Genomic DNA, 109,827 nt, shown 5'->3' with positions numbered 1-109,827 from the left:
ACTGGATTAGGCCTCACTATTTGCAAGAATGTGAAAAAAAAAAAAAAAAAAAAACTTTGGACGAATGAGAAAGATTCCTGAAATATTGGAAAAGGGTATCTTGAATTCGCTCTCTAAAGGTCTATATGTCTCTATAAACAAGTATGTCTCTATTAACAAATGTGGATTCGTACAATAGTTATGCTGTGTCGAACAGATGCACTTAAAGAAACGCACAATTACAGGCCATTGTCGCAATAAACAGGTCTGATAATCGAACGCTCGTGCCCGACGGATTACTGTCGACGACGTAGGACAGAGGACGGCTTATTAACTCTGCCGCGCATGCATAGACGGATCCTCCACGGGTTACCAGCAGAGCGGGGTGACTTTGTCTCTCGAAGTGGATGGCAGGTACACCGTTCCCTCACGCGGCTGTAGAGAAATGCAATCGTCAACTCCATTTCGCTGCTCTCGACCATTGACTTCCCCGCATTGCTTGAACCCTCCCGGCTCTTCTCTCCCCCAGTTGCGCAGGTACGTGAATATGACAATGATTCACCTACTCGCTGACGATGCGCTCAACGCTTGCGCCCAGGTACATTTTCAGCTGGGACAAGGTGACCTTGTGCACCTTTGCTGGGACCTTTTCCGTTTCTGAGCGCGTATAAGCCGAGAGTCTGTGACAAGAACCCATGGCGAAGTTGAAAATGCGCTCCGGTCTGCCTTCGGCCTCGGGTCGACGATACTGCAACACATCGACAGCGGGCAAAGGCGTCTCGGACTCGTCGGCGTCAGGTCGGTAGGTGTACTTCTCCGCGGGGTTCGCAAGAGTGCAAACCATCGACTCGACTTTGGATTCGTCGAGGACAGGTTGGATCGGTCTCAAGATGTCCTTGAGAGGAATCCAAGTGATTCCCACATGGGCGGATTGAATAGACATGATGATGATGATTTATTAATAAAAACAAGAGGTTCTATAGGTTTCAGAGGATTGTTTTGTCTTGTCGGCGTTTATAATAGTCGATATTGCGGGGTTTCAAGCGCGCTAAGAAGTAGATTGGCTTATGCGACGCAGCGAGATGCGATATCTTGCAGATGAGGTACCGATATAATTGATAGTGGATGATTTATTTTTCCTGGAATCAATTTTGCAACATACGGAATGGCCGCCATTTATAAGTTCAATGTGGCCAAAGCCAAATTAATAATTTTACTATCATGATGATGAACCAACTGACATGGGCCAAGCAGAGTCTGAGCAATCTCGCCGTTCTAGAACTCTTGGGAGTCAGCGACTCGGACGATGACGTTTTGGCTCCATTAATCTTATCAATCTGATGATTCACTAGCTCCGGTATCGGAATGTTCGAAACTCCGGAACAATCTACTTCCTCTGTCCGACTCGCGCTATACCTTAGTCAGCTATTCAATTGGGGCATTCCACTTTCCCTACAACGCGTTGACCAGTGCAAAGGACGTGATTATTCGCGCCACACAAAAAGTTCCCGCAATTATTCATCCAAGACTCATATCGATCTCTGAACACACGTCACTTATCCGCATCTCAGCTTTCTACCAATAATTGCGTACAAGGGATTCAGAGACCAGTTAGTCTCTGACTTACCAGCTCCATCATGGCCGCGACCGAAGACGCAACAGCACGGACCGAGATCCCTGTCGGCAACGAAGAGGAATACATTTCTTCCGAAGATGAGGACTACAATCCCGAGGCCGTCAATGGCGAAGCAGACGGCGGCGAGGAGTCTGAAAGCTCCTCTGAAGACGAGCAAGCTCCTGGCGCCGGCAAGAAACCATCAAGACCAAAGAAACGCAAGTCCGGTCCGACCGAGAATGACGAGCAAGCAGAGGAGCTCGATTCGGGCGACGAAGCTACGATTCGAAAAGGCGCGAAGCGGAGAAAGCAAAGGAAGGCGGGCGGCAAAGATCAGGATGACGAGGAAGACGACGAAGGCGGAGAAGGAGGGTTAATCAAGACACGAGCGCAGCGAGCAGCAGAGTATGTCCGAATCCTCCTAACAACTTTCCATTCCCACTTGCATTATCCGTCATAAATCCCCTTGTTTTACTAGTCACCTATTTCATACAGAAGCATTTAATTGACCAAACGTAACCAAAACAGAAAACAAGAAAAGGGTCCACTCGCAAGCACCGACGGCGCAACAGTCGACGTCGACGCTCTCTGGAAAAGCATGATCTCCGGGCCTCCGACCAATAAACCCGACCCTGAAGCACAGTCTAAACCAGAACAAACCCCTGCGCAACAAGACCAAGCATCCTTCGCTGATACCACCAAATCATTAACAAACGGCCACTCCACCACAACCACACCAAGTACAAAAACAACAACAACAGCCACCACCACCACAAAAGCACCTGATGAAGAAACCATACTCATAAAACGCACCTACAAATTCGCCGGCGAAATCATCACCGAGGAAAAACGCGTGCCCAAATCCTCCGCCGAAGCCCGTCTCTATTTACAATCCCTCGAATCATCCTCCTCTTCTTCATCCCCGGCCACTTCACAACAACAACAGCAACAACAAAATCGTCCCCCGCCACTCCGTCGGCCCAAGAAACGTACTTCGTTGTTCGATCCCGGCACGACCGCACCGACTACTATAAATGGCGGAACCAATGCTGGTGTCGCACCGGGAGCGGGAGCGGGAGCAGGAGCAGGAGCTCGCGGAGTACCACACAAAACCGCCGCAGGACCAAAACTAAACACGGTCGAAAAATCTAAACTCGACTGGGCAGGATTCGTCGACAAGGAAGGCATCGCAGAGGAACTCGATGAACATTCTCGTGCCAAGGAGGGATATCTCGGCCGCATGGAATTTCTGGGACGCGTTGATGCGAAAAAGGAAGATGAATTGCGTGCTGCCCGGAGGAAGTAGCTTCTCTTTCTTGGTTGCATCATTCTGCATCTCACCTTCCTTTTCTGATCTTCTCTTCTTTTCTTTTTCTTTTTCATATTTCTGTTAATTTTTTTTTCTAAAGTTGCTGAACACCCGCTGATATACCCATCCTCCATTCCATGCCTTTTCTACCTTGCTTTACCATTTTTTCATTCGTTAATTTTTTTTATCTTCTCTTTCCTTTTTTTTTGGTGTCCATAAAAGCATGGCCTTGATATGCTTCAGACCAGCAAACTCACTTTTCCGCTTTACGGACATCATAAGGGCACATTAATTAAACGTGAGTCTTCGAATAAAACCGATGTAGCGCTGCAATTAGAGAGAAGAAGAAAATTGTGATAATATGATATCATATATACCTCCTATTCAGCTGGCTATGTTTGCCTGTCGCTCTACACTACTATGTATAAAGCATGAACAGATACGGCAGCACGTGTAACAAACATCGTGATATCCCAGATTTTCGATTTTCTAAACCGAAATCTTTTGATGCTAGAGGCGGGTTGGACCTATCCGCCGTGCCCACAAAGGAGCAGACAAAGGAAACCACAGGTCTCATGTAATTCCAAAACGGATTAATGTAACCCAAAGTCTAGCCCACAGTCAAAAATATTTGATTGATTCGACGTGGGCGAAAGTGTAAGCGCAAAGGTCGATATCAGCGTGTATTTAGACACTGATCTCGTTGCTTCGTGTCTTTCAGCATGAAGCTTGGGGGGTCGAGTAGCTGGTGAAGAGAGACTGGCTGTCTCAATTCGCAGACCGTCAGACCGGACTGTCAGATTGGTCAAATGAGATGAGAAATGCGGCCAGCGAGTCACTGCTGGAAGAGGTGACCGGTGCTTTTGGGCCAATTTCAAGTGCCGTAAAATAAGTGACCAGTGCGGAAAGGTACAATTGAAGAGAAGTGCTCCCTCGTATCTGTCGAAACAATAGACGTAGCATATGACTGCGACGAATATCATATACTGCGTTGCAGAATTATGCCTGCAGAGCGTCTTCGCTGTGGTGGCGACTCATCTCTGCATCCTTGGCAGCCTTCTTCTGCTTGCGAAAAGGATCGACGAACTTGGCCAGAGCCGCCAAGCTAGCCACCAGCATGGCGACTGCGGTGAAGATGATGAGGGGTCGCCACTTTCCTCCACTGCCATAAGTCTTGTTGACGCTCTTCTTGGGATCGATCAATGCGTCGGCAACGAAGCCAGAAACGAGGATAGCAATGCCGCGGAAACAAGTGAGGATCCCGAAAATGAGCAAAGCCTTTTCCTTACTCGAGCTTTCGTCAGGGCCCAGAATCGCCGCGGCAAATCGGGGCCGAAGAACCGAGAAGCCGCCTGCCGTAGCTCCGTAGAGGAGCGCGTAGACAATCAGCACGCCGTATACGTGGGCATTGGCAAATATCGCAAGTGTCTCGACACCCGAACCAACAGTCGAGATTAGCATGGGAACGTAGAATCCATTGTAGTCTGCAAGCATGCCCTGTAGCGGTTGTCCAATTGCAGTTGCTGCGTTGATGAGACTGGTCAGGGTGGCCGCTTTGGTCGGATGGATGCCGTAATCTGTTGCGATTTGCGGCAGATATGTAGATGGCAAATAGTGTGCAATCGCTTGCACCCACTGCGCCGTCACAAAAGCAAGAAGCATCCAGGGGTTCTTGGTGATGAAGTCGAAATCTGAAAGTGAAGGTTTGGACCTTGGCGGAGGAGGCGTGCGTCCTTTGATGCAGAACAAAGCGGAGGCAGTCAATATGAATGAGGCTATCCCCCAACCGATCAAAGTTGCCTTGGGTCCGTATCGTTCCAGAGAGATCGAGAAGATTGGCGGCAATACTGCACCTGAAAGCCCACCGGCACCGCAACTATTGAATTGAATTAGTTTGTGTGGATGCTGATGAACCAGATTTATGCATACATGACTCCGTAAGCCCCACTCTTCCTTTTAACAAACCAGTCTGCGACATAAGCAATAGAAGGAGCAAACAGCATTGAAGAGCCTAGGCCATTGAGAGGACCCAAACAAATCAGCAAGCCAGGTGCCTAAATTAGCGAAAAATAAGTTTCACATCCAAAGCGCGAAGCAGAAGGGAGTGCTGGTTTCTGCGTACAGTCTTGCAAAATGCAGCTCCAATGGGAGACGCGGTACAAATGAGACACCCTAGCCACATTGTGGCTATTCGGTGTGTTTGGAAGAAATTGAGATAGTAGATAATGAAGGGCAGAGCGATTTGAAGCACACCCTTGAAGTTTGCGAATTAGTCTCTTGACCTCATATCAAGCTCGGTATCTGCTTACATTCGAAACCATACCGGCCGCAGACACATAACCGACACCCTTGAAAGGAGGGTTATTGTAGAAATAGTCTGCCAGAGCACCATACGAGTAGCCAAGCCTGTTTAAGGCATGTTAGATACAGCTCCTTCTCTCGAAATAAAAAATATACTTACCCCCAGGCCGTGATCTCGACAACAGAGAGTCCAAATAGCTGTAGCATAGCCGGAACACCGACGTCAGGCGGAGGAAAGCCCTCGTCTGTCGATCCTGGCGTCGGAATTGCAGCATTGACATTTTCTCCTTTTTCTTCCATCTCCGTCTTTGGATGCTGAGCCGCCCGGGCGATGTCTCGTTCTTGGATGGCCATTCTCATTCGCTTCCTTCTTGACTTTGACCGAAAATTGGAACGCGGACAATGATGTGAAGAACTTGAAGATTTCAAGAAGAGGTTGACCCTGCCAAATATATAGGCACATCTGCTACCGCGAGTTCTTTGGCTGCTCGATTCTCCTCGAACATTGCAAGTCGGGTGACCCCAGTGATATTGATACAAGGAGTCACACTGTGCCTGGTATCCCGTAATCCACGTCTATCATCCCCAGCCCAATTTCCTTTACATTTTGTACAAGATTTGTCGATAACCATCATTGTACGCGGCACGGATTTCCTACTCCGAAGGGCCGCGCTGTAAACGGCTAATAACCACAGAGGAACTGCTCAATTGGGGTTGTTAAACAACAATGTCGGCGGCCAGTGGAGCCCTGTTGCTAGAATAAGCCGCCTTAGACCTGTGTACAGAGTAGTGCCCGGCTTCCAGAGAGTAGTTACCGCTTTAAAGCCGCCGTCTAGGCAGTCGCTATCAAGGGATTAGTCATACCTAGCCCCGGCCACGAGGTTTTGATTGGACAGTGTTTAGCCATGGGCGGCAGTTCAATATTGGTTCGCATCAAGAGAATGATTCATACAAATAAAACCGTCCCTAGAAAGGCGGGTCGTGATCCAATGCAGCAGAGTCGACCGCTGGTTTCTCTGCCGTGTGAACGAAAACTCGGCCCCTCTGCGAAGTCGCCGAAGAGCTAGTCAAGGGCCCCTGCCCAAAACCACTAAACCCGGCTTTTCTACCATAGTAATGTCGGTTAACGGTGCAGATTGTCGCGGAATGTCTCCATAAGCGCATCGGGAATATCACAGAAAGGAGATGGTCATTGCTTGGATGTAGTGTGCCCGGCTGTAGTGTCCAGCCCACAGAACGCTGAATCGGCTCAAGTCATCCAGCTGCTATACGGCGCCACCGCCATTTTTGAAATAGAAATAACGTCTCTCGAATGCCAACGTGCCTAACAATCCCAAGAGAATCTTTGGTTTCGCAAGCTTGAGATCCATGCTGCAAATTCGTTTTGTAAAGCCGAAGATATGTGAATTTGAAATCTATACAAAGAGTCCCTTGGGCTAATCCTTCTAACGAAGGTTTAGTGAGGTGCTGATCCGTCCTTAGCTTAAGCTCTCCCTCCACGCTATTTCTCCGCATTTTCAGCATACACCAGATAATCGCTGCCAAAAGTGCGATGCACGTACTTCTGCGAGCTTTTTCATTGTCTGTATAAAATGCATCACTGTGCTGTATGACTGAATCGCATAAATATTAGATTCTGAGATGACAGATGTTTCCTAGCAATTGATCAACGTCAGCAAAGTGAGAATTTGACGTCTACAAGGGCTCTGCAATAGGGAAAAGGTCCCCTGTCCATAAGCGAGAACATCACGGGACTGGCGAGGGGCAGTTGATTGTTGTCACCGCAAGCGAATGCTTCTTTTTCTCACACACATTCTGTTTTGTTGACAATCGTGGTTGTGTTTGGTGCAATTCATTTGAGCCTCTGAATATGGAAATGGTTATAAAATACCAGAAGTTTGTCGATTTTTGCTATCATCTTTTCAAACATGTATCCCCTCTTTGGCCCCTTCTCCACTGGAGGGGGGATCTTCTGCGCTTTGAGGTGCAATCTGATTGACTTTTGTGCTTTTGTCTGATCTGTTGCAATTTGGAAGGAGCGATATAAGCTCTTTCTATTTTCGGTTGTTATGAAGCATTTGCGAGCCCTTTTTGATTGCTTGATGTTTGCGAGTTCGTTTTCTTTCTGTTGCAAAATCAGTATGAGGACGCATATACTGGTTTTATCAAAGGGTCGACATCGGTGTTGTCTCCCAGGAAAAGCTCCTTTGGATTGGATGTCATTGGCGAAGTACTACCCTATATCATGCGGTCAGCTTTCTACGAGCATCTCGAAAACGATCCAAGGGGCTTCATGCCCGCTGCTGAGGATGCGTTTTTCGACCATGGGCCATCTTTTCCGCCATCGCCTCCCATTTCAGTCGTTGACCGGCTCCCCAGAAAGTTGAAAGACGTGGTTGATGAGCTGGAAACAACGGGTCGGGGTCTTGATGGCTCAAGCGAACTGTGGGAAATGGCTTCACCAGGCAACTGTAGAAGCGCGCCGGAGAATATGCAGTTCCTTCGGTTCCGAGCCTTATCCGTGCAGGCAAACGACCAAAAACTCTTGGAACCTTTCTTTGCAAAATCGTACCTGAGGCCTGCCACATTTCACGAGGAACTCTCCAAGGAGAATAGGCTCCACGTACCAGCCTCGCCCAAGCAATTTCTTGTACCCCTCAGCAGGAGTTTCTCAGTAGGCTCCCCGGGCTTACGACCAACAAGACTCTCTGTCCCTACTCCCCCAAAACGCTCTTCGTCTCTCACGTTTTCCAAGCTCGCTCGTCGTCCGTCTACGTCTCGATCGCTTTCAATTAGCAGCATCAAGGATCTGAAAGACATCTTGTCACAAAACGAGGAGCCCCTTTTTCTTGACATTCACAAGAGAAACGATATCCAGCTTATTTTCCCTCCCTCATTTTTGAGTCCCGGTGCATCTCCTCAGCGTAAGCCGAGCTCGAAATCATTCGACAGTCTCGTTCGCTCAAACTCGACCACACCAACTTCGAGAAAGTCCACACCCTTAATCTACAGATCTAAGTCTGCTGCGAGTCTTTACAGCAAGGGATACAAGCAAGCAGTTTTTGTTCCAAGATTTATTATCGATCATTCGTGAGTATTTTCGCCGCTACTTGACTGGAAGAACAACTAGGCTCACAACTACCCAGAAAAATGCCACAATCTCACCATCAGGAACGTTCGGGTGAATCCGTTGGGTCGACTCGGGCACAAGCTGGAGAGTCTCGGGATGATTTGCAGTCGCTCGGCTCCACCTTTCGCGATATGAATCAGACATGCATCCAGCGGAACCCCAGTCGTAGGGAGCGGCTTTCCGCGCTCTTGAGAAAAGTATCCACGCGTGTTCAGCTTCCCAGGCACTCTGCCGTCTTTCGCAAGGAGAGATCATCAAATATTTTTGCACTGGCCGAGGATCCCGAAGCTCTTGGGGCGTCCGTGGTTGCCATTGCCCCTATCTTTGGAACGGATGCACCGGATCTCTCTCTAGAATTCCCGTCGAGTGAAGCCAACGAGCAAGTTATGAGCCCTCACAATTCCCGTTTGGAGGAAGAATTCGAACCTCTTTCTCGCATGCATTCGATGGACAGCATGGCAGCAAAGATGGGGCACACGGTTTCGACAATCGCGAAACGGCTCAGCACTATCTTCCTCCGTGGGGTCAATAAAATCCTAAATTCTTCTGACGAGGAATTTCCGGAGGATCGGAGCGATGACCTTTCCTAGTGTTGGATGGAGAGAGCCATGGAGTTCGCCTCCGACTTCCTTAAAACATAGCCTCCGCTGAGTCTCGGCAGTCTATGCAATGAAGGCATCGAGCTTTTCATACCTCAGTCTTACTCAGCCCTAACCGTGCTCTCTGGAAGAGCAGGACATAGTGTGGTAATTATTGTGTGCAAAACAGTTGATGGGCAGGATAATCGAGTTTTGCTTTACTGTACTACTAGCAATTTACTGCCCCTTCTTTTCTCAATATCAATTGGCGAACGGTTGCTGTAATCTCCGGCTCAAACCTCAGAATATTTCCATTATCCTCAATTGTTTAACCTCTTTGTTTTCGACACGGTGGGTAAAGAAATGTGGATAACTTGCTGGCCAACATCTCCAAGTTGAGGCTCCAAAAGTTTTTCGAATCTGCCTGCAGCTAATGACACAAGCTGATACAAGATGCCTTTTCCTTGACGGGCTACATGAGTAACTAACATCAAATGAGCAAAAGTTTTGATGGTGGGACTTCTCAGCTTCCAACAAGGACGCACTGGACCAGACGAATCGTAGTTGCAAAACATTTTTGAGGGCGACAAAATTCAACGCCAAACACCGCACTCGTATAAACTTCATGCCGGCAATCTCCATCGCTTGAACGAAGAACCTCTTAACAACTCTAAAGACCTTGTTAGCACATCAGACCACCTAAGTTAATGTGTACACCTGGCTAAAGCTCTAAGGTGCCCGAGTCTTAGATTATCAGAGACAAAGAGGAAGAGGTAAGAATTGTTTAATCATCGCAGGATGACTTCTGGGCAATACTTCATGCTATTGCCGTCGAATCTTTTCAGGTTGACGCATTGTTTCTCTTGAAGCTGCACTCAATGATGAACATGTTTCCAGAGTTTCTTTTTTCTCCAATTTCCATGACGTCCGGGACGATTTAGCCGTCTCAAGGCTCTGGCCAACTGGAAAAGTTTTGAAACATAAACACATGAGATGAAGAATAGCTCCGACACGCTTCTCAAAGCGGACAATCGAGCACACGCTTACGCAGTCTAATCAAGCAGCAGACGTCTTCGATGTCAAGCATGCCTGCATGAATCACGGCACAAGGCAAGGATCGACATCTCGGTCATAAAGATAATCTCATTTAAGCGTGTCTATGATCAACGAGTACTGGTTTCTTTCGACCTATTTTTTATGCGACGAATGCAAAAAGCGGGCAGTCAGTATATACCACGAAGGGTGATATCGGCGTTGCCGGAATTCAGAAATGATTAACAGACAACAAACCACTGCTTCTTTGAGACGAGAGCAGTATCGCAGCAGAACAGCATGCATCTCGCCAAGATGGGTGCCTGAAGCTCTGCGGCAGCAAGCTCGAACTTGAAAAGCCGGCACGGATGTAACAACAGGCGCGACCGAAGATTGGCTAGATATGGATCCATGGATGTGGCATGAAATGAATCAAATCAAATTGAATAAACGCGTGGATGAAGTTTCCATACTGTTTGAGACAGGTATGCACTGCCTGTGGAAGATTTTAGCTAGTGCCTTGGGTGGTCTCGTACGGTCGCCTCCGAAGCCAAGCGCAGCACCGTCTCTCAGGATATCTGTGGGGGCCGCCAACTGGCTTTGCAAGGTAAACAGGCCACACCAAGCTGATGGATTTGAAGCATGAGATGGCTTTGAGATGAGTATCAAATACGAGCGAGGATTATTACAGCGGAGAAAGGAGGGCAGACTACAGCAAGTGACGAAAACGAAAACCTTATTGCGTAATGCCGACTCCTGATGAAAAGAGAGAATTCCAAATCTACATTAGAGGATGGTTTGGTGCCTGAAAAGTTAAAACGCACGATCGACAGATTGAGGGGTTGGAGCGATCGCAGATGATGACAGGACATTGTCAGTGCAACAGCAATGACAACTAAACCAACATTTTGACTTCACTGATCGTGGCTATCATTGGTCGGTTGGACTCGCTGTCTGGCGTTCCTTGAGAGATGCACCTAGGAACGGGCGAGGTGGCGTCTGGTTCGCATACGTAGTGCTATGAGCTGGGAGGGAGCTGTGGAGGCACATGGTGGCTGTCTCTGAGAAGGATGGCAAGCGACCAAGGTCGGCTTAGGAGCCAGCTACGGAGTAATAAGTCATAATTGTGACTACCAGCGTCAATGTCATCATCAACTGGGAAAAGTGCATAGGAGATCGCATTCGCATATGCCGACGCTCGTCCGCATTGACTCCATTGTTCAGCACTGACTGCCAAAATATCAGGAGACAGGTCGTATCTGGACCTGGGGATGAACGGACGCTATTTTCGGACACTACGGCAATGGAATGAAAGCTAATCGGAAGTAATATGATACCGTTTACGATGTGAATAAACTGCTCTATCCAGCGGGATAACGTGAAGGTTCGAAGCTTGTTAGAGAGTTCGTATTACGATTCGATATATCCTCTCTGAGAGTTTGACAAGATTCAATAGATTTTCACCCCGAGGATTCGCCAATGCCCTCGGGCGCGTCTGGATCAAGATCTCTAACGGCTTTCGCTTGCCGTTAGAAAAATCCTTTGGGTCTGGACTGGGGGACATAGCAGATTCGGACAATTCCAGCGACAGGGTCAATTACACTGAGAATCTGTCATTGTCCTTGCCAATGTCGCGTTGGTTTCGTTGCTCTTAGTAGGGAAGGTCTTCTGAGCTGCACCGATCGGTGCGACGTGAAAGAGGTTCTCTTCTCTCTTTTCGGACGAGGATCAGTTAAAAGTGACGGATCACACTCCTGGTGGCCGCGATGTTCTCGGCTCAACCCCCTGTTCTCCTGTGGATGCTGCAAGGCTGCCCTTTTTCCCTTGTTCAAACTAAGCCGAATTCTCTTACACACTTCAGTGTTGGCTCTCGTGTTAGCTCATTGATCTCTCTTACACTCCGGAGATATTGCCTGCCCCCTTGTCTGTTATTATGTTACCGTCCACAGCTGCAAAATCTGTCATCGTTCATGATAGCAACTTTAGACGGCATTGGAAATACAATACGCGATGATTTCCTCCCCATGGGGGGGGGGGCAGCATGAATCTCGCAAGTACCCGGCGCGTCAGCTCGACAAGCAACTAATCCCAGTTGGGTAGCACTGGAAGATCAAACAGCAAAATGAAAGCAGGCTAATTTTCTCAACATCATGCGATTTTCAATCTGATGATTTAACTTTTTCTTCAATACATGCGAAACATGGAATTGAGGTTTCAGGACCTATGTTGCTTGAATTCGTTTCTTTCAACCAAGGCTTGACGACGTCAATGAACGTCAAGTTCATGTCGCTGCCCGTCTGCGCAGTAGAAGACAGGCGCGTACCTGCTTCTGTCAACGTGGGATCTGCAGTTGTCCGCCTTGCTGTTGATATTATAAAGCTCCGGTCCAGGGAAAAGGGAGCATCAAGAGAGGAGGCGTCATTCTTAGTGGTGGTTAGGTGAGCATTGACAGCCACGATCAACCGAGCTTTTCGGCCTGTACATTACAGCATGAGGGCATCAGAGACATTCCTAAAGATGTCTGACGCGACGCGGCCGATACCTTTCCTGAAAGCACAGGCATCCCTCCTAGTCCAGTCCGGGCGCAGAAAGCCTGGTATAGCTACCGGCTTTTCATTCCGTGAAATGATGCCCCATGCAAATCAAGCTAATGCACAGCGTTATGATGCGCAGCCAGTGGCGCCCGCACAGATCATCCGTTGATCGCTCGACGGTGCGATCCGAGGCCAGAAGCGATGCCAGAGCGGCAGACAATCCCTCCAGGTCCCGGCAACCCCTTCTCCTTTCTTTGGACAAACGCAGCCGAATTGTGCATGATGCAGCTGCACACTGCAGGCCTCGATGCTGGTCAAACGGTCGAAGTAGAGCCACTGTAGTCAAAGGGCAGCCCTTGGCTATGTCGCAGATGTTTACTTTACCCGAGAACCAGGAGGCGGCCGCTGACTGCGGCAGTCCCAATTGCAATGGCTACGGTGGGGTCTGTGCGAACTCATTCCTGGCAGTTGCCCTCCCCCCAAATTGAGCAACAGACACATTCCCCAGCAGCCGGCACTGCCTGCCATTGTTGAGAAATAAGTTCAGCCAAGCTCGGTCGGCCGATCTATCGCGTTATTTGTCTGACGGAAACGCTGATCGCAAGTAATGTTGCACGTCGTCAGTGGACAGACCGAGCATCTGATGCTATTTCGCTGCAAGTGAACAAAGCTGACAACCGAGTAAGCCATACGATGGAAGAATAGATGGCTTAGAGGCGTATGTCAAAGCTTCTTCAGCCGACCCTTCCTGTTTTGCTTCGTATCTCGCAGGTTTCCCTGCGTTTTAGTGTGATGCAGGAGGACAAGCCCAACTAGTCGTCTCGTTTCCATCAATTTGACGCAAATCCAGAGTGAAAGGCCATGGATGAGGGAGCGCGTCTAGTGGCACCTGCGGGCGGGAATCTTATCGGACAAGCTGGACCTGGCTATTCTGGTGCTAACCAAGGTATGGGAGGGTATGGCGGGCAATAGGGTTCAGCCAAGGGTCCCGAGGACGAAACTTCATTGCTACGAACGGCTAGAATTGATCAACCTTGGATTAATGAAACGCCTCGCCCCCGCCTGGTCTGCTTACCAAAAATATGTCCCGTTGGAGATACTGCGCGCCCCGGCCAACTTACGATGCTTGGGGAATGCTGGTACGGTGCACTTGCGCAATTGGGTGCATCATCATTCATGCAGGTCCCGATCCTGAGTCGAGCAAGTAGCCTCTCTGCCTTCCCCAGGACCCTGAACTCAGCCGGTTCCATGTTTATCCTCTTCCTCTAGCCGTCTCGTCTAGTAAATATGCTCGGCGAGGAAAGTTCCAATACCCACTTGGACAACTCGTCAACTCAAATGCGAGCTATTCATACACAAAGTCCAAACCAGCCTCTCAGTACCGTTCATTTCTATTTTCTCCCATCACTGGTGTTTTTCATTCTCTCGACCGTCACGCGCAGCGCTCCCGGCCTCGCTCAACCTCCCTGCCAGGTGGGACTAGTCTGTGACGAAATTGTTTAGCCGTCCCTGCTCACAAAATAGTTTGGGCTTGCCTCTTGTTGACTACGCCATTGATTTGTGGATGAACGTTCCAACAAGGCGTCTGTTTCAATCGGTTGGGCCCGGGATTCTTTTCCTCCAGACAAAAAGTGACCAGCCCTACTCATATTTTACCAGCGGTTCATTGCTACAATACAGACCTCCCCCAAAAGAGCCAACCAAGTGAGGGATCCACTAAGTTTATTCCTTAAAAGAAGGTGTGCTGGCCCGTTTTGGATGATCTCTGAGACCACCATCTGCAAGGCCTTTTCTTTCGTCGTTGTGAAAGAAGAGCCCTTTACAACTCTTTTTCTTTCTGACGCTTTCAGAAGAGAGCAAAGCAGATACAGAAGCAACGCTCGAGCGGCTTCACGGTTCCTGGTGCCTCGTTCAGATAGGCTTACCCCGCCCTCGTCCCTTACAGTGGTCCGATTAGGCCGGCCATCTCGAGATTCAAACCGTCAAAAGGGACCAAAGGGAAACACGCCACTCTCTTCACTTATCTCTGTCTGCTTCTTTCGGACGCCAAGAAGGATTTGAGATTCTGTCCGTTCCGGAACGGCTAGTCGGTTAAAGTTGGTCAACCTACACGCTCTGACGGGCAAAGAGAGAGCTCTACAAAAGCTCGCCGTTGCCACACCCGCTGGGCACATTCCAAAACCTTGCCTTGCTTTGCTCGCGACCACCGACGCGTCGTGCCTGGGGCATTTTAGCACATAAAATGTTCCACAAGGGTAAGTCCAAGCTCTTCTGCCTCTAGTCTCTTTCCGTCCATCAATCATATGTGAATTTCTGTTGCGTAATCGGATGGATGTTCTTATTCAAAAGTCCAACTCTTCCATCTGGTTTGTCGTCTTGTTTTTGAAATACACATACCACCAAGTCCCCTCATCCCCACCACATCTCTTCCATTGTTTTGCTTGTCAATCACATTACCTGTCCACGCCTCTTTTCTAGTAAGTTTCAAGTCGATCATGTCTACGCATCATCTGACAATACACCTCTTTCGACTTGACTCTTCTGCACGTATGATATTTATCATAATCAGCCGGCTGACCCAGGTAAAAATTCAGATCAATCATCAGCTCAAGAACCTGTGGACGGTTTTCTTGTGGACGACGTCTCGGCCATGCCTAGAGTTATGAGGAATCCTCCTAGGATCGATACGCAAGGACACTGTCCATCTTCGAGTTCTAGCTTTTCTAGCATTCACCCATCCACCCCATCTCCGAATTTCTTCTATCGGCGTCATTCTGTTGCGTCGAGCGCATCCTGGGAGCCTGGTCTCTCAGGGCACTCTTCTGCCATTTCCCCTCATTCAGTAGGGCCTTCAACGCCCAAGCGAGAGGAAGAGCTATCGACCGTCGACCTTTTTGCTCCTGAAAATTTCAATTATAGCAACCCGACGGTCATTCACAACCACATGATGGAGCCGGATTTTACCGAAGTTATCGGCTCGCAGTCCGGTTTCCAGGACGTTGCGCCTGTCGTGGTTCCAAAGGGAATTCTCGACTTTGATTATGGCGACTATGAATTGCCTTCATTCGGGCACATGTCGAATCCGTATATGCCAGAGGTTCCACGATATGCTACTTCGGCTACCCCTTATGATCCTTCTCTTCTTCGTTTCGACCTTGCGCAACCGTCCCCGGAGTTTTCATCTCCGATCGGCAACTCCTACACGCCATCTACCAACGAGAGACATGCGAGAACGGTCATTCCGTCTCAGACATGCGCCGACTCTGCGATCCAGACTCCCCTACCTAACTCAGAGTACCAGCCATTTTACGACCGCGTCGTCATTTCCGAATCCCCAGACTCAATGACTGGATACAGCTTGGCCTCGTCTCCCTGTCATACCCCGAGTCGACAAAACAGCACCCGATCAATCCGCAATGGGCGCCCAACCGTCAGCCCCGCCACCGCTGGCGGTATCTATCACCTCGCTTCTCCGATGCGTGTAACAAAGTCAAGTAAAAAGAACAACAAGACACGTACCTGCAACATCCGTGGGATCGAAGCTACCGTCGTAGGCACCAACAAGATCCACAAGTGCCGTTGGGTAAAGCCCGATGGAGCCCTGTGCGATAAAGCCTTTCAGCGCCAGGAGCATCTCAAGCGACACGAGAAGACTCACGATGGCAAGAAGCCCTTCAAGTGCATGGTCCCCGGTTGCCCCAAAGACTTTTCACGGTCTGACAACCTCAAGTCGCACAACAAGACTCATGATCCTTCAAAGCCAGGTGGCAGAAACATCAAGGTTCCCAACTTTGAGTCTTACCTGCAGACATGAGCGGAATTTCTCCGTGTCTTCATGAAAATTCAATTGTTGGCAATATTCTTTTTATTCTTCCATCATAATAATCTCCTTGGTGTCTTTTTCTCTTTTCCTTTTTCTTTTCGGTCGGCTATTACCTCAACTAAATACCCCCAGTCAAGGCGTCCATGGGATCTAGATCTGGATCGGATCTTCATATACTATTGTACTATCATGGGCTCGGCACCATCTCGCACACACACACGGTTCGGCACGGTTTGGGCACGGCGGTGGCAACGGCGCAGCACGGCATTAAAAAAAAAATCTCAATAAACGGCAACAACATTATCTCCACCTACAGCCTTAGCGGATCACATTCATCTTTCATGGGCAAAGGGACAATATTCAGATACTGGAGACGATTTAAAACAAAAAAGGGGGAGACTCCCGACATGTCAACAAGAACTGTCGAGGGGCAGGCAAGAAATCTGCGGGATTGAATCTTCTTGTTCTCTTTTCTCTTTCTCTCACTGTCTTTCCTCATCCTAGAGGGCATAAAACCGGTTTTTTCTTTTCTTCTTCCTCTAGTATTGGGCGATTGTAATGTTTTGTTTTCTCAAAACCGCAGTCACTCGCTATACTATACACATTGTCTTTTTCATTTCAAGTGTTAAACATTCGTCCACTGTCCGGTTTCTTTTTTTTAGTGTGTTGGAACCCAAGCACTTATTATTCCCCCCTTTGTTGTTATAGTATTTTCCATTTACCTATTATAGCTTGGAATCTTTACAGTAGAAGTAGCTAGTACAGTTTTAATCAAGACTTTGCAACCTTATGTTGCGACCAATTGTCATTTTAATCATTCTCTGAGTATTTCTTTTGCCTTGCGAGGGTCAAATTTTTATTTATTTTCCTTTTTTACCATATTCATCCATATTCATCTGTCCGTCCCCCCCCTCCTTCTTCATCGATCTAAGCAAATGGGCCCTACGCTTCTAAGTTCTGCTCTTCTTACTTGCATGATTCATCTTACAACTCATTTTTGTACATCTTACGTACACGTACCCGTACCAACACAGTATAGTATTGTACATTGTAGAGTATAGTATAGTATAATATTAATATAGGATAGTATAGTATGGTATCATATCTTTCCAGCCTGCTTTCATCCCTTGCTTGCTCTCTTGCCTGCCTGATTGCTTTTCTTGCGTTTTTGGTATTTTCGTCAGTGCGTCTTTGCATTGACCCCTGCGAAACCCTGCTTTCCGCCTTCCCCATTTTTGCGTGCTCAGGCCCGTCTAGCGTCTAGCATTCTTCGCAGAAAATCTGGGCACAAAAACTCTAATTTTCCCACGATATATGTGACTGCTGAAATGGACTATATTACGTATTCCACAACTCTATAGATTGGCGTGGTTCCAGAAAGGTTCGGTAAGAGGCAGTACAGTGGCACTTTCTTGCTTAGAAACATTAGAGTATTAAATCGCCCGGGGGTAAGTCGGCCGCCATTGTTGGGGTCTTTCTCTTGAGTAAAGCGGTATAGGCTTATAGCGGTACAGCAATCCGTGGACCGCTTGGATAATGTCTTTGTCACTATTGTTCATATCTAGGGGAGCGGAGACTCGGAGAGTTTATTTTGCATTCCAGTCCAGATTCTCTCTTTCCGCCTTCTTAATTTTCTTACCTGGGTCCTGTTGGGTTTGATGCTCGTGTAAAGTTGCTTCAATTTATGAGATGTAGACGTTGAGGTCAGAGGATTGTACCAAAGTATATTGTAGAATAAGTCGTAACTGGTTGAAGCATGTGCTATTGTAGATCAGCGCGTTGAGTTTGTGTGACTCTCGAATTCAACGGTTCAACGTTACATTTCAACGTCTTGTACTACTGCCGGTTATCTACTCTAACTTTACGGCTTTGATATCTGTCACGTTTCTTCTTTGGAGTAGAAAATAAATAAGAAAATTGCGTACTCAAATTCGGGTGAGAAAAAAAGTTAGAATCAGGTGCTGGTTCGAGAGACAGACTTATGACGACGGTCATCTACCCTCCAGAACAGGTGACAGCGGTGAGACAGTGATGTGGCTCCAATGAATATGGTTTCTTCCATGTGATGATATCACGGATAATGCGGGATGTGAATTAGTATATATCAACTTTTCCTCGAATAGAGCGAAAATGAATTGAGTAAGTGATAGCAGGACTTCCGTGGGGAGGAATAGCCAAAAGGATTAACTTTGGCGAGAAGGAAAACTGTGAGAGCATTCCAATCATGTGTTGTTGTCTCAGGAGAAAGAGCCCAGATAGTTAGGGTTCTCTCAGTGTGGAAGTAATCGGGCTATGTTGCCCCGGTTTTCTGTGTTGTGTCAGATGTGTCTCAGCTTGGTCATATTTTTAGACGACTGATTGCTCGAGTTGTCAGAGGCTCGATCATAAGAAGGGAAATGCTCTGACTGGGAATTAATCGCCATGTGATTGGTAACAGTGGCTGATAACTCGAAACTATCATGAGGCGCTGTCATCTTTGTCTTTTGCGGTTTCTGAGATATGCTAAGCTCAACTACCAACTGGTGTCAGTAAGCATATGGACCGTGGTCAAGGTCTGTACACGAGTGATTGCTTCGTAATTGATATAGCATGTTCTGAGACAGTGAAGATAGCGTACAGTGAGAGGAAAGTCGATTCTTCAGCGCAATGGGACTCATCGTATGTGATATGACAGAGATGAATTCTGGAAGGTTGTTGTTTCGGCTGCTCGCATTTACAAATTGGGCCGTAAATACTGTTCGCTGCAAGGCTCGAGAGCCTTGGTTTAGGCGGAGAGATCTTTACGATAATAAAGAGGGTGGATGGCCCGAATTGGCAGCCGATCTTAATACTAAGAAAAGGGTACTGTTAACATAATTAGTGAACCAAAAAAATCTGTAGACGCCCAAAGGACGCATGTCGTCTATGCTGCGATGGGGCAGCGCAAGAAGCAAGATAGAGCAGAACAGATAGAAGCTTGGGGCTACGGCGCCTACAGCGCCAAGTAAAGAGTTGGGAGCTGCATTTCGCGTTTAATTCCTGTCAAACACTAACGTCCTTCGCAATACTCATGTAGTCATTCATTCTTATTCTATCCATGGAGTGAAGGGAAAAGTTTCACGGTCTTCACCATATTGTACATATCAGGATGAATGCATTTAGCCCGGCCCCTTTTCAAATGAAGGCTAATGAATTCGACGCGGATGAAATCTGTCCTTTTGTTAATCAACACATGTGAAGCTACACTCAGAGCATAAATACTCCGCTTGTCTCTTTTTGCTCCGTCATCTAGAACATCTCAATTTTTCATCTACCAATTTGTCTCCTTTCTAACAAAAAGACTAGAACTCATGCTTTTATACTCAAAACTTTGAATTGCCCCTGATATCAGTTGACTATTCGCCCAATTTCTTTTCCAAATTCCTAGAATGGACCTGCTTTCGGTTACACTAGAAACAATTCCAAACCAGCTGTCAGACCCTGGAGAATACCAAGCTAAATTATCAACCGGAGATGTCGTCCATTGGGAACCTTTGAGAGAGGGCGCACCCGGTCCACTTCCGTGGCTCCCGTTGATGGACTGTCCGCTGAAACCGGACGAGCCTCTAAGGGAGGTGTGGTCTACTATCCGGCCTAAGATAAACGACATACTATTGAGCCATCAACTGAACGTTCATCATTTTACTTCCCTGGACAGGCGTCCCTTTTATAACGCAAAATATGAAAAGATTCGCCAGAATCACGCGACAATCTGTGTGATTGCAGAAAGAGAACATAACAACAAGTGGTTTCATGCCATGGATGACATGCGCGTGCTCTTATGCAATATGAATCTGCCACACGTTACTGTGGAGATTATAGACCCTCGGGCACTTGAAGAAATTGACCTTGCTCCTGTCCCAGACACTGATGCAATTCATAGGATATGGCCCACCATCCGGCAAGATGTTCATGAAATCCTTCGGGGGTCGGGATGGACTTGCATAGATATAGTCAGAAAGGGACCTGCTTCTACTCCAGCATCTACTTACTCGACAACTATAGTTGTAACACTTCCACTGGATAATTACGTACCAACGACGTCGACGGAACGAACTCCCATACGTTGTGGTTGAATTTAGACGAGCGACACTGTGGCGGCTGGGAGATTGCTCTGGAAACAGTTCCGGCCGTTCTGAAGGGAATGCTTCCTCAATGTACGATAAAACGGTGAACTTAGGTCGAGGTATCAGTGTCAATATACCAGGGTCTCCTGGAAATGGGACAATGGGTGGTTATATTGAATTGTTCAAGGAAGACGATCAGAAGAAAAGGAAATCCTACGGAATTTACGGCCTCACATGCTGGCACGTCGTTGAAGATGTAATTCCAGACGGTGAAGTGAGAAAGCGTAAGTCATCCTGGGTGCTTTCTTCTCTTTAAGATATTACTTTATCACTCACATAATTTCCTGGTCGAAATATGTTAATGACGTCTGCATGACAGGTTATAACGACAACGGCATGAATCCTGGAGACGCAAATGGAAAGAAGGTGGGTCTATTGTGTCCGGGAAAAAACGAACATCTTTCCTATTTGAAACAAATTGATTACGCTATTGAGCGCAGGAGGAACACACCGAAGGCGTCGGAGACCGCCATTCGACTTACTCTTGAGAAAGATGCAAGCCTTCAAGCGTGGGACGAGCATGGGAAACTTGGACACCTGTTCTGTGGCTCTGGTCACAAAAGGAATGGTGAAAGCCATAGACTTGACTGGGCGTTGATCAAGGTGGATCAAGAACGAATTGGTACAAACAAGGTATAGACATAATAGACAAATTCTAAATTGCAAATCCGAAGATCATGCTAATTGAGAACAGCTACCATCCAGAGAGACATGGGACAATCTTCCGTGCAATTCTCGAATGATTGTGCCAATTCATCTAGACAAATTAACGAAGATTGGAAACCGCTCTCAGTCATCCGAATATGTGTTTCAAGTGGGCAACGTATCCAAAGCTAGCATTGGTGAATTTTCTGAGATGCGGTCAGACTGTTTACTCAAAGGCGAAACTGTTCATTCTATCGAATATTGTTTCACCGGACGCGGCGGCCTTTTTGCGCAAGAAGGGGACTCCGGTGCTCTTGTATATGACATGACTTGTAGTCTGGTTGGAATGGTCTTCCTTGGCAATAGCATGTTTTATAACCCAGGAGTCACATACGTTATGGACATAAAACATCTGGTCAAGGACATTGAGGAAAGGACTGGCTGCAAGGTCGGTTTGCCTCAATAGCTGAAGAGTGTATGTCCAGGGTGTATGATTGATATTGTCAGCTATAATAACTCGATCATATCTATTGATTGGTGGTTATACGGCCGCTGAAGCGAACCAGTTTCTTTTCAATCTGGCGTGGAAATGTCAGAGGTTCATCATCATCCATAAAGAAATTGTGTGCAGGAGATACGGCCCGGTTGAGTTGCAGTCCGCCATGGCAAGACCTAACACGCCGCAGCTTTTGGCATCGTTGCAAGAGCCATGAACAGAATTAGAGTCCGACCTACCAACTCAACATTCCTCTAGCAGAGGTACCTCTCCTTTCTTGGTACATTTGTTGTATCTCCGCAGTAAGACTGGGATGTTCAGCCCGTTCGAAACACTACTAACAGAATTCTCTCCGCTGGAAACGTGTTTACCAGAAAAGGGCCATTTCTATGCCAATATCATATCTGAGTTTCTCAAACGGAAGACCGTCAAATGTCACCAACGTGGGACCTTGGAAACCCGATTCGTTCCACCACAAAACACAGATAACGTGATCTTGTCCGTTCCACATCGCCTTTAAGTCATTCACCTCATGCACGACTTCATGTCAACAATAAAGTTTCTCGTAAGGTTCTGTCTCTTCTCTCAACCGTGGTAGAGATGTCTAACAGATTTGTAGGAAGCTTGGGGAAAGTTACTGGTGCCAGAAGGAGACACGTCTTTACGAGGAGCAATTCTTATATATGTTTTGGGAAGTTCCTGGAGAGTTAGTTCTGGGATTCTGCCCGCTTTCAAAGGTTAGAAATGCAACAGTTAAGACACCTAAAGGTTTTCTAAGCCAAAGGAGCAAGGTTTCTGGATAAAGGCTGGCTCTGACTTGTTACTGGACGCCAAAAGAGATCATTCACGCTCATTGGTAGCATGGCCACCAATGCTGTCTTTGAAAAACCATGGGAGATCCTCAACAACCGACCAATTGCATATTGCAAGGCAAACTTTTGATTGGAGAACATGTTTCATGGTTTGGGAATAACAGATCGACCCGCTTGTTCAAAAGCATTTCCTGCTTATTTCACCAGCTATGCCACAGTAGCAGGATATGGCCATGGATGCTCCATGTATGCTTGGCGTAGGAAGCAAGGGTCACTAATTGCAGATGATCTGGGCCTAATGTTGCCCGAGAAATCATGGATCATGCACCTCAATTACTTTTGAGAAGCACTACCGAGAAGGAGCATTTTGCAAACCAGTTACTACGATTGCTCTTGATGGAAGTTTCAAGAAAGAAGGACAAATGCAAGATACGGGTACAAATCCAACACTCCGTCAGGCTGATCTAGGAATAACAAAGAAAGAAATGAAATCATACCTCACAGCATTTGTTCAACAGAAACTGGAAGATCCCGCAACCAATCCAGCTGGATTTACTCATTTACAATGGAAAGAGTGGGTAAGACGTACAAGACGAGTAGCAACCAAAGTGTTGCAGATTGAACGGACAAAACAAAAGCAAATGTCCTGACTCTGTGCAGTTTGAAGAATCGGCAAAAGGCGATGAACAAGATATTAAAATGTGTTCTGAATGCAATACAATATGCGCAAGAAATGGTGAACGATTTGGCTACAAGCAAAGATAGGGCCAGGCTGGTGTGTAGGTATATTTTAGTGGATTTCAAGCGAACATTTCGTCGGTCTCGGCGGGTTTCCGATACTGAATAACCATGATGGGCCTGAGCTCGGTACTCTTCAGTTGAATCGGCAGCTATTTTCCGCCCAACTCGCAATTAACTATCCGGTAAACAATTGACCCATAATTTCAGACACGGGAGATTGATGCAGAATTTTAGATTCAATGTCACAAAATTGTATCTACAAGGTTCGAATAAACAATTTACCTAAAATAGCTTGAACCGTGCTATATCTTGTTGTTGTATAGCGTACCATACCTCAATGGATAAATTTTGGTAAGTCTGTATTGGTGTGTAGTTTTGGAGATATATTTGAGAACAGCCGGGAACCTGGCTTTCCAGTGAGAAATCATTGGAATGTTACTGGGCGGACTGCCGAGAGCTTAGCAATGCTTGGCTGATTCATCGCTGAACAGTACGTACGATCAGTGGGAACTATAACTGTCCCTCCCCGCTCGCTACAGTAAACCCCAAAGAACACGCCAGAGCAATTTATCATGTTGGTGTAAATGGAGTGTTGTAGCTCTTGCATGCTAACTTTACAAAGGAAAAAATAATTAGGAAAGAAAATTAAAAAATATATATCTATCTGGGAGGGTTCGCAAAGTGAAAAGGAGCAAAAAGATAATGCGTCGACCGGGAATCGAACCCGGGGCTCGTCGATGGCAACGACGAATTTTACCACTAAACCATCAACGCCTGGTATGACAATTGTCAGATTATTCCTATATATATTCCATTCTATTTTATTCTACCCCGTAGCCCAATGGAACTCATTGAACCACTTGGCTTCAGTAAAAACGGATGGGGTCGGACAATAAGAGACCGAAATGCAGGGACCCAAGGGAACCTGCTTCCATGGTGGCCTGCCTATACCAGAGCAATAAAACAGTGTTTGTCGATCGATGGTTTCGTATCCTGCCGCTCATTTAGCGACTTTCCCTCTATAAGATATCTAACCTATAACTGTCTACTTACCAACCTTGCAGATTAATTTACCTTTTGCTCGTCACCGGTCCTCTATGATTCCGTTTGGAGTATTTTTATGTGCAAGATACGACCCTCAATCTCTGATTTACGAAATATCCCCAACCAGTGAACAAGTCTGTATTGATCTCTCATAGTTGTCGATTTTGACTCTTTTCTGTTCCGACCAAGCCGTTCCTTTCGCCATGGCCAAGCCCATCAACCAATCCATTCAGAGCGTGAATGCTAATAGCTGGCTCATCGGTGGTTAACTGCTTTGCGAACGTCTTCCATACCCAACGGGCGGCTGTTGGGATGATGATCTTGAAGGCTCGTCCTACCGCTTTACACTAAATCCAGACCCTTCATTGACAACGAAAGTCACGGAGCTCGCTCCGGACGACCCTCACATTGTACTATGTCACGATGTCGCAAATGCTTCTGCAGTCTGGACCATTGGTAGTAACACGTTCTGCAAGGTAAAACGACTTGTTGAAGGCGTCACTTCTGAACGACAGACACTTGATTTCGTGGACAAGATTGTTGACAGGAAATTCACCGCCCCAAAAGTCATATATTCTGTACAAATTGAAGACCGGAGCATTTGCATTATTCGAAGACTTCCTGGGCGGACTCTGGCAGAAGCTTGGCCTACTCTTGATAGCTACTGGCGACAGAAATATGTTGATGCGATAGCAGGTATCTGCAATTACCTTGCTACTCTCAAACACGACAGACTAGTTGGTGTGGATGGCAAACGTCTTCCGGAATACTTTCTTGCCAATGGGGAGCAACCAGAGGATTTTGATCCCGAAAAGTTGTCAAAGACATGCCAAGGCATGGGCATGAACTGTTCTGAATTCGTGTTCTATCACGCCGACCTCGGTCCAACCAACATTATTGTGGAAACAAAACCACAGCATGGAACCATTGGTATCATTGACTGGGAGAACGCGGGTTTCTTTCCAAAGGGTTGGGTTAGGACTAAATTTCGGCTCTGCATGGGAATGGATCTATCCGGGGATGTGGAAGATCCATCGGAGTGGAGGAGCATGGTTCAGCAATCGCTGGGAAAGATCGGGTTTGAGGACTACGCAATTGCTTGGTTTGAGTGGCTGAAAATAAGGATGCAATCGACGTGCAGGTAGGGGAAATCGATGCAGGAGCCAGAATACTTTTTCTTTTTTCTTCCTTTTCTTTTTTATTTTCGCTCCCGAAAATGGAAAGGTTGTTTAGGGTTGGATACAAGCCAGCTTTTGTCTTACAGGTAAGCTGTCGTACTAACAAAGGTCTTCCCACGTTCCATCTGCTCTGGGCCTTGGCTGTCCAATATCTCTCTGGAACACATAATGATTACTAGTTACAAAAATTTCGACAAAGGCAGTGAAGTTTCCCAAAATACATTAAAAGGAACGTTCCTCCGTTGACATCTTGAATGTAAACCCAAAAATGTATTTTCCTAGTTGTACTCAAGTATAGATTTTTTTGGTCCCGTGCTGACATGACATGTAATTCTCGACTACCTTTACCTTGCAGTATAAATCAGACGAATGAGTTCTGGACCGGGCCAGCCCTGCTTCTGTCTTGAACCCATGCTGCATAATGCTGCCGTTCCAGCACCACGTGCCAAGATACTGCAGGGCCCAACGCTGACCGTGCCGCAAACTGAACCGACTGTATGGCGTAATGCTGCATCAACATGCTCCGAAAGAGCGGTTCTGCCGATGTGCCTTCGTATTGGATTTACTATATAATGCCTCAGCCGCTCGAGGCAAAAAAAAGGTTCTCATTTCCCATCAGGTTCTCACCAAGATCGCAGATTCGCTGAAGTAGCAGATCCGATTTTCCTAATATAATCATCACCTTCACACTTATTGTCTTGCTAATTGCCCTACCGCTCATATTCAATATGCAGTTCAGCCTCCGTCTTTTTCTTATATTTTCTGCCGCCGGACTCGCAGTGGCTAACCTGTGGACAAATGAATATGCATCTGATTCAAAGTGCATAGTGGATGGAGTAAAAGGTAAGAATCGTCACTCATACCAGTGCTGTGGTGTATCTCCATCATGGAGCATCTCTCCATCGGTGAAAGCATAGAGCACTGGTCCCGTTGACATGTTGGTCTGAACTGACCCCACAGCAGATGGAGAGTGTGGCCCAAGTTCCTCTACGACTGAACTTCAACCGGCAGTGTCAAGGGTTGCTGAGGTCGGTGGAAATGACTACGACATTATCGGGCCAGAGATGGAGGCGATAGTTGCCGACGTGCTGGGGTTGAATGATGAGGAGTTTGCCACCAAGTGGGCCCACCGGCGTCGTGGGCCCACCCCGCCTCAATTTCCCTAAAGCAACCTGGAGTCGTATAGTCAATGTAAGGCACCAGGGTATCACCCTTCAAATAAACACTATACGTTGATGGAATTCAGAGCAGCAAGTGCTGTTATCAACCTTATCACTGCGCCAAGGATATTGCAAGCTCCGTAAAGCAGAACGGAATTGGCTATCACTCTCATTTTGACTCAATGTGTGCGGTCTGCTAAATCATAGCTTCGTGATTGTCTTTCCACTGCATTTCTCCGCCTCCTCTTTTAGATAGCTGCCAGCTAATACATCCATCATCTTATTTTTTTTTTTTTTTGTCACAGTTTCGAAACCCGGCCTCGTATATATAACAAAAATCTCTTTAAAATATGTACTCTTCAAATATGACCAAATCTTTCAACGGTGGTTCCAAAAATCAATAGAAGCATTTAAAATGATGCCCCTGAGTTATCCGGTGAGCGGATGTCGTCTGGTTAAGCGCCCATTTAAGCCGTGCCCAAGCGTTTGTCGGATGCGGGACGATGGGGGGCGAATCTCCTGAGAAGCGCCCAGCTGACCTCGTATCTATCCTATTCTATATCAATATGTGGTATGTTTGCATTGTGGACTACTATACCTACCTAGCTAGGTCCAGCCTCCAGGGCATTCATTAATGACAGGGCCCGCGTAGGTGCCCAATTGCCCCCAGGGCACCCTTGCACCCAGAGCGATAATGTGACTAAGTTTAGATATAAATCAGAGGCGGCATGCGCCCCGCAGACTAGCTAACTTGCGGGTCGAGGTCACAAGCTTAACTATACAACAAGCCACTCTACTTCGCGAACAAAGCTGCTTTGTAAGAGCTTCAGCACCAACATTTTTACTTTCGAGTCCTTTCTGACAGTCAAAGCTCCGATATCAGCTCTCACCTGTGCGAACAAGATTTGGAGGCATCAAAGTATTGGGACCATGGACGACAAAAACAAACTTCAAAAATCACCTCTGGACATTCCCCTTCCCTTGTGGAGTAGACCGCCAAATTCTATGGAATTCACGGATGATAATGGCGTCTACCATGACATCTATCTCCCTGTAGGAACTGCGCATGCCGCTCTGGATCACCTTCAGAATAAACGATGGGATGAGTTGGCAAAGTTTGAGCCCTTTGGTGAGCTGATTCGCATTATCTAACCAGCATTACCTTGATACTTGCCTCCAGGGATCCCTTAGTCGTTCATAATGCTGACGTATGTTGTGGAAGATTCCGAAAAGTGGAACGCTTCGACACCAGAGCAACAAGGTTTCAAGCCAATCAATCGAGGTGGTTCTAAGGAGCAGGGCGCTGAACCTCACACGGTTCAGCAGCAGAACGCACAGGAAGAGAAGAAATAAATATGCGTTGGAGTAGAGTGCATAGCAGGCTGAGCAGCATAATTAAGTAATAGGAGTTTTATCCAATGCTTGCCTCTTACTGGAATAGTGTATCTTCTAGATCTAACAATATTGCATAAATGACAAAGTCATAACAGTGGTGCTTTTTGTTGCTGAGTAGGTTATACAAGTGAATTATCAAAAATGAATAGGATTCCAGGTTTCAACCTGCGGGCGTAAATGCAAAATAATGAAGAATAATGAAGAAAAATTGCTGCACTGGAATCGTTCCGATATCTTTGAAGTGCAATGCGGTCCACAGTTCAAGCTCTAAGAGGGGCTGTTCAAGAAATCCTGGCAAGCGGCTTTACGCTTGATGCCTCTTGGGGGCGTCTCAGTCATACGCTGTTGCCGAGGACGCCTCCAAGAGATAAATTGTTCCTTGGGCTCCAGTTCCTTGGTCATTTTCTTAAAAGGGTCTTCCCCACATACACAAGGCAGTTCGCGCGTATCAACAACGCTTGAAGCGCGTGACGACCGGCCTGGACCCCTAAATGTCTCTGGGAACCCCATGAGGGGTCTGGGCCATTTGTTTCTCTGAACATTCGCGGTCTTCCGCCGTTGAGCCCAATCAACCAAATGTTTCCGAAACAAGCCAACGTCGCTATCGAGTTCACATATCACCGGCCATTCTTCGAGGGACTGCACCGTCTCCGGGTCGCGGTTGTGGGTCTGGATATCACGGAAATGGTAATCTTCAGTGATGATGGCGTAAACAGTAAATATCAGGCAAGTGATATCGGTCTCGTCATGGCCGACGTTGTGCGCAAGCCAGCCTCCACGCTCAAAATCCAAGAGTTGGATCTTGCCGGTTTCCGGGTGGATGACAAGATTCCACGGAGCAATATCTCCATGGAAGATGCCCAGTTCCAGATTCAGGTAGTCCACCGTGTCCGTGAGTTGCTGCAGCCACTCTAGTCGGAAAACTCGACTTCTGTTATCGTCGAGAGTTCCTCCGGGCACGTAGATGGTGGCGAAGCCTAGGATCCGCGATTCAATATCATCGACAACGATACGATCGAAAGCGATGATGTTTGGGTGCGTTGGAAGGCTCTTGAACAGGTGCATTTCTCTCCAAATACGTGCCAAACCGTGCGGTGTCATGGCGTATTTGAATACTACCTTTTTTGTAACGCCCTTCTCGTCGAGGTAGCTCGTCAAGTCAACCGACGGCCCTATACGATCCAGTTCAGAGAGCTGTGATAATTTGACAGTAGAGTAATTCTGTAAGGATGCTGCTGTTAAGTAACGTGGGTATTCCGGCGTGAAAGTAGGATCATCTCTGGGGTCTGACGACACTGTGACTAGCAAGCCATTTTCGTCCACTCTAATTACACAAACGTTGGGGCTAAGTTGGTCAATATAACGTTTAAGTACTCCAATTTCCTTTTCTCCGTCCTCGCCGAAATAGCTGAGTGGGCCGGTGATGGTGTACCATCGGCGTTCGTCGTAGTCAATCGTGGTTGAGATTTTCGAGTCGCCAAAGAGACATTGAGACACAGGTGAGATTCTATATTCTGGAGGAATCATGACAAAATTTTAACTTTGGATACTGGGATTTTCCTGATGGAGATGATGCTTAGTCTTTGATAGGGAATCAAGTTGAAGCGGAAAAGAAAGACTCTCTCTAAAATTCATGTCATGAAAGAAGTGATGGTGATGGAACAGCTTCGAAGTGGCATAGAAAGTACATAAGAGCCACCAAAAACGGAGTAACAAAGAAAACAACAAATTAGTATGGGGTGGTTGTCTGACAGGAAGCAGACACAGACTCCGATTTCATAAAAAAGGACGTGAATCTTGGTTGCCCACTATGCCAGATTTCTGCTCGAAAGACATTGTGAAACTTTCCAGAATTCTATATAATTAGCGAGATATGGTAAGCATTTAGATGGTAAGATACTCATCCATACTAGCATTTTTAGTCCACTGCAAAATGGAATCCTCACCCCTTTCCCTCACAATTTTGAGTTCTGAATTCGTGTTTCTTTGTTGATATACGACCAAACAAAAAATAACGAAAGCGGCTAGTGAAAATCAATACTTACAAGCCCACTAATTAGCGTCAAAGTCACCCGCGCAGTGACGCCGCTTTCACCCGTTTCCTCGCTAAATGTATTGACGTTCAGCTATCCTCCAGCAGGCAAAACCGTCCTACAATGGAAATTAGCGCGAAGTATTCCAGCGCTTTACCTAAAGGGCCAAATACCCTACCATAAACTACCTCTCGGTTGTTCAAGCATAAAGGGTTCGAAAATAAAGAACTCGGCCTTACCGTGCCCGCCTAAATCCTCTAGAGCTCCACGTGAATTTCGAGGCAATGTAATTTCAAAAAAAAAGAATAAGAAAAAAGAAAAAAGAAGAGTACACATTGTACATCGCCTTGAAGGGCCTCTCATCTGGTCATCAAAATGAATGATATTACCAAGTGGGTACAGCCCCATTAGATCACCGACGACAAACTCGTCTAGACGTCTCTCATCTTCCAACAAAGGTCCATGCTTCACCCGACACATGACCAATGAGATCAGACCTGACTTACGGAGAAAAAACGAATGAGAGAAAATATCAAGAATAAAAAATCAAAGAACGCAAGGGGGGAAAAAAAAGTAAAGCAATTGATACGAAAAACAAAAAAGAAATGAATCAATGCGTCGACCGGGAATCGAACCCGGGGCTCGTCGATGGCAACGACGAATTTTACCACTAAACCACCAACGCTTGTTGAAGATTTGATGTCGTTACAACAGTACACGATTCGACGACTGTTTGGAATCCATATCTTTGGCTCAACTCACAAGAAACGATCCTATGAAGTGCATGCATGGGAAATAAGGCCGAGAGAGGGCTGCTACATGAAATATGTTCTATTTTAGTGCTTGAATCAAGAGCCAAAAAGCACTGAGGATGCGCACTAACTAGTGGATCGCTAAGGCTGATCCAGAATGATAGGTCAGGAACCTACAATAGGACGTGTTACAATACATGTTTCTTGCTTCAGGTAGAACGAGGCTCAAAGAAAATTGGAACGTGGCCGTATGTAGTCGACATAAGCATAATTGCGATTCGTTAGATACAAGACTAGAAGTAAAGAACAAGAGTGCCTCAGCATTCAACTGGCTGGCACCATGCATGCAAATGCCTGTTTGGATAATATGCAGCAATGCACTCTCTCCACTCCATGTCAGCAGCTGTGGTCCCGTCTAGAGCCATATCAAACCGGCGAATCAGTGTCGCAAAGGCAATGTATAATTCGCACCAGGCCAAGTTGACACCAAAGCACATTCTCGGTCCGCGACTAAAAGGCACCAGCCACTGTTCCAGCTGCTTCGCATCTTCTCCAAGCCAGCGTTCCGGTTTGAAACTAAGTGCGTCTTCGAAAATTTCCTCGGATTGATGAACGTGGAGTATTGCCATGCCGACCGTGGTACCTCCAGGAATGGTTTGTCCAGATATAACAGCCCCTGTCGGTGGGACCACACGTGTCAGGGACACTCCCGACGGGATGTGTCGCAGAGACTCTTTTATAGTTGCTGTCAAAAGCGGCAGTGCTTCAAGATCTTTAAGGTTGGGTTGAGCTTCGAGATCTGGCCACACAGAAAACACCTCGGCCTTTAGTCGAGCCACTAAGTCAGGTTGGTTGAGTAAATTCCAATGGCCCATTAATAATGTATCAGCGACTGTGTTGGCGCCGGCAAAAACCAGCGTTAAGCCTTCGTCATGGAGTTTTACAGAGTCAGGAACGACTTTGCTCCTGTGGGCGTTCGGGTCTAACATTCGGTGAAAGATTGTCTGGTGCAATGCTTCATCAAGCTTTTCAGGGTTATCCAGTACCTTTTGTAGCTGCTCTTCGATAATCGCCCGTACACGGTAAATTCTTGGAGCGAGTCTCTCTGCATCCGGCAACGTCTTCATGATTAATGACGGTGGCAGAGAATATGCGACCTTCCGTATAAGTGGGAAATTCTTCAGTATTGGGAGGGCTCGCAGACTTGCGTCCATTGCGACTATCAAGGGATCTGAAAATGCCTGCGCGTCTAAGGCGTCCACACAGTTTCCAAAAGTGAAATACATGATCGTGTCAAGTGTAAAGGAGCGGAACGCATATAGCAAGTCAATCGAGCAATTTTCCGCGTTGGCTTTGGTTACCGCTGTCGCCAGTCGATTTGCCTGATGTCTTTGTTTAGCGTCTGTATCATGTCTAGTTCACAAGTATATTTGCTTACATTCCGCCATACTAGCCCTTCAACGTTTTGAATGGATCTCTTAGAGAACATCGGTTGAAGTACTTCCCTTCGTTCCTTTGCGTCTTTATACTTGAGGAAGACAAACGAGCCTGAGCGTACCCCAGGGGTCCGGTACAGGCCTTCGTCCTTGTCCCATCTGTTCGTGCCATGGTAGATATCGTGGAATGCAGAAGGCTTGCCAAAATGGAGCTTTACCAATTAGATATCGAGGATACCAGATTAATATTCAAAACGCTCACCTCATTCGGACCTATTCGAACAATGTCGCCTGCATAATCAGTATAACGTCCCTTTGACATTATTTGTGGCAAATCTCACCATGTTTTCTATGAAGATCGAATAATAACTGAGCCAAAGTCTCTTGTTGAAATACTTCCTTGTATGCTTTCCACCAAGATGTGGCACCGGCCATACGTGGCCCCGGAAATCTTCGTAGTGGATGGAAGAAGACGTTGTATATGATAGGGCACAACGCTATCGAGAGGGCGACGAGAAGCCAAATCCAGATTTCCATCATGACCAACGTTGCAGCGCATTCGAATACTGTTCCCGGAAGATTTCTGAATATGCCAAATCAGGATGTAGGGAATTAGGCATGCACAAGCTGATGGTCACCATTCTGGTCGTCTCGAGCTACGCCAGCAGCTCGGTCTTTTATAGCGCTTCCTGTCTGTTCTGTAGAAGCTGAGAAGACCCGTCAGAGTCATCATCAAATGTTGGTGGTGTGTATCTGAAATTACATTTTTGGAAGTATAGAGTTGGATCGAATATGCCAACTGGGAGCTGTAAAGCTTAGACCTCATGGCCCTGGCCGGGTCTCGAACTGAGGCATTTCCTTGAAGGGCCTTGGAGGGCTGAGATGTTTTGCGAAACTTTTCTGAGTGACCCTTTTTTCATCGCTGGACCTGGGTAAACCAACAGCTTAATTGGTGCAAATTTTCAAGGTGGTCATCCGTTTCACGTGTCATGTTTCAAACATCAAAGCGTTGCAGCGAAAGAGAAGCTGCCGAGCAAGCCCTGAAGAATTCATGACGAATGACTGATGACTGCCAAGGCCAAGCCCGATATTTTTGTATTGAAGACAGCACCTTTTACAATCTATACGAAATGTTAGTCTCACAGCCAACACGCTGAAAGATGGTCCAGGCTTGCCAAATTATAGCGTATTACCGAGACAGCATCCGACCCACGCTCGAATTTCTAATTTGGAGCTTTTATGCTCGTGAGAGCTTAGATAAGCTTAACTCGTCTTTAATACTTGATCTGGGCTGAGTCTTTACTGAGTGACCAGACTGGTTGACGGAATATGGTTGTTTTATTAGCAAGGATGCGCATGACCATGACTGCAGGCATATAGTCCTGCACCGTCCCGTTCTCTGCCGGTAAAGGCAAACTATCCTTGGCCCAGAGTTCTCCGAATCCAGAAGTAACGCCCTGGTGCAGCATGGAGCTATCCGAATCGAGAAACGTGAGGTCGCTGTCAGGTGTCCCTTATCACGTCGACTACCTTATGGTACTCTATAGCCACGTGTAGGTGACAACGCGCTAAAGTCTACTTAAGTGGCGCGGGCCGTAGGGCGGAAGGGTTCGCCAGCCCCCCGTAGCGGACTTACCGAGCCAAGACCGGCCCCCAAACATAATCTTAATATAAAAGTCTCTGTCACTGTAAATTGGAGTGATTACGGTATAATTATTGTACCGAAAGTCCGTAACTGTATCTTTAGGCGAAATCGCACAAACTCAGGGGCTTGCTTACTTATTAAGGTATCTCACTTTCTGTCTACCTCCCGTAGGTAGGTATGCTGTACACCTCCCGTAAGTCAACTTGTAGCAGTTGGACGAAGAAACACAAACGATAACATGTAAGTCTGTTGCAGTATAACAGTACATCGCATTTTCCAGAAGCCGGAGCTGATGATTCTATTTTTTACAAAGAGAAGAGAGGAATTTTTGGACGGCCAATTCCGATGTCAGCCCACCGTTCATCGCGACGTCAGGTTCACTTTCCTGCTCTCAATGGCAGCGATGAGAACGACAAAACTGTGCCCGCCGATATCAAAGATGGATCAATTGATGATTTTGCAAAGGAACACATCAGTGGCGGCTGGCGTCCAGGAATGGACCCCAAAGTCGACTACTCTGGACACTTTGAGTTTGGCGGCTCACTTGGCAACTTGGCTCTCATGACCGGTTTCCCTTTGCTGATGTACTATATGTGGATTGGGGCCACTTATTACGACGGAAAGCTGCCTCTCCCACGACAAGACCAGTCATGGTCGGATTTTGGATCCCACATGCTGCACCTTGTGTACACGGGCGCCTTCCCCCACTTACGGGCGTGGCGCATCTATTGGATTTATTACATTTTTGAGGCTGCGTGTTATCTCTATATGCCTGGCTTTACTTGCTACGGCAAGCCGTTAGCTCACGAGGGCGGTAAACAGCTGAAATATTACTGCTCGGCTTTTTCCAGCTTCTACTTGACAATATTCGTTATGGCTGTTCTGCATGGTACTGGCTTGTTTCCCATCTACACTTTTCTGGACGAGTTCGGTCCCATTATGTCTGTCGCTATAATATCCGGATTCCTCGTGAGTTTCTACGCCTACTTCTCCGCTTTTGCCCGTGGAACTCAGCACCGCATAACTGGTTATCCGATCTATGATTTCTTCATGGGAGCTGAGCTGAATCCCCGTCTATTTGGCATTCTTGACTTCAAAATGTTCTACGAAGTCCGCATCCCGTGGTTCATCCTTTTTGGCTTGAGCTCCGCAGCCGCCGCACGTCAGTATGAACGGTACGGCTACATTTCTGGCGAAGTGCTTTTCCTTGTTATGGCCCATTATCTTTACGCCAATGCCTGCGCCAAGGGTGAGCATCTCATCACGACCACCTGGGATATGTACCAGGAAAAACTGGGTTTCCTGTTGATTTTCTGGAACATGGCTGGTGTGCCTATGTCGTACTGTCATTGCACACTCTATCTCGCCAATCGCGACCCATCTACATATGCATGGAATAAATATGCCCTTACCGCATTCTTTTTTGCCTATCTTTTTGTTTACTGGGTCTGGGACACTGCCAATGGGCAGAAGAACTCGTTCCGGATGATGGAGCGCGGAACTTTTGTCAAGCGCAAGACATTTCCACAACTCCCTTGGCAAGAGCTTTACAATCCCAAGGCTATCCAGACAGACACCGATGATCGGATCTTGGCAGACGGATGGTATGGTCTTGCGCGCAAAATCCACTACAGTTGTGACATGTTCTTTGCGCTCTCCTGGGCCTTGATAACTGGGTTCGACAGTCCATTTCCCTGGTTTTATCCTGTCTTCTTCTGCGTTATGATCGGTCATCGTGCGATGAGAGACATTACCAAATGCAGGAGAAAGTACGGCGATGCCTGGAAGGAGTATGAGAAGCAGGTTCCATACCTCTTTATACCGGTAAGTGCACAGATCTCTCTTACAAGTTGAAGAAGCCTGGCTAATTGTACTCTTGAAGTATGTGATATAAATATTCAGGTTGCATTGCGACGGATCTGAATAAGAAATTTTACATAGACAAAAAGGGCTAAGAATTAGCTTTTCAAGGTGAAATGTAGCAAAAGCATTATGCTAGGATAAGCATTATATAAACTTTTAAAATAATTAAACCAATCTATACAATAATAAAAACGTTACAATGGGACTGGCTTACCCGTGGTGACATTATCGCATGCAGCCCAAGACGATATCGTCCTTTCTCGTCCTTCTACGAAGAAAGAAATCTGACCAATTATGATTTAAACAAAAATTCAAGAGGGAAACAGACAGATCCAATCTTTAATATAACAAAGAAATGACACAAAGGCGCGGGAAACTAGGAAAAATTAGTAGAGAAAAAAAATAGTCCAAAAAGATGCGTCGACTGGGAATTAATCCTGAGGCTCATCGATCGCAACGATGAATTTTACTACTAGAACCATCAATGCTTCTATAGACTTGAATCCTTAATTGAATATACAAACTTTTAACTTTTATTTTTCTACAAAATACCCTATTTGTACCTAAAGGCAAAATGGAAAGTACCTCAAGTGTTCGGCCAAGTCACTAGTGGGGCGAATATCTGCATGTCACTTCTCGAGATTGTAGTGATCTATGTCAAGGCATCCTGACATGTAGATACATATAGAAAGATACATAGTATTGTTTTCAGGCATCATGGTTCTTAATCCAAGGTAACTACTAATTTCTCATTTTTCAAACTCATCCTCTGTTAGTAAGGCACTGTATAAAATTTTCCCTAGATGTGTGTTCTCAATCCCCTCAGTGTTGTGGCGAATCTTGATCAGAACTGCCTTCAAAAAAGGAATTGGACTCTCTTCAAAGCAAGCAGCATGTCCAGGAATACCGTAATGATTCTGCACAATGAAGCCGTCACTCTTTACAACCATCCCGTGTGTTGCTGGTTTCCAAGCCAGGCCAAGATATTCACACACTTCTGTGTATTCCTTGAACGAGTTGAAATACAATTGCCCAGCAAAAAGGTTGAGCTCGATCACAAGACGACGAGGAATGTCCTTTCTGGATGAAGACGGAATGGCATATAGATCCAAGTCGTCAATTGGAGGAAACCCTAAATTTTGCCTGGGAGCGTATATGTGAAGTACTGTACTTCTGGAGGAGGCAATCTCATCTCGTAAGGCATTAGCCTCGAAAGGACTCAACACAACCATGTGATTACTACCGTCGTCCGAAGTCGTGTTGGTAAGAACCCATTGAATATTTCGCTGGTAATCATCCATACAGCTCTTCTCAGATTTAGTTTTTTCGACCGTGCGAGCAAAGTCCCGCGTGATTAGAAGACCACGAGGCCATCGACGAACATCAAAATGGGCCGCCGCGGTAGTGTCAGCAAAAACCTCGAAAGCCCACATAAATGCGCTATTGCAATGGCCCATTTTCCCAGTCTTCGCAAAACGACGGACCGCCGGATGGACATAATGTTTTAACGGTTGAGCCGGGGGTGCGAGCTCCTTTTGCCGTTCGTGCTCAATCTCTGGGCTCAACTCCCGCTCTTGTTCTTCCTGCAGAGAACTCGCATTCACATCCAAGTTCTCAAAATCGCCACACCGCTGGATGATTCCACGTAGTGTGTCATCTTGGGAGGATATTATGCTTTTTATAAACGGGATTTGGTTGCAAGGGCGGTATCTTTTTTCCAGACTCTGTGCCTCATCAGCAAGAAACTCTTTCGCTAACCCATCGTTCAGAGCAACAAAAGGGTCTGACGCAAGTGCTTGCGCCCAGAGAGCCTGCTGTTTGATGAATGTACACCCTTGAGTTGCCCAGATAGGAATAGAGTGTAGGATATCCGCCCAGGTTTCGTGCATAGACCATACAAGGATATCGGCAACCATAATAGGTTCATCATTGGAAGCTTTGGATTTGCGAATTTTGGTCTCTATCTCGTTAGGGACGAAGAATACCACTGATTGGCCAAATCCAAGTTTTCTCATCCGCATGCATGCTGAATCTTGTCAACAAAAGAATATCTGTACACTAGACGAAGTGACTCACCCTGAACGAGTCTGTCCTTGACCACGTTTGTTCCAAGAGTTACCACTGCGCGGTATTCCTGCGGCAGCCGAAGGTCTATGCCCCGTGTGTGGGCTTCATCAAGGTAGACTAAGCATTCGCCAAGATGCTTTGCAAAAGGTGATGTTTGCAGACGCTCTACATGTCCATTCCGGTCTAATACGCAAAGATTATCTGAATCATCGCAGAAAATCACTGCCTGGGCCTTGCTGGGGTCATGTACCAAGCTGAGCCAGGCCCTTGCCACTTCTTCATTTGTCATCTCAACTATTTGAGCCCCCACATCGAGAATGACCCTTACTTCGTGTGGCATCTGAACTATCGATTCGAGCATCTTCTCGGCCCTACCGGTGCCATGATGTCCCGCCTTGCTCAGGAGCTCGACGGAGTTTTCGATGCACAAGAGATACTCGAGAACCAATGCATTGGTATGCTTTTGGCTATCAAGATCAAGTTGCTTGACATCCAGTGGCAGAACATTCCGCGAGTCATTCGTACCGCTGAAGCCTGTTGTAGGATGACACTTGACCCGCCCGATATCCCACCCGGAAGCGGATAGCTTCTCAGGGAACTCCTTCATTTCTTTGACGAACACAATTCGAGAAAGAAAGTAGTCGATGGCTCCTTTCGAAAATTTTAAACTGGGAAAAACCTCATTGCGGCACTGCTCTGTATCGCGAAGATTGATTCCTTGGAGGTGGCGAAATGAAGGGGGAAGGCCTGGTGCAGAAGCAACCCAAAGTTGGTATTCCATATCAGCCTGATCAGACCTGGACAGTTTGTCAAAGGCGATAAGCAGCTCCTCGTCGTCCAAACCCCTATAGTAATATGCGAGAGAGGTCAGGGAAATAACAACATCAGGATGACTGAACTCTGACCGCAGAGAAGGTTTATCTTTCGCTTGGTATGGGACTGCAAGCCTTGTTCTCGGCCGCCGCGTGGAGTCCAACCCATAATTCACTCGCCATCGTTTTTTGCCGAAAATAAAGGCGAGCAAACCGGAAGAAAATAGACCGCGGATGAGTAGCAGACTGTCTCTTGCCAATGCCCAGAATTCTCCTTCCTCCACCCTCGCGACTATCTCGGCGGCTGGAGACGGCTGGGAAATATAATCTTGCAGCGCGGTCCTTGACTCTTTCGATTGCTGAGCAATCGGAAATCCTGGCACAGGCCCGTCATCGCACAGATGAGTAACTGTCTGCCCTAGTACTATCGTTGCACCTTTCTCATCGAGAAAGCGTATCCGTGGGTAGCGCCCATCGACGGCATCTTCAATCTCTAGTGATTCGGGCAACTCTGTCTTGACCCGGAGTGCGGTTTTTGCAACCAGTCGAAGTATATGCTGGATAATTATCCATCGCTCTGGAGCAAAGTCTATTGGGCGTTGCTGACCCATAGTGTAGATAAGTTCAAATTTGGTAGAGAAGTTTTCATCACTCTCGTCGACGATGTCGCGAGAGAACTGGTCGAAGGCGAGCTGGGTCTTCAATAGGCTCTGTGCTAGAGTGCTCTCGCCCTTGATAGTAGTCTCAATAACCATCAGTTGGAAAGAAAGGATATTTTCTGGCTGCAAAAGCAAGACACCCCCATCACGTCTGCATTTCTCGTAATAGGTACCGAGGAAGTCTGCTTGAGTTACACCCAGTCTCAAAGATCTCGAGAAGGGCATGTGGTAAATGCGTCTCCCGATTAGTCCCCCAAGCTTAGCGACAAGCATTTCAAACATTTGTCGTGATTGTGGCCTGGCGACAATCACTCGAACAAGGCAGGAAGTATCCGCAAGTGAAGCTGCGACGACCGGTACAATGACTGAAGACTTTCCTTCGCCCATATTTAGCTGCATCACTGTGTTCTTGTTCCCAGGAGGATGTCCCATCATCGAAGCAATCTCCTCCTGGGCCTCCCTCATTCTGAGATTGCCTTCAATTTCTAGCAATAAAGTGTCTGGATATTTAAGAGGATTCCAGGTCCGAGGCTGGAGGCTGCAAATCTCCTTGTGAAGATCTGCTTCCTGATTTTGGAGTTGTACAAGTCGCTCAGATGCCTGAAGTTGTGTTAAGTGAGTGCCGAAAGCGACAACAGTCTCCTTCAATATGTCTGTAAGGTGCCTCCAGTTTTGTCGATTCAGCTGTGAGACGATTAATCTTGCAGAGACCCGTGGCCAGAGATATGTGTCTGCAATCATCGAAAAGGATGTTGAGAGGTTGGAGAACTCTGACGAACCCTGATACCCACCCAGTACTCCAGAAAGTAAGTTCAACGTACGGCTATAGTGCGCTTTTGCCGAATTGTAGTAGGCTTCCAGTTCCTTTTGTCGCTGTTCTGTAGCAGTGCTTGGGGTATACTGCTGGGAGTGTCCATGGAGGTGGTCCGCGCTTTCTTTAAGCTGTTTGACATAGTTTACCTCCTGCTGTGACTCAGCAGTTCTATCCAGCATCTTCAATAATTCTGATATGCGATTGCTTTCTGGCGCGGCTGTGGCTTTGAATAAGTCTGGTGGCGGGATAGGGTCGCTGGCATCTGATATACTTTGCAGTGGAGCTCTCATGAGCACATCGTTAAAAGTGATGTAGCGAGCTACCTTTCTCGTTTGGTATTGACTTCTGGCAAAATTAGGAGGTTCAAATGTGAAGCACTTGACACTGGCACCGGAAAGTGCACAGCATATCCGCTCGAGGTACTCGTGAAAAGCCTTGTTGCGGTTCCAAATCCGGAATTGATTTGCTACGCGCGCGATAGCCGCTGATTTCCGGAAGTAATCGTCGAAAGACTGATCAAGCTGCAAAGATGGCCATTGGGAGCAAATGAGATCAACCGCTTTCGAAAGCACACTTTGCTGGCTTGAAAGGAATTCTTTTCGCCGCCGGTAGTATGCTTGTCGGTTTGTTTCGCTGCGAAGGCGAGGTCCGTTGACCTGGCTCGTGTGATCAAAAGAAACTGCCTCAATGTTGACCAAAGAACGAATTTTATCCCTGCTAGGACTTAATCCTTCCGTGAGGTGCAATTGCTCTACTTTCGGGACCGTGATCCTTCGCGGAGCCTCGAGGCGGGTGAGTCCCACCAACACCGCTAGAACCGTCTCATCTGAATGTTTGGAAAAGGCCATAGTAGCCATCCATGTCATCAAACGATACGGGTTCGAAGATGCCAAGTGTTGACTGAGCGTTTGGTGGATACTAAGCCATAATTCTTGCAGCATTGGCTTCGGATCGTTAAGCCAATAGGAGTCGTATTGGAGTTTCGACATTTCTATGTTAGTCTCGCCGCCAAAAGACGAATTCTGTGTCGAAAGCACCGTGTAGAGGTAAGCAGCGCTATCCTTGGGCAGCGTGAAAGGGAGATCCATTTTAGAGCTGATGAAGCTCGCAGCAACCACTGATGCACGCATAGCGCGCAGAGAGTCTTGATTGCCATCTCTTGATCCTACATATTGCTTGTCAAATTCTGTCGTGAAAGATTCAGCGCCGAAGCCCGCAAGTCGAAAGGTCGACGACCTGATGTTGTCACGTCCCAGAAGATGACTATCGGCCTTATTCAAGTCCGGAGGTACAATGGAGTCCAAAAAGAGAAACGCAGTCTGTTTAGCTTGTCTAAAAAGTTTGCTTACTTCGTTGAAAAAGTAGCCATGCTGAGATAAATAGCTCAACTTCGGATCCCAGTCGACCACTTGCATAACTTTAAGATGTGGGGGATAGTAAGTTCGGCCGGGAGCGAGGTTTGCAAGTCGGCAAAGGAGATCAAGATTCTCCTCGGAAAAGCGATCGAATGACCACACACCAGCTGACTGGAGTATCGTTAATGCCTCTTCAGTACCAGTGTTACGTGTGAAGGGGTCAGGCAGGCAACTGGAAGTCAGAGCGTGCAGCTCTGCGAGGAAAAGCTTGCTTTGTAAACTCCCATTTCCCACCAAGCGGCCAAGATGGTTATCGAAATGGTATGGCTGAACCCGTTTGGCATCGCATCCTAGCGTCACAGCGACATGGTGAACAGAAGACGAGATTATCATTCGCTGCCAACGGGGTATACAATGAGGGATAAGAATCATCCGCGTGCAACGGTCACCAATTTTATGGAGGAACAACTTATTTTTCAATCCAATGAGTGTGTCACTACCTTGTCTGGTGTCCACACACATGTCTCTGTACTGGCGTGACTTGATGGAGTGGGAGCCCGGTGAGACATCGAATTGAAGCTGAAGGCGGGGAATATCAATCTCGAGGAAACGAGTCTGTTTATTGTAGCAAAAATGTAAGCCGGATATGTTTTCGAGGGGTTGAAAAACTCTCAACAACCAAACAGCAACAGACTTCGAGGGATTGAGTAAGTGAACATTGTCAAGTTGTAGGCGCCATTCAGATCCAATCCTTGATAGTCGCCAAGTGGATTGTGGTGATAACCAAGGGCTAGCCTTGGGCCGGAATTCGACGACATCATTCCTAACATCGTACCAGTGGACATAATCCTCGGTAAATTTCATCGGCAAGCTCGACCCGAAGACTCGTGGAGGAACGTAATCCCAAAAATGTCCATGCTTTGAGGCACGAACAAGAAGATCCTTTTTCAGAAAGAAATGGAGTTGGTGCTCATGCAGAATGTGGTTGGATGAAAATCTCATCCCTGGCTCCGCGCTGGGTACGACTTCAATTGGGCTTTGTCCAAGGAGTATACGGTAAGTTTCATGATTTTCGTATTCCAGAGGAAGTCGGGATAGAGGGAGACCGTTGACAAGCAGCTCAGCTGTGACAACGTTAAAGTGAACCATAAGAGCCGATTCGTTGTCTTGGCTATAGGAGCTGATGCTGAGCCAGCAGTCTCTTTCAACTGCCCATTGATCTCTTGGTCTGTATGATTGCCAGTGCTTTTGGATAGCGTCATTCAGACAAAGGCTTCCTCCTAATGTGATATTGTTGATCAAGTCTGTCCGTGCACGGAGAACGAGGCGCCGATGTCTCAGGAGTAAAGCGTCAAGAAATACAAGGTCAATGGCAGTTCTTTTTGCTCGTTCTGACCCTTCGACACAGCGTGCAGTGTCTCGGATAGCAATACTGAATTCAATAAAAACGGCAGCGTGACCAGGTTTTTGAAGTAGCTGCGAAAGGAAAATATCATCCACATCGAAAGTTTGAATACCTATTAAAGCGGTCTGAAGAGTTCTCTGACAGAACTCTGATCTCTCCTCATCGCTTCTAGTGGTCAGCATGCCATGACGCAGAGGTATTAACCATTTAGAACAAGCTTGGCGAAAGTCTCCGAGAAGGCTGAGGTATCGGTGCGAATTCTCGCGAGACCCAAGTGATAAAAGTCGGGTTGCCAAGATAACAAAAGCCCCGACCGCTCCTGAAGATTCCCAGTTCTCCTTGAGCCTAGTAAAGGACTGTGCTAGATATGTACAAAACTTGAATACAAACTTATCGTCCTCAAGAACCTTATGGGAAGCTCTGTGTACAGAGTTAGATGGAGGCCCGGTTTGATGAGAGATCTGCCAGGCAAAGATGACGGTTTCCAACTTTCGCCAGTCAACTGAAGGCATAGCTAATTGAATCAGAAGGTTCTCCCACTGGATCTTGTGGCCCAAAGGGAGTAAGCACAAGGCTTTGAATTCATCAACAGATAGATTATCAGGACAATCAGCCTGCTTGGCCACCACACAGTTTGGCTGTGGTCCGTCCGGCTTTCCCCAAGGTCGCCTCAGGAAGCTTCGAAGGATAGGCGTGATAGAGAAAGTGCAGTTTTCAGAGACTTGCTCACTTAACGTTGCTTCTGCAAGGAACCCATTCTTACATTTGTCAAAATAACTCCATTGTAATCCGTTTTGTAAAAAAACGTCAGCTTCTTCGGTGACAGCGATTGACTTTGAACATCGATGAGTGGCCGTATGCGGTTTAGTCTTGGACGCAAGGACAATTCGTTGCAAAGAGGTTCTAGAGGAAGAAAATAGTCCTCGGTAAGAATCCAAGTCACAATAAAAAAGGTTGTTATCTGTCATGTTCTGATAGGCCAAGACATTGTCTCTCAAAAAGATAGTTAAATCTCTCCAGGAACTAAAGGCAATAGGTACATCCATCTCGAACACTGTAGACTGCGCCTCCAAGTGGCACATCGGTAAGGGCCATTCGTGAACATCAATAGTCAGCCGATCTGCCTTTCTTATAAGAGAGCACTTGGAACAGAATGGACTATGCTCGGTTATATGATCCCCAAAATTGTCCACCTGGTCAATATAGTCATGTGGCTTGGAAACAGACTCCGCCATCAACTTTGTGTATCTCTCTTTAAGCCGCTCGAGTTCTTTGCACTTTCTTTGCCGATCTTCAAGTGCTTGCTTCTCAATAGCAGACATGCGTTCCTGATGTGCACGAGAAGAGCCAAAGTACCGGACAGAGAATGCTGATTGCGTGCCAAAACTGGTGAATATCTGCTTACGGAACGCGCTTCTGCCACGCAGCAGAATGTATTGCTCAACAGTTGAAAGTCTTTTCATATCCTTATGAAATCGAAGCAGTAAAGATCCACAAACTTCGCTAGATACTTCAGGATCGTACTCAGCCAACATAGGATAAGTTGCAACAGCCGACTTATCGCAGGCAACCCAAAGCTCAAGGATTGTGAGTATCATCACCGACAACCCTTCAGGCATATCTCCATACAACTGAATAGCCACCGCGTGGTATGCCTCCAAGGTACCCTTGATCAGGGAGCACGTGTCTGAGTCATTGAGATGAGTACTGATCCAAGTTTCGAGATTTTTAGCTACCCAGTGCTCAAATGCGGCAATATTGAGTAGTTGATAACAACCGGTAGTAGGAATTTGCCTGGGACACGGAAGATTATCAGGCGGGAATCGGAGGATCTGAGAGGTAGGGATAAAACATCTGCCAGATAAGAGAGGAGTCCGCGAAGAGACTTCGCCAATGAAAACATCGAGCTTCGGCAGGCTGATATCTAGATTCTTTTCTATATCTGGTGATACGATAACCGACATGTCCAATTTTTGCTCCTGGGACTCGATGACTGTCGTCCACCGTTCATTAAGACGCGAAGTAGCTTGCCGTATAGTTTCATGAACGACCACCATCCAAGGCTCGGTTTCTTCGATATCCAGCTTCCGGATACGGCGGGCCAGCTTAGCGTTCATGATGAAGATAGTTTCGGTATCAAGCTCACGAGATAAGGCATGCTTGATGATAATGGATATGAAGAAGACCATGAATCTCTTGTAGAGCCCATCGCCTATAGTGCCTTGGCATGCCCGAGCCAGTGTCAGCTGTAGAACGATTCGAAGAAGCAGCCAGGTCGGAGACCTCCGCCACGGTAGCCGATTTCCCGCACTATACACGACTTCGTCGCGAGTATTCTTCCAAAGCCCGGACACCTGCGCGAGGTCACCATGGGGTCGCAAAATAGCGCTAAGGAGTTGGGTCACAAGGCACGGATTGGTCGTGTCGCGGTCTTCTGCATGAGATTGTCTTGCCTTTCTAACTCTTGGCTTCGACTCCACCACAGCTTGGTGGCTCATTTTTGAGATCATTGCAGCGAGAGCTGTCTGAAAATCGTCTACAGCGAAAGTGTTTTGCGGAATAGACACAGCCGTCTCCGGAAAGTAGCGCCGGAGTCGACCTTTGGTCGTCATAACATCCACATTAAGAGCAGAAAGCTCAAAAGATTCAACGTAGATCGTTTTGGCTTCGCTCCGGATAATTATGCCTGCATTCTGCGCTCTAACATGCAGTGGGATCACCATCTCTAATAAATTATTAGCTGACTGTCTGACCAGGGAGACGGTGCTCGTGGTTGACCTTTCATTGTGGTTTGGCTGAAGTTGTCCTTGAGTACGTCTTCGCGTATGTGACCGCTTGGGTCTGTCAACATAATGAAGCGCTCGATAGCGTGGGTCGCCAAATTGAGGCATGTGCTGTCATCCCCTGAGACAAGATCTCGAAATTCCCCTAAGGATGCAGCCAGAAGCTCAGTCAACGTAGCCTCCCACCCAAGCTGATCTTCACCACCTGGGAGTTTTGGGGGAAGGAAAACATGATTGATGAGGCATTCAAGCGTCTCTCGGTTCCCTGCTCTAGCCATGACTTCAACGGACCACAAGTTCCCTCAACTTAAACAGGTTGCTCAATCATATATTGTGCCAAAAGATACAAAATAGCTGGACTAAACCAGCTATAGATTTTCAAAAGAAAAAAAAAACCAAGAAATTTGTGGTTAAAATTCGTAGGCAATGGGGGAGAGGAAGTTGGCAGGAGAAGGACGATAAGGCAGAGTCGAGGAAAGGGGCAAGGCACGCGTTGCCACAGAAGTAAGCATCATGAGCAGCTGAAATGTCACTGCTTTGTGTAACGTGCAAGTTAATCAGTAAGTCGCGCAACGACGAACGGCCAGTCAACAAGGTCGCAAACGGAAGTGTTTTGAATCTTGGGGATGCAACCAAAAATTATCAAATGCAATGGAATAATATGAGACTGTGGTTCACAAACTGAGATGTAATGGCTCAACAGAATACCAAAGGTTTACTTATCACATGCCTGCTCATTATTTGCCCTAGTCGAAAGTACTCATCGTGTCTCATTACTGAAAGAAACCTAGTAGATTTTTGTCCAGCATGTTGACCATTGATGATCCCACAAGCATTAAAGTTTGGAGCACTGCTGTCATGTACCAGCTCGCGATAGTTTTCTGACTTGGCTTTGCCACTCGGGGAAATATATTGTGGCCAATTGGGGATCTACATGTTCAAGCAACCATGCTGTCCACGCCCCACTGGCAGAGCTTATGCTGATCTGTCTTATATTGAGCTGGTTTGTCTCTTGGGGCATACTGTAAAAACGACTCAAACTGGATAGTAGAACAAGACTTATAAAATCTTTGATTCAGCTTGATGTTCATCATTGCTGCCATTCTGATGATGGTATCAAATGACACTCAATTAATTGTATATGATCTCATTTAATCCTTTAGCATAATTTGGGTTTTCATCACACATAGGTCTCCTTGTCTTACTTGCCAAGGAGACCAGAGCCTGAGAGGACAGTCTTTTAACCAGCTGATACTTCTTCTCATGTACAATCTATAGCTGAAAGTAAGGTACCTTCTGGACCAGTAACAATTCAGCCAGCACATGGTTATTTTCAGTGGGCTTCAGAAGTATTAAATGAAGTAAAGGAGACAGAGGTACTTTTAGATGCATTACACCTCAGGGTAGAGAGTATCACGTTGTAAGGCAGTAGACAAATATTACTTGGTAAGTAGTGTATCAATCTGTACACTTTACTCAATTAGGAACGGTACCCTTGTTTAATTATTGCACTAAGATAATCTTTGTTATTGCATCGGAATTGTTCTGTCCGCTACATAGCCCAAACGAATTTGTTCCAACAATTGAAGAGGTCGACAGAGAAATACGCTTTTTATAACAAAGAAATAAGGATACTGGAAGACCAAAAGAGGAAAAAAATGTGAAAAAAGATGCGTCGACCGGGAATCGAACCCGGGGCTCGTCGATGGCAACGACGAATTTTACCACTAAACCATCAACGCTGGAGCTGCGAACACTCATTTCGCTTGTTGAGAGTGGATGTATAATTCATTATATATACCAATCAAAACACTTTTTGCACAGAAACCATGAGAGCATACCGCGTTGCTGTCCAACATCTTTTGAAGAAACTTAGGTAATGCCTTACACAACCTGGAAAAAGATGCTCGGGTTCCGATAAGATTGCAGATTAGCTTTTCAAAAATTTAATTGTTCTGAAATTTCCTTGTCGCCATATGCAGTCTCATGCATGATTGCATCACGCGCTTTTTTGCCCACGGAGTAGGTCTGCTCCCTCCCCCTGACGCGTCAATGCTTGAGGAAGCCCTTCTAACGCGCCTCAGCACATGATTTGAACGGCAAATATCAAAAACATAATCAAATACCACGAACATCAACTCATATCTTTGCAGCTATATATTAAAACTCAATCTTCCTTTAAATTGTCATTCTAACTCGCCCCCACATCAATCTGGCAAAGACGCGCATGGACGCGATGGAGAGTGATACGGGTAAACCTAAAGCCACACAAGTGCCGGAAAGCATATGGAACTTTGTTTGTCCGTATCTCTCCACACAAGATATATTGGCACTTTGTCTTAGCTGCAAGTCAGCACATGAGTATGCCTCCAAATGCCTATGGGAGGAGCCATCGGTCCACTTTGGGACCGGTATTAGAAGTCACGGTCCGTTTACACCACATCCAGTTCTGCTTTTACTTCATTCTTTTTACGCTTCTTGCATATTTCTGTTTGCGAGCGCGGCTCTTTCGAATTGATGCTAACTTTGGTTTTTGGTAGGCAAATTTGTTGCTTTTTTGCAGACTCTGCGGCATGTCCGGCGGGAGACGCGAGAAAAGACTCGGATATTGAACCTTTCATCTCTCACAGAAGATATCCACATGAAAGAAGAGATACCAAGTCTTCCAAAGAACTGGAACACCAAACTTATGACACAATTACCAGAAATAAAGCAAATTAGCTTCATTTCAGCCCCGCCATATCAGCAACAATCGAAGCATGCCATGCAAAATCTGTGCAAAGAAATTTGGTTCGGCTCTCCAAGGCAATCTCTCCTGGCTCTTGAACTGCAGCGTTGCGAGGCTCTAGATGGACATAAGCTTAACACGATGATTGGGCTTTACCGTAATTTGCGGGTTCTCGACATATCTTTTATACTGAATGGGTCTGCCGCCAAAAATCGAGAATTTTTAACAAACCTGAGCGCTCCACAGACTTTTCCATGCCTACGAGTTCTGAGATTTGCACATAACCGGCTGACCGACCGGGGATTTTGTATCCTAGCTGAAGGCTTACGTACAAGGCTATATAGCCTAGATGTTTCTGGGAATGCACTAACCGATGGCATTGTCCCATTGCTACTTAGCCGGTTCTTCCACCGAGGTAATAATCGTATTCCACCGGCTAGAAGGATTGAGGTGGACGGAGCCGGGGTCGAGACCAAGTCTGAAACAAAAGGAGATCCTGAGCTGTCACGAGTTGCTGCGGATGATGATGAATTTTCTAGCCTTCCAATACCGGAAACGATCTCTGACTGGGTAAAGTATTTTGACTCCGGAACAACAAGTCTAGACAAGTCATATAAGGGGGGCCTTCGTTGTCTCTTTGTTGGAAGTAACAACATCACCGTCGAAGGAATGAATGCCATTCTCGGCGAAACTCGACTGCGAATGCTTCAGTGCGGGAGACTAAAGCTGCCACAACATGGCAAACGACCAGGAAGTCTCGGTAATGAAGAGGCAATGGCAATGGAAGATCTCTATAGATCCTGCATGTCCCTCAATGGTAACCTATGGGGGAACTTGCGATATCTGAAATTGCATCATGCATACATTACTGGCGACAGCGAACTGCTTGACGACGCACCCAAACCGCAACGCTTCCGTGATTTTGGCGGGCTTTCATGGTGGCCAGAGTGGTCAGCGTCCAAGAAGATTCCAATTATCCGACCTCGGGCCAGATGGGACGAGCTAGAGAATCTTGAAGTGCTCACATTAGAGTGGATCCCGAGTTTTAGCCGCAGAGGCTATATGACGAAGGCTTTGCTGCAATTTCTCCGAGACCTGGCACAGGCTGAGAAACACGGTCGCGATGAATGGGAAGACGAATTGCTAGATGAGTTTTTCAGCAACGAGGATTATAGTGGAAAAGAAGGTTCGGATCCAGACAACCCGTCGAGCAAACGCCAAAGGAGAAACTCTGCTGGAAGTTGGGTCAGCGTCAGCGAGTCTGACGATTACCCCACTGATCAACAGTTCCGAGAATGGGCAAAAAAGAGAGGTGGAAGAGCATTTGGCTCGTCTCTTAAAGAGCTCAGACTCCACATTTCGCTCCACGATGATGATGAGAGTGACATTGAGGAAGACGACGATACATTGGATGACATGTACGACCCGAGCTGGGTGAGCGAGGAGTTCCTTGAAGCCATTGGTTCCGACGACTGGATGTGGGAATCTTATACACGGCTACGAGACCGGTCACTGGAAAATGATCCCGCAATTGATAAAGCATTTAAAGAAGCTGCCCGGTGGGCAAAGCGGCACGATATGCAAGATCTCATCCATGCCTTATGGGCGCATCGCAGTTTTACCCGGTCAGAGGCGGAGCTTGCTGCTCGTCATCGCAAAGACGGCACTTCAGGTAAAGCCTCTGGTCTTATTTCTGACTTGATACCTCACTGGTCCGGTCGCGTTGTTATCAAGCCACCGAGGGTCGTTGAAGAAGATGATTTATGGAAACATAAACGACTTGTAGTTTAGCTGTGTGGATATATACATTGTCCAGCTCATGTGAGTTGGCGTTACATGGCATTATATACAAGACTGGCGAACACATGCTTGTTTAGACTATTTATTTCCGGTGGCCATGGAGAAGAGTCAATCAGTTTCTTATCAGCGCAGAATGCGCATTCTTTCGTCATACAATTCTAGCATCGTAGATATCATGCCGGAATATCTTTCCGCCAAACCTCTGAAACTAGCAGATCAAAATTTTACATGTCCCACTAGATTTGCGGGAGATTTCGTCTCGTCATTAATTCTGCCTCTCGTTGTGGGACCCTGAAAACAAAATACCCCTCCTCGTCAGGAGACTGCTCTCTTAGCGCATCGACAGTCACGGTTCCTTCCGGCGTTAGCCGTGCAGCTAAAGTACAAGGCTAAACCCTAAAATACAGGCGCCAGTAAGAAAAATGAATGAGGCATTTCTGCTTACAGGTTCTTGAGCCCCGCTATCTTGTAGTTATGATTCCTCTTCACAGCCCCCCCCCCACAAAAAAAGCCTGTCCTCCATGTTTCGGTCAAGTTATGACGCTATCATAGCCAAGCTTTTCTTCCCAGCACTGCAGGGTCTTTTCTCTGGTCCGTGCTCTCAGTGAGAATGTCGATGGGGGGAGGGAGATGAAGCGAGATGAGACATCCCCATTCAGCTCTGGTTCCCCCAGCTGTTTGCAATCTTTCAGGCTCCCGACCAGTCGCTGCTGCTCTTTGCCCTCCCTCTCCGTCATCTAGTCATTCACATCCTGTCGGATACTCCCCGGGTGACGGAGCACAGCCCCCAACGATTATGCAGCCATGGGCGGCTTCTGACTTTTGAGAATGCAGCAGCAGTCATGTTATCTGGGGGGAGTCAATTCCCCGGTTTTTGCTTTGCTTTTTCTGTGTGTGTTTCCTCACATTAAGCTTGTGCTGCCCCTCTCTTTGTCTCGGCTTGCATTGCCCTGTGCATGGGAATTTCCATGAGGGGCCAGGGCGATCAATTTCGCTTACATGTGAAGAGGAGAGGTCCTTTTGCTTTGACCTAGCTCTCCTTGGTTATGATCATGTCCTGTACTGGCTGCTCGTGCGATTCGCGTTTCTAGCTTATTCTTTTTCCATTTGAAAATTTGCCAGGTGCAGACCAAAGAAGATGTATGAGCGAATTTCGCCTGGCCTAATCCAAACTGGCCTGGCTGTCTACCAACATAGCTAACGTTTCCCAATTTTTTTAACACAGCATCTTACAGTCTCCCAGGGCTTTGGTATGATGCGTGTCAGGGTATTCTGTGGAACCTGCTCTTGCAGGAGGGCACAGTATTGAGATTGGTTTCAAACCCTAGATGGATAACATTTGTTATATATAACGGGTTTCATCTCCCCCTCTTTGAATGGATTCGCTTTTGTTTCTACTTCTATCCGCTTGCATCAAAGTTGTTGCCTTCGAACCCGGCTCTTCGGGCCTTTCGCTCTGCTCGCATCCAAGGATCTCCTTGGCTCTGTGTCATTCTATTTCTTGATTCCTTGCTCAAATTATTTCGTATTACGTGTTTGAAACCCAAAATTCGTGTAAAAACCCGCGTCAAAAATTGCTGCTTTGAACGCCTGAATTGTTGCAATTCTGCAAGGAATGGACCGCCCAACATGCATTTCTTTCGATGACACCCCTAGGGGTTCTGCTCCGACCCCAATGCCACGTGCGCATGTTTCGGGGCAGAGCCCGGCTCACGCATCCTGCGAGGATGATCATTTTACCCATCGGAAGGGAGTTGATACTACTGTGGAGGCGACAGATGTCCAGGAACGGGACATTAAGCATGAGCAGGTTTTCAAAGGATGGAGACTCCTTTGGTAAGTTTCATTTGTTTTGTCACGGTACCAGGACGAAAACTAAGAAGATACAACTAGGTTGGCTTACCAGTCAGTCGGAGTTGTCTATGGCGATATAGGAACCAGTCCACTTTATGTTTACTCGTCGACTTTTGCCTCGCCCCCGTCACATGACGATCTGCTTGGGGCACTGTCTCTCATCCTATGGAGTCTCACTTTAATTGTTACCGTGAAATATTTGCTCATCGTTCTTCGAGCTGATGATACCGGTGAAGGCGGGACCTTTGCTTGCTATTCCTTGTTGTCACGCTATGTATGGCGATTGCCCCTCCTATAATATGCATGAAAGCTTGCCTGACTGGCATTATAGAGCCGGATTCTGCGCCGGGATCCGAAGACAGCAACAACGGTGAAAATGGAAAGGTACCTCAGCTCCGACATGCAGCGACCAAACTTGCTGGCAAGGCATTTTGTCGAGAAAAGTCGAGTTATGCATGGGATCCTGAAAGCCTTGGCCGTGCTTGGAGTCAGCTTGGTGATGGCAGATGGCGTCCTGACGCCTGCGCAAACCGTTCTGGGGGCTATTCAAGGTTGGGCTTCTATGTGGCTTTGCAGTCTTGTATATGATAAGACAACTGACAACAATGCAGGAATCGAGGTGGTCAAGAGTGATTTATCCACTGGCGCTATAATTGGCGCTTCATGTGCGATTCTCGTTGCTCTGTTTGCGATTCAACCTTTCGGAATAGCGAAATTGTCGTACTTTTTCGCACCTATCGTGTCTATCTGGCTCGCGTTTAACTTTTGCTTTGGCATTTATGTGAGTGATGCTCACCCTGCATCTTTTTAGTTCGCAATCTAACCATGTGGACGAAAAAGAATCTTGTAAAGTTCGACTATAGCGTGCTAAAAGCCTTTTCACCTTATTTTGTCGGTCACTACTTTGTCAAGAACAAAACAGAAGGCTGGAAATCGCTGAGCGGCATACTTCTTGCATTTACTGGTGCGTTTTATTTTTGCCCAGCCTTGGATCTTTCACAATTAACATTATCCAGGCGTTGAAGCATTATTTGCAGATCTCGGGGCCTTCAATAGAAGGTTAGCAGCTCAGAGCCTGATTTCACCCGCTCCGAGCGAACTGACATGAACAGGTCCATCCAACTTTCTTGGCTCTGTTTCGTTTATCCTTCTCTTCTTCTTGCATATCTCGGCCAGGCTGCCTACATTTCCCGCTTTCCAACTGCCGTTTCGAATCCCTTCTTTAAGTCTGTGCCTCCTGGAATGTTTTACCCTTCTCTTATTATTTCTATTCTTGCGGCGATTGTTGCATCACAAGCCCTAATCACGAGCACATTTCAGCTCCTCTCTCAACTCATGAACCTGAGTTATTTCCCCCAGATCAAGCTTATCCACACAAGCAAAAAGTTTCATGGGCAGGTTTATATTCCCATGGCCAATTTTCTATTGATGGCTGGTACATTGATAGTCACTGGTGTTTATCACAACGTAAGCCATCTGTCCTAGTTATTTTCAACTTGATTAGACGTTGCAATGCTCACATTAAATGCAGACTACACGGCTAGGACATGCGTACGGTGCATGCGTTGTTTGCGTCACCTTCATAACCACCTGCCTAGTCTCCCTCGTCGCCTTGATTGTATGGCGAATCCATCCCCTTATTGTGCTTGCCGGATTTCTGTTCTTTGGAACCCTGGACGGATTATTCCTCAGCTCGGCACTCACAAAAGTTCCCGATGGTGCTTGGTTTACCATTATGCTCGGAATCTTCCTATCGCTTATATTTATCCTGTGGCGTTATGGCAAAGAACAGCAGTGGGCATCCGAGGGCGAAGAGCTGCTCCAAACACGGGATATCATCATGTTAGATGAAAAGGGAGAGACGAAATTGACTGAGACTTTTGGAGGAGCTCCTCTCACAAAGATAAAGGGTGTGTTTGTCCCATCCCCACAATATCTTCCAACTCTCCTTTCGTTCCTTACAATCAATATTCACGACTTTCTACTCACGAGTCACCCCTAGGACTTGGCATCTTCTTCGACAAACGAGGAAGCGGTGTACCCGTGGCCTACGAGCATTTCCTCCGCAAATTCGAAGCATCCCCCGAGGTGCAAGTCTTCTTGCACATGCGTGCCTTGACAATACCTCACGTATGTTACCAACCCTTTTGCATTCCTCAATTTCCAACCCAATAAGCATACCATATACCCTATACCCCATACCAAAAACCGTCCCCACTAACACATATCCGCCAAAAAGGTCCCCCTCGACGAGCGGTACAGTATAACACGCACCTCGATCAAGAACTGCTTCCGCATCATCATCCGCCACGGCTACGCCGACCACGTCATTGACTCCAAGCTCGGCATTCTCGTGTATAACCAGATCCGGAGCCACATTATTCAAGAGGCCGCTAGTTCCACCGCGCAGCTGTGGAGATGTATGCCAGCAGGGGTCATTTCTTTACCGCCTACCCCTCCGACCCCAATAATACCCTCATTGATCCAACAGACTGTATCCTTACCTGTCCCTACAACCCAACTTTCACGCAACAAGTCCGGTCCTCGGCCCAGATCGTCTCCATCCAGCACTACCAATCCCTTTACCAACACCAGCGTCGCTGCCTCCAGCGGAGCCGTAAATGCTGCGACTGCGACTGGTACTCCCGACGGTAGCTTCGGCGTTGGAAGTGTCGCTGGCGGCTCCAATAACCAAGTCAAAATCCAACTTGATCTTCCCCCCGCCCAAGACGAAGCCTGGTTATCGAGTTCTGCGGAACTCAACCAAGCCCGCGCCGACGAATTGATTGCTACGGAATTACGGGCTCTAGACCATGCATTTGAGACGCAAGTCGTATATATCGTTGGCAAAGAACATCTACGCGTCCTCGACGGGACGAATTTGTTCAAGCGCGCCGTGCTTAAGTTCTTCCTGTGGCTGCGCGAAAACACGCGCACGAAAGTCGAGAGCATGAAGGTCCCGATTGACAAGTTGGTTGAAGTCGGGTTCATCAAGGAACTTGGTCGGAAGCATATCTGATTGGTGTGGCCGTGGCCCTGGCTGTGGCGGCACTGGTGGCGGCGGTGGGAGGATGGGGAGAGGGGTGGGTATCGTGCGGTGGGATTGGAGTGGAGGTTAGGGGCCCGGGAATGGGGGCCGCGGGCCAGGAGGGGGCAGTGGTGGTCGTGGTAGTTTTTGTTGTTGTTGTTGTTGTTGTTGTTGTTGTGGTAGTAGTTGTTGTGATGGGTGATTGGATGGTTGACCCCAAGTTGGCAAAGAAGAACGAGGGCGAGGGTTTTGGTTACCCAAATCATATAGAACGCGTTTGCCTTCCTCCCCCCCTCCCCAAAAATTTGTTAGAAAAGACAAAAACAAGATGAACAGGAGATGAGAGTCCCTTAATGTTCCTACACAACGTCCATCCAGTCCAGCCCAGAAACCCTGAAACCCTGAAATAATCACTTTACTTCTATACTTCTACGAGATCTATCTACCCCTATTGATACTGAAGCTGGATGCTGCGTATTATGTATATACATTGTACATTCAAATAGAAGCAATATCATTCTCATTAGTACATACTACTAGCTCTCTACACCGGGGCTGGGGCTTGAGTCCTTGAGTCCTTGACCAGTTCCTGTTCTTTATCTTTCCTATCCTTTATCTCGTCCAGAGAAGAAATCACATACACGATACACCTTCTCTTCCTTTCCCCCGGTCCGTCTTTTTTTAGGCTACGCAAGTCCAACCTACAACCCAGCGTCTTCTTGCGAACACATAATGCATTATTTCCAGTGTCACTAGGCATGATACTTAAAGTAACCTTATATATTTTCACACATAGTGGCGTGGCCCATCGGCCTCTTAAGTAGCTTCACATTTCACGTTATCCTCCTAAAACGCGTTCACTTTCACATTAAAATGCCAGCCTCGTGCCGAGTCGCGAGTCGTCGACCAAAAGGCCATAAAACAAGTTAAAAATGGTAGAATCATAATTTAATTGAGAAAATTAAAGGAATAGGTAGTCCCACCTCGGGACCTCAGCGTAAACAACGAACCGCAAGAGAAGACAAGACGAGAAAAACAACTATGGGCGCCGAAGAATTGTGGTCTGCCAGAGAAAAGTATGTACCTTGAAGTAACTCCCAACGAAAAGGAAACAACGAACAAATAAAACCGATAGACCCATGTAACAGTGAACTGACGAACCGATAAAACCGATGAATGGATAAATGTAACAGGGAACCCATGTACCGATGAATCAACGACCAACGACCAACGAACCGATAAACCGATTTAGAGACAGAGCCCAATATAAAGTCCAAAATGAACAAAGCACTGGAGGAAGAGGAAGGGACAGAAGAGGAAGAAAGTGCCAGAGAGAGGCAGGTCCCAGGACGAAGAGACAGAGAAAAAGAAGTAAAGGGAAAGAAAGGAAGAAAAAGAGAAAAAAAAATTGACAGAGAAAGAGAAAGAGGAAAACAAGGAGGAAAAGAAAATGATAAACTCCGTAAACACCATTCCAAGAGCCGTGCAGCCCAAGTAAAACACCCATCCTACGCGCAAACGATACTTCCATACCAAACTCCAGTCTCCGCAATCACTGCAGTCATTGCAACAATGCAACAATGCAATTATACACCTCGCCCCTGGCCCTGGCCCTGTCCTTGCATACCCGCCATGCCGCCCATACCCTGCATGCCTCCAGCGGGCATCATGCCACGGCCCATTTGTGCCAGCATTTGCTGCTGCTGCTGTTGCTGCTGAAGCATGTGCTGCATCTGCTGGGGGTTCATGGTCATGCCCATGGCCTGTTGCCTGACGCGCTGGATCAGTTGCGGGGGGATGGATTGGACACCCCCGTACTGGTGGGCAAGACGCTGCATCATTTGCTGATAATGCATCTTCTGGGCCTGAAGCTGAAGTTGCTGCTGTTGCTGCTGCTGGAAGGTGCGTGCAGCGCCGGCAGGACCAGGCATCTGCATACCCCCTGCAGCCGCCGCAGCGGGGTTGGGGTTTCCGGCGGCAGCGGCAGCAGCAGCAGCTTGTTGGTTGGCAGCGACGCTGTTCATCATGGCTGCCGTTTGGCGGGCGAGTTGCGCTTGGTATTGCTGCTGCTGGGAGTTGTTTGGCATTTGCCCTTGTGGTTGTTGTCCCTGCTGGGCTTGGAGTTGCTGCTGTTGAGCTTGTAATTGGGCGAACTGCTGAGGTGTCATTTGATTCATTTGAGTGGGCGAGCCGTGCATTTGCTGCTGCTGTTGCTGTTGCTGTTGCTGCTGGAGTTGTTGGATAAATTGCTGTTGTTGTTGGCGTTGGAGGAGAGCGGCTTGTTGTTGGGGAGTTAGGTGTGCGCTTTGCATTTGCGGCGTTGCCATCATAATATTTTGGTTCATGACGGGCGTGTGGGATAGAGCTGCAGCGGCAGGGCTGGCTTGGCTCATACGCGGAGTGGGAGTGACATGTCGTACGACTGGTGTGGCTTGTTGCAGGTTGGGCGTGCCATGTGGCATTTGAGGTGTACCGTTGCGACTGGGTGCTTGGCTGCGTTGCTGGCTCAGTTGGTGAGCCATCGCCGCTGCTACGGCTGGGTGTGCATGTTGTGCCGCAGATGGAGGTCGTGGAGGACTGCCGCCTGTTTGGCTGGCAGTGATGTTCATGGGCACGCTGGCTGCACCGGTCATCATGCTTCCCACCAGCGGAGAAGAATTGAGAGGGGTCTGATTGCGAACAACGGGAGGAGAGCCTTGCCCAGCAGGTATTTGCTGTGGGAGATGTTGTTGAGGAGGGTGGGCGTGGGATGCTGCTTGGGCGGCTTGCTGCTGCTGTTGTTGTTGTTGTTGCTGCTGTGCGACAGCTGCCTGTTGTTGCTGTTGTTGCTGTTGCTGTTGTGCCTGAGCAGCTTGTTGTTGTTGGGCTTGTAAAAGCCGAGCTTGCTGTTGCTGTTGCTGCCGCATCTGCATTTCCCGCATTTGGTGCTCTTGTCTGGCCTTCTCTTCCATTTCCTTGCGCCGTTCCCGCTCCAGCTGTTCCTGCTGTTGTCGTTTGACGAGCTGTTCCTGTAACTCCTTCTCCTTTTTCTTCTTTTCCTTTTCTTCATATTGCATCTTGATATTTTCAAGTGCCTTGAATCTGGAAAATCTAGGTTCAAAAGATCCTGCTCCTGCTTGCCCGTCTGCTGCCGCTGCGGCCTTGGCTCCAGCTCCAGCTGTAACGCCAGGAGCAAGACGCTCGTCCATGATAAGCATAAACCTCTCTTCCTCTGCGGCTTGGGCTTCGTCTGCTGCAAGTTCTGCGACAGTCCGCTTGCGAACTTTTGGAGGCGGAGGTCGACTCGAGTGTAACGGATCCCTGAGCGCATGAAGGAGTCTCTGCGCCTCCAAGGGAGTCTCTACTGGGTCGAGGAACAGTCGCGAATGCGTGTGGTGTAATACCTTTGCCTCAAAATCTGCAAAATTTCTATCGTCAAGCATCATCTTTTGCCTCTTTGCCGGGTGTTGTCCGCTTTGTGCTCCACCGCTGGCAGCTTGCGCCTGTGATTGTCGTTTGCCTGTTCCCCGCAAATCAGGGGTAGTGGCATATATTGTCATCTCTGCGTGTAGCGATAGTTGGGTAGAATGCAGCACAGTTGTGTATATCTTGGGTCCCCGCACCGTGCCATCTGCTTGTCCGTCTGGAGCTTGATCTGCAGCCGGTTGAGCATCATTTGTCTGTGTCTGAGATTTGGCAGTCTCGACATTTGCTACGTTTGTCTCATCTGCACCCTCCTTCTTTGCTCCTTGATCTGCCGTTGGGAATGGTACATAGGGAGACGGCGTTAGGTGTTCATTGTAATTATGCAGTGAGAAAGGAGTCTTCTTTTCTCCCTTTGTCGCATTAGAAGCTACTCCCGCGGGCGATGGTGTCGCCGACCTGTGATCATGGATCTGTACGATCAAGCATCCTTCTTAAATTAGTAATTGAAGCAAAATCAATTGATATAGCAGCTTTACCGTCGTAAAACTTAACTCCCGCGGCGAACATCTCCTCGAGCATATCGTAGGGCACTGTTTGGGCCTTTATGTGCTCAAGAATGACTCTCATAGGGGAATTATATCCGAAGCTACCATCTTGCTGATCAAATCTAAAGTGGGTCGGATGGAGGTGAATAATTAGAGACGGTGGTGCGTCACGATACTTTCGGAGGATGTGGGCAGTTGTTCTCACTGGTACTGTAAGCTCGTGTATCTGAGCAACAAGGATATTGGTTAATGGGACCTACCTAGAGGTGGAGGCGAATTTCTTCCCGAAGACTTTCCACCTTCGCCGCTGAACCGCCTCCCCGCATTTTTCGAGATGCGTCCATTGGTTTGCTGCGAATCTTTCCGCTGACGATTCGCTTTCGGCGCGATACCATTGGGAGTTGTTCCATTGGCTGTAGCATTCGGCGGTTGCTTCGACCCCGGCGCGGTCTTCTTGGACATCGTGGGAGAAGTCGTCGAGGACGAATTACCCGGAGCTGAATTTGCAGCTGACTGAGAAGCCGGCTGAGAAGGGCGTTTCATCTTGCCCGCTGCTTGTGACGGTTGCGCTGGTCGCGCTGGTTGCGGAGGGGTTGCCGAGACGGTCGTCGCCATCTTTACTGGGACTGTATGATATTAAGCAAACCACTGGCTCTCGTGTAGAGATCGGAACTCTTGGCCTCTTTCGAATGGATGGACACAAGGCCGATGACCTGGCGCAGATCGTTTATAGCAGCTGTGAAGCGCGGGTTGGGAAATACGACGCGATGTGAATCATCTCCTCTATAAATATGGTGACAGACCAGATGTCCTCCTTAGAATCACAATCCCGTCCTCAGTCAAGCAATCATCGCGCCATCGACGTCGACCGATAACCTGGATATCCAGATGGAATCGCATTATGATCCCATCGCGGTCGTGGATGGATGGCTGTCCCAAAATGGTTTAGCTTGGTTTATGAGCAGCGGAAGAGCCGTGACGTCTAGAATTATCAGACACCGGAATACCAATCATTCATGTTTGAACAACAAAATTACAATCCAAGCAATTAATATAGTACTTCTTTCCTGGAGTTGGATGCAGTTCATTCTATTTGTCCAGCAAATAAATATCGAATGCTTTGCCTCCAAAGACTTCCATATACATAATGCCGCTTCATGGCGAAACAAATGCGTCAACTCATATCAAGGTTTCGCCGTTGCCGAAGGATAACAGCAAATGGTATACTAATAAAACACGTAAAATCACCCCGAACACATGTTGCATCATTCATGAGCTCCAACACGGCGCGCCCAATCTTCTCCAACCCGTAGACCGTCCACAACATCTATTCCTTTGCCGAATCCAACCTTGTCACTATCTTCCCACCAATTGTCTTCCTTCTGCGAGGCATTTGTTTCATCTTCACTGTCCACTAAGCCGCCATGCCCACCTTCATCGCCTAGCACAACAATTATCTGGCCGACCCATCCAGACATGGATGTGACAGCCTCGCCCTTGTCCCCGGACAGAGACTCCTGTATATAGACCACTTCTGGTGCGAGGTGACGCAGCAAATGAACGTAGCCCGTCCTTGTAGAAAAGGGTAGAATCATAGCGTCATTCTCCACCAATGCACGAGCTTGTGTATAGATTGCTTGAAGTGCAGGACTGGAAGACTCCAATGGAGCCGGTGCACGGGACGCTTCTGGGCCCGCCGACGAAGAAGACAATGGGCGGGGCTCTACTGGAATCAGTGGCTTTTCGAGTTCTTCTGCTGGAGTTTGGAGATCTTCCTGGCCGATGTTTGAATAAGATGAAGTGACTGAGCCGGCTGTTCTAGCCGAAGACTCTGCTCCCAGCTGCTTTACATCCGGTGCGTAGACCAAAACAAAAACCCGCATAGTATCGTTATCAACATGCTCAGGCAAATGAGAAAGGATTGACTAAATTATGAGAAATTAGTAAAGGCTTTGACACGACGCAACTCAGAAAGCATACCGCATGCTCCATGTAATATCGATTATCTTCTTGTTCAGCGGGATCGTGATTCGTCTCAGCTGATACGACAACCGCCACAGTCTTGCGCTTCAGAACACCTGGACGACCCTGAGCTTGGGTGGGAGCCGTTTGAGCGGAAGAGTTGAATGCCTCCATGTTCGTATTTACAGCCCCAGCGCTCTGAGCAGATTGAGCTGCCACATCGTCGCGTCGGACCTCCTCGGACCAACGCGAGTGATCTCCAAAATCATCCCTTTCTTCCTCGCGGATCGAAGACAACGCGCCCCCAACGGCGGCCATTCCGGCGGCAAATCTCCCCTTTGCGCCGTCATAGATTTGTTGAGGGCTTGGAGTCCGTCGCAGAGCCCCTGACATTCGCGCAAGCACGCCTTCATCCTCTACGGGTGGCGCTTCGGCGCCCTCCCCAAAAGAAGTCTCTCCACGGCCAAGGTCTGCGTATCCCGGAGGCGGGCGGGAGCCGGACGGAGGATCACTCGAGTCATAATCCTTGTCATCGTCACCATCCTGTCGCTCACTCCATATCCAGGCGGCTACTCCGAATGTCGCGACAGTCACAGTCACCACCAGCGGCACCCAGTACCCAAGTGTGCTCCTTCCAGTGCTACCCCGGCTTCTCCGGTCGTTTGGAAAGGACATATTGTCGACGATATAGCGCCAAGTTAGTAATTTAGACAGACTCCCTAGCCTCAGAGCCTGAAAAAGCGATGAGTAGGGAAGCAATGAACGTTAACATGACCATCAATCAAACATGTGGCTGGGGGATCAGCCGCGGTAGCGCGGGGGAAGATTGTCGCGGTCAAGTCGGTGAGAGACGGCAACAAGCTACAAGTTCAGGGAAACTGGGGGTCAAAGCTCCTTGATAATCTTATCCTATCGCATCTTATCGCTTAATCTGATCATCCATCATTCCGCACCCCGAAAGATTTACTCATTTGCTCATTTACTCATTCTCATATGACCTTGTTCTCTATCACCATTATTTCCACAACGAATAATCCTTAGCTCTACTTTTATAGCAGATACTTGAATATCAAGCGACAGCAAAAGCTGTCAAGCTCAGGTACCTTCATTGTCTGTCATAGTATTTGCAATGAGTCTGCTGCTCTGAACCATCTTCAAAGACAGAGCCCCACTCATACTGGTTTTAATATTGAAGTTTACTGCCCGTCAAACTTGGAAGGTTCTAATCTGCCAGCATGCCTCACGCACAAACTGTACCCCCGCCTGGGTTTCAGGCCTTGATCTTGTGCGGACCTGGAGTCTCACTGAACACCTTCACCTCCTCTCCAGAAGAATTTCCTAAAGCCCTGGTGCCTATTGCAAACAGACCGATGGTCTGGTATCCGCTTGACTGGTGCTATAGGTCAGGGATTACAAGTAAGTCAAAAACTTCCGTTGAACTCGGCATTTGGTTCTTTGAATTTCAATTCGTCAATTATTATTGGATTTCTTGTTATTTCTTTGGCTCGTTGCTGTTCCTTTTCCGCTCTGCCCATGAATCCGTGCTTGCGGGCGGGAGCTTACCAATTGCACTATCGCACTCTCTGCTTATCTTCTTTTTAATGCGCTTGGAGATCTGTGACATCTCCCATTCTGCTTCACTTCTCAATCTACATATTCCGCGGTTCACACGTCATAATTGTTCGAGCTTCTTCATCTTGCGCATTTTGTTCTTCAATCAAGTACCCATCCATTAACTCTATCAAAAGATATTACTGTCATTACATCACCCTCTTCTGTTGCAGCGCTGGAAGCTGCCTTTTCTCAAAACCCGCATCTCACTTCTCTTCCGGCACCAAAACCCGACATCATTGCGCCCGAGGGTCTTTCTCAAGCTTCTAGCACAGATGAGACTGTCGGAACAGCGCAAATTTTCCGTCTTCCGGAGGTGAAAGCAGCCATCACTGGCGATTTTGTGGTCCTCCCTTGCGATCTTGTCTGCGAACTTGGAGGCGAAGCCCTCGTGGAGCCCTGGATGATCGAAGAGGCGGGCCTCGGAGGAGCTACAGGGGGCAAGCAGGGATCCTTTGGCCCTAAGATGAGCATCGGTGGAGAGAAGGGCGGCCGACGTGGTGGATTGGGAGTGTGGTATCAGACGAAGGGTGAACATGCCGTCAAAGGCGAAGAGACAGATTTCATCGCCACGTCACCTTTGTCTCGACCGGTAGTGCCTCCCGCTCAAAGTTCTCTGCGCAACCATATCTCTAACCTCGTCACCTCATTTCCAACCGATACGTTGAATGATATCACCGCTGAACGGAAATTCTTCCCAGTTCGACACGCGCTCGTGCGGAGGCATGCGCGGATAAAACTTCTAACATCTTACCGCGACGCTCACCTCTACTTTTTCCCTCACTGGGTCCTTGACATGGTCAACAAAAACCCCAAGTTTGACAGTCTTGCCGAAGATGTCGTAGGTTGGTGGGCGAAGGCTGGCTGGCAGGAAGGCCTGTCAGAAAAGCTTGGTCTCAGAGAGATCTTCGAGGGTGCCGAAGAAAATGAGGGCGAGGATGGTTTGATGCGCAGTGGCATTCTCGAAGAGGATGTTGATCTGGGTAGTATGAGTACGACATGGACCAGCAAACCGGAGTCGGACGATTCCACAGACGATGAACCGACACAATTTGCATCAAGAGTACGAGATCCATCCGGCTCAGATTCTTCCTCGCCGGTACCGCCCCCAAAATCAAAACTCCAGACTCCGCCGATGCTAGCGTACGTGCACCCCGAAAAGTCAGATCAGCTGATCCGACGTGTGGACACTGCGCCACTCTTGTTATCCATTTCTCTGCGCCTCGCCAAGCTCGAGTCCATTGAAGAAGTTGGCAAAGCTGCAGCTTCCCCGTTTGCGCACAACAGCAAGGTAGCATACCCACAGGGTATTGCTCAGCGAAGCACGGTCACTCGCGCGGACTGTCTGCTTGGTGACAACGTCACGGTTGAAGAAAAGGCTGTCATCAAGGAGACTGTCATTGGTCCCAACTGCCAGATTGGCTCGGGTGTTAGGCTGACTAGGTGTTTGCTGATGGATGGTGCTGTTATTGGCGAGCGGTGTCAATTGACTGGCTGTGTCGTGGGTCGTCGAAGCAAGATTGGCCGCGAGTCGATTTTGAAAGACTGTGAAGTCCAGGACAACAATGTTGTCCCTGACGAGAGTAAGTTATCATATTTTCCCTGCTTCCCCCTCTCGTTCGGTTCAGATCTTGCAAGCAAAATATTTCAAATGGTTCAAGAATAACTGCTAATTAATCTTGCTACAGCTGATGCCAAGAATGAAAAGTTCATGGTCTTTGAGGGGCTCGAAGATGACGAAGATGGTGGTGACTTTGACATGGTGGACGACTCGGGGGATATGGACGCAGAAATGGCTATTTAATGTGTTTCATATACATATGGAGATGACATTCAAGATATAATGGAAAAGTATTACAAATGCAAAAGGCGTTGAAAAAGGGCGGTTATATTATCTCGGTTTTTGAATTTTATGCAAGTGACAAAATAAGCACCGAATTTCCAAACCCGTAAAAATCTAAATTAAACATGATTGAGAAAATGAAATATTGAACTAATCCCTGCGTTGTGTAGAAGTACGGAACAGAAATTAGAGATTCGAAAGGCATGACGATTCAGGCAAAACAATCGAATTTATCTCCGCGGCGGTTGGCGGTGGAGATTTTAGTGGATCGCCGGCGCGGAGGAGGCCGATAAGCTCAGAGGAGCCACTCACACGGGCGAATTTCAGACTCCCCCACCATTAAGGGAAAGATGACTCTGATGACGGCGCGCCCTGTCTGATCATTCTTAATTCCAACTGGAAATGGCTGCAAAATGCCAACTCCTTGCTTCAATTTTTGATCATTGATACGCTTGGGTACTCCCACGCGTTACATACTCTGTCGTCTTCATCATGGCAGAAGTATTTAGCCACCGAGCGGCATTCATGCTGCTGCGGCCAGCTTCACGAACCACAATCCGGAGTGGCGATAATTTATGCGTGCGGTCACGGCGAAAGCTTCCTCGGTCAACACGTCAAATCTCATCAGCCGCAACAGCTGCTGTTGGGGAAGATGAGTCCTCAATACACTATCGCCTCCCCGTAAATACTCCTTCAGGCAACGATCTTGAACCGGCTTCAACAACCCGATGGGAGGCAATCAAAACGGCAAAACCATTCTCTTCCTTTCTAACAGACAATTTCAATCGTCAGCATGACTACCTGCGGATCAGTGTCACTGAGCGATGTAACCTCCGCTGTCTGTACTGCATGCCAGAAGGTGTGTTTATACTACTCTATTAGTCTTTAAACTCCCCAATTTTTGCTGACTTTGCTGGCCGTTACTCAGAGGGCGTTCCTCTCTCCCCACCCGCTCATCTCCTTACGAGTCCCGAGATTCACTATCTCGCATCCCTTTTTGTCTCACAAGGTGTGACTAAGATTCGCCTCACGGGTGGCGAGCCTACCGTGCGGAGGGACATCCTCCCCCTCATGCATTCGATTGGCTCTCTACGGCGCCATGGCCTTCGTGAATTATGCCTTACGACGAATGGGATCTCCTTATATCGAAAACTTGATAGCATGGTTGAAGCAGGTCTTACTGGCGTCAATCTGAGTCTTGACACCCTTGATCCGTTCCAATTTCAAATCATGACACGAAGAAAGGGCTTGGATGCCGTCATGAAGAGCATTGACAGGATACTCGAAATGAACCGGCTAGGGGCGGGTATCAAATTAAAAATAAATTGCGTGGTCATGCGGGGAATCAATGAACGGGAAATCCTACCGTTTGTAGAAATGGGCCGCGATAAGGAGGTCGAAGTCCGCTTCATCGAATACATGCCTTTTGACGGCAACAAGTGGAGCAAGGGAAAGATGCTTTCTTACGGGGAGATGCTGGACATCATTCGTGAAAAGTACCCAGGTCTGCGCAAAATTCAGGATCACAAAAACGACACGAGCAAGACGTACCAAGTTCCTGGATTCCCTGGGCGCGTTGGCTTCATCACGAGCATGACTCACAACTTCTGCGGAACTTGCAACCGACTAAGGATTACCTCGGACGGAAACCTGAAGGTCTGTCTCTTTGGTAACTCTGAAGTTTCTCTGCGGGATCTGCTGCGGAAAGATAACAGTGGCAACCCGCTCGACGAAGAAGCCTTTGAGGCGCTGAAGGAGGTTGAGATGAACCGACAGCAGGGCTTAGCAGGACCTAATGGTCCCATGAGTTGGGCTGAGCGGGAGAATGAACTCCTAGAAGTCATTGGAATGGCTGTGAAGCGAAAAAAGGAACGGCATGCCGGCATGGGCGAACTGGAGAACATGAAGAACCGCCCTATGATTCTAATTGGTGGGTAGGTTCTTTTCTGTCTATCTTTTTATTCGGGCGCTGTAGTCAAATTTTCAACATCGCTGGTCGATTGTTCACCACTTGAGAACATTCATTTTCTTTTCTAGTTTATATACCAGCACGGGAACAATGTTTGGGAGTCTGGTCATTCAATCATCTTTCCTGCATTGCTTTCTATAAGCCTTCTCTGCATATTGCTGTACGATACTATTGTACGAGTCAATATAAGGCCCGGGAGTTTCCCTGAGAAATGGCCTCATTTTATCTTATGAATTCCAACCACTACCAATCGTCAATTTGTTTTCTACGCATCGTGCGATCGCTTTGCTTTCCCCGTCTGCTCCAGTAAATGCTAATTGAACTAGATGAGGTCCCTTATGCCCGAAATATCAACAGTAGCCAGTTATCAAGCATCACCGGTAGCTTCACCAAAAGCACTCCAACCCTATCACCTCGCGGAGCGACGTTTCCAGCCCCATACATGCTTCCTACGCCTCCCGGCTCAATTTTCCAAACTATTCGCGCGTTTAGCAGCTCGGCACCTCGTCACTTTCTGCCTTCGCGGTGCTGCAGCCGCTCATTTGAACGGGAAAACGAGCCCACATCAACCATCAATCCAGAACGCAAACAGAACAGTCAACAAACTCGCGCCCCTGGCGCAACAGTTGACGCGATAAACGCTTCAGCGCACAATTCATCATCGCCTCCTGATGCATTGCCTCATCTTACCTCCACTGGCGCCGCACACATGGTGTCCATCGCAGCAAAGCAATCCACCTCCCGTACTGCCGTGGCCCGAGGACGCGTCATCTTCTCGAATGCGACATCTCTGCAGCTTATCCGCAGCAATTCGCTGAAAAAGGGAGACGTCCTCGCCGTGGCCCGCATTGCTGGTATCATGGCTGCCAAGAAGACACCCGACTTGATACCGCTCTGTCATCCGATTACTCTAGCCAGTGTGAGTGTTGATGTAGATGTTGTCGATCCCGTGGAAGGCGCAAATTATAAATTTGGCCATGTTGATGTATCAGCCACGGTCCAATGCGTCGGTGCAACGGGCGTTGAAATGGAAGCGCTCACATCCGTCATGGGCGCTTGCTTGACAGTTTTTGATATGTGTAAAGCTGTGGATAAGGGAATGCGAATACAGGATGTCCGGGTCGTCAGGAAGGAGGGCGGCAGAAGTGGAACATGGAGTGAGGAAATGTTATAAGTCACTTTAGATTTATACGCACATGTCCAGGGTAGGTAAATTTGTAGTATTATCGATGATGAGCATCGACAAAGGGCGATATAAAGGTCCAACCATCTAATCTTCCAAAAGCTCGTTTTCTCATTGGTAGTGTCTACGGAGGGTTTGATAGAGAGCATTCAACTTTTCTGCGAGCAGTCAGGGAGTTTAAGCTGCTACTTTGGAAATGATTTTCCCGCGATATCTGTCAAGACGTTTGTATGATGCGAATCGGGCTAGAAATATGTGGCACAGCTATCTGCATTAGTTGAGGCAAGGGGATGTAATGCAGATGCTCGCTGTTGTCATTGAGCATAAGTGTCGGCATAGGTGGGGAAGAGAGCCTGCAGAGCGGTCGCTGAACGAAAAGGTACTTTGACCTGCCGGGATTCCCTTGCCAATTTACGTGGAGAATATGAATCGGCTGTGTACTTGATAGTACAGATACCAAGACCTGCTTACCGTGTCTTTCAGTTTTGCGCAGAGTAGAGGAGAGTTTCTCATGGAGCTTATCTAGAGTATAACTAAAATCTAGAGACCCACAGGAAATACAGTGGGAGAATGAGCTAGAGTTTAGTGAAGTCTTAAGTACAGATTGGGAGCATAAATCAATGTGAATCTTTTCTCGTACTGGAATTGCATAATGGCACTTTTCCTATCGCGGCAGCTTCATTTTATCACACCTCACAACGACACACGACATTGCTTGTTATTATCATTTTTCTCCTTCATCACTCCTCCTTTTCCAGTTGCTGATCTCTCTTACTACTCATATATCTGCAGTGCATATTGAATCTATAGGCAGCTCGACAGGGTTGTGGCGGCATTCCACTGCTCTCCCTGACTCCGCCGTTTGCGCCTTGGCCTGGTGGGTGCTTATCTCTGATCTGCCAGTGACGTCCACTGGCTGCCGTATCATTGTCACCTCTCATTCCTCCTGCACAAATTGGGAGCTGTGAAGTTCGACTATCAGACTCAATCACAGTTCCAACTTAGCAGACAACCTCTCACAAAATTTCCTTCCGAGACGTGACCGGTTGTAGTCCAATCGCTTTCGAAGTCTTGATTTTAATCTATCCAAAGCGCGCCCGCCCCAGCCAAAAGAGATTCTGGGCGCGTCATCGGATCCCGAATCCATCAAATCAACTTGCAGCCTGACGCCCCAAATCCACTGGCCGACTCCTCGGGACAAGGCATTCCTTTCCCGCTCTCCTCTGCCGTTGCACTGCATACGGCCCGAAAGGGGACCAGACTGTGACGCACCAACGCATCTTTTCGTTGCAGCATCGCCTGTTTATTTTTGTTCTCCCCCCGGACGCCGCAGCACTGGGCAAAGAAAACCGGGGCGCCGTCCACTGTTCCTGTCTCAGGACCCGATCTTTCCCGGGATTTTGCTGCAACCAACGACTAAAATTTCTTTGGCAGTAAAATTGTCAGCATCCCGGCCCTAAGAGAAGAAGGGGTGTGTGTGAGATTGATTCTCTTTCACCGGCACAGGAAACGAAAGAGTAAGGCAGCAGCAGCAGCAGCAGCAGAGCTCGGCGGTAGCAACCCAAGGTTGCAAGGGACGTGTTCGCATTCGCTTTCCATTCCTGGCACGCCCTCCGCTCTCTACTCCTCTGAACGCCCCAGCATCATGGAGGTAAGCAAAAGAAAAAAAACTAGAATGCATTTTCTCTTTTATATCGTTTCCCCTACCCTTGAAAACTCCCCTTTCCCTTCGTGTCCGCATTTTGTATCACTCTATCCCTGCATGCTCTTATTCAGCCATTTTTCAAGCCGGCGAATAAAGCTTTCCGAGTGATTGGTTGCACAGTCGCAGCTGGCCACTGGAAAGAGAGAGGGAGACAGAGACAGGGTGAAGGGTTCAACTGATATTGGTTGATGCTTGCGACGCTTTAATCAACCGAAAATTCTCGATACTGCCTCCTGCAGCCCTGTGTCTCCCGACGGACAATCATTCATATCAGGACATGTCCGTCAGCGCCGCCATGTGATCTGCATGGCGCCGTCATATCTGCTTCTTGTTGCCTGCGTTTGGTTGTCATTTTGAGGAAGTTCGGCGCCCGCGCAATGCGACATATGCGCCCAACCTATCTTGTGACATTTCTGGTGGACTGAAAGTCCAATGTGATTTTCTTTTCATTTTCAACCACTGTTGCGCGTTGTCCATAAGGTGGCACATTGTTGATATCTCAGCATCGCTTGTTTGATTGGCGGCGTTTGCGCAAAGCGAAACATCACCGTGTCGGCAACCTCCAATTGTTGGTGAAAGAGTGGAAACGTCGTCGTGAATGGTCCTTGACTCGCATGGCGGGCGGCCCCAATCTGCACCAGCCCGACTGCCTATGCATTAAAGAGATTTGCAAATCGATCAAGCAGAAAATCTTTCAAAATTGGGGCCATCTGAACTATATCACGTCCTTGATCTGGATGCCCTCCTTGCCCTGACAATTGGTGCTGCTGGCAGTGCGGGTCGTGGTTTGCGCGAGCGCTTTTGAAGTCCTCGAATTTGCTGTCTTTGTTATTCACTGTCAAAACTTACGCTCATCTGAATCCGTGCATCTTTGTTTTCCGCGTTCCTTTTTTATTTCTATCTTGTATTACACGTTCAGGTCCATCCCCATTACCATCGACCGCTTTTACCTCATCAACTCTTTGTCTTTCAAAATGGCCTCATCTTACCTGACTATCCCAGCGAGGCGTCATGGCGGTGGCAAATCGTTTCGTGGACACGGGGGAGGGTATCACAACGCAGCTTCGTTAACGCTTGAACGCTATCTCCAGGATCTTCCAATCGCCGAGGTTCCCACGAGCCCTTTGCGGCCGCAATTTCATACCGGCCGTCTCCCGAATAGTAAACTCAGCGATGGAAAACCACGATTACTGCTCATGGGTCAGCGGAGGTATGTCTGCTTGATGCCTCGTGCATTCTGGGAATATAAAGTCATGTTACTAATTGGAGGCTGCAGGAGTGGGAAATCGTCAATATCTAGCGTTGTATTTCACAAGATGCCACCTACGGAGACGTTGTTCCTAGAATCTACCGCGAGGATCCAAAAGGACTCTATGCAGTAAGTCTTCTACCTCCACTGCTTCATAAGACTGTCGACTCTAGGACAGGTACTGACTGCTTAGCTCCTTTATGGATTTTCAAGTTTGGGATTTTCCCGGCCAACTCGACTTTTTCGACCCCGCCTTTGACGTGGACAACATTTTCGGTGAAATCGGTGCGCTCATATGGGTCATTGACGCGCAGGACGACTACCTTGACGCGATCAACAGACTAAACACCACCATCTTACATCTTCAACAGACGTACCCTTCGATCAATGTGGAGGTCTTTATTCACAAAGTCGATGGTCTCTCCGAGGATTACAAAGCCGATACTTTTCGGGACGTTATCCAACGGATTCAAGATGAACTCTCAGATGCTGGCTATGAAAATGCGCCTGTTAGCTTCTACCAGACGAGCATCTACGATCACTCTATTTTTGAAGCATTTAGCAAAGTTATCCAAAAGCTAATCCCCCAACTACCCACCCTTGAATCTCTCCTCGACAGCTTATGCAACAATTGCCGGATCGAAAAGGCCTTTCTCTTTGACGTGCTCAGCAAAATTTACATTGCCGCGGACACCACGCCATCGGACATTAGCAGCTATGAAATCTCATCCGACTATATCGATGTCATTGTCGACGTGAGCGAGATATATGGGTGGGATAGACCTAGTAAAGCGGCGGAGAATGAAGTCGATGGCGAGGATCAGATTGAGAATCCGGACGCCGAAAGCGTAATTACGCTGCAGAACGATAGTTATTTATATTTGCGGGAGATTAACAAGTAAGTTTACAAATGCTGTTGATTCTATACAATTCGGCAAAATTCATGGGCTTTTTGCACTCGTCACTTCAAGCACGCCTGCTAATTGAATTTTACGCAGATATCTCGCACTCATCTGCCTTATGCGTGAAGACTCACGAGGCAAAAAGGGTCTTATCGATTACAACGTTGGTGTCTTCCAAGACGCCCTGGCACAGGTGTTTACTCGATGAGGTTCCATCACCTTCCCTCCCCCCTTTCAATGTAGCATTATATCCTCTGGATCTTTTATAGGCTAAAAAGTCCAAACAAATCATCATTAGTTAAAGCAATGCCCGCAATTATGTAGCAAACGATAACATTTGATGCGGAATGGATTGAGCTTTGAGCTACAGAAGCTATGACCAACTTACGGAATGTTCCGCTCTATTTACGTTACGTAGGATAGCTTGCCAGTCAAATGTCAGCCCATGATACACTTGCTATATGTAAACATACCACCGTGACGCCACAAATCTTTTCAGGCTGTCGGTTTTTTCATCCCTTCCTTGTTGTGAACTTCAGGAGAGAAGTCCGCTTTGCTAGACTGGTCGCCAAAGCATCACCGACACGGGTCTTCAGCCCTACGATCCCTCGGTTTCCGGGTCCCTTGCTACTGTCCGCGCCGAGCAAGACGACTACTTTACACCAAACTACTCAAGCCTCTTCGATAGGGGCCTAGAAACAGCACCGTAAACATATATCATGGGAACAAAGTTTTGCGTGAGATAAAGCAAAAGTGGAAAATTTTATAGAGTCAGGGTACGCCATACGAGATTACGATACACGATACAGCATAGAATACACGAGCCGCGCCTTTTACTGCCACGATACATTATCCAGCATATTACATTGCTCCGCAATCATCAGCGACAAGCATATTTACACATAATCAAGAACCAGAAGCGGTCAAAAATAACACACCTTCAACCCAACCTACCAAAGAAAAAGGCAATCCAATATGGCCTCTCAGCCATCCTCGTCCGCATTGCGCCAACGGAACCCTCATCCCGGCACTGCAACCACAAAATCCGACTCTCCCGAACAAGGCCCGTCACCAAATCTAGAACCACATCTTCAAACACCACCCCAAACACAATCCCAAGCGCAGACCCCACGCTCTCCCAAATCCGCCGCCACCGCAGCCGCCGAGCAACGCGGCGAGGAGTCGGAGTCAGACCCAGACTTATTCTTCTCTAACAGCAAACTCTCCACCTTCATAGACATTCTCCGCTCACTTGCCGGCCTCGTCCTGCTCGGCGGTATCCTCAGCTACTTCATCACAAGCTCTTCCTTCAGCTGGGGCTGGCGGCCGGCGTGGACACGTACCGGCCCACTGAAGACGATGCTGTTCGGGCCCATTTCACTGACGCCCGTCGAGTTGTCGCTCTACAATGGCACCGATCCTGCCTTGCCCATATACGTCGCTGTCAATGGGTCTATATACGATGTCTCTGCCTCGCCGCGACTCTATGGGCCGGGAGGAAGTTATAGTTTTTTTGCGGGGCGCGATGCGGCGAGAGCGTTTGTCACGGGCTGTTTTCAGGAAGATTTGAATGCTGATTTGAGAGGTGTGGAGGAAATGTTTGTTCCCGTTGACGACGAACGAAGTGAGGCGTCTGGCGAAGCAAGTGAGTCTAGTGAAGCAAGTGAGCCTTATTTCGAGCAAGGCGAGGGTTACCCCCATCAGCGCGGTGAATCTACCAAGGGCAACAAGTATCACAAAACACATCAGGCACATCACGAACACCCTGAACCAGCCGGAAAAACAAAGACCATGACACCAGCGCAAAAAAAGATCCAGCGCGAGCGCGAATACCGCACCGCACGCACCAAAGTCCGCGACGCCATCCAGCACTGGCAGCGCTTCTTTGAGAATAATGACAAGTATTGGAAAATCGGCAACGTCCTGCGGGATCCCAACTGGTTGGAACATGAGCCGGTGAAGCCGCTGTGTGAGGCGGCGCAGCGGGCGAGACCGAAGCGCGGTACGGAGAAGGCGGGGGGATAGTTTTTTCTTTTATTATTTTCTATTTTTTAGGTTTATTTATTTATTTATTTCTATTTTATTTTCTTTGTCTTTTTCTCTTGTTTTGTGTCATTTTATATCATTTTTTTTATTCTTATATTATTTTATTTTTATTTTTTTCTATTTTAATTTCCCCTTAAGTTCTGTATCTTTGCTTTCATTTTTCTATGTTTGTCTTTCGTCTTTTTTCTTTTTTTCTTTTGTAATTTCCCTCCTTTACTACTATGCTATACTTCTTATGCAACCTTTCCATTTTTCATTTCTTATTTTCCTAATTTCATCCTTTTTCTTTTCCAAAGCATCAAAGCCGATTGCAATAAACTACTAATCCCGCTCTCTGCAGCCCTAGACGTACGGCTCTACGTGAGGAAAGAAAATACTTTCCAATGTATACTGTAGCTTCTGTGGTTACGTATGTGATATTATGGTCATGCTAGCCTCCGTACGCTCCGTAGATAGACTGATATGACAATGGTACAGTAGGTTTGATTATAGGTTATACAGCACCCGGGCTAGGTATAAATTCCCAGAGCTTTTGGGGTTTTTATTCATGAGCTACCTTCGTAAAGGGTTCTCGAGTTAAGTCTGCCCTCTATGCGTACAACATCAAGGTGAAACAAGGTTGCTGAATATCATGATTTGGAGAGTTTACGTGAACGTGAAAGTTAGAAGAAGAGGAAAGAGGGTATTATAAGGGGATCTCGGATGGGTGGGATTGGTTGCACGGTGAGTGACGCAGGGGTAGGATAGAGTAGACGGATATACACCCGTTGTATAGGGACTGTACTGTACTGTACCTTCATGGCACTCTAAGATCTGACAAGGGCGAGCATATCTCAGGACCTCCGTTGATATCTAGAACGTGGGATTTATATAAGGGAAAGGGATTTATAAGGCAGAGGGTGCGATATAGAGGATAGAGGGTCCGTGCTGAGGTGATACCCGAGAAGTGGATATTATTTGAGTAGAAAGAGGGTTTGTTGGACATATATCACGCATCACAATGACAACGAAGTGCAAATTGCTAATAACTCTTTTCATTGAGCACTAACAAGAACCATCCATCAATCATCAACCCGTGCCATCATCCTGATGTGGTATCAGATGCTTGCGCCGTGATGAGAGGTCGCAAGTCATAGAAGTTTCGGACAGCGAAGAGATCAATGGATATATCGCCTCAGACATCAGTCCACACGGACACGCCTAACCGGACCGGAAAGTCATCGAAATTGGGGGGAATCTACTCGGCGGTGACAGCCCGGGCTAAGAGATATCGTTAGTATGACTGTCCTCGCGCACAGATCGTTTCCTCTCCAACGATCGCTAGAGATTTCAAGGTTTATACGTACTGTAGACATCCAGGGCGTGGTGGTTGACAACCTTCTTGATAACACCCCTCTCCTCGAGATCGGCGAGGGCCTTGCGGGCGAGGGAGCCGTTGATCTTAAGTCTGTCGACCAGGACGGCGACAGTAATCAGACGGTAGGACTGGACATCCTTGTTAAGACGGTCCGAGGTGCTCTTGTCGAAAACAACGGCGTGCTGGGCCTTGTCCTTGACTATAGTGATGGATCAGCGTGCGTTCATTACTTGATAGTTTTCTTCTCAAATCGTCGTGACGCTTCCGGGAGGTTTGGGGGGAGACTTCAAGCTTTGAATCACAAAAATGGGTTCGTCTCTTGAAAAATGTCGCAGGGGCGAAACTCCATTCTTTTCGATTCCTCGGCTCGAACAGTGTGGCGGATGTGTCTGATGATGATAATGATGATGGATGATATTTGGGAAGATTGTGACGATGCTTCAAGAATCGCGATTATGGACGAGACGACGTACCCTTGCCCTTGGACCACTTCTTCTTCTGCTTTCCAGCGGGAGCCTGCGATTAATTCATCAGTAAACTTGTTGCGACAGATCATGAAACCCTTTGGGGTGCAAGCAAACTCACCATTTTGTTGATGTGATGAAGGTTGTCGTTCGCAGAATCGCTCGGAGGAGTCTCAAATTGAATATGTGACAGCCGATTTCTGAGTGGGCTGCTGAGTCAGCATACCCTCGGAAGCGAGGGTCTTTGATGTGGGCTTTGCCCATGTCGGTAGTGTGACGCCACCAGGTTTTGCACGAGAGGGCTCGCGACGAAGCTCGTTTGAGTCTTTGCCCTTTTGTCGATCGGCAGGGCTGCAAATTAAGCGCTCGTGATAGGTCAACTTTTGTTTACTGGTCGAGTATGCATCATTGAGCAACAGGGATTTTCTCCTGCATTTAATATACAATCATAGTATGCATTTGACCTGGTCTTGAATAACAAAGCAATTCACTTGATGATTGGTATAACAAAAATAATTATCGGCCCCATACCCAAAACTCCCAATGTGGCCTCCAGACGTCTTCGTCGGAAGTCGCATGATGCTATTAATTTGGCACATCCTTGATCATATCCCATTCTTTATCAGACGATCTTAAAGCTTGCATTTCTGCACGGGCTATATTGTCGCCTGGCTGGGTAACCACGTCAAATAATGAGCCTTCTTGCGCGCGGAAATTGTCATCTTGTAATGCACTTGTAGAAAGGGAATCTGCTTCGGACTCGCCTTCGTCCTCGGCCGCCTCTCCTAAATATCCAATGACATAAGATTGAGCGTCGTTCAACATTACCACGGGCTCTTTTGGAGAGACGGCATTCACCCATTGAGCTCCATACTTGCCAGTCAGCTTCTCTAGTGGGAGGCTAAAAATTTGTGGTCGACCCTCATTCTTTTCCCAGAGATAGACAACCCCGTCGTCATGAGCACACCGAATCATCAGTAGACCCGGCAATGTCGGGTGCCAAGAAAGACTCTTAATTGGGGAATGATGGACAAGCACGGTCAACAACCAGCTATGCTCAAGCGACCATATCCAGGCTGTAGTGGGCATAGAATCCACCCGAGTAGCAACAAGTCCACTTTCGGCGGAGTTGAAGGCCAGGATCGAGACTCCGTTCCTCAGATGCGGACCGTCTGATGAAGAATCAAGCATAGGAGGACTCATTGGCTGAGGGGCAAGTGAATAAACCCGCTCGTCTGAAGAGACGAGTTCCTGCCAAACAGTCAAGCTTGGTAAATTCAGCGTTGAAACGTGCAGCAAAGATTTTGCAGGTGAGAACTAGAGAATTTCAGCAGAAGCCCTTCCTCAAAACCTGTCAATCCAGACCTACCGTTGTTGATTTTAGCATTGTGACTTTGCTATCATAGCCACCTATGGCAAGATATTTCCCACAAGGGGTCCAGTCAACGCTTTTCACCCCTAAGTTGATAGAATCATCCCCACTGGGCCCCGCATACGTGCGAAAAAGATGCCCCTCGGACGTATAGATCATGACCTTGTATCCACTACTCGGCGTGTCCCAAATGGCGATCCATCTTCCACAGGGACTCCATTTCAGCCCTTGTGCATCAATCGTTGAGACCAGGAAGCTCTTAAGAAGACTGTAATTGCCGGGCTCATGCAAAGTCACAACATCATGTGCTGCGGGTCGCGTCAAAAGAGCAAAATGACCTGTGCTTGGTCGATGGTCAAACCCTTTCGTTGCAAACTTCGGATCCGTGATTTCGACGTTTCGGCCCGTATCAAGGAACCACACTGTGAGCTTGATGCCAAACTCAGTGAACACTAAAATTTCGTTCGAATCTCTGCCAAACTCCACGTTGGCTATCTTGCCCAAGCTCCCACCAGCATTATTTATGACCGCAGTCCAATTCTCGTCATCGGTATCCCATAACCGGACCGTGGCTGTATCTGCTAGAAATATTCGATGGTTGTAAGACTTGGGAGAGTCGGTTTTGCTGTCCGGCAGCGGCGACCATTTACTAAGGTTGATACGAGTTGCAAACTGAGGCGCAAGAGTGATAGCACGATGCACTTCCGAATTGTTCGTAGATCGGATAATGAGAGATTGGTTTGAAATGCACGCAATCAAGGTACCGTCAGGTGAAGGAACTGCATGATGCGATGCTATACAAAATTTAGCAATGCTCGCTATTATGATTAGGCACGAACCTCATAAGCAAACCTTTGAAAATTTGAGACGTTCTCATCATGAGAAGCGCGATTAAAAAATAGTAATGCGCAATCCTGGCCCCTCCCCTTTAGGGCCATTAAATTGTCAACAGCCCAAGTCTAGTCGTGCATGCGGCCTTCGCACGCGACCGCGTCTGCTCCCGCTACGAAAACAACCAACGCACTTCTTGTTCGCAGGGGCCCTGGTTGCAAGACCAATTCATCTGCCTTCTTAAGGCAATATGCATTTTACTGGCAGTCAGGACTTCATGGAAAAGGATGATCTCATTAAAAATTGTCAACTTTCTTTCTTCTTTTTCTTTTTTCCAAAAATTAAATTATCTGGAATAAGATTGGTGGGGAAAATATATTTTTACAAATTGAATACAAATTATGAAAATGACAAATTCGAGATTACTTGAAATCAAAAGCATTTTCAACATTTCCCTTCAATATTCATTTCAAAAATCCAAGAGCTCATCAATATACAACTTTACATAACTGCGATTAGTACCCTGCAGGTTCTGGCATAGGAGGGAACGACGGCTTATCCAGATTCGATTGACAAGCACTCTTCCATTGGTCTGGCGTAAATCTGTCGACAATGGCTTTGAATGCCTCCTATCCAAGAGTCAGTCAAGAAATGATTCGCAACAAAGGCCGATGGAATCTTGCCAGGGTGCAAAAGCTTTCATCGCCTTCAAGATGACTGCCAGGTTTCCTGCAGCCTGGAATCGTTACTGGATGATCATTGTACCGGACCCGAACGAAGTAGCCCTTGAGCCTGCTCCTCTCTGCATCGCTCATGTCGACTAACTTTTTCCTCGTTAATGTTCGAGACTTTAGTGTGTCACTGTCCGACTTCCCACTCGATCCGAATATTGACCCGAGAATGCCCTTGGAAGTATTCTTCTCCGTCACCGCAGGAACAATATCTGAAACGTCCAGCGACTTGCTCCTAAAAAGCTCAAACGATATATGACTGGAATATGGTGGCCAGTTTCCTCCTTCAAACGCACCTAAACTGGCCAGCAAGGAGCCCAGAGTCGTGTCATGACACCCCGACAAGGCGAATTTGATTAGCTTTTCTCCGCCTCTGCCTTGACCAGGTGCGTGGCTAGAGTCACCAATTTCCAAAAGGCTACTGAAGTCATTCTTCTCCACATTACCAGTCATTCGTGCCACAATGTCTCCAGCCAATGCCCCTATGCCAACCGTTCTGTATTCATTTGACTCTTCATACCCAGAGAACCATTCTTCTACACCAATGCGGTCAATTATTTTGCGACCCTTTTCATCATAGAATTCTGGAGGTAATCTTGTTTCGGGCCCATGGGCCAATGTACTATTGATTGTATCCATGATACCGGAAAGTCGAGGGCGTGAGTCTACCGCAACACGGCTGGAATGATCAGGCATCCACTTTGAAATAAGTTTGTTAAGATAATCCATTTCTGTAGTTTCGTTCCCTACGTTAAGAAGAATTGAGGTTTTAGTAGACGAGTTCAGAAGGCATTGGATGAAGGAAGCTTTGGTGCTTACATCTTCGGGCAGTCCGCTCTGCAAATGCCCTGCTTAGCTGACTGAATCGTCGGCAATTTCCATCATTCGGGAAAAGGGTCTCGTCTGCAGGAGTTCGAATGAGGATAGTGGGAGGTGGAAAAGACGCCGTTCGCGCATTCGATGGATACATGCCAAGGAAGGTCTGCTGTACAGATTCTAGAGCTCGTGGAATGGGAGTTGCGCGGAGATACATCATGTCAGCATCAGAGATCAGTCTTGGCATAAATTTGAGCTGTTCAACGTAGAGATGGCGTAGTCTCTGCCCTAAAGCAAAAGTGGTCTCCCGCCCTCGATCTGTAAGTTCTCCAAGCTGACTGCATGCAACGTATAAGTGAATGCACCCCAGATACGACGAAAAATTATGGAATCGTACCATATCGCATCAAATGTACCAGCTGGGCCAGCCGCTACGGCAGCCCCATCGTCTTCTGCGAATGTCTCAAGGCGACGGCGCCATTCAAGATCGTTCCAGCTTGATCCGTCGTTGCTCGTCATATTGGTGCTGCGAAGCTTCTTTGCTACACTGCAATATGGCCAGACTTATAGCTTTTAGCTCAGTATGGCCTTTTAGCAACGGTATTTTGGTTGACATTTCTTACAAGCTGGGACACCGGCCTTATGTCCGTTTTGGTCAACCACTGGTACCAATGTACGGAGTTGGAGATGCCTACATTGCGAAACCTAGTTGATACAGGACTTCTCTCGCCTGTTATGGAATGTATAAGTCTTCAATTGAAGCAAAAGTTCTTCGTAATCACCGGGAAGTCTTCGGTACATCCGCCTCGGACTGGGGACTGACCATGTCGAAGAAGCTTATCAAATTTGATAGATTAGTTCTCAAAGACCTGATATTTATGTTCGGGGAGAGCAGCATACTATTTGAACTAACTGAAGCTCAAGACTTTCTGGATAGAGTTTCTTCAACTCCTCGGGAGTATAGGGACCTCTGGGCTGCAATGTTGTCATGATAAAGATCGTAGGCCTTGGAAGTTTTGCCCGCGCAACATTAGACTCAGAAATAAATGATTGATACCGTGAAAATTATTTCTTTTTACTAAGTCACAGAAAAGGAGGGATTGCCAGAATTGGGTGATCTCTTTGCCAGCGTTTGACCCCTCATCCGGCATTGAGTGTTATGCTTCCGTCCCTGCCGTTCCCCAGATTTGGACTTCACTTGTCTACTAGTAGCGCAACGTGGGGCGGGCGGAACTAGCCGGGCTGGGTAAAAGTTGGGTTAAATCATCGCCAATTCCCGAGCTCAACCGCCCCATTATTGCTCTTGTTGACGCTCCGCATTCTCCGCATTAACCCTCATGAGCGGCCCATTCATTTGCGCTCGTTGTCGAACGCGAATCCATCGCTTTTCGCGAGGATATTATTCAATCAAGTCTACCTCGAGAGCGTCATTCGTCTCTCTGAACCAACCTCAACCTAAAATCCAGAATGATCGAGTTGCAGCAATTGAAGAGCCATCTCTGGAGTTGCCTGAACGGATATCCCTGCCACTGACTCGCCCAACAACCTATCCTCGACGACGTGAATATAGAGACAGAACAGATGGGGCTCTCCAATCACTCTTCAGAGCTTCGGCTGGAGAAAGCAGTCGCTCTCACCGAAACTTTGAGAGGAAAACCCCCCAATCGGACATCCGATACTCGAACTCCATCCCAATCCAGAAGCTTCAACAAAACCTCTCTGATCCTCAGTGTTCAGTGCAAAACTCCTGGCAGATATTAAGAGAAAATTATGCTAATGGTACCGTGCCGAAGCCACGAAAGCCTTTCAAGCGGCCCAAAGGCAGCTCCCAAGAGAGAGATATCTGCAAACAGCTACTTCAGCGAACGGTGGAGGCTTTTGCCGGACAAAGAGAATTGTCTGGGATTCCTTCTCCATCCCAGGCATTATATGAGCTTCACAATTTGCGATTAATTGGACTGGAAGAATGGACGGATACACTCTGGTCATTGTTACGGCATTGTGAAGATTCTATTGCATGTGGTCCCGAACACAGGACCGAAAGAAGGGGGGAATCTATGCTTCAGAATATATTCGAAGTCTGGAATATCCTCTTTTCAATTGACAGGGCCGAAGGAATGAAGATGCCACTGCCAAATAATCGCGATCACGCCTTCTTTCCGACCAATAAACAACTACATGCTCTCAAGGCGGGACTCTCAAGGGACTTCTCTACTCGATTCCTTTACTTTTTACCACAATCACGCTCAAGTAAAGTGGGACCAAGCTTGGCATTTGCAGCATATGCCACGTTCGATTTGCAACAAAGACAACTCTCGCATATGTCCCTGGAAACCGCCGAATCTCGGGAGTTTTTACGCTTCATGTGTCACCTCGTGGCGTACGGAAAACCGAACTTTTCTTCCATGAAAGATTTTGTCATTTCAAAAGGGGTTTCCGCTGAGTATGTGGCAAAAGTCCTCGAGAGGACGATAGAGGCACCGCAGGCTGCGTTACAGCTTCTTGCCAAGAATGCAAGTCTCGGGCATGCTGACAGATCCGGTGTGAGGTCGGAAGACGGAGATCAAACCAACCACAAGATTACTTTCTTCATGAGGCAGCTGAAAAGGGCGACCGAAAGGAACGACATCGTGCGGGTCGACTCGCTCTGGCATGAAATTCCACACCATTTCCCGGCCCACAATGATTTCCCGAACCGGTCTATTCATTCTGACGGAGGGAGCGCAAGTCAGCACAGGCCTGTGAAATTGGAATTTCATTCGAATTCTGCAATCCCGCTCACAATATATACTCGATTTCTCTCTGCTTACATGAGCTTACGCCAGCCTGACCGGGCAATCGACGTCTGGAACGAAATGATTACAGCAGGCCACTCACCCTCGATATTAGCATGGCATGCTATGATGGAAGGGTGCCGTGCAGCACGCGATGCAGCATCATTAGAACAAATATGGCAGAGAATGGTTTTGTCTGGTGTAAAGCCCGACATTCAATGTTGGACAACCAGAGTGAGCGGGCTTATGCGCTGCAATAAGAAGGAAGCAGGCGTCAAAGCACTGTTTGAAATGGGCCGTCTCTGGTTGGAGTGTACCAAACGGGCTCAACGATTGACAAGAGACCGTCCCTCGACCTCTGATCTCCTTACCAGCCCAATCGATATTGAGGGTGTTATCAAGCCAACCATTGAAACCGTTAATGCTGCGCTGGGCCCTCTTGTAGCCCAGGAACAGGATGCATTGGCAAAAGAAGTGTTGTTATGGGCGCAGTCCTTCAATATCCAATACGACATTGTCACATTTAACATGCTTCTTCGACGAGCAGTCCGCAAAGGTCAGGACGCGGAAGCTAGGACTTTGCTCGCTTGCATGGAGGCTCAGCAAATTCTTCCAGATGTGGCCACCTTCAGCATCCTTCTTGATGGGCTTTTCCAGAATGATATGTTCATCGCCTCCTCACCGGTGGAGCAGCAGAGTTTGATCACGTCTATTCTAGGAGATATGGAGGCAAGCGGTGTCAAGGCGAATGTCTACTCCTACGGTATTCTGATCGATCGATTGCTCAAACAATGCCTCAATTTACCGGCTGCACGAGCCGTTCTTGATCACATGGCAAGCCGAAAGATCAAGGCTTCGCCACACATTTACACTATCATTCTTACGCATTACTTTGACCAGGAGTCTCCGGATCTTGTTGCTATTGATAGCCTCTGGGAACGGATCAAGCTTGAAGGAGGTGTGGTGGACCTCATCTTCTGTGACCGACTCATTGAAGGCTATGCGCGGACTGGCCAGACTTCCAAGATGATGGCATTTTTGGGTCGAATGCCTAGCGAAGGAAAGGTTCCTGGGTGGAATGCCCTTAGTGCGGTGTTGCGAGCCCTGATCCGCAATGAGGAGTGGGAAATGATCAAGAGAGTCATTGAAGACGTGGAAAGCGAGGATGGGTGTTTCAAGCATGGTATTCGAGGGCTCAAAGGAGAAGTTGAGTTTTGGGAATTGGTCCAGACGTTACGATTAGACGGCACGATTCCGTTTGTGACTGCTGGTCAGGGATTGCAGAGCCACCCTGGAGTCGTCAGCTCTGCCCCGTTGGCACCCAGCCACAGTTGAGCTTTGCCGAGATCTGTAACATGTGGTTCATCTCTCGTCTGCCGAGTGGTTGCAGATACAATGCTCTTAGGTGAACAGGACATTCTGCCTACATGTTCTATGTTCCGACTATTAACACGACAAGTATGTGTGTATGTTGAAGCCAGGGGATTGTCAAGTCCGGCCATGCTGGCCAATATTTTGTGCCCGGCATTTTCATCTCTACTCGTATTGCCCTCTGTGTGCCGCTTTCCCTTGCCGGTACATATCGCGGGCGGCGCCTCGCCCAGTATTTTGGGAGCAACGGAGTGGGGCGCCTGTCGTGCATGCCGCGGACACTTCGACCCCTGTGTCACATCACCGTGTGGATGAAGAGGTACAGTAAGGGGGGAAGATTGTTTACAAAAACTTTTCCCTCCTCTACAATAGCAGTTTTGCATGAGGCCTTTTTTGGTCTCTTTGGTCTTTTTTGAAATGTAAAAGTCTAACTGCCTGTGCTAAAAATTACTACCGATGCTTTGTACCATCCGTGGGTGAAAGGGGCTCGTTGTAGATCACGACGTCAGATTGGCTCTTTGAAGAAGTTGAACGGTTGGTCGATGTCCAGGTACGGCTGCGGTACCGGCGCAATACTTCATTCCAACAACCAAATCCAAGCAAATTGGGTGAGAAGTTGAAGTCCTGCCATCGTCTCTCGACCCGTACCTTAGCGTTCCCCCGGCTTCTTGTTCCGATAGGTTAGCAGCCCAGGAACGTTCCCCTGGTCAATGCTCGTTCCGAAAACCTTCTCAGGCTTGACTCCGTTCTGACAACGATCTCTTTCGCCCCCTCTCCCAACAATTGGTTCTAGTGATGCCACCAATATAGTAAACGTATTGGCAATTACCATTTTGGGAATGCAGCTTATGATTTTAAAAAATATGCAACACATGGAGTCTTGAGCTAGCGATTATCTCTGATGATGAATATTGTTTTTATTCCAGCGATACACTTGCGCTGCACTGTTCAAAAGTGATCGGGTAGAGGCATTACGGTAGGCCGGGCCTCGTACTCGGGTCGACGATCGCCCGACGGAGCCCTTTTAGCACTCACTTGGGGGCATTCTCTTTTCTCTGGCGGGCTGAGGAGAGGAGAAATTGAGTGCGATGTGGGTCTCTCTGATGCTCTCCCAACTTGCACCATACTCCAACTGTACGGTAACGTGTTACCTTTACTACTTACTGTATAGCTTTTCTGCTGAATTCTTTTCTTTCGTTTGACCACCAGCGTTCCTTGGTAGCACCTGTAATTCTCTGCGCGCTGGAATGAAAAACTCAGCAACAGAGCCCTGATTAACCGAGGCACTTTGCCCGTATCAGTCCTTCGGATCGAGAGGGTGAGACGGAAGATCGGCGGAGTGAGACGCCGGGGACCTGGGGGGACCTCGCTTGAAACGACGGATATGGTGGACCAAGTGGAGACGGAGGTACTTGAGCCAATGAATGCGCACGTATGGGTCGTGCCTGCCTTTCTGTGTGCATCGAGATCGCTTACCTAACTAGGATCATCAGCCAATCATGTCCTGATCGTCAGCAGAATTGCCAGGGGAGGGGCCACGCGGCCCTCGGGGTCCTTGTGCGAGAGTTTCTCTGTGGTGGATGTGTGTGTGTGTGTGATGGATGTGCCTGCCTGGCCTGCCTGTACAGTAGAGACTGCTGCGTGCCTTGGCAGCACAGCCTTCTTCCCTTTCCTTACCCACCACACACAACAGGCCTGTCTATCGCTGTACCCTCTGCCTCTCCTCCTTCCCACAAGTCCCCGTTCTCCACCAGAAGTTGCCCTGTTGGTCTTCCCCTTCGCTATTCTCCCCCCTTTCGTCAATCACTTCCAACCCTCTCTGCTTTCCCTTGACCAACAATCTTCATCTTTCATCACCTCACCACTCAACTACAACATCTGTTTCTCGAACCCAAATCAATCACCTTCTACCGAGAAGAATACGTATCCACGATCTGAGCGATATTGAGGAAATCCGACTTTCCTCCGCTCTCTTACGCTCCCGACGTCGACGACCCCAGTTTTGCAGATCATTTGACCCAACCTTGAGCGGGTCCTGAACCGCGCGCCTCGATCGACATCACCGGCACGAGGGACTGAAAACAAGAAAAAGGGCTCAACATCCTCCTTTTCCCACGACTCGAGACAGTCACCATGTCTACCTCGTCCGCTGCTTCGCCTGCAGGAGCCACGCCTGCCCCCAACGCAGCCTGCTTCGACGTGGTCGACATGGACAGATATATCAACTATGACCAGATTGTCTATCCCTCCCCTTCAACTTCTCCTTCCTCGTCCCGCTCGCAATCAGCAGCCGATATCACCGCTGTTGCGGCTCATAGCAATACTCCTCAGATATTCTCTGGTCCCAGTCATCAATATGACATGCACAAGCAGCAGACCGGTCTTCCTGTCGGAGCCCTAGCCGACACGATTGCCATTAACCAGGCCACGAACATGCACTTTGGCCGAAATTCGGGTCTGCCAACCAATGACGGCTTCCTCAACTTAGATTCTCAAAATGAGTTTGTCGACTTTGGATCCATGCCCATGCACCATGGCTCATTCAGCGCCGCATCCGACATTGACCTTGAACTCGAGACACCCAACGCCAACCTTGGCATGCTCTACTATCCCCAGCGCCCCGTACCGTCAAATGACGAGTTTGTGAACCCGAATCTACTTGGCGGCCAGGAAGACGGCCCTGCTGGTTCAGAAGCTGTCGCTCCTCAGCCCCAGAGCAACGTTGGCCGTCTCTACCCTGGAATGCACCAGCAGCAGGCTGCTATTGCCAAGGCGCAGGCGCAAGCACAGCAGCAAAAGGCTATTCAGCGACAGCAGCAGCAGCGTGCTGCTATGGGCCAGCCTCCTGTCCATGGCCGTCCTAGCCGGACTCCTGCCAATGCCCATGACGCTCTGGTTGACGAAAAGATTTCTCAACTCTTGAACTCGATGCGTCACAGCAGTGTCGCTTCCTCGGAAGATGACGGAGCTACGCCTTCCGCCTCCTCTCTCCACGCTACCATCTCTCGCGCTCGCAAGGAGGAAGAAGAGATGGACGAAGACGAGAGACTCTTGGCGAGTGAGGAGGGTAAGAAGTTGAGCAGCAAGGAGCGTCGCCAGCTTCGCAACAAGGTTTCCGCTCGTGCCTTCCGTTCCAGAAGAAAGGGTTCGTATTTTCTCATCGCCTCTTGTGCAAACGGCATCAATTGTCCTCGATACTAATGATTTATTAGAATACATTGGCCAACTAGAAGGTGAGGTGGCTGCGCGTACCAACGAATCCAATGATCTTCGCGCTCAGAATGCCGCCCTCCGGGCCGAAAACACTCGCCTCACCGACTTGACCCGTATGCTCTTGTCGTCGCCCGCCTTTTCCAACTTTCTCAATGACCTCAGTGCCAATGGCGTTGCACCCCCTACTCAAGCTCCTGGCTCTGAGAATGTCGCCAATGGCACTGTCGCCCCTCCTCCGGAGAACTTGGGTCATGTCAACGTTGCCCAGCAGTCCCAGGCTCCCCAGAGTGGCCCTCAGGTTGGCATGCCCATGGTTCCCGACAACGCCATGAACTATCCCATGGTTGACATGACCCCAAACCATGCCTGGACTTCTGATGCAATGGGTTGGGCTCCCAACCAGCCTCAAGTCTTCTCTGTCCTCGAGCTTCCTGAGGGACCTGCCATTGAGGAGCTTGACACTGGAATTCTTTCTGGCAAGGGCTCTTCATCTCCATTGGCTCAGCTTTTGAGTGGCGAGTCCAAGGATGACTTCCCAGTCATTGAGCGCATTCCCCTCCCCGAGGATGAGGCTGACGAGGTCGAGTCTGTTGAGTCTTCTGAGCAAGTCGAACTCGACGCATCCGACCCTTGCTTCGCACTTTACGTCGATGCCCCTGCTCCCCAAGAGGAATCTCCGGCCGAGGCGGTCGTGTCGCCTTCCTCTCCTGTCATCAACTCTGACAAACCAGCTGCTAAGTTTGAGCTGGTGGTGGCCCCCGAAGCCGAGATCGAGGCCGCTGACAGTACTGCGGCAATGATACGATTTGAGCGTATGTGCTCAAGTATGGAAGCCGCTTTCCAGCGCGTTCAGCAAGTCACAAATCATCTTTAAGTGCCTTGCATCTTGGACAACCTCATCTCTCAGCAATTTCCAACATTCCTTGTTCTTAGACTGGACTTTTTTCTTTGGTCATTTTCCTTTTGAATTTCACCTTGGCGTTTCGACATCACTATAGAGGCCTAATGGCGAGCATTTGGGTTAACATCACTCGGCGGTAGACCTCTTTATTGCGGTTATCCCCGAGTTTCATTTTATCACACTCTTCAGTTTCACAACTCTTCTTTACCAGTCATCTCGAGTGGGTTAATTGCCCGGAAAAGATTGTCAGCACCTTCTTTTGGAATTTTTCCTTTTTTTTTTTTTTTTTCTCTATTCCTATTTTACACACTCTAACCCCCCTGACGAATTTCATTGTGTTCAAATCCTTGGGGGGTCACTCATGTCTAATAGCCAGTCTGGCTATGTTCGGAGATGAAACTTGCTTTCTGCTTCTCGGCATGTCCGCTTCCGATCTACTTAAGGTTATTTTTATCGAATTTACACATAACACGAGCTTTGCCTCATATCTGGGAGGTTATCTGCTTTTAGGCGACCGAAATTGGTATCGCAAAAGGAAATTGGAGCGCACCGGAAAAGAATGGTGTCTTTATTGTAGCAGTTCCGAGCAGATGACTATTCTTCTCTTTTCTCTTGTATCATTATTCTTGTTCGTGCTGGACACGAAATGCGATATTTCCGTTTATCTCTACTGTGTATATCAATAGATGTGAATAACCGTATACTGTATTCTCTTTGAGAGGCTTTGTAAGTTGTGCGTAGTTATGTGATTCCCGTTAAAAAGTCCATCTGCTCTACTTAGTCTACGGAGCGCCTAAGGTAACGTATATGTTATGTGGCGGGGCAAAGCAGCGGGGCAACATGAAATTACTTAGTCATTTTCCCGGTCGCCTGGCTCTCGAGCTCAAGGACTCGCGCTATTCCACAATGGGATGGAAGTAAATGTTTCAATTCAAGTTGCAGCTTGAAAGTTTCAAGATCGAGATGAGGATTTGAAAGTCTTTAGACTACACCTCGCTGTTCTCTGCCAAATCGAGAGCAGAAATTTTACTCTTTTCTTTCTGAGAAGCATGGACAACTAAATTTGCATTTCATACCATTTGTAGCGATACACATCTTTAAGTATTTGCATCGGACAAGACCGCAACTATCATTCCAGACTTTTGAACGAACGTGACCGCCTCGCCGCGAACGCCGCGACTGCTCCTTACAAAGAGCAAGGCCGGACATTTGGGAACAATAGGAAGGACGAACGAGGGAATACGATTACGATCAAACTACTTTTTGTCCCGAGATACACAGTCACCGCCAAATTGGCTTCGGATTACTTACCTGGACTACCTCAAGGTAGACTTACTCTTCCGGCCCTCGGAAAAGCATCCTCAACCTCTTCAGTTTTGGCGGCATCCCAACGCTTGGTGCCGGTTTTTCTGAATTCTTCGGTGTCAGCAGCATTAAATTGCTTAAGCTTCTCCCTACGGGGACACCGAGGACTGCAAGGTTTGCGCCGCAGCTTCTGGACCTCATCGGCCTTGTCAGCCGTCCCTATCACTCACTCTAGGCCCAGTGCGAGGGTTGCAACACAATACTCCGGAGTGAAAAAAAGATTTCCATTTTATTGGAAGGGACTTGGGCTGGAAGTGGGGCTGAATCACGCGGCTGGACCTGCGAATCCCGCTGCTCCGATAAACAGTGTCCGTGGAATAGCATCTGTTCGACAATTTTCTGCCTCAGGGAGCCTGAGACTGAGTGACATCAGAAATACAGAAGAGGAAGGCAAGAAAGGAGTCGCAGAATCCGCGGGGAGGAGAGAAGGTCAGCGACTCCACAACAAGGGAGATTGGAGACAAGATCAGCGGAGAAGAAATTCTCAGCGGGCAAACCTGCAAAGAAAAGGTCCTAAACCCATTGGTCAGCAACACAGCAATTTGCCGCGGACAAGTGGATACGGTTTTGGGATTGGAGGTCGCCCACGAAAGCACCGCCAGGGAACTTTGAAACTCTCACCTGCCGTTGCCAAAGCTATCGGTACTCGCCGCTCAAACATCCGGTTCACACACATTCGCCAGGCCGCACGGCGTAGAATCTTTGCCGTTTTCAAAGATTCTGTCCACAGTCCACCGTCCTTACGCACAAGAGAATCTAGTGGCTACCGCTCGCAAGTGACACGGAGGAAAATGAGAAACTACGTTCAATTCATCACGACCCCGACAGGGGACACACCTGGCACTACTGTTATGATTCATTTTGACAGCAAGCGCTATCTGTTTGGAAACGTGTCAGAGGGTACGCAGCGTGCCTGCACACAAACGGGTGCGCGATTGGCCAAGGTATCCGACATTTTCGTTACTGGAAAGACGGAATGGGCAACCGTTGGGGGTGCCATTGGCATGATCTTGACATTGGCAGATGTGACTGGTGCTGCGGCCGCCGATGCTGCCGAAAAACAAAAAGGAAAGGTGGCACGTAAAGGTATTGACGGAGAGCATACCACCAGTTCTGATCTTAAGCCTACCTTGAACATTCATGGAAGTTCAAACCTCCTACACACTCTGGCAACAGCACGAAAATTTGTTTTCAGGAAGGGAATGCCAGTCAATGTTGAAGAATACTACGATGACCGTACTCCTCGCTATAGTGGGACAGATATTCCACCTTCTTGGGCAGATTCGAACCTGAACGTATGGGCTATGCCGGTTTGTCCCGCCGGGGTCAATCCGAAGGGATGGGCCTCTGGGGATAAGAGTCCCGGCAAGCGGACATTTGATGAGATGGACGAGTCAGAGGAAGATCTGGCTGCAAAATTTGACCGGGATAATCAAATGCGCAAATCTATCGTCGGCGAAATGTTTAACTCGTCATGGCGACTTGATGCAATGGAGGAGACGCATATCTCGCAAGTAGATATGCCGGCCACCTTGTTCGTCCGAAACAGAAGCACTCGCCAGATTGAGAAGTATGAAGGTCCCATGCCCGGCGGACCAGAGCCACTTCCTGACATCAAAGTGCTCGTGAGAAAGCCGTGGCCGGGAGCGATGATTAGCAAATTGCCAAGCACATCGCCTTCGCCCGTTGCCATGTCCTGGATAGTGCGCAACCATCCACAACGCGGCAAGTTCCAACCCGCAAAGGCGAAACAGCTAAACGTAAAGAATCCCAGGCAATTTGGTGAACTTGCGTCTGGAAAGAGCGTCATCGCTGATGATGGCAAGACGGTCACACCGGACATGGTGCTTAGCCCAGGAAAACAAGGGGGTGGTATGGCAATTGTGGAACTACCATCTGCCGATTACGTGGCGCCTTTACTGGAAAGGAGAGAGTGGAAATCAAAAGAGGTCATGGACGGTATCGAAGCAATCATCTGGATCCTTGGGCCAGGCGTGATAGGAGACCAGTTGCTCAACAAATTCGTTACCGAGAACAAGCAATTCAAGCATATAGTATCATCGCGAGATGTCTGTCCGAACTATTTGTCCATGGATTCTGCAGCTGCTGCTACCGTCCGACTTAGCCAGCTAGATTCGGACAGGTTTCCTTTGCTGGTACATGACAATCGTACTCTGCCTCAGCCTGGATATGGATTGAAAGATTTTGTTCTGCCCTCGAACTCCCCGTTCATAGCAGCGGACAGAGGGCTCAAGGTGCAACTCGAGCCATCGGTGGAAGTGCAACAAGATGCTCTTGTACCATTTGTCAATACTGGAAGAGTCATTAGGGAGACGGATCCTGAGGTCATTCGGTTAGCGGATCAGGCAAAGAAAGAAATTTCTAGTGATGTTTTCAGATCTGAGCTTGAACAGAAACAGCGCGACATACCCAGCAAAGACGCGGAGATTATTACTCTCGGAACCGGCTCGGCTTTGCCTTCGAAATACAGGAATGTTTCTGCCACTCTGTTGCGAGTTCCGGGCTACGGATCCTACTTGCTGGATTGTGGAGAGAACACTCTTGGCCAACTTAGACGCGTGTTTCCACCAGAGGAATTACGCGAAGTTCTCCATGACCTTCGGGCGATTTGGATCAGCCATCTCCACGCCGACCATCACCTGGGTGCTGCGTCTGTTATCAAAGCATGGTACAAGACTGTGTATGGGGACAATCCTCCACAAAATACACCTCTCCACGACGCCGATCTTCTGGCCAGATTAGAAGACTCCCTGACTGAGAAACGCCTGTTTATCTTCTCCGATAAGGGCTTCATTCAATGGCTTCGCGAGTACTCCATGGCTGAGGATATTGGATATTCCAAGTTGATGCCGGTGACGGTCAAGTGGGTACAAGCTAGCAAGACTACCGAATTTTACATTGGTGATTCTCGCGAGGCGCAGATCCTCTCCGAGAATGAAGAACTGTATGTACTAAAAGCTCCCTTTTCGTCGACCTAAATCGTTCCAGCTCTTGTTAACTTCTATGTAGAAACGCCAAATTCGCTGCCGCGACGGGTCTCCAGTCTTTTCAAGCACCAGATGTAAATCACTGCCGAGGCGCCAAAGCTCTCGTACTTTCCTTCCCCAATGGCTTCAAATTTTCTTACAGTGGGGATGCCCGGCCGTCCAAAAGTTTTGCCGAAGCCGGAAAGGGATCTACCGTTTTACTTCACGAAGCCACATTTGACGACGAACTCCAGAGCGATGCCAAGGCTAAAAAGCACAGCACAACTAGTGAAGCACTGGCTGTTGGACTGGAAATGGGTGCACGGAGAATCATGCTCACACACTTTTCCCAACGCTACCAAAAGATTCCAAACATGGACGCTCTTGATGGCAAGCTCCCTGCGCTGGAGGAGGATGCAGATGCTCCACCGCCGGCTGCCGACGCCGCAGACGAAGATGTTACTGCCCCACTGGAAATGGATCAAATACAAATCAATGGCAGCGACGATGCTGGGCAGAAGGGCGGTCAAATTCGACGAGGAACTCACCAGACGAAGGAGCATTCAACTGCTTCCCCTTCAATCCCTCCAGCCGAGGCCATCGACAGAGCGAAGCGAGGGGATGTCAAGATTGGAGTCGCCTTTGACTATATGCGCGTCAAAGTCGGCGAGATTGCCCATCTGGAAAAGTTCACACCCGCCTTTCTGAAACTGTACGAGGAAAAGGAAGCCGAGGAGAGCATTGCTCCTGGCGACGAGCTTGAGCCTGACGAGAAACAGAAAAAGATTCAGGAAAAGCAAGAAAAGAAAAAAACCAAGGGCCAGAAACATGATCAAAAGAATAAACCAAAGGTCTCAAAGGAGAAGAACAAGAAGGACGTCCGCCAGGAACATCAACCTGCCGGCGGGGAACCGATGCAGTTGTGAATCGTGTGATTATATCAGCGAACAGTTGATCGAAGTGCCTTCTCAAATTGTTCCTTGGTCGACGTTCGAACCTGTCTTCATCTGCAGACACCCGGCTGGAAATCTGGCACAGCCGGTTCTAGTTTCAAGAGCTCTGAACTTCCTCTCTAGGGATTGTATATATTTGTAGATATTACCGAGTACTAGACATGAACAAAATAGATTATATCCTGTGATATAATGGTTTTTTTTGTATCTATTTCCTACTTATGCTTCTTATATCTTGATATTATCTAGCCTGTCACAAGTCATCTTCGAGTTTTAATGCTGCAGTAATCTAGGGGTTTGTCGGAGCCCGTCCGAATCTCCAGCATTTTATTGTTCCGGCGAACGGACCCTTAAACCCTCCAGATTCCGTGGGGAACTCAGTCGTCGAATACTCCTTCTTTGGTCACATATATCTCAAACCTCTTTCCCTTTCTCTTTTTCTCCCCTTCGTTACTATTATTTTCCACTCTGTATTACATTCTCTTTTGATGTCTGCGTTCACTCTACTACGTTAATGCCAACTGCTGACCTGGACTTGGGAATATGTTTATTCTCTTTCTCTTACTTCACGCCACCATTCCCCCAAATGATTTCTTTCCTTTTCCATTCAATTGCTTTGCTTCACAGCTGTATTCCTCTCGCTGCTTCACATCTCCTCATTAACGCCTCCTCCGCCACATAAATTTGCCGCAATCAGCACCTCTTCCTAAAATTGTCTCTCCCGATTCATGGTTTCTTTCTCTGTATTCACATACGACGGCATGATTGCACCTCATATGGGCCAGATTCACGAGCGAAGCTGAGAGGACGAAGGGTATAAATATCCCCTGCCATCCGCGTAAATCCCTCTTTCTTCCTTCTTTTCTTTCTTTCTTTCTTCTTTTGTTCTTCAGTATATACAGATATATATTGCTTATACTGTATACGTTCAATTTTATATACAATTATCCTTGATTCCTCATATACTTCTATACTCATATATTTGCATCACTATAGAAAGAAACTACGGTACACATATATCCTGTTATTATGGCGATTGGCGATCCGAGAAGCAGTCCCGGGCGGAGCAAATACCGTCCAGGGTAGCTTAACACCAGTCCATGATATGTTTCAGTGTGATGAAAATGCTTCAAATATTCATAGTCACTTCATATTTGTCATGGGCCATCAGACGTAAACTAACTGGAAATCGAGTCCAGCGGGTGGCTCGGACGCAATCATAGCAATAATCGACCGGTTAAGCAAGACGTGGCGCACTTGCGCTTTATACCCAATACTACAACTGCGTTTTTCGAGAACATGTTGGTCTTCCGAATATGATATTTTATACTGTATAGCAAATTGCAATTGAAACTTTGCGATCACGTCATGGTGGAAGTGTCAACGGCGAACATCACCTGTTACTACGGCTGGTGGTCTGCTTGGCTGCGATACACAGATACAATAATTTGAAAACCTCGAGACGCCATGTTCTTTCTTATACTGGAACCATACAACGAAATAATTACCACAACTTTACGAAATACCTCTTTTCTCCTTTCAGGAGTCCGAAGAACCAACAAACGACTTTACAATCGCGACGAGATTCTGTGGAGTATCGGATGGAAAATAAATTGGCATGTTTTCGGTGCAGAACGAGAATTTATCAAACCTCGTGGGACATATACGAATTGACCGAGGCGACGGCGCGTGGGTTGACCGGATTTTCGACTTGCCTGACAGGTTTTTGCTTGCAACGTTTACAGAATAAGACGTATTACTTGGTAATACTCAGGCTGAGAAGTATTTACACTAACATTAAGACAAAACATTTCCAACTGGCTCCTGGTGAGCGAATAATACTTAGTCTCAACGAGAGCCTAGAGGACTAGGAGAAAGCGTGCAATTGCGGAGATTTCGCCGAGCCGGTCAATTACATTTTGCAAATCCAACCACTTGAGATTCTGGCAACCAGTCGCAATAAAAGCGAATAACAATATTAAGCTCTGATTGAGTCGATTCTGCTGTGGCCATGTTCTGGCTAAAGTTGCAAGCCGTGGGAAGACCTAGCTCGTACCACCACCGAACTTATAGAGTTGGGGATGGAATACGTTTCGATGCTCGAGACATCCAGACAGAGAGACCGTCAAAGAAACAGAAACTCGACTGGGAGAATCTCGGACGGTTCAAAATTACTGAAATCATCAGCCCTTATGCACACCGACTAGAGCTTCCGGAAAGCACGAATTGCTATTCACACGCCACCGCAGGCAAGTCCAATTTCTGGACTGGGGTCAGAACAATGGCAGAAACCCGTGGTGAAACGCGCCTCCTAGTCTTCGATAAGACCTGGAATTCCAGAGAAGAGACGCTCCAACCTGACCCTACAGGTTGGAGGGCAAAAGATCAGGCTCAGGGCCGTAAGCCGGAGGAACAAGTGTGCGGTCTATGCATCTAGGCACGCCACATCCGAGTGCGCTCAAATAGTGCGGATCACGGCGTCCGTATCGATGGAGGACCAATATATGGTTCCAGGCACAGGAGACCGTATTACTACCGTCCGAGAGTATTGCCAGCACTCAACGAAGTTGATCGGACTTTTCAGTATACTCTAGCAGGGGCCATCTGCCTAGATTCGTGCAGGATGTCAATTCTGCCATTGCGGTCCTCCTCGACCCATAGTCTCTCACCGCCACCCACCAACGCAGGAGTTGTCAAACGATAGTCAGTCGAAAGCTCTTCTAGCATCGGCCCGACGAACCTCTTTGCACCATGCCTCTCCTCTCCCGAACGGCGAGCCCCTGGCACCACTCCCAAATCTAGAACCCCCACCCTCACACGCATCTGGGGAGTGGATTGTGCTATATCTCTATACTTTTCTACTTTATAGATGCCAGTATGACCAATGCAGTGCATGGAGCATTGCCAGAAAATAGCAATGGCCTTCGAACATGTTGTTTCGGGATCAGAGCACTATTTTACAGTGAGATTTGGAAGTTAAACTATACTTTAACTCTAAATATTACCAGAATTTACAAAATGACCATCAAAAAGGTCCGAGAGCGGACAAAAAAGGTCAAAAAGGCTACAAAGGCAGCTGAGGACCCTAAATCTGATTTCCCTAAGTACAAGTTCAAGTGGCAGTACCATTGCCCAAGGCAAAGGTGCGGGGAGGGGGAGGAAACTGTCGATGGAAGCGACCAAGGAATGGCAATCCTGCGCATTGTGTTACCCACCAGGCAGTCTGTATACATTGCATATACTATGGCCACTGATGTCTTCATTCCGTCATGGTCCTCAGCCCGAGTACCTCCAGGATGCCATCTGCTTCTTGATCCACGGTGCCCTCCACAACTAGAGATCTTGCAAGAGCTTCATCACGGAATCACTGAGCGACCCGATGGTGTCTGTTCTACTTATCGGAGGAGCCAGATGATGATGATTCAAGCTCTGAAGAATCTCTAACTACGTTTCGGAACTTAGTCTTGGATGCCATCTTTCTTAAGACAGTCATTGTCCCGGCCAGGGGTGCTTTCGCCTCGTTATTGCTCTTCCGAAACTTCGGCAAGGACTATCTGCCCGGATTCATGCGGGACATCAAAATCAGCAATTTCAACCGTCGCTCTCGTCGTGGTCGTCGGCGCACTCTACGTGGCAATTCCACTCTTGAAAGAGACTCATCGGACCACCAAGCCTCCGCTAGGCACTGTACAAAATCCTTGTATGATGAATACAAGGTCCCAGATATTGGAAACAATATTGATATTGCTCGTGAATCATGAGTATTGCCATCACTCACCAAAGTTGAATGGGATTCTCAGCCTCGTTGCAGAACAAACCATAAAAAGGAGAGAAAAGGCCATAATTTGGTGTTTGTTTCCAGCTGAGCAAATATTAATCTTCAAGATCTTGAAGCTGCTCCGTATTGACGCTCCAGTCTTTTCAGCAAATCTAAATCTGGAAGAGCGAAGAAATCTTGTGAGAGAGTTTACTTCCGAGAGAAACAAGACAATGCTACAGTCTACTTAATTGCTCATATTCCGTTAACTCATGTGGTCTCAATCTCCACCAATTATGCCACAACGTGTACATGTTCGATCCGCCGACCAGCCATCCCATTGGGAGCCAGGCTGTGGGACGTGGTCGGAGAATCGGACAAAGCCACACTGTCATGGTGTATGAGTTCCAGGTCCCTGGGAGTTTTAGTGACCGCATCATACAACTTTCTTCCTTTCTTCTTCCTTTCTTTCTTTCGTTCTTTTTACCTTAGGGTCATGAAACATCACGAAAGCCGTTCAAGGTGTCCTTGCTGAATCGAACTCTCGAGGTGTTTTTCTTTTCTCTTATTTTTATTTTTATTTTTGTTCAGTTTTTTGGCAAAGCATCAAACATGCTAGACGCAGTAGACAAGTCTCCTGTCTACTGCCTACGACTTTAGAGATGAGGTTGATGACCAAGTCGAACGGGACCAGGAAGAGAGAAACCTGGAGAATAACGTCCGCAAGAAGGCATCAACTGAGAGTCGAGAGTCGAGACCCGAGACATGAGACAGAATAGTCTCAGTGTCTCACCTACTTCTCAAAAGAAGCATCACTGGTTCAACCCTTACAAGCGCTACTCTGCCCCTTCACCCGACCATTCTATGAACAGCATCCCTCAGTGTGCAATGGGGCAATGAGAGGATCAGGGCCAGGAGCAAAAGCACATGTAGCATTCTGGATCCAAGAAGGCCACCACGTGTACGTTGAAACCTAGTTGACCATCTGTCACCAGGATGGCAATTAGATCTTGGAGGAAACAGCTGTTCTGTGCCTCTATGCCAACCATATTGACAAGGACGTCACCTGCCAGAAGATCTGCGATTCTGACATGCTTTCTGCTGACCTTATCTTGCAACTGCAGCAAGCCAAGCTGGATCTTGCAAGGCAACTGGAGTCAGGCAGACTATTGAGATTAATATACTTGAGCCTTAAGTCTTGAATACTATTAATTAGGAAGAAAATCCAGCTGGCAAAATAATCAAAAGAGCTAAGCACTCTCTGGCCAAGGCCAAAACTTGGAAGACTTAGATCTTAAACCATATTGTAGAGATTGATAAAGATGAAACATGCAATAAGGTTTAGTCAATGTTAAGTAATGACATTAATTCTAATGTACTTGTTAACTACTTGATTAAGACTACAATTGCTATACAAGAAGAGGACTAGAAAAAAGAAAACCTGGAAATTAAGGACAATGACAGTAGAAAGACCTTGTAAGGGCCTCGCCTCGTAACTGTGTAGTGATACCTGGGATACACAGGGCGGTCGCAAGCTGGAATAAAGCGGAGTAGGAGTGATAGCTAGGCTCTATGTAACAAAAGTAGAACGCTTGCCCTTTGGCAGAGCGTTCTACCCCACGATATATATGCAGCATATAGCCACTGGACTACCCTGTGGCTGTCATGCGTGTGACATGCTGGGCGCTTATAAGGGTCTGGAGCAACGCCATTGTTGGCCGGGCTGGTCTGGACCCAGCTGCCATGACAGACCTAGAAAAGTTTATGTTTTGTAGATAGATTGAATAATGACAACTAAACCTTGAAAAATTTAACAACTAGAGACAACTAGATTCTAGACAATTTAACAATTACTATTCTAGACTTTAATAATAATAATGCTCTCTTTGTACCTAAAGACAATAAAGAGTAGAAAAAAATCTTTGTTCTTTATAGCCTAACTAGCTAACCAGGTCCTAGAAGTTAAAAGAAAGGATTTTTACCTATGTTATAATTAAAAATCTAGACAATAAACTATAGAAACAAGGCTAGAAACCTTGTACTTTATAGACTATATACTGTTTTTCTCATTAGATTTATGACTGTACTATAGCATTACTATCATGGATTTTATATACTAAGTAGCTAGCTTTAAAGATTTTTTAGCTAAATTTCTATATACTTCTTTTATAGTTTTACTATACTTTTTTTCCTTTAAAATTTATAGAGCTTTTGTATTATTAATTTAGGCTACAAGCTATCTAGATATAGTATATATAGTAGCAAAAGCAAAAGCAATAAGTAATAAGAAATAAACAAGTAATACTATATTCTTAACAGGCTAGAGCATTTGTAGACTATAAGGTACATAAGGTACATGGCATATCTACCAGTTAACAACTACTGTCTCTACAAAAGAAAGACATGTACAAGGTAGTAAGGAGGTCCATTGATATAATAGTTCTTGTCTTTGTAGTTGCTAAGTCATTAAAGCTATAATAGTCTAACTGTCTAACTGTTTAACAGTCTGATGGTCTGACTTTTTAAAGCATTTATTTAGCACACCATGCATGACTCCATGAGTCTTTACTAGTCAAACTATAGATGGAAAGTAATTTAACTAGGTAACTAATTTAGTGTGCCTACATGTCTCCTGGCACTGTCATTTTTCCTACATTCGAACGATACGAGTAAGGTGTACTGTACCGCTAGGACGTTGATGGTATACTGTATGTTAAATGCGCTTTGTTGTCTCATAGTCTCATTTGACTTTGACTTAGTCACTTACGTAGACTTAAGACTCAAGACTCAAGACTCAAGACTAAGAGTCCAAGAACAATCGATTGCACCGTACACGACCTACTATCAACTATCAACTGGACTCTGGACTCTGGACTCAGGACTCGGGACTCGGGATTCAGGAAGCAGGATTAAAGTAAAAGAAACGGGAGACTGGAAGGAGATAGAAACAGAAAAACAGGGACAGGAAACATGAATGGGAAATAAAGATTCCGTAATAACCATGGTACTCTCATGTGACATGTCTAGATAATGCTAGGTAGTTTCAGTCGTGGACAATTTCTGACTCCGCAATTTGTAGAAATTTAGAATCGTGGGCGGCGGCCCGTGGACAGTGGTAATATCAGAAACGTAGATTTTAGTGGCACAAAGAGCTGATAAGCCTACTACGGTATAATAGTATTCTTTGTTCCCCCCCGCTGCCCGCACCTCCCGTTCCAAAAATAGTGAGTCGTGACTTGCGATTCGCGACATGAAGCTAACTTACTACCTACCTTAGGTAGGTATGAAGTTGGTCTACCGTCCAATAATCAATTCCAATTTAGCTCCGTTTCTTTAAGTGTCATGATACACGACTCACAAGCGTCACAAGCGTCACAAGCGTCACAAGCGTCACAAGCATAACAAGTGTCAAGGCACATGAGTGTCATGCATGTCATACGTCAAAAATTACACCGTACAACGGCTCAAAGACTGAAAGAGAAAAGGGACTGCAAGTCTGAAAGTCTGAAAGTCTGAAAGAAAAAAAGACGGGATACCGGGAATAGAAATGTGGAAATTGAATATAACGTGCAGCCGTGCTGCATGCAATTAGGGCTTAATGTCACTTCAGTGTTCAGTGTTCACTTAGCGTAGAGAATCAGAGCTAGTATCGGTGATTCCGGAGCGTGTGTGAAAGACAAGTGTGACAAGCGTGCTGCGTGACAAGTGTGGTCAATCGTCGGCCACATGGCTGGTGGGCGGAATATTTCTTTCAGTATTTGATAATATAACAAAAAGAAGATGGTCTGCAGAACTGTAGCGCCAGTGCCAGTGCCAGAGCGGAATGCGAATGTAGATGCGGACATTAGAAGTTTAGAAATTTAGAAGTTTAGAGCAATACAATGACATATTGACTCATTGCGATTAATTACCTTTGGGGAAAACGATCTCGTGGCATTATAAATTGCGGGCTCAGCATACGGTAATAACGGTATACCATTTTCTCTTTGTGCTATCTTGCGTAGATGCATTCAGAGCCAGACACTCAACGACTTTCCACTACTCTGGGCCTGTTCGTTGCATGATCAGTAGTGTCTGGGGAGAAGAAGGATATAAGTCGCTACATGTCCATGTTGGCTCTGAATTGCATTGATTTGTGAGTTTTGTGAGTCGTGACTGCTGAGCGCAGGTGCAGCAGTGGTGCAAGTATATGGTAAAGATGAAGGCTCTACCTGCCTCCCAGACGGTGCTACTCATTATTTTTGGCTGCTGAAATGAAACTTTCCTTTGAAGAGAAACTCCGTGTAGGTCTGGAAGGGAAAAACGTAAAGTAAGAAAAGATAAAGCAAACACATAGACACGAAAAAGGCGCTTGAGACTTGACATGATACATCATACATTGATGTAATACGCCTTGTACCATAAACCAGAAAGGTTAATAGCACGCTTCAAGTCTGGCGCTCCGATGTTGGTTGCTGTCGAATGCATCCGGCAGAAGCAAGCTTCTTTTTCAAATAAATTATCGTGGGAAGCCGAGGATAAAAGAAAGAACAAGAATAAGAATATGTGGAGATGAGGCAAGAAACTCAACAAGAAAGCAATAATGAGGCCTCGCGCTGGCGTGCAAATGCAAGGACGCTAATTCGATAGCTTCTCACTTGCTATTTCATTCATTTGATCTGATTCATTTTCTCTTTCATTCACGAGTCACGCCATTCGGTCAAGTCACTGCTCAATTAGCCGGCAACGAGCAAGCAAGACAAGCAAAGAATACAACACCACAAGGAAGACGACAAGCAGACAAGCCTGCCATGGGCAGGTCAATCTTCCGCATCAGCTTCTTTCTTTCTTTTGAAATTCCAGCCTAAGAGCCTGCCACCCCAGGCTTCGCTGCTTTCCTTTTGACATGGAACGCAAATGTACACCACGTCTGCCATTTTCTTTGTTCTTGGAGATACCTTCGTCCTCCGAAAATGGGGCCTGGCAGGCTGCCAACCGTCATCGCAATGTCAGGCATAAATAGAAGCTTAATGCGCCGCTGGCGCTGTTTGCTAGAAGAGCGAAGGCTTCTTGCACACAAATTCCGAAAATCTTTTCAAAGACGATAGGAATTTGAACTTTCAACATCTTTCTGCTTCGAAAAAGTCCTTTGTTTTTCTTTTCGTCAGTGTCATTTGGAAATTTGAACAAACATCTCCGGGCTTCATTGCCAAACAACGAACAATCTTCCCTGGCGTACATACGAGGAGAGGCTTGTCTAGCCTGCTTCAAACGGTGGCAGGCTATTTTTGGAGAGGCTTCAGTACTGATACAGACTTACCATACGATCAACCGCTCGAAACTCGACATTTTGAACCACGTCTTTTGACCGGCGTCTTTGATAAAAGAGAATATCTCAAACATATTTCTTTCAGCGTCGAATCTAGCGCCGCGTCAGTTAGCAAACATAGTACAACATTTGCAGAAAAGGCAGCGTTCAACCATCCACCACTGGCAAACTTGAATAGCAACGTAGTATAGTTATAGACTTCATCAAATTACCAAACTCGAACAGAAACCGCAAGCATGCCCGGGCAGAGACAAAATGATCCCGGCCGGCAGAGGGCTGACCGCGATCGCCGTCGCAGCTCTGGATTGTTCGTGAGTCAATGGGCGAATGACATTGCCGGAAGTTTGCCCGGAAATGCGCCTGTACAATTCCAAGCCCGAACCCAAGGCCAAGGCCAAGGTCAACGAGAAGCGTCGCCACCAGAAAAGTACAAGAGCCGCCTTGAACGAGACGTGGAAGCGTTGCTCGCCAGACGCGAAGCCGCAGAAGAAAAACAACACAAACAAGCCGATGAGCGAGCAGCGCGATATGCACGGTTCCTTGCACGGCGCGGTCCCGGGAGGGATACACTAGCACATGAAACAAGAAAGGAAATTATAAAGAGCCACAAGGAGCTCAATGCGAGGAAAGCAAGGGCTAGGGCAGCAAGAGAAGCTGAGCGGCAGAGACTTTTGGGAGCATTTGCTGAAGCTGGAAGAAGAGCAGCGAGTCTTCCGGCTTCGGCTGCAATTCCACATCTGCCAGCACGTCCTACCGGGCCGATTAGAACACGAGGAACCTGGAGAGTCAGATTGACTCGTACAACAAGACCAACAGGCGACAGACAAAGGCGCCATTTTAAAGGAGGCGATAGAGGTACAGAGGAAGAGGAAGAGGTCCAAGTGGAGATTTCGAGAACGGATAACGGTGAAGGCGCAAATGAAGATGACGGTGAGGCAGGAGGTAACGCAGCTGGTGAGCAACAGGATGATGAAACTTTGGCCAGAGACTTGCAGAGGCAGTATGACGACGAAGCGGAAAACCTTAGAAGAATTGAGGTGGCCGAGAGTCGACGCTCAAGGAGAGGAAGAGGGACATTGAACCAGGACCAGCCTCAGCCTGGACCCCAGCCGCCGGCATCTCGTTCGCAAAGCCGTGGTCGCGGCCGCGGTCGCCCTCGTGGCCGCGGTCGGGGACGAGGAAGAGGCGCAAGTCAACCAGGAGGCTCCAGACATTCCTCAAGAGAAGTTTCGAGTAGTCCAGCGCCAAGTCAAGATCAGCCTGCAGGGCAAACTCGCGGCCAAGCTCAAAGACAAACACAAAATCAAACAACTGAAGAGGAAAGAAGGATACGTCGGCATAGACTCAGCTCCAGTTCGAGCGATTTGAGCGATCCAGGATCAGAATCGTCTTCGGAAATGGGAGATACCATTGTTGTGCAGCCCTTAGCGCAGCCACAGGATGTACCAAATCCTGCGCTGGCATCTGAACCAGCTCCAGTAGAACAACCTCAACTAGAACAAGAGCAACAGGAGCAGGCCCCTGCAGCACCTGCGATCGAAATCCCTACACTTACACCCCAAACGACAACTGAATATAAACCGTTTACACTCGTCCGCGTTGGCGGCTCTCACCCATGGAGGCTAGTCCTGCCCATGAGATTGGCGGTAGGTGGATATGCCACTGCGCAAGACAGACGAAGATATCAGCGGATGGTCGCCCTCGGGTGGAGACAGCACGGAAATCTTTCAACATTTGACCATATTGTTCGACGGAACTGTATTAGAAACGGAATAGAACCGGGCTGGCTCCTGGCTGATTCGCCCCATGGGTTCGAGTACGACTCAGAGACTGAATCATCTGACGAGGATGAATATTTCGGACCGAGTGGGATTGATAGAGATGTTATCGCTGTGCCGGACGAAGTAGGAGCAGGACTATCTATCTTATCGGCCGCTGGACAGTTAACAGGTCCAGGAGCTCCTACATTGCCCGAACAGGCTCAACCGCAGCCTTCAGCAGGACCCGCAGGACCTGTTCCAAGATCCTCTGGTATCTCGGAAAGATTCAGAATGGAGAGAAGCTTTGGCACAGGTGAATGGACCATCTTCATGCCGGAAGGGATTGCATTGTTTGAACGGCGAGTCGGCGTTGAGGAGCTTCGTTTATTGCGGGAAATGGCCCTAGAGATGGAACAAAATCATCCACTTGATAATTCATGGCGGATTGCGCTTAGACGAGCAATTGTAGATACTGCCAGTGTCGTGACTCAACGGCAGTTCGGTATGATTGTAGCCCCAATTGGAGAATCCATACTAGATGCTCCCGGTCTTGCAATGCTGGGCCAGCTGGCAGGACAAGCGGAGCGGCTACCGTTTGACTTAATGCCTGAGTTGGAAGAGGAGTCAGAGGGCGGTCTTGCAATTTTGGGCCAGCTGGCAGGGCAAGCGGAGCCGTTACAGATACGCCCAGCATCTCAGCAGATGGTCCAGCCGGCGACGGAACAACACCCGCCCCCTATTCAAGCGGGATCGCTGCCACTGCACCAAACGACTCATCAGGTAGTAGAGCCGACGGCGGAACAGCCTCTACCAGCTGCCCAGAACGTCCAATCCTATATTGCTCCTCCTGTCACGGGAAAGAGAAAGGCAGAAGAGAAAGACGAGGGAGAAGAGAATCCAAAAGCGGCAGAAGAAGAAAGATCACCTCCCCAGAAAAGAAGAAAAGTATCAGAAGTCCCGGAAGCATCGGATGCACGCCCAAGTGCAACGCCACAGGCACGAACACCAACAAGACTCGCAAGTGTGGGAGGAGTATTAAGGCGCGTGCCTCGAGCATCAAGAAGATTAGAACAAGGCGGTGCCGGCCGTACAGGCGGCGCAACATCTGCTAGTATTGCTGCGCAGACCACCGCCGCAGCCGCCAGACCTGCAGCTCCGTCACAGGCACCAGCACACGCGCCTCCTCCTGCCCCTGCAGCATCCGCAATAGCAACAGAAGAAGAAGACACCCCGATAGTCAAAGAAGAAGAGGCAACAACAGGCCCACTGCGACTACCCGACTTTCCGGGCGATGACGATGATGACGAAGAGGAGCAGCCACCCACAATTCGGTCAAGACGAAACACTCGAAGCTTATCGACCCGCCCATTTCATCTACCAGATTTCCCGGCCGACGACGATGATGACGAGGAAGAAGAAAATGATGAAGAGGCAGCAGAAGGCGCAGAAGAGGAAGAAGAAGGCGACGCATCGGCGCCGTCAGCTCGGAGACAACATACTTTATTGTCGACCATTCCCGAGAACGAGAGGATGTCAGAAAGAGTAAGTTTCACAGCGCTGCCTGGCCCCTTTTCCGGCTTCCGCTTCAACGCACTTGCAAAATTTGAATGATTGAAATGAAAGCCCACACACTGACTGCTGATAGCTCCATTTGGACCGCGGCCCTGCAGAGCGTGGAAAGCCCGACCCATCCAAGCTCTCGATTACCATCACCAAGGGAAATAAAACCAAAACACAAAGATACAAACATCCCGTCGATTGGAATGACAGCGCATCAGTTGTAAAACTGAATCGATGGCGGCAACAACAATTCCGACGCGCAACCGGAGAGATTGCACGAGCTGGAGCCGTACCATACACGCCAGAAGAAAACCAGTTCCTGATCGACGTGACGCGGCAGTCACTCGCAAACAAAGAAAGGACCATAAACTGGAGAAGAGTCCTCAATGACTTTAATGCGCGGTTTGAGGGACAGGCTCTTCCTAGTTCGGATGTTCCTCGCCCACGCAGAACACGCGACAGTTTAATTTCCCAGCGCGGAAGAATTCCAGAATGTAATGAAATGCTTGGAAAGAACCCACGGGCAAATGAGCAGGCGGGTAAGCAAGCCAGATCAGCAAAAAGTAGGACAACAACCAAAGGCAAGGGTAAGGGCAAAACAAAGAAAACAGAGGAGGAAGAAGAGGAGGAGGAGGAAGAGGACGAGAACGACGGAGAGGAAGAAGCGGAGGAGTAGGTTGCGCTAGAAGAGACAGCATATATAAATGAGTGAAATAGATGGAACGGCGTAAAGGGTTTAAAACATCAAGAAGGACTAGAATCGTAATCGCATTGATCAAATAATTCGAATAACTAGATGCATGGGATTTGGAGACTTCTCAGAAGAACGTTAGCAGCCTGATCAGATTAGCAAGCAGATAGATATTTTGGTGCAACTCTGGATTTATATCCATCTTTGAATTGACCTTGACAATTGTGGGACAAGAGAATTAATCTCGATGCTCTGCTGAAGCAGAATGAGCCGGCTCATGCCAGGAAAGGCTGGAGGTGGATGGAATGATGACGAAGTGATGTTGACTCGATGTCGTCGGATCGCTTCCCCCGCGTGTCACGCATGCCGGCAGTCAACAAAGAAACCTCACCCCAAGCAATTTAAAAGAACACTCTTTCAATCACCTTTTCAAATAGATAAACGGTCCACTTTTCAAGCCTTCCGTCTTCTTTGTCTCGCTCGCAGACTTGAGTATAATAAGAATTTCAATAATAAAAATCACGCTGCGATATCAAGTCGTCGAGAGACAAAGGTCATTTCGAAACCAGCGTAAAGGTTACTAAGGGTCTCAGGTTAATGTGGCCACCAAACCCTCGAATTTTGTTCAAATAACTCATTTAATCGAAAAGGTATAATCAAATCAATGTTCTAGTCTTCTATATTGATGTGAGGTATCACCGCGAAATGCGCTCCATCATAATACACAGAATCCTAACGCCGTGACCCCTTGTAAATGTATGCTCCTTTATGCAACGCCGCGCTGATGCTGAGCTGGCCCAGTATGACACAATGAAGTCCCCCTTCTATATCCCAAAGACGGATGCAGATATGTGAAGAGCTCGCCCACAATATAGTAGATGCATACCACTGCATTATCTTCGGCGAACCACACCCATCTTTCGATTCCTTCATCCACACACGACGCCCTCCTTTGGAATCTCCACTGGCTCATTCTCGCCGTCTTTTTTCTCGCCATTTGCCGCCTTTTCGCCATTCGGATACACTTTTTCCACTTTCCCCTCAGGCTCGACCCCGACCTGCTTGGACAGGTTCTCGTCCTTTTCCAACTTGGCTTTATCCTTTTTGCTCAAAGACATGGCACCCTTCTCGATCGCCTCCTTGGGCAGTGGACGAACATACGGCTGACAAATAAACCAAGGGCGCTTGACTCTTGCAATGGTCAAGGCTGAACTGACATCGACGCCTGGATTCTCTTTTTCCAGCTCTTCCATTGTCTTTTCATCAATGTGGAAAGCACTGGGGTCAAGTTCATATTCAAGAAGGCCTTGCTTGACTGCCTTTTGAACCATGGACAGGACCTTCTCATATGAGGCCATATCTCCGGGGCGGCTCCTAGCGAGGGCGTCGCGAATATCAGTGTGCTTTGAGACGAGTGGGCGAAGGAGATGGAAGAGATGGGCCTGCATAGCAACCAGATTGGGCGAGGTAGCTTTGGCTTGCTTTTCGCGTTTTTGTCTCTTATTAGGCGGCTCGGAGTCGTCGTCCTTTGCAGCTTCAGCTGCGGCCTCGGCCTTCATTTCCTCTAGAATTGTGGCAGCAGGACGGGAATCTTCTGAGCGCGCGAATAACGGAACGCGCTCCGGCACAGGCTGTTCAAGCACATACTTGTGGATAATATCAAGGTATCGCCGAAAGACGGCGTCCATCCTATATCCACCCTTGCCATCCTTACCACGCCAGTATTCGCGGCCTTCTTGGCCAATAGGCGGGGGAGGCGCGAAGATGGACGGATCGCAGAGGTTTCCTTCAGCACTCATTACGCCATCAACGCCAGTTTCTTGAAGACATTTCTCGATATCCTCGTGCTGGAGGATATTGCCATTGGCGAACATGACAACCTCAGGAGGGATATTGTCGCGGACATAACGCAGGACAGTCCAATCGGCGAGACCCGTATTATGGCCCTTTTGCTCGCGTTGTCGACCATGAACCGTGATGATACTGGCACCGGCAGAGATGATCATCTTTGCATATTCGAGTGTCTTTTCTTTGGTTTCTTGGATGCGGAATTTGACTGTAATAGGAATGTCTAGCTCGGTATGGAGTTTTTGGATCAACTTGTAAATCAGATCCCAATTTTCTTGCAGAAACGATCCATAGTATCCCTTCCGAGCGATGCCCTGGGGACATCCCAGATTCAAATCAACGGCGTCGCAGTATGGCTGAACGAAACGAGCCGCTCGGAGAAATTCATCAGGCTGGTTGGCGCAAAATTGGACAAACAATGGGCGGTCACATTCTGGGTTGCCATCAAGAAACTTCTGCGCGGTAAGATGTTGGTCGGCGTAAGAATTGTCTTCAGGTGTCGCTAATTGCTCTCGGATGGGTTGGAAGAACTTCTCTCGGAAAGCTGGGGTTTGTCCAAACAGCCGTGAGTGGAACATGGGAGTATACGCGAGAAGATCGGTTTTTGATTCGGCAGGAAAGAATGATCGCGAGAGCATACGCCATGCCTGGTTGAAAGAAATTAGTCGCCGACATTTCAGCTCTTGGGAATGAGAAACGTACAAACTCAGACTGATCCACCATAGGTGCCAGAATGACTTTTGGAGAGCCAATGCTCTCGTAGAATTCCCGGCCAAAGAGCTTCTTCTTGAGGCCCTGAATCTCAGTCATTGTTGAGGACGCGCGGTACTTCTCGAAAAGTTGCGATGCGCGTGAAAGTACTGTCGGTCGATGGGAATAAAAGACAAGCGCGCTGCCAGTGTGGCAAAGCAAGCGCATGTAGAGATGTAGCACGTTCGGGTCAATACGTATAAGCCTAGTCCTATGGCTCAGGGCCGTAAAATATCTTCATCGAAGTTCTTCAAAACCTGACTGCAAATAACCCCAGGTTTTGCGAAAATTGTGAGAAACGAAGGAGTGTAGAGAGTCTAAGTTGACGGCTCAACTTGGACCTGTAGGAGAATAAACAAAAGGAAAGGGTGAACAGAAAACTCTAGCAGCGCCAGAAAGGCTCGGTGCCCTGACACTCGGACTTTTAAAAAAGTAAATACTGTATACCGGAGTAGAAGTGTTGACTTCTCCACACGTTCGAGAAAAATTGTGGAGGGTTGCCACGAGTAGGCGGCAGTTGCCGAGACAGAAAAAAACTTTGGGCTGAAGTCGAAGATGCGGAGCTTGCCGCACAATGACCTTTCAATCTCAGGGTCTCGAGACGAGCCACATCGGCACGTCAAGCCACAGAGACGCGATTAGTGCCACACAAGAATAGCCGCATACGTCATTCAGTCTTTTCAGCCTCAGGGTCGCGTTGAGCCACACTTTGTTAGCGAGACAACACGACCACATCGTCAAACGCGGTCTTTGATAACACATCTACCAGCTTCCGACCCGCTATCCATTGTAAATTCACCACCAGTCAAAATCTATGCGAGAAGGCTTCTTCATACTAATCCACACCAAGCACGAGCTTTTAAAATAGCGTGCAACTTCAGGCATTCTAGTGTGTATTCAGGCAACCATATTTTTCAGAGTGCACTCCGCTAGTCTGCAATTAAAGTGCAAAAGCTTTGTCCAAAGGGTCCATAACTAAGGTATATCGTATGATGATAGTGCCCCTCAATAGGACACCGTTTCAAGTAACGGCTAATTAGCACTCGTATTCAAAGGTAATCATATCGCTGGAAATAATCATACGATGATTCCACTATTCTGCTGTTTTGACACCATCCAAACAGGTTTGATGGAGAAAATTTCTCAATCTATCATTTCACCACGAGATTTCGAGTAACGTTAGATTCTCAGAGCTCCTCCCCATTTTCGGTCGTGTCAATAACGACACTGTGTCCTGGGGGATCAGAGGGGATCTCGTTGCGTCATCCCGCAGACAGTCACACTTCCATTCCTTTTTCCCGTAGCACTCTCTAGTGCCACAGATGCTGCACTAAACCAATCTTCATTTTCTTCCTTTTCAACCCCTAACCTCTGTTCTCCTACCTCTATGCCATTGAGTGCGCTTTACAGAATTTATACGATAAGCCCGATCCACTACGTTCAATAATACCATCAGCGAGCGTCCAAAAAACCCTCAAAATGTCAAGCTTTTATTATGTTTGTAAACAAATATTAACTCCTATCTCCTTGCTCCCGTGGCGCAGTATTGGCAGGTATATCTCGTATCCTCGTAGTAGTGCCTCCGAATTCTTGTCATAATTTGCCGAACCACGGCTCACCGTCTACTTATCCCCACTTTATTATTCG

The 109,827-nt window shown here is 47.6% G+C and overlaps 34 protein-coding genes and 3 non-coding genes across 37 annotated transcripts; 22 read left to right on the top strand and 15 right to left on the bottom strand.

Moving 5' to 3' along the window:
* Positions 1–161: 161 nt before the first annotated feature.
* On the bottom strand, positions 162–1,213 carry L228DRAFT_87216 (sulfiredoxin). The gene has a single exon (XM_018336928.1). It carries the CDS (start codon positions 920–922, stop codon positions 542–544), a length of 381 nt encoding a protein of 126 aa, XP_018189596.1. The 5' UTR covers positions 923–1,213; the 3' UTR covers positions 162–541.
* A 247-nt stretch (positions 1,214–1,460) lies between these two features.
* L228DRAFT_255354 (BCNT-domain-containing protein) lies at positions 1,461–3,244 on the top strand. The gene is made up of 2 exons (XM_018333883.1): positions 1,461–1,999; positions 2,123–3,244. The coding sequence occupies exons 1-2, from the start codon at positions 1,617–1,619 to the stop codon at positions 2,898–2,900; spliced, it is 1,161 nt and encodes a 386-aa protein (XP_018189595.1). The 5' UTR covers positions 1,461–1,616; the 3' UTR covers positions 2,901–3,244.
* A 658-nt stretch (positions 3,245–3,902) lies between these two features.
* Positions 3,903–5,504, bottom strand: L228DRAFT_208514 (MFS general substrate transporter; the record flags this gene model as incomplete). The annotated part of the gene is made up of 5 exons (XM_018329762.1): positions 3,903–4,779; positions 4,833–4,957; positions 5,026–5,157; positions 5,213–5,309; positions 5,365–5,504. The coding sequence occupies 5 exons, from the start codon at positions 5,502–5,504 to the stop codon at positions 3,903–3,905; spliced, it is 1,371 nt and encodes a 456-aa protein (XP_018189594.1).
* Positions 5,505–7,031: 1,527 nt separating this feature from the next.
* L228DRAFT_281150 (hypothetical protein) lies at positions 7,032–9,216 on the top strand. The gene is made up of 2 exons (XM_018335870.1): positions 7,032–8,294; positions 8,351–9,216. Exons 1-2 carry the CDS (start codon positions 7,450–7,452, stop codon positions 8,922–8,924), a joined length of 1,419 nt encoding a protein of 472 aa, XP_018189593.1. The 5' UTR covers positions 7,032–7,449; the 3' UTR covers positions 8,925–9,216.
* A 2,862-nt stretch (positions 9,217–12,078) lies between these two features.
* On the top strand, positions 12,079–12,483 carry L228DRAFT_87101 (hypothetical protein). The gene has a single exon (XM_018336927.1). It carries the CDS (start codon positions 12,168–12,170, stop codon positions 12,384–12,386), a length of 219 nt encoding a protein of 72 aa, XP_018189592.1. The 5' UTR covers positions 12,079–12,167; the 3' UTR covers positions 12,387–12,483.
* A 3,470-nt stretch (positions 12,484–15,953) lies between these two features.
* Positions 15,954–16,292, top strand: L228DRAFT_208637 (hypothetical protein; the record flags this gene model as incomplete). Its single annotated transcript, XM_018329765.1, has 1 exon — positions 15,954–16,292. The coding sequence occupies one exon, from the start codon at positions 15,954–15,956 to the stop codon at positions 16,290–16,292; it is 339 nt and encodes a 112-aa protein (XP_018189591.1).
* Positions 16,293–20,546: 4,254 nt separating this feature from the next.
* L228DRAFT_237004 (hypothetical protein) lies at positions 20,547–21,557 on the top strand (the record flags this gene model as incomplete). The annotated part of the gene is made up of 3 exons (XM_018330889.1): positions 20,547–20,670; positions 20,766–21,079; positions 21,141–21,557. 3 exons carry the CDS (start codon positions 20,547–20,549, stop codon positions 21,555–21,557), a joined length of 855 nt encoding a protein of 284 aa, XP_018189590.1.
* A 2,286-nt stretch (positions 21,558–23,843) lies between these two features.
* On the bottom strand, positions 23,844–23,914 carry L228DRAFT_t41. Its single transcript has one exon. It is a non-coding gene; the product is annotated as a tRNA-Gly (tRNA).
* A 473-nt stretch (positions 23,915–24,387) lies between these two features.
* Positions 24,388–25,680, top strand: L228DRAFT_281148 (hypothetical protein; the record flags this gene model as incomplete). Its single annotated transcript, XM_018335869.1, has 2 exons — positions 24,388–24,448; positions 24,563–25,680. 2 exons carry the CDS (start codon positions 24,388–24,390, stop codon positions 25,327–25,329), a joined length of 828 nt encoding a protein of 275 aa, XP_018189589.1. The 3' UTR covers positions 25,330–25,680.
* Positions 25,681–26,078: 398 nt separating this feature from the next.
* L228DRAFT_244897 (hypothetical protein) lies at positions 26,079–26,820 on the top strand. The gene is made up of 2 exons (XM_018332035.1): positions 26,079–26,205; positions 26,326–26,820. The coding sequence occupies exons 1-2, from the start codon at positions 26,091–26,093 to the stop codon at positions 26,526–26,528; spliced, it is 318 nt and encodes a 105-aa protein (XP_018189588.1). The 5' UTR covers positions 26,079–26,090; the 3' UTR covers positions 26,529–26,820.
* Positions 26,821–27,266: 446 nt separating this feature from the next.
* Positions 27,267–28,091, top strand: L228DRAFT_244896 (hypothetical protein). The gene is made up of 2 exons (XM_018332034.1): positions 27,267–27,651; positions 27,745–28,091. Exons 1-2 carry the CDS (start codon positions 27,453–27,455, stop codon positions 27,873–27,875), a joined length of 330 nt encoding a protein of 109 aa, XP_018189587.1. The 5' UTR covers positions 27,267–27,452; the 3' UTR covers positions 27,876–28,091.
* L228DRAFT_255352 (hypothetical protein) lies at positions 27,952–29,444 on the bottom strand (the record flags this gene model as incomplete). The annotated part of the gene is made up of 2 exons (XM_018333882.1): positions 27,952–28,027; positions 28,423–29,444. The coding sequence occupies 2 exons, from the start codon at positions 29,442–29,444 to the stop codon at positions 27,952–27,954; spliced, it is 1,098 nt and encodes a 365-aa protein (XP_018189586.1).
* A 1,120-nt stretch (positions 29,445–30,564) lies between these two features.
* On the bottom strand, positions 30,565–30,635 carry L228DRAFT_t40. The gene has a single exon. It is a non-coding gene; the product is annotated as a tRNA-Gly (tRNA).
* A 384-nt stretch (positions 30,636–31,019) lies between these two features.
* Positions 31,020–32,675, bottom strand: L228DRAFT_209561 (cytochrome P450; the record flags this gene model as incomplete). The annotated part of the gene is made up of 4 exons (XM_018329817.1): positions 31,020–32,084; positions 32,141–32,350; positions 32,401–32,429; positions 32,480–32,675. The coding sequence occupies 4 exons, from the start codon at positions 32,673–32,675 to the stop codon at positions 31,020–31,022; spliced, it is 1,500 nt and encodes a 499-aa protein (XP_018189585.1).
* Positions 32,676–33,862: 1,187 nt separating this feature from the next.
* L228DRAFT_281143 (ERG4/ERG24 ergosterol biosynthesis protein) lies at positions 33,863–35,706 on the top strand (the record flags this gene model as incomplete). Its single annotated transcript, XM_018335868.1, has 3 exons — positions 33,863–34,023; positions 34,097–35,607; positions 35,686–35,706. Exons 2-3 carry the CDS (start codon positions 34,129–34,131, stop codon positions 35,704–35,706), a joined length of 1,500 nt encoding a protein of 499 aa, XP_018189584.1. The 5' UTR covers positions 33,863–34,023; positions 34,097–34,128.
* A 651-nt stretch (positions 35,707–36,357) lies between these two features.
* Positions 36,358–45,783, bottom strand: L228DRAFT_218359 (hypothetical protein). The gene is made up of 3 exons (XM_018330184.1): positions 45,537–45,783; positions 37,723–45,483; positions 36,358–37,672 (listed from the first exon to the last, which is right to left on the bottom strand). Exons 1-3 carry the CDS (start codon positions 45,607–45,609, stop codon positions 36,396–36,398), a joined length of 9,111 nt encoding a protein of 3,036 aa, XP_018189583.1. The 5' UTR covers positions 45,610–45,783; the 3' UTR covers positions 36,358–36,395.
* A 1,429-nt stretch (positions 45,784–47,212) lies between these two features.
* On the bottom strand, positions 47,213–47,283 carry L228DRAFT_t39. The gene has a single exon. It is a non-coding gene; the product is annotated as a tRNA-Gly (tRNA).
* Positions 47,284–47,961: 678 nt separating this feature from the next.
* On the top strand, positions 47,962–50,351 carry L228DRAFT_281141 (hypothetical protein). The gene has a single exon (XM_018335867.1). The coding sequence runs from the start codon at positions 48,183–48,185 to the stop codon at positions 50,058–50,060; it is 1,878 nt and encodes a 625-aa protein (XP_018189582.1). The 5' UTR covers positions 47,962–48,182; the 3' UTR covers positions 50,061–50,351.
* Positions 50,352–51,744: 1,393 nt separating this feature from the next.
* L228DRAFT_209519 (potassium uptake protein) lies at positions 51,745–54,942 on the top strand (the record flags this gene model as incomplete). Its single annotated transcript, XM_018329815.1, has 11 exons — positions 51,745–51,905; positions 51,963–52,197; positions 52,255–52,474; positions 52,535–52,704; positions 52,764–52,887; positions 52,940–52,982; positions 53,036–53,390; positions 53,455–53,833; positions 53,926–54,053; positions 54,163–54,319; positions 54,620–54,942. 11 exons carry the CDS (start codon positions 51,745–51,747, stop codon positions 54,940–54,942), a joined length of 2,295 nt encoding a protein of 764 aa, XP_018189581.1.
* Positions 54,943–56,537: 1,595 nt separating this feature from the next.
* Positions 56,538–59,516, bottom strand: L228DRAFT_266389 (hypothetical protein; the record flags this gene model as incomplete). The annotated part of the gene is made up of 3 exons (XM_018334851.1): positions 56,538–58,843; positions 58,893–59,105; positions 59,162–59,516. 3 exons carry the CDS (start codon positions 59,514–59,516, stop codon positions 56,538–56,540), a joined length of 2,874 nt encoding a protein of 957 aa, XP_018189580.1.
* A 450-nt stretch (positions 59,517–59,966) lies between these two features.
* Positions 59,967–61,674, bottom strand: L228DRAFT_218350 (hypothetical protein). Its single transcript, XM_018330183.1, has 2 exons — positions 60,882–61,674; positions 59,967–60,826 (listed from the first exon to the last, which is right to left on the bottom strand). The coding sequence occupies exons 1-2, from the start codon at positions 61,536–61,538 to the stop codon at positions 60,167–60,169; spliced, it is 1,317 nt and encodes a 438-aa protein (XP_018189579.1). The 5' UTR covers positions 61,539–61,674; the 3' UTR covers positions 59,967–60,166.
* A 193-nt stretch (positions 61,675–61,867) lies between these two features.
* On the top strand, positions 61,868–64,395 carry L228DRAFT_281137 (eukaryotic translation initiation factor-like protein subunit eIF2B-gamma). The gene is made up of 3 exons (XM_018335866.1): positions 61,868–62,279; positions 62,612–64,057; positions 64,163–64,395. Exons 1-3 carry the CDS (start codon positions 62,099–62,101, stop codon positions 64,276–64,278), a joined length of 1,743 nt encoding a protein of 580 aa, XP_018189578.1. The 5' UTR covers positions 61,868–62,098; the 3' UTR covers positions 64,279–64,395.
* A 447-nt stretch (positions 64,396–64,842) lies between these two features.
* Positions 64,843–66,255, top strand: L228DRAFT_209444 (molybdopterin cofactor; the record flags this gene model as incomplete). The annotated part of the gene is made up of 2 exons (XM_018329812.1): positions 64,843–65,176; positions 65,246–66,255. The coding sequence occupies 2 exons, from the start codon at positions 64,843–64,845 to the stop codon at positions 66,253–66,255; spliced, it is 1,344 nt and encodes a 447-aa protein (XP_018189577.1).
* A 662-nt stretch (positions 66,256–66,917) lies between these two features.
* L228DRAFT_195913 (molybdenum cofactor biosynthesis protein MoaC) lies at positions 66,918–67,448 on the top strand (the record flags this gene model as incomplete). Its single annotated transcript, XM_018329603.1, has 1 exon — positions 66,918–67,448. A coding segment is annotated over one exon (531 nt), but the record flags the coding sequence as incomplete, so codon positions are not given.
* A 2,700-nt stretch (positions 67,449–70,148) lies between these two features.
* Positions 70,149–71,533, top strand: L228DRAFT_209610 (hypothetical protein; the record flags this gene model as incomplete). The annotated part of the gene is made up of 4 exons (XM_018329820.1): positions 70,149–70,384; positions 70,451–70,552; positions 70,617–71,321; positions 71,422–71,533. 4 exons carry the CDS (start codon positions 70,149–70,151, stop codon positions 71,531–71,533), a joined length of 1,155 nt encoding a protein of 384 aa, XP_018189575.1.
* A 511-nt stretch (positions 71,534–72,044) lies between these two features.
* Positions 72,045–73,350, top strand: L228DRAFT_252536 (cytochrome b5; the record flags this gene model as incomplete). Its single annotated transcript, XM_018333693.1, has 3 exons — positions 72,045–72,062; positions 72,451–72,970; positions 73,100–73,350. 3 exons carry the CDS (start codon positions 72,045–72,047, stop codon positions 73,348–73,350), a joined length of 789 nt encoding a protein of 262 aa, XP_018189574.1.
* Positions 73,351–74,608: 1,258 nt separating this feature from the next.
* L228DRAFT_252535 (ribosomal protein S25) lies at positions 74,609–75,316 on the bottom strand (the record flags this gene model as incomplete). The annotated part of the gene is made up of 4 exons (XM_018333692.1): positions 74,609–74,631; positions 74,718–74,927; positions 75,202–75,244; positions 75,314–75,316. The coding sequence occupies 4 exons, from the start codon at positions 75,314–75,316 to the stop codon at positions 74,609–74,611; spliced, it is 279 nt and encodes a 92-aa protein (XP_018189573.1).
* A 337-nt stretch (positions 75,317–75,653) lies between these two features.
* On the bottom strand, positions 75,654–77,483 carry L228DRAFT_218330 (WD40 repeat-like protein). Its single transcript, XM_018330182.1, has 3 exons — positions 77,417–77,483; positions 76,562–77,358; positions 75,654–76,509 (listed from the first exon to the last, which is right to left on the bottom strand). The coding sequence occupies exons 1-3, from the start codon at positions 77,442–77,444 to the stop codon at positions 75,778–75,780; spliced, it is 1,557 nt and encodes a 518-aa protein (XP_018189572.1). The 5' UTR covers positions 77,445–77,483; the 3' UTR covers positions 75,654–75,777.
* Positions 77,484–77,904: 421 nt separating this feature from the next.
* Positions 77,905–80,106, bottom strand: L228DRAFT_244879 (histidine acid phosphatase-like protein). The gene is made up of 8 exons (XM_018332033.1): positions 79,843–80,106; positions 79,766–79,778; positions 79,638–79,672; positions 79,566–79,581; positions 79,340–79,505; positions 78,946–79,280; positions 78,079–78,872; positions 77,905–78,024 (listed from the first exon to the last, which is right to left on the bottom strand). The coding sequence occupies exons 1-8, from the start codon at positions 79,930–79,932 to the stop codon at positions 77,911–77,913; spliced, it is 1,563 nt and encodes a 520-aa protein (XP_018189571.1). The 5' UTR covers positions 79,933–80,106; the 3' UTR covers positions 77,905–77,910.
* A 157-nt stretch (positions 80,107–80,263) lies between these two features.
* Positions 80,264–83,529, top strand: L228DRAFT_244878 (hypothetical protein). Its single transcript, XM_018332032.1, has one exon. The coding sequence runs from the start codon at positions 80,280–80,282 to the stop codon at positions 83,049–83,051; it is 2,772 nt and encodes a 923-aa protein (XP_018189570.1). The 5' UTR covers positions 80,264–80,279; the 3' UTR covers positions 83,052–83,529.
* Positions 83,530–83,928: 399 nt separating this feature from the next.
* L228DRAFT_244877 (hypothetical protein) lies at positions 83,929–84,318 on the bottom strand. The gene has a single exon (XM_018332031.1). The coding sequence runs from the start codon at positions 84,210–84,212 to the stop codon at positions 84,036–84,038; it is 177 nt and encodes a 58-aa protein (XP_018189569.1). The 5' UTR covers positions 84,213–84,318; the 3' UTR covers positions 83,929–84,035.
* A 455-nt stretch (positions 84,319–84,773) lies between these two features.
* Positions 84,774–87,490, top strand: L228DRAFT_244874 (hypothetical protein). The gene is made up of 2 exons (XM_018332030.1): positions 84,774–86,232; positions 86,300–87,490. The coding sequence occupies exons 1-2, from the start codon at positions 85,221–85,223 to the stop codon at positions 87,172–87,174; spliced, it is 1,887 nt and encodes a 628-aa protein (XP_018189568.1). The 5' UTR covers positions 84,774–85,220; the 3' UTR covers positions 87,175–87,490.
* L228DRAFT_244873 (hypothetical protein) lies at positions 87,241–87,938 on the top strand. Its single transcript, XM_018332029.1, has one exon. It carries the CDS (start codon positions 87,621–87,623, stop codon positions 87,885–87,887), a length of 267 nt encoding a protein of 88 aa, XP_018189567.1. The 5' UTR covers positions 87,241–87,620; the 3' UTR covers positions 87,888–87,938.
* Positions 87,939–89,357: 1,419 nt separating this feature from the next.
* Positions 89,358–92,479, top strand: L228DRAFT_252532 (hypothetical protein; the record flags this gene model as incomplete). Its single annotated transcript, XM_018333691.1, has 3 exons — positions 89,358–91,531; positions 91,597–92,011; positions 92,072–92,479. 3 exons carry the CDS (start codon positions 89,358–89,360, stop codon positions 92,477–92,479), a joined length of 2,997 nt encoding a protein of 998 aa, XP_018189566.1.
* Positions 92,480–95,436: 2,957 nt separating this feature from the next.
* On the top strand, positions 95,437–96,267 carry L228DRAFT_236984 (hypothetical protein; the record flags this gene model as incomplete). Its single annotated transcript, XM_018330888.1, has 3 exons — positions 95,437–95,468; positions 95,515–95,888; positions 95,969–96,267. 3 exons carry the CDS (start codon positions 95,437–95,439, stop codon positions 96,265–96,267), a joined length of 705 nt encoding a protein of 234 aa, XP_018189565.1.
* Positions 96,268–101,807: 5,540 nt separating this feature from the next.
* Positions 101,808–105,657, top strand: L228DRAFT_236983 (hypothetical protein; the record flags this gene model as incomplete). The annotated part of the gene is made up of 3 exons (XM_018330887.1): positions 101,808–104,873; positions 104,977–105,563; positions 105,609–105,657. 3 exons carry the CDS (start codon positions 101,808–101,810, stop codon positions 105,655–105,657), a joined length of 3,702 nt encoding a protein of 1,233 aa, XP_018189564.1.
* An 854-nt stretch (positions 105,658–106,511) lies between these two features.
* L228DRAFT_209063 (FMN-linked oxidoreductase) lies at positions 106,512–108,240 on the bottom strand (the record flags this gene model as incomplete). The annotated part of the gene is made up of 2 exons (XM_018329794.1): positions 106,512–108,077; positions 108,133–108,240. 2 exons carry the CDS (start codon positions 108,238–108,240, stop codon positions 106,512–106,514), a joined length of 1,674 nt encoding a protein of 557 aa, XP_018189563.1.
* Between the last annotated feature and the right edge of the window lie 1,587 nt (positions 108,241–109,827).

The sequence above is a fragment of the Xylona heveae genome (assembly GCF_001619985.1).
Source record: "Xylona heveae TC161 unplaced genomic scaffold L228scaffold_3, whole genome shotgun sequence".
Lineage (NCBI taxonomy): Eukaryota > Fungi > Ascomycota > Xylonomycetes > Xylonales > Xylonaceae > Xylona > Xylona heveae.
Note: the sequence above shows the minus strand (reverse complement) of the source record. Positions and strands in the feature narration are given on the sequence as shown.

What these genes read in the sequence shown, in the direction of transcription:
- L228DRAFT_87216 (XM_018336928.1), bottom strand. Translation starts at nt 922, where the DNA reads ATGTCTATTCAATCCGCCCATGTGGGAATCACTTGGATTCCTCTCAAG.
- L228DRAFT_255354 (XM_018333883.1), top strand. Translation starts at nt 1,617, where the DNA reads ATGGCCGCGACCGAAGACGCAACAGCACGGACCGAGATCCCTGTCGGC. An exon ending in CGAGCGCAGCGAGCAGCAGA is followed by an intron (nt 2,000 to 2,122) that starts GTATGTCCGAAT and finishes TAACCAAAACAG; the next exon opens with AAAACAAGAAAAGGGTCCAC.
- L228DRAFT_281150 (XM_018335870.1), top strand. Translation starts at nt 7,450, where the DNA reads ATGCGGTCAGCTTTCTACGAGCATCTCGAAAACGATCCAAGGGGCTTC. An exon ending in AGATTTATTATCGATCATTC is followed by an intron (nt 8,295 to 8,350) that starts GTGAGTATTTTC and finishes ACAACTACCCAG; the next exon opens with AAAAATGCCACAATCTCACC.
- L228DRAFT_87101 (XM_018336927.1), top strand. Translation starts at nt 12,168, where the DNA reads ATGTTGCTTGAATTCGTTTCTTTCAACCAAGGCTTGACGACGTCAATG.
- L228DRAFT_244897 (XM_018332035.1), top strand. Translation starts at nt 26,091, where the DNA reads ATGCAGTTCAGCCTCCGTCTTTTTCTTATATTTTCTGCCGCCGGACTC. An exon ending in CATAGTGGATGGAGTAAAAG is followed by an intron (nt 26,206 to 26,325) that starts GTAAGAATCGTC and finishes ACCCCACAGCAG; the next exon opens with ATGGAGAGTGTGGCCCAAGT.
- L228DRAFT_244896 (XM_018332034.1), top strand. Translation starts at nt 27,453, where the DNA reads ATGGACGACAAAAACAAACTTCAAAAATCACCTCTGGACATTCCCCTT. An exon ending in GGCAAAGTTTGAGCCCTTTG is followed by an intron (nt 27,652 to 27,744) that starts GTGAGCTGATTC and finishes ATGTTGTGGAAG; the next exon opens with ATTCCGAAAAGTGGAACGCT.
- L228DRAFT_218359 (XM_018330184.1), bottom strand. Translation starts at nt 45,609, where the DNA reads ATGTTGACAGACCCAAGCGGTCACATACGCGAAGACGTACTCAAGGAC. An exon ending in CAGCCAAACCACAATGAAAG is followed by an intron (nt 45,484 to 45,536) that starts GTCAACCACGAG and finishes ATAATTTATTAG; the next exon opens with AGATGGTGATCCCACTGCAT. An exon ending in CAAGGACAGACTCGTTCAGG is followed by an intron (nt 37,673 to 37,722) that starts GTGAGTCACTTC and finishes GACAAGATTCAG; the next exon opens with CATGCATGCGGATGAGAAAA.
- L228DRAFT_281141 (XM_018335867.1), top strand. Translation starts at nt 48,183, where the DNA reads ATGAAAGAAGAGATACCAAGTCTTCCAAAGAACTGGAACACCAAACTT.
- L228DRAFT_218350 (XM_018330183.1), bottom strand. Translation starts at nt 61,538, where the DNA reads ATGTCCTTTCCAAACGACCGGAGAAGCCGGGGTAGCACTGGAAGGAGC. An exon ending in GATATTACATGGAGCATGCG is followed by an intron (nt 60,827 to 60,881) that starts GTATGCTTTCTG and finishes CTCATAATTTAG; the next exon opens with TCAATCCTTTCTCATTTGCC.
- L228DRAFT_281137 (XM_018335866.1), top strand. Translation starts at nt 62,099, where the DNA reads ATGCCTCACGCACAAACTGTACCCCCGCCTGGGTTTCAGGCCTTGATC. An exon ending in CTATAGGTCAGGGATTACAA is followed by an intron (nt 62,280 to 62,611) that starts GTAAGTCAAAAA and finishes CTCTATCAAAAG; the next exon opens with ATATTACTGTCATTACATCA. An exon ending in CAATGTTGTCCCTGACGAGA is followed by an intron (nt 64,058 to 64,162) that starts GTAAGTTATCAT and finishes ATCTTGCTACAG; the next exon opens with CTGATGCCAAGAATGAAAAG.
- L228DRAFT_218330 (XM_018330182.1), bottom strand. Translation starts at nt 77,444, where the DNA reads ATGATGAGAACGTCTCAAATTTTCAAAG. An exon ending in AACGTCTCAAATTTTCAAAG is followed by an intron (nt 77,359 to 77,416) that starts GTTTGCTTATGA and finishes AATTTTGTATAG; the next exon opens with CATCGCATCATGCAGTTCCT. An exon ending in CAATGCTAAAATCAACAACG is followed by an intron (nt 76,510 to 76,561) that starts GTAGGTCTGGAT and finishes GAAATTCTCTAG; the next exon opens with TTCTCACCTGCAAAATCTTT.
- L228DRAFT_244879 (XM_018332033.1), bottom strand. Translation starts at nt 79,932, where the DNA reads ATGACAACATTGCAGCCCAGAGGTCCCTATACTCCCGAGGAGTTGAAG. An exon ending in GGTACATTTGATGCGATATG is followed by an intron (nt 79,281 to 79,339) that starts GTACGATTCCAT and finishes CGTTGCATGCAG; the next exon opens with TCAGCTTGGAGAACTTACAG. An exon ending in ATGAAAGCTTTTGCACCCTG is followed by an intron (nt 78,025 to 78,078) that starts GCAAGATTCCAT and finishes ACTCTTGGATAG; the next exon opens with GAGGCATTCAAAGCCATTGT.
- L228DRAFT_244878 (XM_018332032.1), top strand. Translation starts at nt 80,280, where the DNA reads ATGAGCGGCCCATTCATTTGCGCTCGTTGTCGAACGCGAATCCATCGC.
- L228DRAFT_244877 (XM_018332031.1), bottom strand. Translation starts at nt 84,212, where the DNA reads ATGGTGCAAGTTGGGAGAGCATCAGAGAGACCCACATCGCACTCAATT.
- L228DRAFT_244874 (XM_018332030.1), top strand. Translation starts at nt 85,221, where the DNA reads ATGTCTACCTCGTCCGCTGCTTCGCCTGCAGGAGCCACGCCTGCCCCC. An exon ending in CTTCCGTTCCAGAAGAAAGG is followed by an intron (nt 86,233 to 86,299) that starts GTTCGTATTTTC and finishes ATGATTTATTAG; the next exon opens with AATACATTGGCCAACTAGAA.
- L228DRAFT_244873 (XM_018332029.1), top strand. Translation starts at nt 87,621, where the DNA reads ATGTCCGCTTCCGATCTACTTAAGGTTATTTTTATCGAATTTACACAT.